Raw genomic sequence first — 144179 nt, 5'->3', positions numbered from 1 at the left:
CTAAGGAACATGTATATATATGTCAGTTAGCATATTTATATATAGATAGATAGATAGATAGATAGATAGATAGATAGATAGAGTTAGATATATAAATGAGTTAACAGAGTGAGCAACCAATTACTGTGTTGAATATAGCAATGTTAGCCTTGGGAAATCTTGGGTCTGTTTAATATTCCTTTACAAAACACAGCCCTCTTCATGTGTCAAGTTTGCATTGGCAAATCTCTCTTTATCAAGATTGCATTTATCAAATAGAGAACCTATCCGTCAGCAATCCCCACTTGCGATGCAGTACGACATGGCAAAATTTACCATTGCACAAGAACTCTCTTTTGAAATGCAGCCCTGCTCTTGCACAACCAATTGCTCGAGTGCAGGGTATTTCAATAACCCTGAACAAGTGAGAGACGGGGTGATTTATCTCGCCACCTCCGAGGTGGGGCTATCACCTGGTGCAAGTATCATATTTTGTGTAACCACTTTTTATATAAGTGCATCATAATGTAGCAGTACTTTACAAGTAAACAATATTTATCTATCTATCAATCTATCAATCTATCTATCATGTATCTATTCATAGAAATGTCACTTTGCTTTTTTTATGTAAATCCAGTTAGTGAGAAATATTATGTTGCTCCATTTTAATATCTATCTATCTATCTATCTATCTATCTATCTATCTATTTATCATCTATCTATCTATCTATCTATCTATCTATCTATCTGTCATCATCATTATCTATCTGTCTATCTATCTATCTATGAATTTTTAACCAGTTCTATGGATTTTCCTTAGTGATTCAAAGTCATTAAACAGCAATACATAGGGTTGAGCTAATTGCGAGATTTTTTGTATACCTGTATACTCATAATATATACATACGTATTAAGAATGACATTATTTGCCATTTACAGAAGGCATAGCAGTAAAAGATTTTGCCTCCTTGATTATGCTGCACATAACAATTTGTTTGAGTTATTTTTGCAGTATCTGGATGCACGGACCCAACAAGTTTTAATAATCAAATAATTCCCACTGTTTAGTTAATATATGAGGGACGGTGTCCTTTTTATTTAGATAAGGATTCTTTTGTTTCAGTAGCAATGATATGATGGGACAACCGTAGCATATTGCTCCATAACTGCACTCAAACCACTGATAGACTTTATTGGTTATATTGATATTGTGGGCAGTCTACAAGGGGTTGGGGGTTTATTTCCCTGTTTTAATATTTTTGTACTTTTAAGAGGGATTTATATGAGTGATTTACTCTGATGTTAATTTGTATTAAACTTTATTAAAAGTTAAGTTGTGTTATGAGTTCAGCAATTCTCAGTTAGAGTATATTGTTTATTAAAGGGACACTCAAGACAAAATTAAACTATTATGATTCAGATAGAGCAGGTTTTTTTAAACAACTTTCCAATTTACTTCCATTAACAACATGGGCACAATCTTTTTATATTTACACTTTTTGAGTCACCAGCTCCTACTGAGCATGTGCAAGAATTTACAGAATATACGTATATGCATTTGTGATTGGCTGATGGCTGTCACATGATACAGGAGGAGTGGAAATAGACATAACTGAAATTTTTCACAAAAAAAATCTACTACTCATTTGAAGTTCAGATTAAATGCTATTGCATTGTATTTTTATCATGAAATTGTTGATGATTAAAATCTGTTGTATTTATTGGTCCTTTAAGTGAGTGTTTTGGTAAGGTGCTTCTTTACTATCTCTTTACCTATATATATTTTACTTATTTGCACTATAGCACCCCCCCACTGTCACAAGTGGTTATTACTTGATATTCCTTTTCACACCTGAGTGACTATATAACAGTGAAAGAGTCCCTCAACTCTATAATAAATAATAAATTACTTAAAGTGACAGTCTAGTCATAATTAAAGTGTCATGATTCAGATAGGGCATGCAATTTTAAACAACTTTCCAATTTACTTTTATCATCAAATTTGCTGTGTTCTCTTGGTATTCTTTGTTGAAAGCTAAACCTAGGTAGGCTTATAAACTGATTTCGAAGTCCTTGAAGACCGCCTTTTCTGTGAGTGCATTTTGACAGTTTTTCACAGCTAAAAAGTGCTAGTTCATGTGTGCCGTATAGATAACATTGTGCTCACGTCAGTGGAGTTATTTATGAGTCAGCACTGATTGGCTAAAATGCAAATCTGTAAAAAGAACTGAAATAAGGGGGCAGTCTGCAGAGGCATAGATACAAGATAATCACAGAAGTAAAAAGTGTATTAATATAACTGTGTTTGTTATGCAAAACTGTGAAATAGGTAATAAAGGTATTATCTATCTTTTTAAACTGTCCTTTAACATGTAGGCTTTCCTGATACAGTCTTATACAAGTAAAATATAAAGTATCACTTAACATTTTTATTTGCCCATCTTTAAAAAACAACAACTTTGCAGTCCCACTCAAAATACCAAGCTATATGATACAAATATACTTAAGAAACATCACCTGCTGTAATACAAATAATATAAACAAGATATAACTTTTATATAATTAAAAATAAAAGAAAATAGAAAGAGAATGAAAGCTATGTGTACCAATATCTTTTTAATGGAATATACCTGAGTGTAAAATGAATGTATATAGAAACTGAATGAAGGACAGATTCCCAAATAGTTTTTCAATATGGGGTCTCCCTGGGTTAATGACCTGACATCATGATTAAAGCTGACCATTTGTAATGTGTCTGGACTGTAGTACAAAGCCCTGAAAAGGTTAATGTACTGAAAGAGGAGATCTTTTTCACTGCACCTGCCCCTCACACTGACACAGAGAGGGGGAGAAGGGGGGGGGGGGCTTATGGAAAGACAAAAAAATTGAGAAATACATTGACTAACAGAAAAACAGTAAGGAAGAAGGTTTCAGGGAGTGGGGAACCAGATACATTTAAGGATGAGTCATAGAGAAGAAAAAAGATAGAAAAAATGTGGCACACATGAGGTAGTAATGGAAAACTAAGAAGAGAAACTGAGAAAGGAAGAGATGAATAAAATGATGGGAAAAAAACACTTTTTATAATCAATTAGTCCATTAACTAAGCCCATCAAGTGAGTATTTAAAGATTATACTTTTAGTCAAATAACAGCACTCACATGACAGTCATTTAATTACATTACACCCATTTTATTCAATATTGCAAGTATAATGGACTAATTTAGAATGAAGGAAAATATCATTACAAAACACCTTTGCATATGTCAGTGCTAAATATGACACTCTAGCTTTCATTTTATGTTGCTTTTGCTATATATTATGCATATAGGTGGCACAATCTGACTAGATTATTTTCCTGTAAACATTGGAAGAACCATATAGAGCATCATTTTAGTATCTGAATTTCATTAAAGGGACATGAAACCCAATTTTTTTATTTCATGATTCAGATAGAGCATGCATTTTTAAACAAGTTTCATTCACTTGATATTGTTTGTTGAAAAGCATGTCTAAATATGCTCAGTAGCTGCTGATTGGTGGCTGCACATAGATACTTCATGTTATTGGCTCACCATGCATTGCTATTTCTTCAACAAAGGATACCTAAAGAATTAAGCAAATTACATAATAGAAGTAAATTTGAATGTTGTTTAAAATTGTATAGTCTATCTGAATCATGAAAGGAAAATTTGGGGTTTGATGTCCCTTTAACCACCATGGAGATTATTTTGGACATCATGGACCTCCAGAGAGTGTTCCAAGGCAATAAGGCATACTCTTTCATTTTGTGCTGTATTATAAGTACCATTACAGAGTCGTAAATGTTACTCTATTTATTTCAGCATTATTAAAATGTTACAGGTGACAACATAACTGTAGGTTTAGAGGAATAGGATATGGTTAAAAGGGGGTTAAAGCTTGGTGTTTATGATTAAAAGTTTAGGGTAGATAGATAGATGATTGATAGACAGATAGATGATAGATAGATGATAGATAGATGACAGATAGATAGATAGATAGATAGATAGACAGACAGACAGACAGACAGATAGATAGATAGATAGATAAAGAAAAAATAAAGATAGATTGATTGATGATAGCTTTGATAAATATTCTTAAATATTTTATAAGGGATTTGTAATGTTGAGATTAATGCACATTTAAAGCAACAAATGTATATATATATATTTATATACAGTATATATACATTGTATTTTTGGTGTCAAAATATACATTTTGAAATGTAATCTGCTAGATGCAACATATGCCCCTTTAAGCATAGCAAAAAAATGTGAACTAAGATTATTACTCACTATTAAACACTGGTAAGTATTTTTGTGAGAGCAAGCTCCTTTGTCAACCTCTGTCTCATTTGTGTGGATATTTAACTCTTTCAGCCAAAGTGGCATTGAATTTGAAGGTTTCCTGAGTATCAATGTGCTGACAATACAGATTGAAGCATTGGATGCCACATGGTCTGCACTACAAATGCTACAGTCATAGGGCCTAAAAATAGTTGAGTGCTCTGACTATATAGGTACATGGCAGTCAGATCAATAAACCATTTCCATGCAATGCAACTATATTTCATGAACCTTCTCTTAGTCTCCCCAATAAAAATGACAGGTAACATGATGAGTCGCCTCTGCCTGGTCTGAGGGGTGGGCTACAGCCAGTACTGGTGGATTTGGATCATCCTGTATGAATGATTTTTTATTATATGAGGTTGGCTCAAATTCCAGGCGCCAGACACTAGTCTCATCTACCATAACATACAGTAGTCATACACAACTAGTTGAGTGGAGAATGTGAAAATGAATACAGCATAAAAACAGAATATTTGTTTTTAGCATATATATATATATATATATATATATATATATATATATATATATATATATATATATATATATATATATATATATAATGTGTGTGTATACAGTATATTCACATGCATATATAAAACACCTATTTGGACTTATTGTGTTCCATGCATGTGCTTGATTGACAGATATATACACCAATCACAATTGTATCATGCACTAAAATCTGAACCACACCCCTGCTTTCATGCCAAACTCAGCAAACGTTTCTGGGGCAATAGAGCCTCACAATAATTTGCACTGGACTGGCCCTTTAATGTCCATATTCATAACTATAAAAATAAAATGAAATATTAAAATAAACCACAGCATTTTGTTTACAAAACGCATCTTCAATTTAGATATGAAGCAATGTGTATGTTTGTAAGATTATATTTATATGTAAGTTTATGGCCCTTATGTTGTTAAAGGGATATGAAACTCAACATTTTTCTTTCATAATTCAGATAGAGCATACTATTTTAAACAACTTTCTAATTTACTTCTAATATTGTTTTTCATTCTCGTTGTATCTTTTGTTGAAAAGCAGGTATACAAGCTTAGGAGCTTGAACATGTCTGAAGCAGTAAGTTTTGCAAGGATGTTATCTATTTACAAGAGCACCAGATGGCAGCACACTTCCTGTCATATAGTTATCAAAACACCTACCTAGGTATCTCTTCAAATAATATACCATTGGAACAAAGCAAATTTGATAATAGAAATAAATTGGAAAAAAATAAATAAATTGTATGTTCTGTGTGAAACACAAAATATTTTTTTTTGGGGGGGTTCTTATCCCTTTTAAACAGTTACTCGTTTGATGCTTGTTTTGGAGACAAATATATAAAATATAATTAGTAAAAATGTGTTCACTCCACCTTTACAGTAAAAAATACTGAAATGTGGCCCTTCATTTGAAAAGGATGCTCTACCTTTCCAAAAAGTATCCATGCTGTTATTCTTAAAATTCCAGTGCAAGGGAACACTTTTTATTAGAAATTAGAATCAATAATTAGTCTTCAAAATGTTTATTTAACAAGACAGGCATCATAAACAGTATTCAAATATTGACAATAAAGACAGAAATGATCAATTTGCAGAATAGATATGTGTTGCAGATGTGGATATGTAGAGGAGTAATCTGGGAAGGGAGAAGTGAGGCCAGATTAAATGGATAATAAACAGTGCTCCTTTAGTAAAAACAAATATCTTAAATCAAAGTAAACATAAAAAGAAACAGATTGTGTAAAAATAACTGCAAATTACTTGTTTTTTTTGCAAAATTATCACTTAGACTGTATCACTGTAGCCTCTGCCATCAGTGTGATAAGAGTGGAAAAGAGTGGAAAATAAGCAAATCTGACTCTTTGTTTATTTAGTCAATACTAACTCTGCAAATGATCAGTTTATATGGATATTCAATGGAGCAAATCTCTGCAGGCTCATTGTCACTCAAAAAAAGTGGTCTATACTTTTTTTTTTTTTTTTTTACATATAATGGGCATTAGAAACCTTACTGTTTGGAGTCTTTCAACACAGAATGTTGAGGTGTCCTGAGGTCTGAAACTAAGAAACACTTTGAGCACTGTGTATAATAACATATACACTCTCTAAATCTAGGTACAGATAAGTGTCATAGATAGATGCTATTTTTTTACATGTATTAATTATACTGAAAACAATATTCACTTTTCTACTTTGTGCAGTAGATCACCATTTTAGTTTGATTAATAAAATATTAATGTTATTCAAATATTTTTATTTGCAAATCAACTAATAGAGATTCTTCAATTTATATGTATATTTGTTGATATATGTTTAAGTCATCTGTATTCCAAGGTGGGCACTTGTATCTTTCATCACTCACTGTGAATCAATATTTCAGGTTTTTAGGTTCTTCTAAAGCTCTCCACATAACAGATATAGCCCATTTACAAATGTCTATACAGGTTGCATTGCAAAGAAAAGAGATTGAGCTCTTATTTATTGTGATTGTGTATTTCTGTGTTATAACCCTTAGCTGTTACTTTAGTCAGAATGTTTCTATGATAAAGCTGGTGTTGTGGAATAGGTTTGCAGCTAAGTACTTTGTTGCTGTGTGTGATCATTTCAGGTCTCAGTTTACAAAATAAAACATATGCCAGTCCCCAGTCATGCCCATACTTTCTTTACTTATACATGTTATTTGTATTATTTTACCAGCGTCTTTAACCCTTTGGCTGCCAGAGAGGGCTTCCTTGCATTTCATTGAAATAAATCACAGACCTATCCGGCAATCAGAAGGTTAAAGCGCTGGATCTTGAGACTCTAATATAATCCCATGTAGCTACTTTGTAAAAACAGGTGCTCTGTGCTATAGGTTTACAGTGGAATTTCAATTTTTCCGGCACTGTGAGCTGCTCCTGATTGGCCCTACATGACTGGGAGCTTCATGCAAATAAAACCACACCACCAGCAGGCAGGCTTGGGATCAATAGGGACTTGTGCTAAGAAGGGGAGGGCTGCAGTCTCTGTGTGCAAAAACACCCTCAATAAACACATAGCACCCCCTCCTTATCCTCCACCCCCACATCTTGCCAGGAAAGCTTCCTCATCCTCTCCTCTTCCCTCCTATGTACTCAGGATGAGCAGCAAACAAGAGGCCACCAAGTGCACCCCAGCCACGTTGTCCAGCTTCACCATCCAGTCCATTCTACAGGGGACCACCACTGACCGGGGGAGAGCAGCTCTAAGGGTGTTTAGCAGGGAGTCCATCCCCAGCCGGGACCCCAGCTCTGCTACAAGCTCTGAGGATGAAGATCAGGAGGAAGGATGGAGAGAGCCAAGGTGCTGTTGTGCAGATTCTGGCACCAAGGACCCCAGAAGCCCCCACATCTGCAGCCCCCATAGATGTCCTGGTAAGTACATACTTAATATTATAAGGTAGCATGTTGTAGGGTCACGGTGACCAAACCTGTATAACCCCTATGTTATATTAAGTAGTCTGTTCATGAAATTGAAGAGATTTTACGCACCTTAGTAAAATAGCGATACAAAATACGTCTATTTGACAATTTATCCCGTTGTCTCTTGTCTTGTTTGTGGTTATTATACCAAGGTAAACTTCATTGTATTAATGAATTGATTAATTAATTAAAGTTATTTTTCACAGTTAAGACCAAATTCACAAGCAACCAGTTCTTAAAAACGTCATTAAACTATAAATGTAGTCATCTTTTTTGCCAGAGACAATAAAAGCTAATATATATATCACAGCCATGTTATCTGGGGAGATGTGGTGTTTGGTTTAGTTGTGATTTTACACATCTGTACTTTTTATACTTTGTAGTAATAAAAGAATCAGATGAAAATGTCATATGTGTCTGCAGAAAAAGATATAGAATGTGACTGGGGAGCAGAGATCACAGCTTCAGTGCTACATCTTTTTGGGTCTGACTGAGCTTCCTATCCTGAATTATTTAAATATCCTGTGATCGCTCGGTGCTGTCTGCTCTGAACCAGGGATATATATTAATAAGGGTATTAGGATTAATAATTGAGCAAACAATTATAGGGTATATAGACTGCATAATTCTGAGCAGAACTTAAATCATTTCATTGCTATTTTCTCCCTTCAAACTTGTATATCCATAGAGAATATATATATATATATATATATATATATATATATATATATATATATATATATATATATATATATATATATAAAATATGAATATATATATATATATATATATATATATATATATATATATATATATATATATATATATATATATATATATATATATATATATATATATATATATAAATACACACACACAATAAAAAAGCATGTATATGTGCTTGACTATTTTAACAGATAACCAAAATATCTAAATACACCGGACTAATAAATTAAAATATTACCATTTATTACAGCAAAAGAGAATAGCATCTCTAGGAAAGAAAATCAAATGTTTGTTTCATTTTTGAATATAGGTGAATATATTCTTTAAAATGATTAGTGTTGATTCTGTTGTTAGTAAATAGTATTTGCTATTTTATGAAATTGCTTGGGTCTGCCAATCAATGAACTGCTTTGATTTTAGGTTTTTATGACTAGTGAAATAAGAATTTTTTTCTAAATTATTTTTAGAGTATCTGGCTTTTTATCATGATGTATATCACGTTTTGAGAATTTTGCAAACAATACATTTAGATGGACCCTGATGACTTTATTATTTTTTTGCAGCTATCATCCAAGGGACACACAGCACAGATAGGTTACAGACCCATTCTCCTATCCAGGACTATACAGTGGACAAGGACAAACGTTTCAACCCTAGCACCCCATCCTCAGCGGACAGACAGGGCAGTTCCAAAAAGAAAACTCGCACAGTGTTCTCCAGAAGCCAAGTCTACCAGCTGGAGTCCACCTTTGATATGAAGAGATACCTGAGTAGCTCAGAGAGGGCCTGTCTGGCCTCCAGCCTTCAGCTTACAGAGACTCAAGTCAAAACCTGGTTCCAGAACAGGAGAAACAAATGGAAAAGGCAGTTATCAGCTGAGTTAGAAGCTGCCAACATGGCCCACGCATCTGCACAGACACTAGTGGGGATGCCACTGGTATTTAGAGACAATTCCATCCTAAGGGTCCCTGTACCCAGACCCATAGCTTTCCCTGCCCCTCTGTACTACCCAGGCAGCAATATGCCAGTACCTTTTTATAACATATACAACAAACTGGAATATTGAGTATTCCCTTAATCCAAGGTAACTTCAGCTGCTAAAAAAACACCTCACTACTCGACATCTTCTTTATTATTAAAGCCAATGTGCTTATAAATATGGAAATACACTGTGTGTATAAACCAATTTGCCTCCTTTATTTATAGGAAATTTGAATGCACCCATTTGTATGTATTATTTAGATTTTTTTTTTTTTTAAATATATTATTATAAATTAATATTTTGTTTCACTGATTTCCATTTGTTTTCTTTATTTTGTTGTGTGATAATTATGCTGATTCTACAATCAATTCATTGCTTGTACATTTATAAATAAATACACATTTTTATATTATGTAAATATTTTTAAGACTTTTTGTTTTGAATCTAGGTGTGAGAACACATAACTAGATATGAAAACGTTATTTGTTTAATAAAGAAAGTAATAATAATATAATAAAGTCAATCCAGTAACATGTTCCGTTATATATCACATTTATAGGCTATGAGAATACTGGTTAATCTCAAGTATTGTTTTCCCCTAAAATACAAAGATCATAGGAGTGGAAGAAAAAGACTAATGTATCGTGTCTTTTGGAAACAAAACTGTTATAATAGTTTTATTTAAAAAAAATAATATTATTTATGCATTCCATCTCTTCCTTTTTTCATTAATTGCTATGTTTTAATAGCAACAAGGACTGTTGAATTTGTTTTGCAATTATATAGATTTAAATTATATGTCCATTGTGTTGTTCCCAAATATGTACACTTGGAAATAAACCAACATGGAATTTGATATAATTATTCAATAAATACATTAAACACAAAATGTATAATGATTATTAAAGAAATCTTGGTTTGTATGAAATATTATAATCCATAATTTCATATATATCGTATAGTTTTATTTAAGAAACTGATATTTCAATAATAAAAACACAAAATATAGGATTTTATTTTAGAGTTGAACTTTACACACCTTATCTGGAGTGCGTATATATATAAATATATATATATATATATATATATATATATATATATATATATATATATATATATATATATATATATATATATATACACACACACACACACATATATATATATATACACATACATACATATATACATATGTGTGTGTGGATATATATATATATATATATATATATATATATATATATATATATATATATATATATATATATATATATATCCACACACATATATATATACATACATATATATATATATATAAATATATGTGTGTGTGTGAGTTTATGTATATATATATATATATATATATATATATATATATATTTATATATATAAATTTAGATGGATATATAGATATATACTTATTTAAATTGTAGATATACATCAAATTTTTTTTTATTTTGTCATTTTCATAAAATTAACTTGCACCAATAGTAATGTTTAAAGCAATAAGAAGAAAATGTAAAGGTTCGACTACAATTTTCAGTTATCAATCTTCTATCTTGTTTTACTAATTTCCAGAGATTGCTTAAATACACATCTTATTTAAAGTTTAATTCTCAGTTCATCTCTCCATTCATACATAGATATATATATATATATATATATATATATATATATATATATATATATATATATATATATATATATATATATATATATATATATATATATATATATATATATGTGTCACCCACCTGCAGACCCCACAATAAATGCAATCTTAATCAAATCAAACAAAAAAAGGAAACACTGCTTTCACATATTCAAGTGCATAAATTGGATGATCTGTAAGACACCTGTTTCATTATAACTGATCACTATTGCTGGTTACAAAAAAATACTTGATAAGCAATGACCCAGGGAGATGTGAGTGACAATTAATTGTCACTCCCTGCCTACCAAATACAGATTGCGAGGGTAATGAGCTGTCATTGAAACAATCTGCATGTTTACTTTTCACAGGAAATAAACCATTTTAATATGCACCCTGGTATTCAATGCGTTTAAACCAGGATAGAAGGCAATACATTTTACTGTGTTATGGAAGCAGTGGCCTCCTGTCATTGCATTAACCCCTTAGCTGTCAAAGTTGGCTGCAACGCATTCCATAGAAACATGTTTGCAACCCATTCGGGAATGAATTGAATATGACATTCTAGTAGGTCTTCTGGTTCATCTCATACAGATTTTCTGGTATTGGTTATTTTGGTAAAATATTTTGCGCGTGTAAACATGTAGCATTATAGGAATAACACATTTTGTGTTGCAAATAATTATAATAAATAGACTCAATTAATTCTAATACATAAACCCAATGAAAGTTCACCTTCCTATACATTACCATTATATAAGATTTAAAAGTGTTAATTCCTTTTTTTTTAACATCAGTTTGTATATTTGTCTATTAACTCCCTCTCTAGCAATCTCTATATTTAATCTATCTATCTATCTATCTATCTATCTATCTATCTATCTATCTATCTATCTATCTATCTATCTATCTATCTATCTATCTATCTATCTATCTATCTATCTGTCTGTCTGTCTGTCTGTCTGTCTGTCTGTCTGTCTGTCTGTCTATTCTATCTGTCTGTCCTTACGTTCTATCATCTATCAATCTATCAATCAATCAATCAATCTATCTATCTTTATATCTATCTTTCTTTCTATCATCTATCTTCTATCATTCTATCTGTCTGTCCTTACTGTCTATCATTTATCAATCTATCATCTATCTATCTATATATCTATCTATATAATCTATCTCTCTGTCCTTACTGTCTATCATCTATCAATCAATCTATCTATCTTTATAATCTATCTATCTTTCTTTCTATCATCTATCTATCTATCTATCTATCTATCTATCTATCTATCTATCTATCTATCTATCTATCTATCTATCTATCTATCTATTATTCTATCTGTCTGTCCTTACTGTCTATCATCTATCTATCTATCTATCTATCTATCTATCTATCTATCTATCTATCTATCTATCTATCTATCTATCTATCTATCTATCTATCTATCTATCTATCTACTCTATCTCTCTGTCCTTACTGTCTATCATCTATCTATCATCTATCTATCTATCTATCTATCTATCTATCTATCTATCATCTATCTGTCTGTCTGTCTTTCCTTACTGTTTATCATCTATCTATCTATCTATCTATCTATCTATCTATCTATCTATCTTCTATCTATCCATGTGATTTAAAGGGACAGTTCACCCAAACATTTTCTCCCCTTTAAATTATTCTCAATGATCCATTCTACCTGCTAGAGCATATTACATTGTTTACAAGTAGTCCCTTTACTCCTATTTCAGCATTTGAAATAGCTGATTTAGTCTGTGGTATAGCCACCTATACTGAAAGTTTCTATACTGGAGTATATGCTATTGACAAGCCTAAGTATACACAGCCAGCAGAATAAGTTACACTCTCAGTGGGATGCAGAATAGTTAAGTAATAAAATGATCATTTTCCATTGTTCTCTCTATGTATTGAGCTTTGGTGTTGCAGACAAATATAAGATAAGGAAGCAAGTCTGTGTACACAAAGTGATAACATAATGAGATCTGATATTCAACCCATAGTAATAGGCTGTGGTTTCAAAGCACAAAACCAGCTACTTCATATACACAAATAAACCTGCAATTTCTCAAATATTTTATATTCTGCAGCTGGTATAACAAGTCATTGTAAATGCATTAATATACAAACATTTTTACAGTGTACTGTCCCTTTAAGATTATAATAATTTGCATTTCACAGAATTACTAAACCCTAGAGTTTACAATAAACTGTTTGGTCTACGCCTGATGATGATAGTGCTGTATGTATTTTATTGCAGGCTCATTTGCAAATGTCTTTGTCATGTTCCAGAAATAAAAAAGTATTTGAATACAAGTCAAGCTATATATCAAGTGGATCTGCTGTACAAAGTGGATAAGTGGATCTATTGTTTTTAATATAATTCATGCATATGATAAAGTAGCATTTGTTTCATCCTCAGATATAGACCTCATGGAAGTATATTTAGTGATTACTCTTCTTCTTTTAGAAATCTTATAAAAATAATAATAATGATAATAATCAATGTTTGACTTCCTAAAATTACCTCTATCTATCTAATCTATCTATCTATCTATCTATCTATCTATCTATCTATCTATCTATCTATCTATCTATCTATCTATCTATCTATCTATTAAAGGGACATAAAACCCAAACATTTTCTTTCATTATTTTGGAAGAGAATACAATTTAAAAAAAGTTTCCAATTTACTTCTATTATCAATTTTGCTTAGTTCTCATGTTATTCGTTGTTGAAGATATACCTAGGTAGGTTGTGCACATGCCTGAAACACTACATGACAGGAAATAGTGCTGCCACCTAGTGCTCATGCTAATGTATAAAACTGCTGCCATATAGTGCTGCAGACACGAGCATACTCATGAGCTTACATACCTGCTTTTCAACAAAGGATTACAAGAAAATGAAGAAAATTTGACAATAGAAGTAAACTGTAAAGTTGTTTAAAATTGTATGTTGTAGGACATTCCCTGAGCTTCCGGGGGAGGAGCACAGGTGTGTGTCTAGGTGCTGCACCTGTTTCGATCTCTCCTGCCTACAAGCTATTGGCGAGAACCACGCCTAAACCCTCCACCTGAGGGCGGCTTGTACTGCTGATTTTTTATCGCTGTCGGATGCTCGGTAGTGCCATAACATTGCACTATTGCTGCGTGAAGCAGCTCTGCAAGGGACCCAAATTTGGGGTTAAAGCCAACCATCTGCATTAATGACTTTGTTGCTATTATTCATTGCCGATATCAAAAGAAGGTCTGTGGCTGGGATAAATATCTCCTAAACTAAAGTAGCTTATATCTCTAGTGCCGGGGAACCCCCCTGTTTGGTCTTATAGAGACGGATGGTGGATGCTACTGATATCGCACTGTGGTGTATTCTCCGGAACATTGAACTGTTACCTGTTTCTCCTGTGTTGCCCGATACTGTAACAGGGAGCCGGATCTACTTTGTCCCCCGGTAAGCCGCGGAAGGAGAACGGCGGCTGAGCGGCTGGAGTCCCTGGAAAAAGGCTGTGCCCATTGGATCACTCGGCTTCCGCTATGTTGTGGTGAGAGGGGTTAGGGCCTCGTATCGTACGAGGTGCCTGTGTCGGAGCCCCTGTTGCACAGAGTGCCATTCTATATCCTGACTGGGCCGCTGCTCTCGAGCTGGAAAAGCGCTCCTCCTCCCACCGGTGCTGCGCGAGGGGGGGCTGCTGGTATCAGAGGCTCACTAACTGGTGGCTGAATCCCGGACACACAGGACGGGTAATGTAGATAATCTGCAATGTCCACAGATGCTTAATTCTACCCGGAATGACCAGGCTTACTTTGGGATGGTTCTCGTCTGATCTCTGTTATCCATCCCCGAAATCTACAGAGACTCTTAGGTTCTCTGGGCTCCTATGTTTATCCCTACAGGACTGGTTCCAAATAAGCTGGACTAATTGGGCCATTAAAACTGGTTGACAGGGGTAAAAGTGTTTAAATTTAAAAAGACATGAAAGGCTATTTCTACTATAGTTAACTCGTTATAAAGGGAAGAAAGATATTACACCTATTGTATATTTATTAGCTAAACTTTTCTGGTTGCATACAGGTGTTATACTTTTTACAAGTTTTTGCGCATAATACATCTCTTTTTTCTCTTTTTTCCTTTATTGTATGGAATGATGATACCCTATCATACTGCTTCCGGTTAAAACAATGCCTGGCTGTGTTGGCCCAGAAGCCGTTAGTTAGTGGTGCTAGAACTAAAAATCCATGTTTTTGTTTTTTGTAAAGTACCTAAGTCTGTACCTCAACACTCTAGGAATTGAATGTATTGCTTCTACCACGGGCTTACTGTTGTCATACAGGGTCACTTAAAAGTGCTTGAAAATATGTGCAGGATGATTGATGGTAAAACCCAGTTGTATACATAAAAATAGAACTGACCTAGCAGGTTACAAAGGTTGTTCACGGTATAGAATTAATGCAATTGTGGAAAACTGTAAGTGCGCTAGGAGTTCATATAAGTTTTAGGCTGTGAGCATATGCAGGTACAGCACGGCCAACAGGAGTAAAAGTGTTTAAAGTTAAAAGCTGTGACAAGCTATTTTCATCATAGTTAACTTTCCATAAAGGGAAGAAAGTTATTACACCTATTGTATATATATTAGTTAAATTTTTCTGGTTGCACACAGGTGTTATACTCCCTACAAAATATTGAAGGCTAAAATTTTTGGCTTATAATTGATCATTGTATAGAACTAATGCAAGTGTGGAAAACTGTAAGTGCGCTAGGAGTTCATATAAATCTTAGGCTGTGAGTATATGCAGGTACAACACGGTTAACAGGAGTAAAAGTGTTTAAAGTTAAAAGCTATGAAAAGCTATTTCCACTATAGTTAACTTTTCATAAAGGGAAGGAAGATATTACACCTATTGTATATATATTAGCTAAATTTTTCTGGTTGTATACAGGTGTTATACTCTCTACAAGATATTGAAGGCTAAAAAGATGTTAGAAAATGTGCGCAGGAGGTAGATGGTAAAAACTGGTTGTAGACATATAAATAGAACTGACCTAGCAGGTTACAAAGGTTGATTATTGTATAGAACTAATACAACTGTTGAAAACTGTAATTGCGCTAGGAGTTCACATAAATCTTAGGCTGTGAGTATATACAGCTATACCCAGGGATGTCTATTGATCATTCCCTTTAGTCACAGACACGAATGATCTTACTTCACGGCTAATTTACGCACAAAAGAAGGTAGAAAATAAAAGGAGAAAAAGTAAAATAAATTTAGATAAGACACCACTCTTTCCTCACTCCCTTCCTTCCTATTTTTCGTTCTCTGGGGTCTTTTTCCCCCCTCTATCACTTTAGATTATTTTTGTGCTGTTTGTTTTCCTTCACTTCCCCTCCCCCACTAATTAATGGACAAGTTCCTACACTCCCAATCCAAAACTTCACCTTTAATCATGTCTGCTAGACAAAGGGATAAAAGAACTAAGCCTAGCATTGAGACGGCTGGCGAGATACAGCTGGCCCCACGTGACTCCCTTAGTGCTCATGAGTCCATTGACCTACAGACCCTAGTTTCAGATATATCTATGGCCCTTGCACCTAAGTTTGAGTCACTTAAAACTGAGATAAAGTACGAAATTGCCCAGCTAAGCTCAGAGATTAAACAATTCTCAGAGAGATTTTCTGAGGTAGAACAAAGAGTATCGGATCTTGAAGATCTTACCATAGCCCAAAACACTAAGTTAGAAGTTACTTCCTTAGCCCTGGTTAAATTACAAAACAAAGTAGAAGATCTGGAAAACCGGGCTAGACGAAATAACTTAAGAATTATAGGGGTTCCCGAGGGGAAGCAATTTGAAGATTTAACTAAACTGATCACTAAAACACTTCCAACACTGCTGAATATCCCTGAGACATATCAGGATATTGTCATAGAACGAGTACATAGGTTAGGACCAGTATCCTCTTCAAGAAACAATGTGAGGCCAAGACCAATCCTAGCCAAATTTTTGAATTATCAAGACAAATTGATGTTTTTGCAAGCTTTTCGAAAGAGTCAGCCCATACTCCTGGAAGGGACAAAAATATTGTTGTTCCAGGATTATGCCGCAGATACTGCTTTTAAAAGAAAAGAGCTGGCACCGGTTTGTACCAAACTGATACAGCAAGGATTGCGTGCAACAATTGTTCATCCTGCTAAGCTTCGACTGGTCTATGATAACACCTCATATTTTTTTGAGTCTGCCAAAGCGGCAGAGGCCTTTTTGTCCAAAAATAACATAGCTCAATAGATTGTTTTTTTTTTAGCATGAATGGACTCATTGGGGTATTACCAGGTTGGGTTCCTTTCAGATTAGGGTACCAGACGGTCCAAACGTCTGGGTTTTGTCTTGTCTGTTTTTTGTTTTTTGGGTGTTTTTTTTTTTTTTTTTTTTTTTTTTTTTTTCCTCCTTCTTCTCTCTTCCTCCCCCGCTACCGCCTCCCGTCTTGGGTTGTAGAGTTTATATAAAATGAATGGGATTAAATTTGTTTCCTGGAATATAGGAGGCCTTACTTCCCCTATTAAGAGAAAAACGATTATTTCTTATCTTAAGAAAATAGGCGCTTCTATTGCTTTTTTACAGGAAACACACTTGAAAACACAAGAAATCCTCAAACTCAAATCTGCATGGGTAAAAGAGGTCTTTTTTTCACCTAGTTGTAGTCGCAAAGGTGGAGTTGCTATTCTCTTGGGGAAAAAATTTAATTACGAGATAATTCAGAGTCAGTCAGATAAAGAGGGGAGATATATTATTTTGAAAATTAAGATTGCTGGTTGTTTGTATACGTTATGCAATGTATATGCCCCAAACGTTTTTGATTTGTCTTTCTGGGATGCGTTGCAGGCCAAGCTTATGACATCTGCAGAAGGCTTCCTCATTTTAGCTGGCGATTTTAACATGGCTCCGCAGTATCCATTAGATAGAATGAGGCAGCAGGAATTCTCTAAAAAAACCAAAAGGGATAATCTTGAGTCAAAGTTGTTTTCTAGGATCTTTTCTAACTTGAGAGTAAGGGACATTTGGAGACTCCAAAACCCAGATACGCGGGACTTTACGTGTCTGTCAAAGGCACATAAGTCATTGTCCCGGATTGACTTATTTTTGATTGATGAAAGACTATGTAAATCCAAAGTATCAGCTCAAATATTGCCTATAACGGTATCTGATCATGCCCCAATTTGTTTTGAATCTCAAATCGGCACATCTTTGCAGGCCAATAATCGCTTCTTCTATCCTAAGTTTTTGTCTTCTGATGTTAAGTTTAGAAATTTTTTGGAAACCAAATTTGCGGATTTCGCTATGTTTAATGTAGAGGCCAGGAGTCGGCCGTCTTTGTTTTGGGAAACGGCTAAAGCAGTGATGAGAGGGGAGATTCTTGCTTACACTATTAGGCGTACAAAGAGTCTTAAAAAGCGTGAGAATGAACTGCTTCAGGCAGTCACAAATTCTTATAATCTATACTTACTGGAAAAGACACCCCAGAAGTGGGCCAAATACACTACTGCATTAGAGGCGAGAGACTCATTGTTGATATATAAAGCCACCCAAAAGGATATACGTTTTTCTGCAAAATTCTATAAGTACGGGAATAAGACGGGTAAACTTCTAGCTAGATTAGTTAAGCAAGATTTAGGATCCCAGTTAATTGACGGTCTCTATAGAAAGGGGCAAATAGCCAGCTCTCCACAGGACCTTATGCAAATTGTTTTTGATTATTATCAATCTATTTATTCGGCTAAACCAACTGATACCTTGGAACGTCAGAGGTTTTGGTCAGGCATCACGTTTCCATCATTAATAGCATCGTTAACGGAAGATCTTGAATCTCCTATTACTGAAGCAGAAGTGGCTAAAGCTATTAGTAAGTTGGGATATAATAAAGCATCGGGACCGGATGCAATACCTAATGAATTCTATAGATCGATACCAGATATTATAACACCGTACTTAACTACATTATTTAATCATATATATATAGAGGGCAATGCTCCTACATCTAGCTTTACCGCATCATTTACGTCCCTGATTTTAAAGAAGGGAAAAGATCCAAAAGCAATAGAATCTTATAGGCCAATCGCCCTCATGAATACGGATTATAAATTGTTAACTACAATCCTTGCACAGCGGCTGCAGTCCCTTCTCCCTTCTATTATCAATTCAGATCAGGCCGGGTTTATGAAGAATAGGAATTCTGCCGCCAAGATAAGAGAACTTTTGTTAACCTTAGACTTTTTTTTCAATACTACGATCTCCGACCAAAGGGGAGGAGTAAATGAAGCGGATTTGGCAATATTAGCCATAGACGCCGAAAAGGCCTTTGATTCAATCCATCACGATCATCTTTTAATTTCTTTAGAGAAGTTTGGGTTTAAAGGCAATTTCACGAATTTTATAGATAAACTATATCATACGGCTTCTACCAGACTAATAGTTAATGGCCAGCTGTCCCCAGAGATAACTCTTCAGAGGGGAACGAGGCAGGGGTGTCCCCTGTCCCCGCTCCTTTTCAACATCGCTATTGAACCTCTTGCACTAATGATAAGACAGAGGCTTGAGGGGATTGTAGTCGCTGGACGTAAAGTAAGAATAGCATTATATGCGGATGATATTCTTCTGTATTTAGCTAATATCCGTAGGAATTTACCAATTTTGATGGCCATTATACAACAGTTTGGATCCTTTTCAGGGTATAGGGTAAACATAAGTAAATCCGAATTTCTTTGGGTTAGGCAGACAAATGACTCTCCTATAAACATACCTTTTTCTATAGTAAAGGACTCGTTTAAATACCTGGGTATAAATATATCTAGTAACCCCGATACCTGGTATGCGCTGAATATCCCTCCTGTTTTAAACAAGGTTAGAGCAGCTCTCAAGAACTGGCAGAACTTGCCTCTGTCATTATCTGGGCGCATAGCAGTATATAAAATGATTCTACTACCTAAAATATTGTATGTTCTACAGAACACTCCTGTATTACTGAAGAAAAAGGATATTACCTTATTTAATTCATCTCTTCGAGCCTTCTTATGGCAGGACAGGAAGCCCAGAATGTCACTGGCAAAACTTTCTTTCCCAATTGGAGCTGGGGGTCTGGCTCTACCTGATTTAAAGGCATATAATTATGCTTTTCTAATTCGCATTGTAGCGGACTGGTTATTTCAGCGCAACTATGTTACAAATATTGATCTCGAGACTAGCATCATGTATCCTTTTGTACCGGCGGCACTTATACATATGGACACGCCCAATATTCCGTCCCATATTAGAAGATATAAAACAATACACAACATAATTCTTGCTTGGAAAAAGGTATGTAATCTGCTGGTAATAGAATATCATGTATCCCGATACTTGCCATTTGTAGGGAATCCACAATTTCAGGATGGTTCACCCTCTTTAATTTTTTTAAAATGGAATACTCGAGGGCTTAATGATGTTTCCCAGCTGCTTGATATAGAAGAAGGCTGCATACAATCATTTGATGCATTAAGATTGAAATTCAATCTTCCACATAGTAATTTTTATGCTTACCTTCAAGCCAGACACTACGCCATGAAGTTAGTAAATGAGTTCGGCTGGAACTGGTCTTTAGTGCAGCTGGACAGGTGGCTTATCTTGGTAAAGAACGGAATTACGTCAATCTCCCCATGCTATAGGTTACTGGTATCGGACAGAGGTACAATCAATCTTGATAAGATTGCGGGTAACTGGGCTAAACTCCTGGATAGAGAAGTTGATTCTAAAATACCTTCTACCTCAATCCAAGAGGTTGCTCGGACAACTCTCTCGTCTACATGGAGAGAATCACATGTCAAGTTGCTACATAGGACATATTTTACACCAGAAAAGGGAACAAGATGTGGGAAATCTAATTTCACTATCTGTCCTAAATGTTCACTTCCTTCTGCAGATCTCTTGCACATGTTATGGACGTGTCCAAAAATTAGGAATATCTGGTCTAAAGTTCAGTTTTGGCTCTGTAGAATACTGGGTCTCCCCTCGATAAGTCTGACAGATCTGAATGTAGTTTTTCTTTTTTCTAATCCAGAAGATAAGCAGCTTAATACTAAACTGATTAATATAACTATACTGGCTGTTCGATATCTGATTTTTAAAAAATGGAAAATGAACTCTGGTCCCAGTATATCTGAAATTAAAAATTGCTTAAAAAAGCAATGTGTTCTCGAACAACATAATGTTAATATTGATAACGACAATGATATCTCCAGGTTTTTTTTAAAATGGTCAGCATTTATTAAAACATTTCCCCCTGCGGAAAGGGAATGTTTGATATATCTTTTACGTAATACTGAACTAGTCCTCCTAGGGAGGTGGTGACGGGGGTTTGAAGAGTTGTGGGTAGGGTCCCCTTTTTTTTTTTTTTTTTTTTTTTTTTCTTTTTCTTTTTCTTTTTCTTTTTTTTTTTTTTTTTGTTTTTTGTTTTTTTTTGTTTGTTCTACAATGTGCTGTTAGTTATGTCTGGGTAAAATTAATATAAAATCATCCAACAAAGAATTAAGTATTATTGTAATGAAGGAAAACTATTATATTCTGGGGCAAGCCTTAGTTAATCAATGTTATACAGTCATTTTTTCTTTTTCTTTTTAATGATCATGTCTATTTTATGCCTGTTATTATGACGTCCAATTATTGCTCCATTATCTAAAATGTATTTACTTGAAAACCAAGTGGATTGTTCTTGTTTGATTTTTGTTTTTTTTTCTCTCTTTTCCTTGCTATTGACTGTCAGTGTATTTTGTTGGATATAAATAAAGACTTATAAAAAAAAAATTGTATGTTGTATCGGAATCATGAAAGAAAATGTTGGGGTTTTATGTCCCTTTAATAATCTACTCTATCATCTATATATCTGTTCTAATGTATTAATCTTCTATCTATCTATCTATCTATCTATCTATCTATCTATCTATCTATCTGTCTATCCATGTATATTTGGTTTACAAGGCCACCTTCCACAGCCGTACTGGTGACAATGACATTTTTCTGCAAGCTTAAAGAGACAGTATACTGTAAAATAGTGTTTCACTTAATGTGTTTACAATTGCTTTTTTTACCAACTACAGAGTAAAGAATTTATGAAAATTAGCTTTTTAAGGTTTGTGTATATTAAAGCTCTGATTTTGTGTTTTGAAGCCACAACCTAATAAAATGAGTTGAGCTTGTAGGTATAATCAGATCTCATTACATTATCACATTGTGTACACATACCTGCTTCTTTATTTTATATCTGTCCATAAAAAAAATCACCAGTACTTGAAGAGATTAATGGAAAATCAACATTTTATTACCTTATCTCTGCTATATCCAACTGGGAGTGTAATCTCTTCTGCTGGCTGTGTTTACAAAGCTTATCTTGCGGCCAAAAACTTTCAGAATAGGTGGGGATACCACATGCTAAATCAACTATTTCAAATGCCAATATAAGGGTAAAGGAGCTACTTGTAAACAATTTAATACACTCCAGCAGGTAAAGTGGATAATTGGGAACAAATTAAAGGGGAGAAAACTTTTGAGTAAACTATCCCTTTAAATAGAAAACGTTCTAAATTTGGTACAATGTATTAGCAAAACGCTTTTAATAAAACTATAGCTCTTTCAAAAGTGTATTTAAGTATGCATCGTGTACCAACATTTTAAATACAGCACTTGCTCAGAGAGCCTAAGGCATACCTCCCAACATTTCAAAATTCAAAATAGGGACACCCCCCTCCCCGCGGCAAAAATTTGAAAGGGGCGGGGTTTAAAAAATCATAAGACCAAAGTAATATAAATAAAAATTTAAATAAAGTCATATCTTAGGCAGCAAATCAAACACAAGCTCAAACCACTGGTATAGCTATGTGAGCCCTGTATTTAATTAACCTTTGCAGAGACAGTGCAAAATATTTTTAACTTAATTGGACATTTAATAAAAGATTCTTTAAAACTATTCTCTGCATTCCCCATTAATATTCTAGCTTCTGGACATTAAAGTTAGCAAAAAAGCACAGTAACACACTACATAGCATATACTTACACATGCACATACACACACACAACATAGCTTACACTTATACATACAGATACACACACACTACATAGCATACACTTACACATGCAGATATACACACATGACATAGCTTACACTTATACATACAGATACACACACACTACATAGCTTACACTTATACATACAGATACACACACACACACACACACACACACACATGACATAGCTTACAATTATACATACAGATACACACACACTACATAGCTTACACTTATACATACAGACACACACACACACACACACACATGACATAGCTTACACTTATACATACAGATACACACACACTACATAGCTTACACTTATACATACAGATACACACACACACACACACATGACATAGCTTACAATTATACATACAGATACACACACACTACATAGCTTACACTTATACATACAGATACACACACACACACACACATGACATAGCTTACAATTATACATACAGATACACACACACTACATAGCTTACACTTATACATACAGACACACACACACACACACATGACATAGCTTACACTTATACATACAGATACACACACACTACATAGCTTACACTTATACATACAGATACACACACACACACACACATGACATAGCTTACACTTATACATACAGATACACACACACACACACACATGACATAGCTTACAATTATACATACAGATACACACACACTACATAGCTTACACTTATACATACAGATACACACTACACGGCATACACCTATACATACAGATACACACACACTACATAGCATATACTTACACATGCAGATATACACACATGACATAGCTTACACTTATACATACAGATACACACACACTACATAGCTTACACTTATACATACAGATACACACTACACGGCATACGCCTATACAAAAGATAGGTAGGTATAAGGTGCGCTAAGTCAAAAAATATCAAACACCTCCCTTAATAGACAATATCCCTACTAATGTCTAAAGTGCAAAATATAGAATAGAAAAAAGGGGGGGGGGGGTAAGGGAGGGCGCTCACAGCTAAAGATATCAACATTAAATGTAAGATTTTAAAACATTTATTCTAGATCATCTATATAAAATATCAGTTTGAAAGGGACGTCTCCTTGTACACAGTGCTAGATTAAAAATGTTAAATAATACAATTTGCCCAAATAAAGGTCTAAAAGAACGAAATACACTTATGGTATAAAAGTTTAAATCACAACTCATGTGTATATCTATATGAGGTTACAATGTAGCTACTTTCTGTTACTAGTGCTTAACATATATAAAAGAAAAATATGTTGTCTCTAAATAATAAAACAGAGCTGTAGCACAATGTCACTCCGTTAAAAAGGAGAGTTAAAAGTTCTTGTGTGCAATATTGCCATATAGTTTTTGAGGCTGAAGTTGAAAAAAACACAGTCACATATGTCCAAAGAAGATATTGTAAATGCCCATATAATGTAATACTAGCGTTTTTAGAGATGTCACGAAGATGTAGTTATTCTATTTTTTGCCTCTTATTGGAGATTATGTGCTCCTTAAAGTGTTATGGTACATTACCCTTAACTTCTGGTAGCGATGTGCATTCACTCGTTGCTCGGTATTCTCCTCGAGCGAGTCGGGTTGGAAAGTTTTTCCGGCGTCTGACGTCACCAAAAGACGTTCCGGTCAAACAGAAAGCTGATCCATCTGCTGCTCTTAGCCGTATACTGGAAATCCTCACAATGTATTCCCACAATGAGCCCTGCACTTAGTGCTTATGCACGCAGGGAGAGGGAACAATGCTTTGGGTATACATTTATTCCTCCAAATGCAGATCCCAAGGATGGTGAACAATAAAAGATCTTGAATAAAAATAACCCGGGTTATATAGAAAACAGTTGATGAGGGTGTTGATATAGAAAGCAATGTATCACAATCTTTACACTGCCACACAGTCGACGCGTTTCGCCCTTCTATGGGCTTTTTCAAGAATCTTCTTGAGTTGTGATTTAAACTTTTATCCCATAAGTGTATTTCGTTCTTTTAGACCTTTATTTGGGCAAATTGTATTATTTAACATTTTTAACCTAGCACTGTGTACAGGGAGACATCCCTTTCAAACTGATATTTTATATAGATGATCTAGAATAAATGTTTTAAAATCTTACATTTAGTGTTGATATCTTTAGCTGTGAGCGCCCTCCCTTACCCCCCTTTTTTCTATTCTATATTATACACCTATACATGCAGATACACCCACACTACATAGCTTACACTTATACATACAGATACACACTACACAGCATACACCTATACATACAGATACACACACACTACATAGCTTATACTTATACATACAGATACACACAACACAGTATATACCTATACATGCAGATACACACACACACACACACACACACACACTTATACAAACAGATACACACTGCACAGCATACATTTATACATGCAGATACACACATACACTCCTTTGGAATGATATGGATTTCTGCACAAATTGGTCATAAAATGTGATCTGATCATCATCTAAGTCACAACAATAGACAATCACAGTCTGCTTAAACTAATAACACACAAAGAATGAAATGTTGCCATGTTTTTATTGAACACGCCATGTAAACATTCACAGTGCAGGTGGAAAAAGTATGTGAACCCCTAGACTAATGACATCTCCAAGAGCTAATTGGAGTGAGATGTCAGCCAACTGGAGTCCAATCAATGAGATGAGATTGGAGGTGTTGGTTACAGCTGCCCTGCCCTATAAAAAAACACACACCAGTTCTGGGTTTGCTTTTCACAAGAAGCATTGCCTGATGTGAATGATGCCTCGCACAAAAGAGCTCTCAGAAGACCTATGATTAAGAATTGTTGACTTGCATAAAGCTGGAAAGGGTTATAAAAGTATCTCCAAAAGCCTTGCTGTTCATCAGTCCACGGTAAGACAAATTGTCTATAAATGGAGAAAGTTCAGCACTGCTGCTACTCTCCCTAGAAGTGGCCATCCTGTAAAGATGACTGCAAGAGCACAGCGCAGACTGCTCAATGAGGTGAAGAAGAATCCTAGAGTGTCAGCTAAAGACTTACAAAAGTCACTGGCAAATGCTAACATCCCTGTTAGCGAATCTACAAAACGTAAAACACTAAACAAGAATGGATTTCATGGGAGGATACCACAGAGGAAGCCACTGCTGTCCAAACAAAACATTGCTGCACGTTTACAGTTTGCACAAGAGCACCTGGATGTTCCACAGCAGTACTGGCAAAATATTCTGTGGACAGATGAAACCAAAGTTGAGTTGTTTGGAAGAAACACACAACACTATGTGTGGCGAAAAAGAGGCACAGCACACCAACATCAAAACCTCATCCCAACTGTGAAGTATGGTGGTGGGGGGCATCATGGTTTGGGGCTGCTTTGCTGCGTCAGGGCCTGGACGGATTGCTATCATTGAAGGAAAAATGAATTCCCAAGTTTATCAAGACATTTTGCAGGAGAACTTAAGGCCATCTGTCTACCAGCTGAAGCTCAACAGAAGATGGGTGTTGCAACAGGACAATGACCCAAAGCATAGAAGTAAATCAACAACAGAATGGCTTAAACAGAAGAAAATACGCTTTTTGAAGTGGCCCAGTCAGAGTCCTGACCTCAACCCGATTGAGATGCTGTGGCATGACCTCAAGAAAGCGATTCACACCAGACATCCCAAGAATATTGCTGAACTGAAACAGTTCTGTAAAGAGGAATGGTCAAAAATTACTCCTGACCGTTGTGCACGTCTGATCTGCAACTACAGGAAACGTTTGGTTGAAGTTATTGCTGCCAAAGGAGGTCAACCAGCTATTAAATCCAAGGGTTCATATACTTTTCCCACCTGCACTGTGAATGTTTACATGGTGTGTTCAATAAAAACATGGCAACATTTCATTCTTTGTGTGTTATTAGTTTAAGCAGACTGTGATTGTCTATTGTTGTGACTTAGATGATGATCAGATCACATTTTATGACCAATTTGTGCAGAAATCCATATCATTCAAGAGGGTTCACATACTTTTTCTTGCAACTGTACATACAGATACACACACACACTACACAGCATACACTTATACATGCAGATACACACACACACTTATACATACAGACACACACTACACAGCATACACTTATACATGCAGATACACACACACACTTATACATACAGACACACACTACACAGCATACACTTATAAATGCAGATACACACACACACTACATAGCCTACACTAATACATACAGATACACACACACACACTACACAGCTTACACTTATACATGCAGATACACACACATACACACTTATAGATACAGATACACACTACATCATATATGGGTATCTGTAACTCATTGTATGAGGTCCTGGGGTTGGCAAGCACATAAACTGGCAGTCTGAGGCTGCCACTGTTCGTTACCCTGGTGTTGCACTGCTCATCATATAAAACTGAAGGCATGCTAATATCACCAGGGGTTAGACGTCATCTCTACCAGGGGTTAGAGGTCACCATTACCTGAGGTCAGAGGGTATACAGCCTTCTTACTCCTACTTAACCCACACACCATTAATTTTCAACAAGGAATCTAACAGGTATATAACCCTGGGAGAGAAAAGCCAGCTGCTTCTGAGTATGGGCCCAATAGAACTTAATTTTTTTTATTTTTTTTTAAATGCATGGGGCAATTCGGGACAGATGGCTAGCAACCCGGGACAGAGGGACAGACCCCTAAAATCGGGCTGTCCCGCAAAAATCGGGACAGTTGGGAGGTATGGCCTAAGGTGCTTATACTATCTGTTAATTATTCAGTTTATTAGTTGCTGACATGATAAAGGCCCCACTGGTGATCTGAGCAGCTGCAGTATATAAAATGCTGGTGCACTGACAATATCTAGCTATGCGTCACATACACTTAAACAGTGATAACTTTTACTAGAAGCCTTTTTTGCCAATACATTTATACTGCAAATATGTTTATATTCAGATGTAATTCATCTATGTGCATTTAAATTTTGACTGCAATGTCCCATTAAATAATTTTAAATACCATATTTTAGATGTAAAGAGAAGGAAGTGTGCATCTTTCTTTAATTTAAAAAGAAATAAACAAACGAAAAAAGAAAACATACTTTGCAACTTGCAAGTTCCACTTATGGAAAACAAATTGTTATAATTAGCGATTGCTTAACAAGTAACGGTATGCCCGAAGAGAGAGGACCATACTGTAGATACCTTGATCTGTTTACTGACGTTTTGTAAATTTACAGTAATAAGTAAATCAGTAATACTGCAGATGCTTATTTCGAATATTTTCTACTTGTTCGACACCATTAGTTTTACACCAACACAAATACTGCACTCAAAACCCCCTAGTAAGGAAAAGCCATCCACAATATGGCGGAACTTGAAATTTGTCAGAGAATGCAGCCAACCAATGAATACATCATTACGCAATTGACGTTCTCCCGTCGCCAAACGAGACTCAATAGCCATTGGATAACGGTGATAATTTTCAAAACAACCTATCAGCGCGAGCCTTGTTGAGAGGCGCCTGGTTGTGCTTTTACTTTAGTGTCTTTTTTGAAACCGAAGATACTGGAAAAATACGGTGAGGTGGCGGGAAATATTTTGTATTAAAATCAAAATGTGTAGCAGCGAATCTGAGGTGTAGAGCCCTGGGGTCGATGGGTGTGTGTCATGTTAGTTTTGTGGTAGTTTGTGTATACACAATCAAGACCTTCTCTGCCGAATATTATCATGCTTGCTACACAAGTGATATAGTAATAAGTGAAGTGGTGTTAGGCCTTGGCAGCACCTAATTTTATTCGGCCAATTTAATTTTTAGCCTAAACGTTGAGTCTTGCAAGCACAATCAATATTTTAGGGGGTAATTGAAAAATATAAAGCAATGGTAATGCATTGTGCTTGCTTCATTGTTTTTGATGTGTTCTAGTTTTACATGATTTAATATTCTGAGTTGGATTTAATTTTAACGATACAGTATGTGGACTTTTTGGCTAGTAGTGTGCATTGTATTCCCTTTGCTCCCCTACAATGAAAATTGCTTATATATATATATATATATATATATATATATATATATATATATATATGTGTGTGTACATACAGTGTGTGTGTATATATATGTATATATATATATATATATATATATATATATATGTGTGTGTATATAGGTAAAGGTGTAGTTTAGTGTCCTGTCCCATATTTGGAAGGTACCACATCCGTGGGGGAGCATTAATAGGTTCCCAGTGGGATTTGCGGCGCCCGGGAACGATATTGAAACATAGCATTGCAGCGCCCGGGAATGATATTGGAAAAGAGCGATGATCTGTCCCAATGCCAGCCCTGGGCGGCGCGACCACAGCTGGGAACCTATCCATAGTCTGCCCCCCCCCTCACGGTAACGTTTTGAAGTAATTCCCATGGTAAAGTGTACATTTCTGAAGTAAATCCCACGGTAAAAATATAACATGTTTAGATAAAATGTGGAGTTGATACAGCTCTGTTCCAATATAGTTCCCAGGCACCGCCACTGCCGCTGGGAACCTATGCATGGTCCACACCCCACGGCAGGATGTGGTACATTCCGAATTTGGGATGCTAAACTAAACATTTATTTAGATAGATAGATAGATAGATATATATATATATATATATATATATATATATATATATATATATATATATATATATATATATATATAGATAGATATCTCTTTTTCCATAGTTGCAATGAGAATTTAAAGTGAATGCACGTTTTCACGAATGAAAGCCCTGTTTTTAAAAATACTATTAAAAACTGGGCTTTCATTTGTGAAAATTTACATTCACTTTAAAGGGACACTAAACCCAAAAATGTTCTTTCATGATTCAGATAGAGGGGCCGATTTATCAAAGTGTATCACGTCCGCCAGACGTTGCTGAATGCCGATAGCATACACTGTTGGCATTTAACATTGCACAAGCAGTTCTAGTTAACTGCTTTTCAATGCCGTCCCCTACAGATTCGCGGCCAATCAGCCGCTAGCCGTGGGTGTCAATCATCCCTATCGTATAGGATCGAGTGGATTGTTGTCCGCAGCCTCAGAGGCAGCGGACCAGTTAAGGAGTAGCGGTCTTAAAGTGAAAGTAAGGTTGAGTATATCCCTAGATATGCTTATATAAATCTATTAAAAATAACCTCACTTTCATTCATCATTTTTTATTAAGTTGTATCTATCATCATTTTTTTGCCCTCAAAGCCGCAATACTTGTTAGCTTTTCCTTCGACTGCATTATAAATTTTTTTTGCCTTCAGTCGTGACAAAACAGCTGTATCAGAATTTCATTGGTCCCCCATGGGCGTCTAGCCTGTTCTATTTACGCCCCCATTTTCAAATGTGCATGTGGCTATCCTTAAAGTTCATCCACGATCAGATGCGCGTTCACGATAGCCGCATGCGCATTTAGAACTTCAAAGGAAATCCCTTAGTGACGTAACTCAACTGAAACAATATACTTTTCTAGAACTTAATAAATTTCGCTTGCTCGTTAGTCATCGGGGAATTCTCTACTTACAAACAAATTTATATTATCTCCGCACCCATATTAAACAATGATTCAATGTTTAGTATCGAAGTGGAGCTCGTATCATTGCGCATGCGTGAAATATTGGGCTGACGAGAGCGTGCACGGCTAATGATGTATAGAGCGGGTGGGACCGCTCTTTTCTCTAACACTTGTAAACCCGGAAGCTAGCAGGGGGCAGAGGAAGCTAGCTAAAGGTACACAATATTAAATATAAATTTCCTAGTATAGGAACTTTTTTTTAAGCATAAAAAGTTAGCGACTATCCTTTATGGGAGATGTATTATCAATAGCGTTGTTGGCGGAACTAAAAATTTACTTTCACTTTAAAGGACCAGTCAACACTGTACATTTGCATAATCAACAAATGCATGATAAGAAGACAGTGCAATAGCACTTAGTCTGAACTTCAAATGAGTAGTAGATTTTTGTTAAATAAATTGCAAAGTTATGTCTATTTCCACTCCCCCTGTATCATGTGACAGCCATCAGCCAATCACAAATGCATATACGTATATGCTGTGAATTCTTGCACATGCTCAGTAGGAGTTGGTGACTCAAAAAGTGTAAATATAAAAAGACTGTGCACATTTTGTTAATGGAAGTACATTGGAAAGTTGTTAAAAATTGCATGCTGTATCTAAATCATGAAATTTAATTTTGACTTGAGTGTCCCTTTAAGACCACTGCTTTATAACTGCTGTTTACGGCGAGCCTGAAGGCTCACGCAGAAACCGGCATCGGGGTAAAATCGGCCCCAGTGAATGAAATTTTAAACATAATTTATAATTTACTTCTATTATCTAATTTGCTTCATTCTGTGGATATTCTTTGTTGAAGAAATAGCAATGCACATGGGTGAGCCAATCACATGAGGCATCTATGTGCAGCCACCAGTCAGCAGCTTCTGAGCCTATCTAGGTATGCATTTTAGCAAAGGATATCAATAGAATGAAGCAATTTAGATAATAGAAGTATATTAGAAATATGTTTAAAATTGCTTGTTCTTTCTAAATCATGAAAGAAAAAAATTGGGTTTCATGTCCCTTTAAAAAAAAAATAATTCCAGGGGCATTTTGCAACAGTGCAATCAAATATGCTAGATACCACATCAGTGTCTTTACTACCATCATTTCATCTCTGCCCCAAACAGTCTATGTAAGTTGCACATAAAATTTTCAGAATATTAAATATGTTTGTTTTAATTTTGTAAACCTCAGAAAATTTCACAGATGTTGTTCTGCTCTAAAATGCTGTAGAGTGTTTTGCAATATGTAAATATACACATAAGACCGGGGTCCATTTATAAATGTGCACATGCAAAGTTCTCAGTTTGAGGTCCTGTCTACCCGTGATTGCAGCACTGTTTGTGTGTATCCGCCGCCCCTTCTCTTGAGCATGCAATTTGGTGAGAGCAGGGGCTGTCAATCACTCCAGTTGGATTAAGTTGTGTTTTTAAACCGCCAGTTCAGAGGTGGTCTTGCTATCAACTATCTGCTAGAGGCTTGGCTATATGAGCCTGCTCAGCAGGAGATCTAAGGCTGCACCTTGATAAATGGAACCCTTTATATCACATTTTACAACCAAGGACAGATTTTTACAATAAATTAGAGATTCTTGTGACGATTATATCACTTGACAGAAGCCAAAACACATACTGTCCCAGGAAAAATAGGGACAGTTGACAACTATATTACTAAATTGTAGTATCAACTTCACTTTACAAAAAAATTATCACAACAGGGACCTATCCTGCTGAATACCTATCCTGCTGAATACCAGTGCATTTCAGTTTTAAAAAGAAACATCATTTTTCAATACACATACATTAGCAGAAATGCGTCTAGTACAGTACACTTCTAGTAAAGTGGTTTAGTGATGTCATAATTCTCAGGTCACATGCACAGTTGAAACATTCAAGTGAAACTTTGATAATGTTCATTACTATGAATATATTAAAAAAAATTGTTCTAACCAACATTTTATTTTTAACAGGAATGTTCTGTATGCAAAGCTGAATGCACAGTAGTGTATTTCAGATTTGACAAGAAGCATTTTGGTCTATTCTTTTGTCTGTAAAAGTGCTTTTGAGAAATTATGTCTTCTGTGATATATTTTTTCATGCACACTTCTACCCTAGTTTATGCAGCTAAACAAAGTGCATGCTCAAAATGCTGGTGAATTCATATGGAGCATGCATGGTTAATGGTGGGAGAATATGCATGCATACACACTTTATGGCCAAAAGTACATGGACACCTGAACATCACACCTATGAACGTGTTGGACATTTTATTTCAAATTTATACACATTTATATGGAGTTGCCCCTCCCCCTCTTGCTGCTATAATCACTGTCAATCTTCTTGGAAGGTTTTTCACAAGATTTTGGAGTTTTCTCTGTGGGAACTTGTAATAATTCCGCCAAAAGACCATTTGTAAGGTCAGGCACTGATGTTGGAGGAGAAGGTCTGGTTTGCAATTAGAGTTCCAATTCATCCTAAAGACAGGGCTCCACAAACCCAGGAGCAGGGAGGCACTGGCTCCTAGAATTCTACTCTGTTTTTTTTTTTTTTTTTGATTATTCTCCATATATCTATAAACAAATATGACTTAAAGAAAATAATAACACACACTAGGAAATATGACTGTCTGGCCCCTAAAAGTATTTGTCTCCTAAATATTCTTACTAACTCCTAAATTTTAAACCGTTTTGTAGACCCCTGTCCTAAAGTTTTTCAGTGGGGTTGAAGTCAAGATGATTATTTTTCTGATTAATCGGATAAAATATATATATATTTTTTTTCCTATATTTAAAATAAAATCCACATACTGAGTGTTACAAATATAAACTTCCGAATAACTTTACATTAACACAACTGTGTTTTTTTTTTTTTTTTTTTAACCGGCAGCAGAACAATTTTTTTTTTAATTGAGCAAAAATAAAACCAAACAAAACCCACAAACTGTTTGAAAAGTGCACAATACCATATTCAAATGCTAAAAATGTCAACATGACCACAAGCTTCTGGCTAAGGCTGGCTCTCTTTTTGCAAGCTAATTTGTCTGCAGCAGAGAAGAGGGGCTCAGATGGTGTTGAGGTGCCTGAGATGCATAAGTACGGTTTTGCCAATTTCACCAAGGTGGGATATTTATCTTTGCTTGCTCTTCACCAATGCAAGATGCCTCTTAAAGTAAGCCTGGACTTCATTCTGGCATAAAAATATCTTGAATATCTATATGCAATGGTAAATAACCAGTTATAAGGTTAGGGAAAAAATATCTAGTCAGCTAGATATATACTTAGAGAGGTTGAATTTAGTACATATTACAATGAATTAAAAAATATAAAAAACAAAAGTCAAAAGCACTAAGGTCTATATATCAATAACAGCCTTACACATTTATCTATACAGTACATATAATCAGCAATAGCAAGCGATCCACTAATAATTGTGCAAACAAATAATAGTGCAAATCAATTCAAATAACACAACCCATTAATCTAGGGCTAGGTGTAAATAAGCTAGGCACAATATCATGCAAAGCATAGTCCCAAATCACCTTATTTAATATTAACAATCCAAATGATAACTCCTATTTTATTTCTTGGTTGCACATAAGCCAGGATTAATTGTTAATTTATACTGTCTCGAAAAAGTAAAAATTTGTTGATGTCGTTTAGGTTAAAGGCATATAACCATAAAACACAATACTATATGCAGAAGCTCATTGGAGTGAAGCAGCTGATGTGCAGACCAACTAATTGCAAACAAACTATTTTCATAATCAATTAGTTGTTGCAGTGTATATGTATGTGTGTATATATATATATATATATATATATAAATTATACACACTGATTGTCATTAGCTCAGCCATGTGTTCAGTTCGAAACCAGTAGTGCATTGATGCTCCTTCAACAAATGATACCAAGAGAATGAAGCAATTTTGATAATAGAAGTAAACTGGAAAGTTGTTTAAAATTGTATGTTCTACCTAAATCATGAAAGAAAATGTTTGGCTTTCATGTCCCTTTAACCCTTTCAGTGCTAAGCTTTAAAGGTTAGGCGATTACCTTTCCAATGGTGGGTCTTGGGGGTCTGTAGCTGCTTAGATGCCTGAGATACAGGCTTCTTAGCAGCATGCCCCCTTTCCCTATATTTTGTATTGTTAATTTTAAATAAAGTTGCGCAGTGACGTCATTGCGCGTGTCGTCACTGCACATAACGGGAAGCCCCGGTGATGCCTGTCACTATGCAGGCCCGATCTCCGGGCTGGGAGTCAGTGGGAGCCCCCCGATTGCTCAAAAGGTGGTTGAGTGCTAGCGACGGCTCTGAGCTGTTGTTAGCACTCAATACCCAAGCAGATCTAGTAGGGCAGAGATTTCACAGCTTCAAATTGACTTGTGGCATTCAGTGACACCTTTTAAAGTCACTGAGCTTTTCAGTATAACCCATTGTAATGCCAATATTTGTCTATGGAGATTTCATGGATATGCTTTGGATTTTATGTACCTCTTAGGAATGAGTGTGACTGGAACACCTGGACTCAGTAGGGGTGTTCCACATACATTAGACATATTGTGTGTGTATGTATATGGAGAAGCCAGATCTGGGTGCAGTATGTTATGACATCAAAAGACAAACGGACATTCAGGTACAAATTTACACTCGCTTGGTGAGACCTCAATCAATATGAGGTAAGGTGCTGGTGTGGAGGCTCTATTTGGCCTGATATGACATTGAATACTGGAAAAATTCATTAACAGTGAGAAGCATCGTTGGATGTCGTATCAGGCCAAATAGAGCCTCCACGCCAGCACCTTACATCATATTGATTGAGGTCTCACCAAGTGAGTGTAAATTTGTACCTGAATGTCCGTTTGTCTTTTGATGTCATAACATACTGCACATATATATATATATATATATATATATATATATATATATATATATATATATATATATATATATATATATATATATATATATATATATATATATATATATATATATATATAACAACAAAAGTGAGTACCCCCCTGTGCAATATTACTTAGTGAATGTCAATTTTGAAATTCGATTAAAAACGGGGGCACTTTAATTCATCAAAATTTACATTTCACTCCTGTTGAGAAAAAAAAATTGCCTTTTAATCTTCACAGCTGCTCCAGCTTCCTCCACCCGTCGTAAAGCCTCTTCCTGGGTCTAAAATGAGGAATCCGGCTTCCTCCAATCACAGCGTTGAATCAGACACTGATTCCCACAGGGGGGAAGCTGTGATTGGAGGATGACTTATCCATCATTTCTGACTTCAGAAATGGCTTGCAACGACCGGAGGAAGCTGGAGCTGCTTTCAAGTTTAAAAGGTACAGTTTGAGTACATCAGCGATTTCCAATTAGCCTAGTTGCATGAACATGGTTATAAAATGACCTGTGAACATCAAAACTTTCTAAATTTTAGACCTATGGGCTGTGTCTAACTGCATGTGCATGTCTGCATCACTGCTCCACATGGAAAAGATTTGCCAGAGAAATTAAAAAAAATCTGATTATGAAACTTTACAAAGGTGGAAAAGAATACAGGAATATCGGTGACCAACTAAGAATCAATCAAACAAGCCATAATACCATGGCACTAATGAGAGCCACAGAGTCTGTCTTCCTAAAACACCCTAACATGACAGATTTTGAGACTATCTGAACTTGAATACAGGTGAAACAATCAGCTGATTAGTAAACGTGGTTATTTTACCTACTCTCCACCAAGGTAATACTGAAAATCTGACCTGTTAGGGAGGCCTGCGGACAGGTTTTAAAACCAGTTTTCTAAATTGACTCCATGTACAGTGCACTACTTCCACAATCTAGCTCTGGAAAAACAGACTAGCAAGTGCTTCAGACTTGGCTGGAGTTATCAATGGAAATTGGAGTTTATCTGACTGCTCACACAGTGCGACGGATATTGCATAATGTCAACCTCCTATGGACGGTGTCCAAGAAAAAAACCTTGCTTGCTCTTCAGCACAAAGCTGCAAGATTAAACTTTTGCTAAATAACACGAAAAGAAGTCTTATGAATATTGGGAGCACATTCTTTGGTCAGATGAGACCAATATACATTTGTTCAACTCGGATGGGGTCCAGCATGCTTGGCATGAGCCTGGCAAGGACTAAGATAGCGAATGCATAGCTCCAACAGTGAAGCACGGAGGTGGGAGTGTAGTGTTCTTCCCAGGGCCGCCTTAGTGAGTGCACCACCTGGCTGATTTTACTGACCACAATGGCTAAAATTTAAGCCAATATTAAACCAACATTAGTTAATATTAAAATGTTTGTTGCTCATTATTTCATCAGTTATATTATGCAATTAAAGGGACAGTCTAGTCCACAATAAACTTTCATGGTTCAGATAGGGCATGTCATTTTAATCAACTTTCCAATTTACTTTTATCAACAATTTAACTTTGTTCTCTTGGCATTCTTAATAGAAAGCTAAATCTAGGAGGTTCATATGTTAATTTCTTAGACCTTGAAGACAGCCTCTTATCTGAATACATTTTGACAGTTTTTCACCACTAGAGGGTGTTAGTTCATGTGTCATATAGATAACACTGTGCTCACGCAGGAGTCAGCACTGATTGGCTAAAATGCAAGTTTGTCAAAAGAACTGAAATAAGGGGTCAATCTGCAGAGGCTTAGAAGGTAATCACAGAGGTAAAACGTATATTAATATAACTGTTAGTTATGCAAAACTAGGGAATTGGGTAATCAAGGGATTATCTTTTAAAACAATAAAAATTCTGGTGTAGACTGTCCCTTTAATCAGCATTTTCTGTAATTTATAAATATTACCTAAAGAGACATTAAACTGCTTGGTACAACTATCCTAGAATGTTAACTACTCACCATGTTGTTGCATTTCATCCTGTTCCTGCAGCTCTTTTCAAATCCGTTCTCCTTTTTTTTAATTAAAGGAACCGTAAACTTAAAAGATGTTACATAAGTCTGCCCTATGTGCTGAATTATGTAACACTATCTTAGCAACAGCTTGAAAAATGAAAAGATTCAAGAGATTTACACTTGCCTCTCTTCCGCTCCTTCTTAAAGGAGCCAGATACTGAAGCTCTGCCTCTTTGTACTGCGGCGGCCATCTTGGAGTTCAGGTATTCTCACAGCCTCTGACATAAGCCTATTTTTTACAGCTGTATAATGTGCTTCAGGTTAAAGTGATTGTAAATTCAAATAGTCTATCATTAATCGATGCAGCTATAAAAATAAGTAGGTGTTTAATTAAAAAATGTCAATACCACCTTGTATTAATGTAAACTAAAGCAAACTGCTCCGATTGTAATGTGCGCTCCGGCAGCCCCACCAGTTTTTTTTAATGACGTTTTCTCTGCTATTCAATCACATTCTGCCATGTTTGTAAGAAAAGAAGAAAGAAAAGTTCTTTAGTGAATGAGTTCACGTGGGACTGCTCTAAAACAGAGCTGTGCATAAAGCAGGAACAACAAGGGGGGCTGAGCAAACGGATGCCGCAATAAAATAGTAAGAATCAAAGAATATAAAAAACGTTATCGTTTCCCCCCCCCCGAAATAAGGTTAGTGACTCGACTGTTCAGATGTATTTTCAAATCAAGCTTACCAGACTATATAAATGTACCATCACTTTAGGGAGCATGATACAAAACAGGAACTTTATGTTACAGCTGCTACATTGCTCTCTATTATTGTTTAGTGCTGTTTTTTTAAATATATTTTGTGTTACTCTAAAAAATGTAAAGGTCACATGATGCATTGTGCACATTATACAGCTGTAAAAAAGGGGACAATATCACTAATCTGTTAGTTGCACTGCTTCTGTCACAGGCTTTTTTTTGGCATTGTGATATCTAGGTAAGAGAGAAAAAAAAACGCATTTAAAAATCCTCTGTCCGATTTAACAAAAAAATGGCTTTAATCACCATTTGATTTGGCTGCACCACATGCCAATCTTATCTGTACTGATGTTTTTGTAGATTCTCAAAAGAAATGTAATGCATCAAGTTTTTTTCTTTATGAACCTACGTCTAAAATGTTGAACTTCTGTAGCCCATTCAATGTAAATCAGAATTTGTTGTTCAGCAAAGCATCCATAATTTTTAAGGTGTAAACTTCGTAAATAGCACTGTGAAAAAAAAAAAAATCTTTGTTTATGTAGCACTTTGCTTTTGTTACAACCTAAAAATTCAACAGTGATTTCTTGTTTGAACTTGATTATGGTGAAATATAGGCATGACAATTTGTTTTGTGGCAAATGCTGAATAAGGCTGCAGTTGTTTGTTTATTTGTTGGCACTGCATTTATTAGGGTCAATATGCCATATTAGAAATTAGTTTTTTAAATAAAGACTGAATAACAAAATAATTCACATCAGCAACTGTCATATGGGAAACTTTGTTAAAGTGAAAGTCAACCATAGCGTTTTTGAAACCCTAGGGTTGACTGTTGAAACAAATAAAGGGCACTTTCATTCATGAAGTATTAGATACTTCATGCAGAAAGTGCCTTTATTATTTTCAATGGTTTGTCGTTCTTAGCTGCTACAGCAGCCCACGGCAAAAAAATATTTTTCTAAGAGGTGAAAACGTCACCTCTTATAAAAAAATTTTTTGGGCCGTCGGCTGCCGTAGCAGCTAAGAACGGTTGAAACGAATAAAGGCACTTTCTGCATTAAGTATCCAATACTTCATGAATGAAAGTGCCCTTCTATTTGTTTCAACAGGCAGCCCTAGCGTTTCAAAAACGCTATGGTTGACTTTCACTTTAAATATGTAACTTAAAGGGACAGTGAACACTTCCGTTAACATTATTTGATATTGGAAAATAAAAGCCGAAGATCCGCCTGCACTATACCCCTTCTGCCTTGCCACCTTACTTCTGTACTAATCACTGTCGCTAACTTCGCCAATACTGGGTAACTATGGCAGCCGAACTCCCCCCTTGTGCTTGCAATTTCTGACCGAGGATTGGATTCTGATTTGCTGATCATTTGAAGAAGGCAGCTACGTAACGGTGGGGGGAGTTTGGCTGCCATATTTACCCGGTATTAGAGAAGTTAGTGACAGTAATTAGTACAGAAGCAAGGCGGCAAGGCAGAAGGGGTATAGTGCAGGCGGATCTTCGGCTTTTAGTTTCCAATATCAAATAATGTTAACAGAAGTGTTGACTGTCCCTTTAAGTATGCTTTGTTTTATACCCTGCTTTATTTCATTATTGGTATCACATTCTGTTTATAAACAAAATACCACTGTATATAATACAGCTGAAAAACAGGGTAATGGAAAAAAATTATGAGAACAATGTTTTAATAAACTGTGATTTATTTTGCTGTCATTTCTGTTACAACTTTATCTGTATTCTAGAATAATACTTATGTTTATAACTGTCTAAACCCTTTGATATAATAAAGTTTGCTGTACTCTGCAATTACCAGCAGATCTCTGGAACAGAGCATGGTTAATTGAGATAGGCCTGTTTATGCAGGCTGTTTTGTAGAAGAGAATCTGTGAAATTAAATTTGCTTGAAGCCAGTGGCATATTTTTATTTAAACGTCTGTAGTATATAATTACTTTATTGATCCAAGAGGAAATGAGTTGCGTTAGTGGGCCCTTTTTATTTTATTAGTGGCTTCATAAAGGCCTCTGTTTAGTAAAGACATATGTCTTAAACCAATCATAGTTTCTGGTAATTTAGGAGGTTAAAATACTTAGTAATTAGTGACAGATCTTGTTACAGAGAAGACATTCCTTATACATTTATTAATATAGTTGCCACCAGAACAGGCCTCATTAGAAGGGAAAAAAATCACATCTTATTGCTTTCTCTGAAGGATACAACTAATCAAAGATTTTAAACTATGGATTTTTTTGCATGTCTTTGCATTACTGTATCTTATAATAATTTGTGTCTTTAGTTGTCATTCACTTGGATTACGACTTGTTTATAAAATCTTTAAAACTGACTAAAGCAATTTCAAATTGAAAATACCTGCTAGACATGATGATGTATTCATAGCAAAGATTAGTCTTAGAATAAAATGTACATGTATTTTTTGTAGTTATATTAGTTTGTTTGAAAATTGAATATATAAATATAAAAGTTAAGATTCTATAAAGTAATGAGTGCTGCCATGTTTAAACTTGTTTCCTATTTTCTTGCTTGCTGAGGACAATAAGGGACAGATATAAAACGGGCAGTAAAAATACTTTGCAAACAAGGCTGTGAGGATACACAAAGCGAGATCCATGAATACATGGTTTGATGTTTGCTGTAGAGGAACTCGAGTGGCCTGCACAGAGCCCTGACCTATACCCCATTGAACACCTTTAGGATGAATTGGCAATACGATTGCGAGTCAGACCCTCTTGTCCAACGCCAGTGCCTTATGTCACAAATGCTCTTTTGGGTGAAAGAGTACCAATTCCCACAAACATACCCCAAACTCTTCTGGAAAGCCTTCTCACAAGCTGTTATAGCTGCAAAAGGGGTCTAACTCCATACTAATGTCCATGGTTTTTGAATGGGACTTTCCAAAAGATCATATAGTTGTGATGGTCATCTGTCCACATACTTATCTCCTAGCATGCTGCAGCCTAAAGATCAGAGGAAACATGGAGTAAGTGGAGTTGCACTTTCTACCTTAAAGGCATATGAAACCTAATTTTTTTTTTTTCTTTCATAATTCTTATAGAGCATACGATTTTAAGCAACTTTCTAATTTACTCCTATTTATCAAATTTTCTTTGTTCTCTTGATATCTTTATTGGAAAGAGCAGAAATGTAAGCTTAGGAGACGTACCGGGCTGCAGAATGGCTGCTGCACAACTTAAAGGGACATTACAGCCAAAATTGGAATGCAAATGGATGCATTTCAGTTTTGGATAGAATCATTTTTTGTAATATACATGTATTTGCAAAAAATGCTTTTAATACAAGCTATAGCTCTTTCAAATGTGTATTGTATGCATAGTGCACCAGCATTTTAAACACAGCACTTGCTCAGAGAGCCTAAGGTGCTTGTACCATCTGGTAAGGTCTCAATTTTATTGCTGACATGATACAGGCCCCACTGGTGCTCTGAACAGCTGCAGTATTTAAAATGCTGGTGCGCTAAGAATATCTAGCTATGCTTCACATGCACGTGCAGAAAAAAATGTCAACACTTAAATAGTGATAACTTGTATTAGATGCTTTTTTTTGCCAGTACATGTATTTTCTATTCATAGGTGTAATTCATCTATGATCATTTTAATCTGAATGTCCCTTTTAAACTGTGTTTAATACATTTGATTTGTGCCTTGAGGCAGCTTTTTTTTGCACTAGTATGTCCCTTTAATTTCCTTTAAAATGTTTTAGATATCGATACAACATTGGTTGGCACACATGCATACATGAAGCATTAAATGAAGTTAGTTACAGCATTTGGTCCTACAATTATACATGCTTGACGTCAACAAAACATACTAAAATACAAACAAGTTTGTCACATTCATTTGTAGTCTACTATAGACCTGTGGACTATACTTCACTGCCAATGGCAAAACCCGCAGCTCTTGCTGATCTTTGCCTATTGGACCTTGTCTCAAATTAACTGCCTGAGTCACTGAGTGCGAATACAGCTTTCATTAAGTGCTAGGTGAGCACCCAGTGTTGTTTTGCCAATGTATCACAGTAGTGCTAAAACACTACATTAGCGTGCGCTGGTATTACACAGTGGAGCGCAAATATCTTTCATGAAAGCAATATTTAGTGCACCACTTGTAATCTGGCCCTTTATGTAGTATGGAGATTATATTGTCTCTGCAGCTTTGAAGTAAGTTTTTTTTTTTTGGGTTTTATTTTTAAAATATTTCATTCTTCCTTCAGTTTTATTTAGATTTTTTTTTTGTTTTTTAGATGACTGGATCCAACGAGTTTAAGTTAAGCCAGGCCCCTGAAGATGGAATTTCCGCTGTCAAATTCAGCCCAAGTTCTTCCCAGTTCCTGCTGGTCTCTTCCTGGGACACATCTGTCCGTCTTTATGATGTGTCTGCAAACACTATGAGACTGAAATACCAGCACACAGGGCCAGTATTGGATTGTGCTTTTTATGTAAGTATTATTGTTAGCAATTAATACAAACTTTGGGCTTTTTTTATTTTTTACTTTCAAAACTGCTACTCTAAATGGCATTTCTTTTATAGGATCCTACTCATGCCTGGAGTGGAGGTTTGGATCATCAGTTAAAAATGCATGATCTGAACACAGATGGAGGTAAGCACATGGACTAGCCGCATTATTCATGGTCTTTGGGCTGCTGATTGCGAGCAGGAGGACTGATTCGATTACTTCTGTTCCCAATGGCAATTATTGCAAAAAACTCAATGTTATCAATTGCAAATATGAAGTTTTTTTTCTTCATAATTATGAAATTAAGAAACTGTATAATCTTTTCAGAAATAGACTTAAAGGGATACTCAAGTCAAAATTAAACTTTCATGATTCAGATAGAGCAGCAATTTTAACCAAGTCTCTAATTTACTCCTATTAATTTTTCTTTGTTCTCTTGGTATCTTTATTTGAAAAAGCTGGAATGTAAGCATAGGAGCTGGCCCATTTTTGGTTCAGCACAGTGGGTAGTGTTTGATTGGTGGCTACATTTAGGCACCAATCGGTAAGCGCTACCCAGGTGCTGGGTGCCAGCAGCACTCGGTTGACACAGTAATCAGTCATGCCTCCGATTTTAAAAACTTTAATTTTAAAAAGTAAAAACACATTAAGGGAATAAGTTACCCTCTGATATGACAAAACTGCAACGCGTTTCTCAGCTATAAGTGCTGTTTCATCAGGCACTTTGTTGTTCCCTTAATGTGTTTTTAATCGGAGGCACAACTGATTCCTGTGTACCTTGAACTGGTAGCCTCTCTGGGTGATTTTGCCCACCTGGAGCCTTTATATCCGGAACCAGCAGCTGCTGTGGGTGATTACCCCTACCTAGAATTCCCAGACTGTGTGAATCAGCACAACTGAGTGCTGCCGGCTTTGAGTACATATCTTTATGAGCTGTATATTACCTTATTGCACTAGGAGGCGTTTGTTTCTGTATTTCAGAGTGAAGTCTTTTAACCCTATGAAGAGCGACCTTGGTGGAACATAAGAATTGTTCATAAACTATTTGGACATTAGTTCTTAATTTGTGACTCTCACCTTTTTGTAAATTTGAATATCATTATAAATGTTATTGTTATTCTGTGCACCCCCTAATACCTAGAGTGTTATGCAAAACTGGGGAATGGGTAATAAAGAGATTATCTATCTTTTTAAACAATAAAATTTTCTCCAACATTGGTGTGTCCGGTCCACGGCGTCATCCTTACTTCTGGGATATCTCTTCCCCAACAGGAAATGGCAAAGAGTCCCAGCAAAGCTGGCCATATAGTCCCTCCTAGGCTCCGCCCACCCCAGTCATTCTCTTTGCCGTTGCACAGGCAACATCTCCACGGAGATGGTTAAGAGTTTTTTGGTGTTTAAATGTAGTTTTTATTCTTCTATCAAGTGTTTGTTATTAGGGCTGCAACAACTAATCGGTAAGTTTGATCATAAAAATAGCTGTCAACAAATCTCATTATCAATTAGGTGGTCAGCGATTAGTTGGTCAGTTGCACAGTACCAGCTGCTTTAATCTGATGATCTACTGCAACTAAGATTGTGCAAAAAAAATTGAATTTATTTATTTTTTTAATCGTTTTTCTATCCGATTAATCGGACAATAATCATCCGATTAATCGGATAGAAAAAATAAAAAAAAAATAAAAATGTTTGCACAATACCATGTGCAGGAGTTCATCGGATTGAAGCAGCTGGTGCTGTGCAATTAACCAACTAATCGCTGACCACCTAATTGATAATGAGATTCTTTGACAACTATTTTTATGATCAATCTTGCCGATTAGTTGTTGCAGCCCTATTTGTTATTTTAAAATAGTGCTGGTATGTACTATTTACTCTGAAACAGAAAAGGATGAAGATTTCTGTTTGTGAGAGGAAGATGATTTTAGCAGACAGTAACTAAAATCGATTGCTGTTTCCACATAGGACTGTTGAGATGAAATAACTTCAGTTGGGGGAAACAGTTAGCAGACTTTTCTGCTTAAGGTATGACTAGCCATATTTCTAACAAGACCATGTAATGCTGGAAGGCTGTCATTTCCCCTCATGGGGACCGGTAATCCATTTTCTTAGTCAAACAAACAGAATAAAGGGCTTAATATGGGCTATAAAACTGGTAGACATTTTTATGGGCTAAATAGATTGCTTTATTTGGGCATTTTATTCATATTTATGCTGACAATTCACATTTATAAACTTGGGGAAAGTTTATTAAACGGCAGGCACTATGTTAGACACCTTTTCCAGTCAGGGGGCCTTCCTAGTTGTAGGCTGAGCCTCATTTTCGCGCCATTACTGCACAGTTGTTTTTTGAGAGCAGGGCATGCAGATGCATGTGTGAGGATCTGAAAGTTGCTGGAAAAGTTTCTAGAAGGCGTCAATTGGTATCGTATTCCCCTCTGGGCTTGGTTAGGTCTCAGCAAAGGCTATAGCTGGGACTGTATAGGGGTTAAATTTGTAAACGGCTCCGGTTCCGTTATTTTAAGGGTTAAAGATCTGAAATTTGATGTGCAATACTCTTAATGCTTTAAGACACTGTGGTGAAATTTTGGTAATTTTTGAACAATTCCTTCATACTTTTTCACATATTCAGTAATAAAGTGTTTTCTGTTTAAAATTTAAAGAGACAGTAACGGTTTTGTTTTAATACGTTTTTTGTGCTTTATTGACAAGTTTAAGCCTGTTTAACATGTCTGTGCCTTCGGATAAGCTATGTTCTATATGTATGAAAGCCAATGTGTCTCCCAATTTAAATTTGTGTGATAATTGTGCCATAGCATCCAAACAAAGTAAGGACAGTACTGCCACAAATAATGATATTGCCCAAGATGATTCCTCAGATGAGGGGAGTAAACATGATACTACATCATCTCCTACTGTGTCTACACCAGTTTTGCCCACGCAGGAGGCCCCTAGTACATCTAGCGCGCCAATGCTTATTACCATGCAACAATTAACGGCTGTAATGGATAACTCCATAGCAAATATTTTATCCAAAATGCCTACTTATCAGAGAAAGCGCGATTGCTCTGTTTTAAACACTGAAGAGCAGGAGGGCGCTGATGATAATTGTTCTGTCATACCCTCACACCAATCTGAAGGGGCCATGAGGGAGGTTTTGTCAGATGGGGAAATTTCAGATTCAGGAAAAATTTCTCAACAAGCTGAACCTGATGTTGTGACATTTAAATTTAAATTAGAACATCTCCGCGCACTGCTTAAGGAGGTGTTATCTACTCTGGACGATTGTGACAACTTGGTCATTCCAGAGAAATTATGCAAGATGGACAAGTTCCTAGAGGTTCCGGTGCACCCCGACGCTTTTCCTATACCCAAGCGGGTGGCGGACATAGTGAATAAGGAGTGGGAAAAGCCCGGCATACCTTTTGTTCCCCCCCCTATATTTATGAAATTATTTCCTATGGTCGACCCCAGAAAGGACTTATGGCAGACAGTCCCTAAGGTCGAGGGGGCAGTTTCTACTCTAAACAAACGCACTACTATTCCTATCGAGGATAGTTGTGCTTTCAAAGATCCTATGGATAAAAAAATTGGAGGGTTTGCTTAAAAAGATTTTTGTACAGCAAGGTTACCTTCTACAACCAATTTCGTGCATTGTTCCTGTCACTACAGCAGCGTGGTTCTGGTTCGAGGAACTAGAAAACTCGCTTAGTAGAGAGACTCCATATGAGGAGGTTATGGACAGAGTTCACGCACTTAAGTTGGCTAACTCTTTTATTTTAGATGCCGCTTTACAATTAGCTAGATTAGCGGCGAAAAATTCAGGGTTTGCTATTGTGGCGCGCAGAGCGCTTTGGCTAAAGTCTTGGTCAGCGGATGTGTCATCCAAGACAAAATTGCTTAACATCCCTTTCAAAGGTAAAACTCTATTTGGACCAGAATTGAAAGAGATTATTTCAGACATCACTGGGGGAAAGGGCCACACCCTTCCACAAGATAGGCCTTTCAAGGCCAAGAATAAGTCTAATTTTCGTTCCTTTCGCAATTTCAGGAACGGACCGGCCTCTAATTCTGCATCCTCTAAGCAAGAGGGTAATGCCTCACAACCCAAACCAGCCTGGAAACCGATGCAAGGCTGGAACAAGGGTAAGCAGGCCAAGAAGCCTGCCGCTGCTAACAAAACAGCATGAAGGAGTAGCCCCCGATCCGGGACCGGATCTAGTGGGGGGCAGACTCTCTCTCTTTGCTCAGGCTTGGGCAAGAGATGTTCAGGATCCCTGGGCGCTAGAAATAGTTTCTCAGGGTTATCTCCTGGAATTCAGGGAACTACCCCCAAGGGGAAGGTTCCACATGTCTCACTTATCCTCAAACCAAATAAAGAGACAGGCGTTCTTACATTGTGTAGAAGACCTGTTAAAGATGGGAGTGATACACCCAGTTCCAATAAAGGAACAAGGAATGGGATTTTATTCCAATCTGTTCGTAGTTCCCAAAAAAGAGGGAACTTTCAGACCAATTTTGGATTTGAAGATCCTAAACAAATTTCTCAGGGTACCATCGTTCAAGATGGAAACCATTCGAACGATTCTACCCACTATCCAGGAAAGTCAATTTATGACTACCGTGGATCTAAAGGATGTGTACCTACATATTCCTATCCACAAAGAACATCATCAGTTCCTAAGGTTCGCCTTTCTGGACAAGCATTACCAGTTTGTGGCCCTCCCATTCGGGTTAGCCACTGCTCCAAGGATTTTCACAAAGGTACTAGGGTCCCTTCTAGCGGTTCTAAGACCGAGGGGCATTGCAGTAGTACCTTACTTGGACGACATTCTAATACAAGCGTCGTCCCTGTCAAAAGCAAAGGCTCATACAGACATCGTTCTGGCCTTTCTCAGATCACACGGATGGAAGGTGAACATAGAAAAAAGTTCTCTGTCTCCGTCGACAAGAGTTCCCTTCTTGGGAACAATAATAGATTCCTTAGAAATGAGGATTTTTCTGACAGAGGTCAGAAAGTCAAAACTTCTAAGCACTTGTCAAGTTCTTCATTCTGTTCCTCGTCCTTCCATAGCGCAGTGCATGGAAGTAGTAGGGTTGATGGTTGCAGCAATGGACATAGTTCCTTTTGCACGAATTCATCTAAGACCATTACAACTGTGCATGCTCAAACAGTGGAATGGGGACTATACAGACTTGTCTCTAATGATTCAAGTAGATCAGAAGACCAGAGATTCACTCCGTTGGTGGCTGACCCTGGACAATCTATCCCAGGGAATTAGCTTCCGCAGACCAGAGTGGGTCATTGTCACGACCGACGCCAGTCTAGTGGACTGGGGCGCGGTCTGGGAATCCCTGAAAGCTCAGGGTCTATGGTCTCGGGAAGAGTCTCTTCTCCCGATAAACATTCGGGAACTGAGAGCGATATTCAATGCTCTCAGGACTTGGCCTCAACTAGCAAAGGCCAGATTCATAAGATTCCAATCAGACAACATGACGACCGTTGCTTATATCAATCATCAGGGGGGAACAAGGAGTTCCCTGGCGATGAAAGAAGTGACCAAAATAATTAAATGGGCAGAGGATCACTCCTGCCACCTGTCTGCGATCCACATCCCAGGTGTGGAAAACTGGGAGGCGGATTATCTGAGTCGTCAGACATTCCATCCGGGGGAGTGGGAACTCCACCCGGAGATCTTTGCCCAAATAACTTAATTATGGGGCATTCCAGACATGACTCGTCAGAACTTCAAGGTTCCTTGCTACGGGTCCAGATCCAGGGATCCCAAGGCGACTCTAGTAGATGCACTTGTAGCCCCTTGGACCTTCAACCTAGCTTATGTATTTCCACCGTTTCCTCTCATTCCCAGGCTGGTAGCCAGGATCAATCAGGAGAGGGCCTCGGTGATCTTGATAGCTGCAGACCTGGTGAATATGTCATCGGTTCCAACATGGAAGCTACCTTTGAGACAGGACCTTCTTGTTCAGGGTCCATTCGAACATCCAAATCTGGTTTCCCTCCAGCTGACGGCTTGGAGATTGAACGCTTGATTCTATCGAAGCGTGGGTTTTCAGATTCCGTGATAGATACTCTGGCTCAGGCCAGAAAACCGGTAACTAGAAAGATTTACCATAAGATATGGAAAAGATATATCTGTTGGTGTGATTCCAAAGGATTCCCATGGAATAAGATAAAAATTCCTAGGATTCTCTCCTTTCTACAAGAAGGTTTGGAGAAAGGATTATCTGCAAGTTCTCTAAAGGGACAGATCTCTGCTTTATCTGTCTTACTACACAAAAGACTGGCAGCTGTGCCAGATGTTCAAGCATTTGTTCAGGCTCTGGTTAGGATTGTTTACAGACCTTTGACTCCTCCCTGGAGTCTAAATCTAGTTCTTTCAGTTCTTCAAGGGGTTCCGTTTGAACCTTTACATTCCATAGATATGAAGTTACTATCTTGGAAAGTTTTGTTTTTGGTTGCTATTTCTTCTGCTAGAAGAGTTTCTGAGTTATCTGCTCTGCAGTGTTCTCCGCCCTATCTGGTGTTCCATGCAGATAAGGTGGTTTTGCGTACTAAGCCTGGTTTTCTTCCAAAGGTTGTTTCTAACAAAAATATTAACCAGGAGATAGTTGTACCTTCTTTGTGTCCGAATCCAGTTTCAAAGAAGGAACGTTTGTTACACAATTTGCACGTAGTCCGTGCTCTAAAATTCTATTTAGAGGCTACAAAAGATTTCAGACAAACATCTTCTTTGTTTGTTGTTTATTCTGGTAAAAGGAGAGGTCAAAAAGCGACTTCTACCTCTCTTTCCTTTTGGCTTAAAAGCATCATCCGATTGGCTTATGAGACTGCCGGACGGCAGCCTCCTGAAAGAATTACAGCTCACTCCACTAGGGCTGTGGCTTCCACATGGGCCTTCAAGAACGAGGCTTCTGTTGACCAGATATGTAAGGCAGCGACTTGGTCTTCACTGCACACTTTTGCCAAATTTTACAAATTTGATACTTTTGCTTCTTCGGAGGCTATTTTTGGGAGAAAGGTTTTGCAAGCTGTGGTGCCTTCCGTTTAGGTGACCTGATTTGCTCCCTCCCTTCATCCGTGTCCTAAAGCTTTGGTATTGGTTCCCACAAGTAAGGATGACGCAGTGGACCGGACACACCAATGTTGGAGAAAACAGAATTTATGCTTACCTGATAAATTACTTTCTCCAACGGTGTGTCCGGTACACGGCCCGCCCTGGTTTTTTAATCAGGTCTGATGAATTATTTTCTCTAACTACAGTCACCACGGTACCATATGGTTTCTCCTATATTTTTCCTCCTGTCCGTCGGTCGAATGACTGGGGTGGGCGGAGCCTAGGAGGGACTATATGGCCAGCTTTGCTGGGACTCTTTGCCATTTCCTGTTGGGGAAGAGATATCCCACAAGTAAGGATGTGCCGTGGACCGGACACACCGCTGGAGAAAGTAATTTATCAGGTAAGCATAAATTCTGTTTTTCAAGTAGACTGTCCCTTTAACTTTGCCATATACAGTATGTCACTGATTTGCAGTTTCTTATCTTTTTTTACTGAGGCCAAAAAATGGCGATTGTGTTAACACAATGACAGTGGTAAGCCCTTTTGTTTTCAGACTGAAGCCCAGATTAGCTCCTCCAAGTAAGGAAAGTGGTGGGTGGAGCTTGACCAATTAAAGAACCATTCCAGCAAACACGATGTTAATTTGTTCTAATATAGTTTAGATTCTGCTGATTTGTTAATCTATTGGAAGACTGCAGACACTGGTGTAATTGCAAAGTGTTTACTTTCCCTACATTGACTAGTGACCCTGAATTTTGTTATTTCAGATACTGTAGTTGGAAGTCATGATGCACCCATTAGATGTGTGGAGTTTTGCCCAGAGGTGAATGTAATAGTGACTGGAAGTTGGGATCAGACTGTGAAACTGTGGGATCCACGCACACCATGCAATGCAGGGACTTTCTCTCAGCCAGATAAGGTCTGTGGATATTATTTCACATGTTTGTGTGTATTAACCCTTTCGTGACAGGGTTAAAGTGTCTACATCGGAACACCTGTTCCGATGTAGACAAATTGAAACTACGCGATCGTGCATACGATCGCGAGATTTCAATTATTGGATCGCATCTGGGGGGCGTCCCTACAACCCTAGGAACGCCCTCCAGACCGCGATCAAGTCCTTGAAGCGCAGAAGGCTTCAGGACAGCCGTTTGATATGACGTTCTATTCCGTCATAACAGCTTTAAAGCCCAGTGTAAATATGACGGAATAGAACGGCATAACGGCGTTAAAAGGTTAATGAGCTGTTTGCTATGTATTGCATTACAAATGATAAACTTTTGTATTTTGGTACGATTAACTTTTTTCTTTGAGTACTGCAAACTATATTTCACTTTTCTGTTTTCCCCCACATCTCAATAAGATTATAGTGCTCGTATTTAAGTTATTACATTCTTTTCTCCTTCATATTTTCCACTAAGTTACTGTGTCAAAATGAAGCAGGAAAGGTTTTGCTTCTAGTAAATCAACAGAGCACTTCTGTGCCTGTGCTTCCCCTTAAATATACTGGCCAGTTTGGAGTCGTCATTATAGGCCCTGCACTCCATCTAAATGGCTGTCATTTTCACCCCATCACGACTGAATCTACTTCTGGCGAGACCTTTGTGCAGAACAGAATAATTGCATTGTTTCTTGGTTTGATTTATGGATGTATGTGGCCAGTAAAAGGCTATGATGAATAGCTGACAGGACAGCATATAATAGATGACCACTGGGAAGCCGCCTACCTATTGGCTCAGACAGCTCGGCATGTCAGGTTTCTTTCCTTTCCTTTTTTTTTTTTTTCATACTCCTGATAAATGTGTCCACCCAGTCAGCTGCATGACACGCTGGTTTGGGATGATTGATGAGACTGCTGGATAGAAAGACTACTTCCAATCCAGGTGTGACACCAGTTTGTAAAGAAGATTTAGGATTTGCAGTGTTGCTGACGAGATTGTTTCATTAGGATTTTTCTTTTCCTTCCCTTCATGTGTGTTATAGTTGCAGTATGTCTTGGTAATGGTGGCAGATGTTATACCTGTGACATTGGTATAAAGTGGCTTACTTTACTGGCTCCATTTATATTTTCTATATTTTTTTTTGGTGGTTAAACTTATTTTTTTTTATGTCTTCACATTTTACAATATTAATGCAGAAAAGGAAAACAAGTTTTAAATAATTTGTAAAAGTGATGAAAATAAAAAATTAACAACTGAAATTTTCTCAGACCTATCTCTTGAGTGCATTTCACTAGGCTTCTAATGCAAGTTGCTTGTCCTTACTATTGAAGCATTGACATCAAAATGTTGACATGACGTATAGTGACAGGAAAATGCTAGATAGAATGATGCATTCAAGGAAAAGATTAGTCAGAGAATAACATGTATATGTATTATATATATATATATATATATATATATATATATATATATATTTATTTATTTATGTATTTATTATTATATTATTATTATCTTGTTTAAAATTTAAGGTATTTTCTCCACTACCAGGTCTGTTAACCCAATCAGTGTCTGTCAGTTTTAGGGTATCCGGCTTATGTGTCTTAATAAAATGCTTTGCTATGGCTGAACAGGGATCCTCAGATATATAAAGATGTTGACATATGCAGCGGTTCTATACTGTTTTGTAAAACACAGTAAATTATGCAACAAAATGTGATCTATTATTGGTATGTAGGATGATAAATCATACACTCTACAGGTAAATATTGACTGGAATTGTGTACTTATCACCTGACACTTAAAGGGACAGTGTAGATCAATTTTTATATAACTGCATGTAATAGACACTATTTTAGAAGAGTGTGCACAGATACTGATGTAAACATCCAGAATAAAACCTTTTAAAAACGTACTTAGATGCTCCCAGTTTAGCACTGTTGATAAAGTTAGGCTGGAATACTCAGGGAAAGGGTCTGAGAAAGCAGGAGGAGCAGACCCCTCCCCTGCAAATGAAAAGACAGATTACACAAACAGGAGCAAGCAGGAATCTCTAGACTTCAGTATACATCTGATACTTTGGGGTTTGGTTAGGAGTCTGAAAATCAGCGCAATGTTATTAAAAAATTAACAAAACTGTACATTGTTACAAAAATACTCCCAGATGGGCTATATAAATGGATCATCTATAAAACTTTTATGCATAGAAAAATCTAGTGTACCAGTGGTAGCCCAAATGTGCCTAAATTGATTGCTGAAAGTTGTACCAACAGTCTGTGTTTCTGTCTTTGGCTTATTTCTAGATTGATTAAAAATCCTTATATCCAGCAATGTCAACATGTCCATAGAGTCTACAGCAGTATTAATGATGTTAATTGATTAACCCCTCTGTATATTAAAACCTCTTTAATTGGTAACTTTTTAATCACAAACAAAAATGTTTGTCACTAACAAAACCATCCTGATTAAGTCTAATTAACTGTTCTATAGGCTGTATCCCAAATTGTGTGTGATTAGGATCAAAACTTCTTCTACATAAATTTGAAGGGACCCATTAATTTCTGCTATCATATTCCAAATAGTTTATTTTTTAATGGAAAATTAAAGTTAGAAAAAAAGACATTGCAGAGCGCAGACTTAGAAAAAGTTCAGAGAAGGACCACAAAGCTAATAAGGGGAATGTAGAATTTAAGCTATGAGGAGAGGTTAGCAAAACTGGGTCTGTTTTCTCTAGAAAATAGACGCTTGAGTAATATATATAAGGCCCATATACAGAGATGGCAGAAGCTCTGATAATTCTAAGAAAATTATTTGTGACAAGGTCACAATTTGAAAAGAAAATTAAAACACTTTGAGATGGTAATATAAAATTTATATATATATATACTCTGCAATATACTTTCATCATTTACGTTGTTCCCTTTTCCTGTAATTCCATTCTGAAATTGAGATTTTCAGTTCCTGTTAGAAATGGAAGTGCAGAACACTGTTATATTCCACACAGCCATTGGCTGCACACTCTAGTGACCTATTAATAACTGTCTCTAATTGGCCACATCAGAGAAGGTAACCTAAGTTACAACATGACAGCTTGCATTGTTTTATAGACACTAAAACTTTACACTTATTTTGTCAATATTTAAACAGCTAATGAAACATTCAAAATACATCTACGTGCTATTCTCAGACTAATCTATTTTTTTTTTTAAATGCTTGGTCCAAGAAATATATCTAATGGATTTTAACTTTTTTGATAGTGAATACAATCCAGGCACATTTTAACAGTTACATCGACATGAAACCCAATTTTTTTCTTTTAGGATTCAGATAGAACGTACATTTTTTTTTTTTTTTTTTAAAACAACTTTCCAATATACTTCTGTTATCAAATCTGCTTTATCCCTATACTATCCTTTGCTGAAGGAGCTACTGAGAGCTAGCTGAACACATCTTGTCAGCCACACAGTATACAAATATATATATATATATATATATATATATATATATATATATATATATATATATATAACATATTTTTTTACTGCTGCAAAAAATTGCCTGCATATACATCAAGAGACAACTATCTTTTTTTAAATAATATTGGGAACTTAGTCACACAATATGGCCATATTTTGCTTAGCCAGTCACCGCTTACATACCTCTTTGATACCTCTTTGTTTGTGTAATTACTGGGTCATATTGGCAGCACTCCCAGATGTTGATTTAATTTTATATATATATATATATATATATATATATATATATATATATATATATATATAATTTTCTCTTGTAAAGGTGTATCCAGTCCACGGTTCATCCATTACTTGTGGGATATTCTCCTTCCCAACAGGAAGCTGCAAGAGGACACCCATAGCAGAGCTGTCTATATAGCTCCTCCCCTAACTGCCACCCCCAGTCATTCTCTTGCAGCTCGCGACAAGAAAGGAAGTATCAAGAGAGATGTGGTGACTTAGTGTAGTTTTTACCTTCAATCAAAAGTTTATTTTTAAATGGTACTGGCGTTGTACTGTTTTTACTCTCAGGCAGAAATTGGAAGAAGACTTCTGCCTGGAGGTTTGATGATCTTAGCGGTTTGTAACTAAGGTCCATTGCTGTTCTCACACATAACTGAAGAGTATGGAAAGAAAACTTCAGTTGGGGGGACGGTCTGCAGATTGCCTGCTTTGAGGTATGTTCAGTATATTTATTTCTAGAGAGATGATAAGGTCTAGAAAATGCTGACAGTGCCTGGTATATTTAAGGTAAGCCTGATACAGTGATTTAACAACAACTGGGATCATGCTTGCAAAAAGGGATAATATTCATGTTAATACCTATATTACTTAGTGTAAAAAAGTTTGCATGATTTATAAATAAAAACTTTTTTTCTCTGAGGGTGATAAATCTTTATTTGGGGCCTAGTTTGTTAGATTTCTCCTAGGAGTACTTTTTTAAGGCCCTCTGACTTTGAATGCATGGTGGGAGGGGCCTATTTTCATTTTCAGTCTGAGACATCCAGCTTCCCTGAAGGAGTCCTCTGGCTTATAGGACCTCTATAGAGGGTTTTGTTCCTGCAAAAATCGTATTTAAGGGCAGGTAGGAGCCACAGTAGAGCTGTGGCAGTGTGTTTGACTGTTTGTTAACAGGTTTAATGTTTTTCTAATTCGTTTTTGGGCCTGAGGGGTTAATCATCCATTTGCAAGTGGGTGCAATGCTGTTTTAGTCCCTTATACACACTGTAAAAATTTCGTAGAGTTTACTACTTTTTAACACTGTTTTGCAGTTTATGTGCTAGTTTATCTCTCTTAAAGGCACAGTACCGTTTTTATATTATTGCTTTTTTCACATTTATTAAAGTGTTTTCCAAGCTTGCTCGTCTCATTATTAGTCTGTTAAACATGTCTGACATAGAGGAAACTCTTTGTTCATTATGTTTAGAAGCCATTGTGGAACCCCCTCTTAGAATGTGTACCAAATGCACTAACCTTTCTATAAAGACCATATTATGGCTTTTAAAGATATCACCTGAGGTTTCTGAGACTGACAAAAGGGAGGTTATGCCATCTAGCTCTCCCCACGTGTCAGAACCTATAACTCCCACTCAAGGGACGCCAAGTACATCTAGCGCGTCCAATGCGTTTACCTTACAAGTCATGGCGGCAGTTATGAACCATACCGTCACAGAGGTATTGTCCAAACTGCCAGGGTTACAAGGAAAGCGAGACAGCTCTGGGGCTAGAACAAATACAGAGCTCGCTGACTCTTTAGTAGCTATGTCTGATATACCCTCACAATGTGCAGAAGTTGAAGCAGGAGAGCTTCTATCTGTGGGTGACTTCTCTGATTCAGGGAAGGCGTTACTTCAGTCTGACTCTGAAATGACAGCATTTGAATTTAAGCTTGAACACCTCCGCGTGTTGCTCAGGGAGGTTTTAGCGACTCTGGATGACTGTGACACCATTGTAGTCCCAGAGAAATTGTGTAAAATGGACAAATACTTTGCAGTGCCTGTTTACACTGATGTTTTTCCAATCCCTAAGAGGTTTTCAGAAATTATTACTAAGGAATGTGATAGACCAGGTGTACCGTTCTCTCCCCCTCCTGCTTTTAAAAAGATGTTTCCTGTAGATGCCGCTACACGGGACTTGTGGCAGACGGTCTCTAAGGTGGAGGGAGCAGTCTCTACCCTAGCTAAGCGTACAACTATTCCTGTCGAGGACAGTTGTGCTTTCCTAGATCCTATGGATAAAAAATTAGAGGGTTTCCTTAAGAAAATCTTTATACAACAAGGTTTTATTCTCCAGCCTCTTGCATGCATTGCCCCAGTCACTGCTGCAGCGGCTTTCTGGTTTGAGTCACTGGAGGAGGCTCTACAGGTAGAGACCCCGTTGGATGATATCCTTGACAGGCTTAAAGCTCTTAATTTAGCCAATTCATTTGTTTTCTGACGCCGTTTTTCATTTAACCAAGCTAACGGCTAAAAATTCAGGTTTTGCCATTCAGGCGCGTAGGGCGTTATGGCTTAAATCCTGGTCAGCTGATATTACTGGAGGAAAAGGCCACGCCCTTCCCCAGGATAGGTCCAACAAGTTAAGGACCAAACAGACTAATTTTTGTTCCTTTCGAAACTTCAAGAGTGGCGCAGCTTCATCTTCCTCTTCTACAAAACAAGAGGGAAATTTTGCCCAGTCCAAGCCAGTCTGGAGACCTAACCAGGCTTGGAACAAGGGGAAACAGGCCAAAAAGCCTGCTGCTGCCCAAGACAGCATGAAGGAGTAGCCCCCGATCCGGGACCGGATCTAGTGGGGGGCAGACTTTCTCTCTTTGCCCAGGCTTGGGCAAGAGACGTCCAGGATCCCTGGGCTCTGGAGATTGTTTCCCAGGGATATCTTCTGGATTTCAAAGCTTTATCTCCAAAGGGGAGATTTCATCTCTCACAATTATCTGCAAACCAGATAAAGAGAGAGGCATTCTTACATTGCGTTCAAGACTTACTAGTTATGGGAGTGATCCACCCAGTTCCAAAGGAGGAACAGGGGCAGAGCTTCTATTCAAATCTGTTTATAGTTCCCAAGAAAGAGGAAACTTTCAGACCTATCTTGGATCTCAAGATCCTAAACAAATTTCTCAGGGTCCCATCCTTCAAGATGGAGACTATTCGAACCATCCTACCTATGATCCAGGAGGATCAATATATGACTACCGTGGATTTAAAGGATGCTTATCTACATATTCCGATACACAGGGATCATCATCAGTTCCTCAGGTTCGCCTTCCTAGACAGGCATTACCAGTTTGTGGCTCTTCCCTTCGGGTTAGCCATGGCACCAGGAATCTTTACGAAGGTTCTAGGGTCCCTTCTGGCGGTTCTAAGACCGCGGGGTATAGCAGTGGCCCCTTACCTAGACGACATCCTGATACAGGCGTCGACTTTTCAAATCACCAGGTCCCATACGGACATTGTTCTGGCATTCCTGAGGTCTCACGGGTGGAAGGTGAACGAAAGAAAGAGTTTGCTCTCACAAGAGTTTCCTTCCTGATAGATTCAGTAGAAATGAAGATTTATCTGACAGAGGTCAGGTTGTCAAAACTTCTAACTTCCTGCCGTGCTCTTTATTCCACTTCTCATCCGTCAGTGGCTCAGTGTATGGATGTAATCGGATTAATGGTAGCGGCAATGGACATAGTTCCGTTTGCCCGCCTACATCTCAGACCACTGCAACTTTGCATGCTCAATCAGTGGAATGGGGATTACACAGATTTGTCCCCTCTACTACATCTGGATCAAGAGACCAGGGATTCTCTTCTCTGGTGGCTATCTCGGGTCCATCTGTCCAAGGGAATGAGTTTCCGCAGGCCAGAATGGACTATAGTAACGACAGATGCCAGCCTTCTGGGCTGGGGTGCAGCCTGGAACTCCCTGAAGGCTCAGGGATCGTGGACTCAGGAGGAGGCCCTCCTTCCGATAAACATTCTGGAACTAAGAGCGATATGCAATGCTCTTCAGGCTTGGCCTCAGCTAGCTGCGGTCAGGTTCATCAGATTTCCGTTGGACAACATCACGACTGTAGCCTATATCAACCATCAGGGGGGAACAAGGAGCCCCCTGGCAATGTTGGAGGTTTCAAAGATAATTCTATGGGCAGAGGTTCACTCTTGCCATCTCTCAGCTATCCATATCCCAGGAGTAGAGAACTGGGAGGCGGATTTTCTAAGTCGGCAGACTTTTCATCCGGGGGAGTGGGAGCTCCATCCGGAGGTATTTGCCCAGTTGATCCAACTATGGGACAAACCAGAACTGGATCTCATGGCGTCTCGTCAGAACGCCAAGCTTCCTTGTTACGGGTCCAGGTCCAGGGATCCCAAGGCAGCGCTGATAGATGCTCTAGCAGCGCCCTGGTTCTTCAGCCTGGCTTATGTGTTTCCACCGTTTCCTCTGCTTCCTCGTCTGATTGCCAAGATCAAGCAGGAGAAGGCTTCGGTGATCTTGATAGCCCCTGCGTGGCCACGCAGGACTTGGTATGCAGATCTGGTGGACATGTCATCCTTTCCACCATGGACTCTGCCGCTAAGGCAGGACCTTCTACTTCAAGGTCCCTTCAAACATCCAAATCTAATTTCTCTACGTCTGACTGCTTGGAGATTGAACGCTTGATTCTATCAAAGCGTGTTTTTTCCGAATCGGTCATTGATACCTTAATTCAGGCTCGAAAGCCTGTCACCAGGAAAATCTATCATAAGATATGGTGTAAATATCTTCATTGGTGTGAATCCAAGGGTTTCTCATGGAGTAAGGTCAGGATTCCTAGGATATTATCTTTTCTCCAAGAAGGATTGGAGAAGGGATTGTCAGCTAGTTCCTTAAAGGGACAGATTTCTGCTCTGTCTATTCTTTTGCACAAACGTCTGGCTGAGGTTCCAGACGTTCAAGCGTTTTGTCAGGCTTTAGTTAGAATCAAGCCTGTGTTTAAACCTGTTGCTCCGCCATGGAGTTTAAATTTAGTTCTTAAAGCTCTTCAAGGGGTTCCGTTTGAACCTTTACATTCCATAGATATTAAGCTTTTATCTTGGAAAGTTCTGTTTTTAGTAGCTATCTCCTCGGCTAGAAGAGTTTCGGAGTTATCTGCTTTACAGTGTGATTCCCCTTATCTAATTTTTCATGCAGATAAAGTAGTGTTACGTACCAAACCTGGGTTTCTTCCTAAGGTGGTATCTAATAAGAATAACAATCAGGAGATTGTTGTTTCTTCACTATGTCCTAATCCTTCTTCAAAGAAGGAAAGTCTATTACAATTAAAGTTTTATTTACAAGCTACGAAGGATTTTCGTCAAACATCTGCTTTGTTTGTTGTCTACTCTGGAAAGAGGAGAGGCCAAAAGGCTTCGGCAACTTCTCTTTCTTTTTGGCTAAGAAATATAATACGCTTAGCTTATGAGACTGCTGGCCAGGAGCCTCCTGAAAGAATTACAGCTCTTTCTACTAGAGCAGTAGCTTCCACATGGGCTTTTAAACATGAGGCCTCTGTTGAACAGATTTGTAAGGCGGCGACTTGGTCTTCGCTTCATACCTTTTCTAAATTCTATAAATTTGATACTTTTGCTTCTTCGGAGGCTATTTTTGGGTGAAAGGTCTTACAGGCAGTGGTGCCTTCCGTTTAAGTTTCCTGCCTTGTCCCTCCCTTCATCCGTGTCCTAAAGCTTTGGTATTGGTATCCCACAAGTAATGGATGAACCCGTGGACTGGATACACCTTTACAAGAGAAAACAAAATTTATGCTTACCTAATAAATTTATTTCTCTTGTGGTGTATCCAGTCCACGGCCCGCCCTGTCATTTTAAGGCAGGTGTTTTTTTATTTTTAAACTACAGTCACCACTGCACCCTATAGTTTCTCCTTTTTTCTTGCATGTCTTCGGTCGAATGACTGGGGGTGGCAGTGAGGGGAGGAGCTATATAGACAGCTCTGCTGTGGGTGTCCTCTTGCAGCTTCCTGTTGGGAAGGAGAATATCCCACAAGTAATGGATGAACCCGTGGACTGGATACACCACAAGAGAAATAAATTTATCAGGTAAGCATAAATTTTGATATATATATATATATATATATATATATATATATATATATATATATATATATATATATATATATATATATACACACAAAGTGGCACACGGTATAAAGGCTATACCTTTTTATTAGAGCAACGTTTCGGGGCTCCTGCCCCTTTCTCAAGCTTGAGAAAGGGGCAGGAGCCCCGAAACGTTGCTCTAATAAAAAGGTATAGCATTTATACCGCGTGCCACTTTGTGTCTGTATTCCTATGTTATTTGAGGCACAGAGGGTAGCCTTATGAAGTGTTGCACCGGTGTTTATGGACTTTCTTTTTGTTATTGAGAATTTTCAGAGGTGAAGTGCGGATTTCATTTGTTCAGAAGGAAAGAGAGAGAAACAGTGCTTATCCTAGGAGTTCATCCCTGTTCTCACTAGTGGTGATAATAAGATATTTGTAAGTGAATAAAGAAGAATAACGGTGTACACGGTTACATGAGGACACTCTGTCAAGTAGTATGGAATCACAATGTGATGTCACTGGTATTAAGAGTGGTAGTGATAACAATAATAATAATTTAAAAAAAACATAGAGTGAACAGTCAATTCGGTTGTCTCTAATGGAGACTAGATATCAAGTAAGTAATAAGCAGGAAAATCTGGTAGGTATTACTTACTAGAACAAACCTCAATCATATGAGGTAAGTTGCCGCCTCTTGTAAGTGTGAAACTTCCTTGGTCCTGGTGTGGCAGTATTCGTGAAGCCAAATGGTAGTATCCTTCTCCTCTCAGAGTATGTGCCTTTCCCCTCTTAGAGTATGGACTTTCAGTCCTGATAGAGGCTGGTGGTCTGTTCCCTTCACGCTCCTTTTTCTTTTTGATGAATTAAAATGCCCAAGATGATAGCTGTTCTCTTTATGGATAGTTAATTCAGATGCTCGACTATGTAGAGACCCAGAAAATGCTGATGGTATTCTTTACACTAATGGTCAATTACTGATTGTCTTTAAAATCACCAATCTTCACTCAATTTCAGTGATTTCTACGGTTGCTGAACATAAACAAAAAACAAACAACACCTTTTTCTCCAACATTGGTGTGTCCGGTCCACGGCGTCATCCTTACTTGTGGGATATTCTCTTCTCCAACAGGAAATGGCAAAGAGTCCCAGCAAAGCTGGTCACATGATCCCTCCTAGGCTCCGCCCACCCCAGTCATTCTCTTTGCCGTTGCACAGGCAACATCTCCACGGAGATGGTTAAGAGTTTTTTGGTGTTTAAATGTAGTTTTATTCTTCTATCAAGTGTTTGTTATTTTAAAATAGTGCTGGTATGTACTATTTACTCTGAAACAGAAAAGGATGAAGATTTCTGTTTGTAAGAGGAAGATGATTTTAGCAGACAGTAACTAAAATCGATTGCTGTTTCCACACAGGACTGTTGAGATGAAGTAACTTCAGTTGGGGGGAAACAGTTAGCAGTCTTTTCTGCTTAAGGTATGACTAGCCATATTTCTAACAAGACCATGTAATGCTGGAAGGCTGTCATTTCCCCTCATGGGGACCGGTAAGCCATTTTCTTAGTTAAACATAAAAGAATAAAGGGCTTCAAAAAGGGCTTAAAAACTGGTAGACATTTTTCTGGGCTAAAACAATTGCTTTACTAGGCATATTATGCAGATTCTAACTAATTATTGGTATTATAATCTTGGGGAACGTTTAGAAAAACGGCAGGCACTGTGTTGGACACCTTTTTCAGATGGGGGCCTTTCTAGTTATAGACAGAGCCTCATTCTGGGACTGTATAGGGGTTAAATGTAAAAACGGCTCCGGTTCCGTTAATTTAACGGTTAAAGCTCTGAAATTTGGTGTGCAATACTTTTAATGCTTTAAGACACTGTGGTGAAATTTTGGTGAATTTTGAACAATTCCTTCATACTTTTTTACATATTCAGTAATAAAGTGTTTTCAGTTTGAAATTTAAAGTGACAGTAACGGTTTTATTTTAAAACGTTTTTTGTGCTTTGTTGACAAGTTTAAGCCTGTTTAACATGTCTGTACCATCAGATAAGCTATGTTCTATATGTATGAAAGCCAATGTGTCTCCCCATTTAAATTTATGTGATAATTGTGCCATAGTGTCCAAACAAAGTAAGGACAGTAATGCAACAGATAATGATATTGCCCAAGATGATTCCTCAAATGAGGGGAGTAAACATGATACTACATCATCCCCTACTGTGTCTACACCAGTTATGCCCACACAGGAGGCCCCTAGTACATCTAGTGCGCCAATACTTATTACCATGCAACAATTAACGGCTGTAATGGATAACTCCATAGCAAATCTTTTATCCAAAATGCCTACTTATCAGAGAAAGCGCGATTGCTCTGTTTTAAACACTGAAGAGCAAGAGGACGCTGATGATAACTGTTCTGACATACCCTCACACCAATCTCAAGGGGCCATGAGGGAGGTTTTGTCTGATGGAGAAATTTCAGATTCAGGAAAAATTTCTCATCAAGCTGAACCTGATGTTGTGACATTTAAATTAGAACATCTCCGCGCACTGCTTAAGGGGGTGTTATCTACTCTGGATGATTGGGACAATTTGGTCATTCCAGAGAAATTATGTAAGATGGACAAATTCCTAGAGGTTCCGGTGCCCCCCGACGCTTTTCCTATACCCAAGCGGGTGGCGGACATAGTAAATAAAGAGTGGGAAAGGCCCGGCATACCTTTTGTTCCCCCCCCCCTATATTTAAGAAATTATTTCCTATAGTCGACCCCAGAAAGGACTTATGGCAGACAGTCCCCAAGGTCGAGGGGGCGGTTTCTACTCTAAACAAACGCACTACTATTCCTTTACCGGTTTGTGGCACTTCCATTTGGATTAGCCACTGCTCCAAGGATTTTCACAAAGGTACTAGGGTCCCTTCTAGCGGTTCTAAGACCAAGGGGCATTGTAGTAGTACCTTACTTGGACGACATCCTGATTCAAGCATCGTCCCTGTCAAAAGCAAAGGCTCATACGGACATTGTCCTAGCCTTTCTCAGATCTCACGGATGGAAGGTGAACAAAGAAAAAAGTTCTCTGTCCCCGTCAACAAGAGTTCCCTTCTTGGGAACAATAATAGATTCCTTAGAAATGAGGATTTTTCTGACAGAGGTCAGAAAATCAAAACTTCTAAGCTCTTGTCAAGTACTTCATTCTGTTCCTCGTCCTTCCATAGCGCAGTGCATGGAAGTAATAGGATTGATGGTTGCAACAATGGACATAGTTCCTTTTGCACAAATTCATCTAAGACCATTACAACTGTGCATGCTCAGACAGTGGAATGGGGATTATACAGACTTGTCTCCGACGATTCAAGTAGATCAAAAGACCAGAGATTCACTCCGTTGGTGGCTGACCCTGGACAATCTGTCACAGGGAATGAGCTTCCGCAGACCAGAGTGGGTCATTGTCACGACCGACGCCAGCCTAGTGGGCTGGGGCGCGGTCTGGGAATCCCTGAAAGCTCAGGGTCTATGGTCTCGGGAAGAGTCTCTTCTCCCGATAAACATTCTGGAACTGAGAGCGATATTCAATGCTCTCAGAGCTTGGCCTCAACTAGCAAAGGCCAAATTCATAAGGTTTCAGTCAGACAACATGACGACCGTTGCATATATCAATCATCAGGGGGGAACAAGGACTTCCCTGGCGATGAAAGAAGTGACCAAGATAATTCAATGGGCGGAGGATCACTCCTGCCACTTGTCTGCGATCCACATCCCAGGAGTGGAAAATTGGGAAGCGGATTTTCTGAGTCGTCAGACATTCCATCCGGGGGAGTGGGAACTCCATCCGGAAATCTTTGCCCAAATAACTCAATTATGGGGCATTCCAGACATGGATCTGATGGCGTCTCGTCAGAACTTCAAGGTTCCTTGCTACGGGTCCAGATCCAGGGATCCCAAGGCGACCCTAGTAGATGCACTAGTAGCACCTTGGACCTTCAACCTAGCTTATGTATTCCCACCGTTTCCTCTCATCCCCAGGCTGGTAGCCAGGATCAATCAGGAGAGGGCCTCGGTGATCTTGATAGCTCCTGCGTTGCCACGCAGGACTTGGTATGCAGACCTGGTGAATATGTCATCGGCTCCACCATGGAAGCTACCTTTGACACAGGACCTTCTTGTTCAGGGTCCATTCGAACATCCGAATCTGGTTTCCCTCCAACTGACGGCTTGGAGATTGAACGCTTGATTTTATCAAAGCGTGGTTTTCAGATTCTGTAATAGATACTCTGATTCAGGCTAGAAAGCCTGTAACTAGAAAAATTTACCATAAAATATGGAAAAAATATATCTGTTGGTGTGAATCTAAAGGATTCCCATGGAACAAGATAAAAATTCCTAAGATTCTATCCTTTCTACAAGAAGGTTTGGAGAAAGGATTATCTGCAAGTTCTCTGAAGGGACAGATCTCTGCTTTATCTGTTTTACTTCACAAAAGACTGGCAGCTGTGCCAGATGTTCAAGCATTTGTTCAGGCTCTGGTTAGGATCAAGCCTGTTTACAGACCTTTGACTCCTCCCTGGAGTCTAAATCTAGTTCTTTCAGTTCTTCAAGGGGTTCCGTTTGAACCCTTACATTCCGTAGATATTAAGTTATTATCTTGGAAAGTTTTGTTTTTGGTTGCAATTTCTTCTGCTAGAAGAGTTTCAAAGTTATCTGCTCTGCAGTGTTCTCCGCCCTATCTGGTGTTCCATGCAGATAAGGTGGTTTTGCGTACTAAGCCTGGTTTTCTTCCGAAAGTTGTTTCCAACAAAAATATTAACCAGGAGATAGTTGTACCTTCTTTGTGTCCGAATCCAGTTTCAACGAAGGAACGTTTGTTACACAATTTGGACGTAGTCCGTGCTCTAAAATTCTATTTAGAGGCTACTAAAGATTTCAGACAAACATCTTCCTTGTTTGTTGTTTATTCTGGTAAAAGGAGAGGTCAAAAAGCGACTTCTACCTCTCTTTCCTTTTGGCTTAAAAGCATTATCCGATTGGCTTATGAGACTGCCGGACGGCAGCCTCCTGAAAGAATCACAGCTCACTCCACTAGGGCTGTGGCTTCCACATGGGCCTTCAAGAACGAGGCTTCTGTTGACCAGATATGTAAGGCAGCGACTTGGTCTTCACTGCACACTTTTGCCAAATTTTACAAATTTGATACTTTTGCTTCTTCGGAGGCTATTTTTGGGAGAAAGGTTTTGCAAGCTGTGGTTCCTTCCGTTTAGGTGACCTGATTTGCTCCCTCCCTTCATCCGTGTCCTAAAGCTTTGGTATTGGTTCCCACAAGTAAGGATGACGCCGTGGACCGGACACACCAATGTTGGAGAAAACAGAATTTATGCTTACCTGATAAATTACTTTCTCCAAACGGTGTGTCCGGTCCACGGCCCGCCCTGGTTTTTTAATCAGGTCTGATGAATTATTTTCTCTAACTACAGTCACCACAGTATCATATGGTTTCTCCTATATATATTTCCTCCTGTCCGTCGGTCGAATGACTGGGGTGGGCGGAGCCTAGGAGGGATCATGTGACCAGCTTTGCTGGGACTCTTTGCCATTTCCTGTTGGGGAAGAGAATATCCCACAAGTAAGGATGACGCCGTGGACCGGACACACCGTTGGAGAAAGTAATTTATCAGGTAAGCATAAATTCTGTTTTTCTATGTTCAGCTATCATCTTGGGCATTTTAATTCATCAAAAAGAAAAAGGAGCGTGAAGGGAACAGACCACCAGCCTCTATCAGGACTGAAAGTCCATACTCTAAGAGGGGAAAGGCACATACTCTGAGAGGAGAAGGATACTACCATTTAGCTTCACCACTACTGCCACACCATGACCAAGGAAGTTTCACACTTACAAGAGGCGGCAACTTACCTCATATGATTGAGGTTTGTTCTAGTAAGTGTAATACCTACCAGATTTTCCTGCTTATTACTTACTTGATATCTAGTCTCCATTAGAGACAACCGAATTGACTGTTCACTCTATGGTTTTTTAATTATTTATTATTATTGTTATCACTACCACTCTTGTTATCACTACCAGTCTTCATTTCAAAGCTTTAAAAATAATGTATTAGGTGTTACTTATGACAATTTTGAGAGGGACCTGGAACCTATCTCCCTCACTTCCCATTGACTTACATTATAAACTGGGTTTCAATTTACAACGGTTTCGATTTACAACCATTCCTTCTGGAACCTAACCCCGGCGTAAACTGAGGGCTACCTGTCTGTGTGTATGTATGTATGTATGTATACACACACACGTGTGTATACACACACACGTGTGTATACACACACACGTGTGTATACACACACACGTGTGTATACACACACACGTGTGTATACACACACACGTGTGTATACACACACACGTGTGTATACACACACACGTGTGTATACATACACACGTGTGTATACACACACACGTATGTATACACACACACGTATGTACATATATCCCTCGTTTTACAACAGTTCAATTTACACCTTTTCAGAACAACCTTTTCTCTTGTAAGATGTATCGAGTCCACGGATTCATGCATACTTGTGCGATATTCTCCTTCCTTACAGGAAGTTGCAAAGAGAGCACCCACAGCAGAGCTGTCTATATAGCTCCTCCCTTAGTTCCACCCCCAGTCATTCTCTTTGCCTACTCTAAGTACTAGGAAGGGTAAAGTGAGTGTGGTGACAAAAATGTTAGTTTTTATTTTCTCAAGCAAAAGTTTGTTATTTTAAATGGTACCGGTGTGTACTATTTACTCTGGCAGAAAAGGGATGAAGATTTCTGCAAGGAGGATGATGATCTTAGCACTTTGTAACTAAGATCCACTGCTGTTCTCACAAGGGCTGAAGAGTACAGGAAAACTTCAGTTGGGGGAACGGTTTGCAGGCTAAACTGCATTGAGGTATGTTAAGTCTATTTTTTTTTCTAGACAGACTGTGATAATTCTAGAAAAGGCTGGCAATATCCCCATGAGGGAAGGGTAAGCTGTATTCAGACACTTAGTAGGAATCCCAGCTTGCATAAAGGGCTCATTAGTTACTGGTGACACTGATAGGAAAAAAAAGTTTTTGTTTTTATTGCAAATATAACGTTTTTTGAGGGACTTTAAGGGGTCATTGTGGCTTGTTTAAGGGTTATTAACCCACATGGCTAGTTTAAGAAACACTCTGTTGTGTTTCTTTTAGGCCCCATAACATTGAGTGAGGTGGGAAGGGCCTATTTTCGCGCCTCAGTTGCACAGTTTCTTTTCCTCAGAGACATCCAGCTGCTTCTCCAGAGGTTCCTACTGTGTTTGAGGGCTGTAAAGAAGTTTTTTTCCCCCACAAATCGTTCCTAAAGGGCAGGTAGGCGCCACAGCAGAGCTGTGGCAAGGTGCTGAACGTTTTTTTACCAGTTTTTGACGTTTTGTCAATCCGGTTTTTACATTAAGGGGTTAATTGTTTATTTGCATAGCTGTGCCTAAAAAGGTTTTGCCATTTTAGCACGCAGGGCGTTATGGCTTAAGTCCTGGTCTGCTGATGTGTCATCAAAATCTAAACTTTTGAACTTCCCTTTCAAAGGAAAGACCCTATTCGGGCCTGAACTGAAAGAGATTATTTCAGACATCACTGGAGGGAAAGGCCACGCCCTCCCTCAGGATAGAACAAATAAAATGAGGACCAAACAAAATAATTTTCGTTCCTTTCGGCACTTCAAGGGTGGTCCCGCTTCAGCTTCGCCTGCTGCAAAGCAAGAGGGGAATTTTGCCCAATCCAAGTCAGTCTGGAGACCTAACCAGGCTTGGAACAAGGGGAAACAGGCTAAGAAGCCTGCAGCTGCCTCTAAGACAATATGAAGGGGTAGCCCCCGATCCGGGACCGGATCTAGTAGGGGGGCAGACTCTCTCTTCGCTCAGGCCTGGGCAAGAGATGTTCACGATTCCTGGGCCTTAGAAATTGTGTCTAAGGGATATCTTCTGGACTTCAAAGACTCTCCCCTCCAAGGGGGAGATTTCACATTTCTCAATTGTCTGCAAACCAGACAAAGAGAGAGGCGTTCTTATGCTGTGTAGAAGACCTACATACCATGGGAGTAATCCGCCCAGTTCCAAAAGCGGAACAGAGTACCATCATTCAAGATGGAGACCATTCGGACTATTCTACCGTTGATCCAGGAGGGTCAATATACGACTACCGTGGACTTAAAGGATGCGTATCTACACATCCCTATTCACAGAGATTATCATCAATTCCTCAGATTCGCCTTTCTGGACAGGCATTACCAGTTCGTGGCCCTTCCCTTCGGGTTGACCACGGCTCCCAGAATTTTCACAAAGGTGCTAGGGTCCCATTTGGCGGTTCTAAGACCGCGGGGCATAGCAGTGGCGCCTTATCTAGACGACATCTTGATTCAGGCGTCGACTTTCCAGCTAGCCAAGTCTCACACGGACATCGTGTTGGCTTTTCTGAGATCTCACGGGTGGAAGGTAAACATAAAAAAAGAGTTCTCTCTTCCCTCTCACAAGAGTTTCCTTCCTAGGGACTCTGAAAGACTCGGTAGAAATGAAAATATTTCTGACGGAGGTCAGAAAATCAAAACTCTTAACCACTTGCTGAGCTCTTCATTCCATTCCTCAGACATCAGTGGCTCAGTGTATGGAGGTAATCGGACTCATGGTAGCGGCAATGGACAAAGTTCCTTTTGCCCGCCTACACTTCAGACCACTGCAACTATGCATTCTCAAACAGTGGAATGGGGATTATGCAGATTTATCTCCTCAACTGCATCTGGACCAGGAGACCAGAGATTCTCTTCTCTGGTGGTTGTCTCAGGACCACCTGTCTCAGGGAATGTGTTTCCGCAGGCCAGATTAGCTCATAGTAACGACAGATGCCAGCCTGCTAGGCTGGGGTGCAGTCTGGAACTCCCTGAAAGCACAGGGCTTATGGTCTCGGGAGGAAACTCTACTCCCGATAAACATTCTAGAACTGAGAGCGATATTCAATGCGCTCCAAGCGTGGCCTCAGTTAGCTGCGGCAAAATTCATCAGATTTCAGTCGGACAACATCACGACTGTAGCTTATATCAATCGTCAAGGAGGAACACAGAGTTCTCTAGCGATGATGGAGGTAACCAAAATAATCCGATGGGCGGAGGATCACTCTTGCCATCTCTCAGCAATCCATATCCCAGGGGTAGAGAACTGGGAGGCGGATTTCCTAAGTCGTCAGACTTTTCATCCGGGGGAGTGGGAGCTCCATCCGGAGGTATTTGCCCAGCTGACTCAGCTATGGGGCACACCAGAATTGGATCTGATGGCGTCCCGTCAGATTGCCAAACTTCCTTGTTACGGGTCCAGGTCCTGGGATCCCCAGGCGGTACTGATAGATGCTCTAGCAGTGCCCTGGTCCTGCAATCTGGCCTATGTATTTCCACCGTTTCCTCTCCTCCCACGTCTGGTTGCCAGAATCAAGCAGGAGAGAGCTTCAGTGATTCTGATAGCACCTGCGTGGCCACGCAGGACTTGGTATGCAGACCTAGTGGACATGTCATCGGTTCCACCGTGGACTCTGCCAATGAGGCAGGACCTTCTAATCCAAGGTCCATTCAATCATCCAAATCTAATTTCTCTGAGTCTGACTGCTTGGAGATTGAACGCCTGATTCTATCAAAGCGTGTTTTCTCTGAGTCGGTCATTGATACCCTGATTCAAGCTAGAAAGCCTGTCACCAGGAAAATCTATCATAAGATTTGGCGCTAATATCTTTATTGGTGTGAATCCAAGGGTTACTCATGGAGTATGATTAGGATTCCTAGAATATTGTCTTTTCTCCAAGAAGGATTGGAGAAGGGATTATCAGCTAGTTCCTTTAAAAGGACAAATATCTGCTTTGTCTATTCTTTTACACAAACGTCTGGCAGATGTCCCAGACGTTCAAGCGTTTAGTCAGGCCTTGGTCAGGATCAAGCCTGTATTTAAACCTGTTGCTCCGCCATGGAGCCTAAACTTAGTTCTTTAAGTTCTTCAAGGGGTTCCGTTTGAACCTATGCATTCCATAGATATTAAGCTTCTATCTTGGAAAGTTTTGTTTTTAGTAGCTATCTCATCGGCTCGAAGAGTTTCTGAGTTATCTGCTTTACAGTGTGACTCACCTTACCTTGTTTCCATGCAGATAAGGTGGTTTTGCGTACCAAGCCTGGGTTCCTACCTAAGATTGTTTCTAATAGGAATATCAATCAGGAAATTGTTGTTCCTTCACTGTGTCCTAATCCTTCATCAAAGAAGGAACGTCTATTGCACAATCTTGATGTGGTTCGTGCTTTAAAGTTCTACTTACAAGCAACTAAAGATTTCCGTCAAACATCTTCATTGTTTGTTGTTTATTCTGGTAAACGGAGAGGTCAAAAGGCTACGGCTACCTCTCTTTCCTTTTGGCTGAAAAGCATCATCCTTTTGGCTTATGAGACTGTTGGCCAGCAGCCTCCTGAAAGAATTACTGCTCATTCTACTAGAGCAGTGGCTTCCACATGGGCTTTTAAAAATGAGGCTTCTGTTGAACAGATTTGTAAGGCGGCGACATGGTCTTCGCTTCATACTTTTTTTCAAATTTTACAAATTCGATACTTTTGCTTCTTCAGAGGCTATTTTTGGGAGAAAGGTTCTACAAGCAGTGGTGCCTTCCGTTTAAGGTACCTGTCTTGTCCCTCCCTTCATCCGTGTCCTAAAGCTTTGGTATTGGTATCCCACAAGTATGGATGAATCCGTGGACTCGATGCATCTTACAAGAGAAAACATAATTTATGCTTACCTGATAAATTTATTTCTCTTGTGATGTATCGAGTCCATGGCCCGCCCTGTTTATTTATTTAAAAAACTTCAGTCACCTCAGCACCCTATAGTTTCTCCTTTTTCTTCCTAGCCTTCGGTCGAATGACTGGGGGGTGGAGCTAAGGGAGGAGCTATATAGACAGCTCTGCTGTGGGTGCTCTCTTTGCCACTTCCTGTAAGGAAGGAGAATATCCCACAAGTATGGATAAATCCATGGACTCGATACATCACGAGAGAAATAAACTTATCCGGTAAGCATAAATTATGTTTTTTTTCCAGTCATGTGACTGCTATTGAAAAGCATTGAGAAGCAGAGCATTTATTAAAATAGCCAGTAGGTGGAGCTGTCCGCTTGTGTTGCAGCAAAGCCAAGCAAGCTGAAATTAATCAGTTTAACCACACCTGAGCTATCGAGCAGATTTCAAAGGAACAAGATCTTCCTGTCTATAAATCAGTCCAGATTGGAATGCATAGAAAGAGCTGTTTGCAGAAAAATGCAAGTGAAGTCTGTGTTGTGTGATTATTTTATTAGGTTTATAATGCTGTTTAGCAAATGTTTTTGTTCATTTAACTTAGTTTAATTATATATTCTGTGTTGTGTGATTATTTATTAGGTTTATAATGCTGTTTAGCATTTAAAGTCTTCATTTCAAAGCTTAAAAATAAATGTATAGGTGTTACTTATGACAATTTTTAGATGGCCTAGAACCTATCACCCTCACTTCCCATTGACTTACATTATAAACTGGGTTTCAATTTACAGCGGTTTCGATTTACAACCATTCCTTCTGGAACCTAACCCCGGCGTAAACTGAGGGCTACCTGTATTTGTGTGTGTGTGTATATATATGTACAGCATATGTGTGTGTGTGTGTATGTGTGTATGTGTATGTATATATATATATATATATATATATATATATATATATTGTGTACACACACGGTATATAGATAATATACAACAGTAATTTTATTACTTGTAAGTTGAACATTAGGGTATTTTGCTCTTTTGTAAGTAAAATTAAAAACTCAGTGCAACAAAAATCAGAACACCTTTCATTACTGAGATTCAAATCTCTTATTTTTTCAATACTTTGTATGTCCACTTTTATTTTTGATGACAGACTCAATCCTCCTTGGCATAAAGGATTCCAGTATTGCACACATTTCTGGAGAGATGTTCTGTCATTTTTTAGAGACAATTTTTTTTTTAAGATACTCTTTGTTGGAGGGGTTGTGTTGCACTACTTTTTACAAAAAAAAAATACTTTCAAAAGTGATCTATTGGATTCAAGTGAGGCGACATACTACTTTAGAAACTTGTGATTTTGGCAGTGTTCTTTGGATCGTTCTCATGCTGGAATATTCCCCTTCTGCCAAGCTTCTGGAGACTGGGAGTGATCTTGCCAGCCAGTATTTTGGTATATCCACAGACATTCATGGTGCCATCTATAAATGTCATCTCTCCAACACCTTTTGCACTCTTGCAGCCCATATCATGTGTCACTGTTGGAATTATGCATTCACTATCGTAGTCCTTGGCAGATTCACGCCAAACATGCTGGACCCCATCTGAGCCGTACAAATTTATTGTTGTCATATCTGACCAAAGAATGTGCTGCCAATATTTATCAGGCTTCTTTTAATGTTCTTTAGCAAAGTTTAATCTTGCAGTTTTGTGCCGAAGAGCAAGCAAGGGTTTTTTCTTGGACGCCATCCATAGAGGTTGATGTTATGCAATGTCCTTTGCACTGTCTGAGCTGTCACAGAAACTCAGATTTCCATTGATAATCCCTGAGCCAAGTCTAAAGCACTTGTCTGTCTATTTTTCAGAGTTAGAGTGTGCAAACTGATTTTTAGTCGGTCACCGATCTTCCTTTATCATTTTCCATCTTTGTGAAGTCTCACAATCACATTTTTCAATTCCTCTGGTAATTCTTTTACATGTGGAGCCATGAGCAGATACACAGCCTATGGGTCCAAAATTGAGAAAATTCTTGTGTTCACAGGTCATTTTATAACCATGTTCATGCTATTAGGCTAATTGGAAACCACATGTGTACTCAATTATGTTTCAACCAGGTTTTCAAACTTGTGTGTCACTGATCACAAGTGTATTCACTTTTGTTGAATTGAGTTTCTACTCTGGGGCCTGTATTTTCAATAAAGTCTTTCTAAAGTATTTGTTTTGATTGTTCATAAGAGGAAACACTCTACTTATCAACTTAAAAATATTGCAATTATTGACATTTAAAGGGCCAGTAAACATAGAAAATAATGTTATATAATCATGCACATAGTGCAGAATTATATAACATTATATTAGTGTTAGATTTATAGAACCTAATATTGCTGGTGAATTGTTATTAAAAAAAGTGTTTTCCAGACCGGCTCTCTGTGCTCTACTGAGCGAGTCTGTTTTTTACACTGAGCGCATCTGGCCAGCTGTCTAGTCATAGCCCGGCCCGACCGCCATTACACTCAGTGCAGCTCGCTCCTGCTCTGTCTGGCTGGGCTGTGACTAGACAGCTGGCCAGATGCGCTCAGTGTAAAAAACAGACCAGCTCAGTAGAGCACAGAGAGCGGGTCTGGAAAACACTCGGCTAGATTACGAGTTGTGCGTTAGGGTAAAAAGCAGCGTTGAGAGGTCCCAACACTGGTTTTTAATGCCCGCTGGTATTACGAGTCTTGAAATGACAGGCTCACCGCTCACTTTTTTGGCCAGACTCGGAAATACCGCAAATACACTTAAGGTAATTGCGTATCCTATATTTTCAATGGGACTTGCATAGCGCCGGTGTTACGAGTCTAACCAAAAGTGAGTGGTACAGCCTCTCCTGTCAAGCCTGGTACTGCATTTTAAAGTCAGTAGTTAAGAGTTTTACACTACAACGCCGTAGCATAAAACTCTTAACTAAAGTGCTAAAAAGTACACTAACACCCATAAACTACCTATTAACCCCTAAACCGAGGCCCCCCCCACATCGCAAACACTAAAAGAAAATTTTTTAACCCCCTAATCTGCCGAACCGCACATCGCCGCCACTATAATAAATATATTAACCCCTAAACTGCTGCACTCCCGCATCGCAAACACTAGTTAAATATTATTAACCCCTAATCTGCCGGCCCTAACATCGCCGACACCTACCTAAATTTATTAACCCCTAATCTGCCGACCCCAACGTCGCTGCCACTATATTAAATGTATTAACCCCTAAATCTAACCCTAACCCCCCATAATTTAAATACATATAAATAAAATTACTTTAATTAGCTAAATTATTCCTATTTAAAACTAAATACTTACCGATAAAATAAACCCTAAGCTAGCTACAATATAACTAATAGTTACATTGTAGCTATCTTAGGGTTTATTTTTATTTTACAGGTAAGTTTGTATTTATTTTAACTAGGTACAATAGTTATTAAATAGTTATTAACTATTTAATAACTACCTAGTTAAAATAAAGACAAATTTACCTGTAAAATAAAACCTAACCTAAGTTACAATTACACCTAACACTACACTATAATTAAATAAAATTCCCTAAACTAAATACAATTACAATTTAAAAAAAAATATCTAAAGTACGAAAAACACACACTAAATTACAGTTTTAAATTATATAACATTATTTTCTATGTTTACTGGCCCTTTAAGTGATATTGTTCAGGGGTGTACTCACTTATTTTGTATAATATATAGAGACAGATATCTAGAACAAAAAAGTTAAGAGCCAGCAATCTGTTCTCTTGCAGGCTACACAGCAGTTCATTTTGTATGCAAGATTTATGACTGTTTACATTTTTATATGGAACACAGATTTACAGCATTTTTGCACTGGGGGACCTGGCAACATCTAGAGCACTGACACTTGTCATTGTCTTTTCCCATGTGTTAAGCTAGCTCCCAGTAGTGCATTGCTGCGCCTTTAACAAAGGGTACCAAAAGAATTAAGCTAACTTAATCATAGAAGTAAATCGGAAAGTTGTAACAATGGTTTGCTCTGTCTGAATCATGAAAGAAAATGTTTGAATTTCATGTAGGGTTGCAACCTCTGTCATGTTTTCCTGGACACTTATGAGTTTACACATGCTGCAGGGTGTGCAGAGGGGAACATGAATAGTGCGGTCCAGGTTCATTATTTGTGCGTTGTCCAGGTGTGCAGTGCATGGTGCCCTCTGCACACCCTGCAGTATGTGTAACTCAAGTGTCCAGGAAACGTGGCTGAGCTGGCAACTAGTTTCATGTCCCTTTTAAACATGTAAAGTATGTTTCTTTTGGACAGACTAGTTTCCATAATCTGTATTTGCTCAGAAGTGTTAACCCCTAAAGTATCCTAAGGATGTCTTGGTGACCAGTGTTTGACTGACAGTTGTGGAAGCTGTTCTGTTTGCCAGTATTAATGCAACCATAATCTCTCCCAAAGGATTTATTTGGCTCACATACTTGGTAGTTAGATGTCAGCTTGTGTTGGCTGTGGTGTAATTTTGAAATTTGTTTAGTACTCCTTTCTTAAAAGGAAAGCCATTTATTCTTTGTAGCAATAAAGACTCTCTTTTGCATTCATTAAAATATCACTTATATTTAAATTCTCTTTATTTTGCTTATGATTAGTTAGCCCTTTTTTGGGGGGCACTTCCAAATTAACAATTTATGGGCGTTTTAAGAGAAAAAATATATTGGGAAAAGTAGTTTTAGTAGCTAGGAGGAAATACAATGGCTACATTATGTCCTTTAATATGAATCGGACTTTTTGAATATTACTGCATTCAACCACAGTTTATACTATTTTAGTTAATTGTATTTAAGTTTATTCTTGTTTTTTTGGCACAAAACAAATGGATAAATGTAAAATATTTGAAATTATTTGATCTGGCTACCTTTCTAAAAAGGTGTCCTTTATGGCCATAGGGGATTTCATCAAAACCTTTAATTTTCATTGGTATGAGACCTTATCAGATGAATTTGTTTTAACATGTGTGAGTGATATACATGTTCTGTATGATACAGTTAAAATAGAAGAAACTTCTTTCATTTAAATTAGTGGGTATGAAGTACTATATTGATACAACCACACAATCTTCCAGTAAATACATATGGTTAGTCATTCTGTGGCAGTGTATACATGATCACCAGACCTTTTTAATTTCCCCCTTTTTTAATTAAGACCAAAAATGTTAAAGGGACAGTCAACACTCGTGGTAACATTATGCAATATTGAAAAATAAAAAACGAAGATCTGCATGCAGCATAGTCCTTTTGCCTTGCCTACTTGCTTCTTGTAGTAATCACCGTCGATGACTTCTCTAATACGAGGTAAATATGGCAGCCGAACTCCCCCCACCGTTACGTAGCTACCTTCTTCTTGCTGCATGCGGATCTTCGTTTTTTATTTTTCTTTATCGCATAATGTTACCGCGAGTGTTGACTGTCCCTTTAAGGGACTAATAAATGAATAACTAGCTTTTTTTTCTTTTTTCTTATACACTGGAAATCACAGAACTTCCAAAAAAGTAGTAATAAGGAGAGGTTGTAGTTATTCCTGCTACTAAAGTGCTTTTAGGAAAAAAGTTTGGTAAAATAAAAAATTCATACTTTCCCTCTATAGTCTTTAACATGTTTGTAAATTTTTCTAAACAGTGAATTATGAATATCAAGTTCATTGTGTTGAAGGAAACCTTTCGAATTGTTTCCTCTAACCACACACACACACACACACAATCGCCTATGACCATACTTATTACTTTTAGTGAAAGTCTGTCAATTAATAATACATAATTATTTTTGTGTTAATATCTTCCTCAGTGTTGTAAATATAGGTGCACTACACAAATGGTAACATGTATAAGAGACAATTATACACCACATGAATGTGTAGAGCCCTGCTAGGAGTTGCCAGCTGTTAAATAAAAGTGATCTGCAGGACAGTCGGGCTTGTGAGCTTACATGCAGTTGTTTAGATTATTCTGGTCTATTATTTGAAATAAACGAACCATATTTCTATCCTTTCTAAGGTGTACACACTGTCTGTGTCAGGAGACAGGCTTATTGTGGGCACTGCTGGTCGGAGAGTACTGGTGTGGGATCTTCGGAACATGGGTTATGTGCAACAGAGACGGGAGTCCAGTCTTAAGTACCAGACAAGATGCATCAGAGCATTCCCTAACAAACAGGTAAAGCCATGACTTTCTGTACCCAACACTCATGGTAAACCATTAAACAGCAATGGCCATTTGCTAACTGGTAATGGATCTTCTGGACATGTATAAATTTCACAAGTTCCTGGCTTTTAAAGAGATTTCACCCCTTAATTGTGCAGTATTCCAAAATGTATAACTAAAATTAGTTATATTTATATAGTAGTATTTTCTGTACTTTTTATTGTCCCACTCTGTTATGAGTTAAAAAAAAACCCTCTATCTGCGTTTATTTTTTACGGGCTATATTTTAATATATAAATGACCTTTATAGTTTAAAGATCTATGGTCTTGAGACACCTTGGTTGTTTGGTTCCCTGAACATGCAGGTAACAATCTGCTAAGGAAAAACTGCTTTTTGACCTGCAAACTACTCCAGTCCTTATAGGGTTACGGTAACTACTATTGCACATTCTATACATTTTCTCAAGATGTTGCATTTATTAGATTCTTTGTTGTCTGCCTTTTTTTATAATTAGCAAAGCTGTTAGAATCAAAGATACACTATGACCTGTTAAACTTTGATAACCCACAAATAAACTGGAGTAAAATAGCTCAAATATGTTACACATGTAAGCCTTATATATATATATATATATATATATATATATATATATATATATATATATTTATATTATGTTCTTATCAATTGCTTAGGGCTATGTGCTAAGTTCTATTGAAGGCAGAGTTGCTGTGGAGTACTTGGATCCAAGTCTGGAAGTTCAGAAGAAGAAATATGCATTCAAGTGTCACAGACTGAAAGAGAATAATATTGAACAAATCTACCCCGTCAATGCAGTATCCTTCCACAGCATGCATAATACTTTTGCTACAGGTATGCATTCCTCACCATGTAGTTGTGTTATAAGGTCTTTCTTTGGCTCAATTTTAAAGGGACATTAAACACTAAATAAATGCTAGATAAAATGATACATTCAAAGAAAACATTAGTCTAAGAATAACATGTAGATGTATTTTTAAAAGTTTTATTATCTGTTTAAAAATTGACAAAATAAGTGTAAAGTTTTAGTGTCTGTAAAACCATGGAAGCTGCCATGTTGTAACCTAGGTTACCTTCTCTGCTGTGGCCAATAAGGGGCAGTTATAAGTAGGTCACTAGAGTGTGCAACCAATGGCTGTGTACAATATCCCAGTGTTCTGCACTTTAATTTCTATCAGGAACTGAAAAGCTCACAATTTCAGAATGGGATTACAGGAAAATGGAACAAAATAAAGTATATTGCAGACTTTTTATATGTACGATTTATCATTTTATATTACCATCTCAAAGTGTTTAATGTCCCTTTTTAATAAACAAAGTTTGCTGGATAATGAACATGTTTCAGAGCATTTAGATTCATAGGAAGTAATTTGAGGAAGCAGATGAATGGCCATTCATTTAGAATTGCATAACCAACAAGTGCATAATAAAAAGACAATGCAACAACACTTTAGTCTTAATTTTAAAGGTATATGAAGCCCACAAAATTTATTTTGTGATTCAGACACAGCTTACTATTTAAAAAAAAAAAGTTTCCAATTTACTTCTTTTATCATATTTACTTATATTCTTTGTTGAAGAGATACCTAGATAGGCATCTGGAGCACTACATGACAGGAAATAGTGCTCCAGAAATGTCCCTGCTTTTCAACAAAAGATAAGAGAAAACAAAGAAAAAAATATAATAGATGTAAATTATTAAGTTGTTTTTTAAATTGCTTTTCCTGCCTCCTGTATTATGTGATAACTATCAGCCAATCACAAACGCATACACATATGTAATGGGAACTCTTGCTGGTGTCTTAAAGTCTGCATATAAAAAGATTTTGCACATTTTCTCAATGGAAGTAAATTAATTGCCTGTTCTATATGAATCATGAAAGTTTCAGTAATTTTGACTAGTGTCCATTTTAACTCGACATGTTGAGGTTTTTGTGACTCCCTAGGTTGAATACTGTTTTAAGAGAGCACTCTCATTGATTGTTAGAACTGAAGTAATGTGAATTTAAACAGTCTGAAGTTGTTCTAAATAGTGAAGATTATAATGTTGTTATAACTTGGTGGAAAATGGACAGACATGGCTTTTTTTATTTATAGGTGGTTCCGATGGTTTTGTAAATATATGGGATCCCTTCAATAAAAAGCGTCTTTGTCAGTTCCATCGCTACCCAACAAGCATTGCTTCCCTAGCATTCAGTAACGATGGAAACACTCTGGCAATTGCTGCCTCCTACATGTATGAAATGGATGACATTGAGCACCCCGAAGATGCAATCTTTATTCGCCAAGTGACAGACGCCGAGACAAAGCCCAAGTGAGGCAGCTTCACCTGCCTCTCCTCCCCCAGCATGAAGATTTTATTAATTTTCCCTTGGCTTATGAATAGCATTATTGATGTTAAGGGGAGATAACCGTGGCTGACTGTAGGGCTGGGGGAGATTTTATCACATCTTTCCAAGCTTTCAATATCCGTCAGTTGATAGACGTCTGACAGATAAAATTATGCTCAGTTGTTTTATACAGAAGCGTGTCGACCTCCTCTGCATTTCTCGGCCTTCATTATTTCATCTGAAGGACTTCTTAATGTTGACTTTGCTTAAAAATGCAATCGTATTGAATGTTGGTGACATGTAATCCGATCTCTGCGCATTTGTAACTATTTCATTACCAACACTTGTGCTTCGTTATGTGCTGATTTTTATCCTTAATAAAAATACAGTATGTTTTTGTGTTTTTTCTTAGTGAATTTGGCTTTACCAGGTTTTTGTTTAATCATAGATGCTTATGCTATAAATGGTGATTGACAACTTCCGAACACGAGTCTTCAGATCGTTATTTTAGAAACCTTAAAGGGATATGAAACCCTTTTTTTTTTTTTTTTTTTTTTTTTTGATTCAGATAGAACATACCATTTTAACCCTTTGAGTGTTTTTTTTTTTATTTTTCTATTTTTTGAACAATTTTTTTTTTAAAACTTTTTTTATTATTTTTTTTCAGACCCGCAAGACTTACACTGTTGGAAAGGTGAGGCGATTTGGTCTTAGGGGTCTGTAGCTGCTTAGCTGCCTGAGATACAGGCTTCTAAGCAGCATGCCCCCTGCTCCTATACTTAACATTGTTAAGTATAAATAAAGTTGCGCGGTGACGTCATCACTTTATTGTGCGTGACGCCAGAACGCAAAACAGGAAGCCCTGGCGATGCCTGTCACTTTACAGGCACGATCGCCGGGGTGGGAGCCCCCAGATCTCCCTCAAGGTGGGAGAGTGCTAGTGACGGCTCTGAGCCATCATTAGCACCAGAGTGGGAAACTCTGTGACGGCTCAGCCGTCATTAGCACTCAAAGGGTTAAATAACTTTCCAATTTATTTCTATTATCAAATCTGCTTAATTGATATCATATGAAGCAGCAGCAATGCACTACTGAGAGCTAGCTGAACACATCTAGTCAGCCAATCAAGATACAAATGTGTGCAGTCACCAGCTTACTTCCACTAGTGTAGGATATGTACATATTATTTTTCAACAATGGATACCAAGAGAACAAATTGAACTTAAAGGGACAGTCTAGTCAAAATTAAACTTTCATAATTCAGATAGGGAATGCAATTTTAAACAACTTTCCAGTTCACTTTTATCATCAAATTTGCTTTGTTCTCTTGGTATTCTTTGTTGAAAGCTAAACCTAGGTAGACTCATATGCTAAATTCTGAAACCTTGATGGCCACCCCTTTATTTTAATGCATTTGGCAGTTTTTCACAGCTAGAGGGTGTAATTTCATGTGTTTCATATAGATAACATGTGACCATGCCATGGATTTACGAGTGAGAGGGCACTGATTGGCTAAATACATGTCTGTCAAAAGAACGGAAATAAGTGGGGCAGTCTGCAAAGGCTTAGATACAAGGTAATCACAGGTAAAAAGTGCATAATTATAACCGTGTTTGTTATGCAAAACTGGGGAATGGGTAATAAAGGGATTTATCTATCTTTTAAAATAACAATTCTGGAGTAGATTGTCCCTTTAAGTGTCATAAAATAAAATACTCTATCTGAATCATGCACGTTTTTTCTTCTTAAATGGAAAGAGTCCACAGCTGCATTCATTACTTTTGGGAAATAAGAACCTGGCCACCAGGAGGCGGCAAAGACACCCCAGGCAAAGGCATACATACTGTTCCCACTCCCCTCATCCCCCAGTCATTCTTTGCCTTTCGTCCCAGGAGGTTGGCCGATAAGTGTCAGAATTTAATTTGTCTGTTATGGAGGGTAGTACTCTTCGACATGGGACACAAGTTTTAAGTAATCTTGTCAGTCTCTCAGTGAGGGCTTGGATGAAAGTTAGAGTCCGGAGATGCAGGAAGAGTCTTTCTGCGAAACCATCCCGACTCATGTTAACAGCTCCTCAAGCAATCAGCGTTGTCTAACTTCGCTCCGCTGCCTGATTTCTTCTCTCAAGTCCGTGGCGGAGGCGATGCTACTATCCGTCACACTTGAAGGGCCGTGTTCCTGTTCCTCGACGTAGATTCCGGTAAGATCGTTTCATTTTCTTTCTTTGTGAATGTACTATACTAATGCTTTCCCGAGAGGCTACCACCTTGCAGGACTAACTTAACATAAGGGTCTCAGTGAGTCCCCTTTAATATCTTGGTTCATAGGTGGTGAGTGCCCCAGCCATTGTGGGTGTCAGGTGCCGTTTTGTTTTGTCTTAAAATAGTCAATATTGCCATATTCTCTATCCAGTTATGGAGGGTTATGATGCTGAAACTATTCTAATTTCAGACTCGGTTACGGAGGATTCTGATACTGAGACTGTTCTAATTTCAGATTCTTCGTCCAGGGAAGAATCCGGATTGGCCTTGTTGACACGTCAATCAGTTATGTTCAGTGTGCCGTATTAGAGTGCCTAGCTCCTCGGGCTCTGGGAATCAAGGGTCAGCTGAGCCATCCGCCTTTGGGGGTCCTCGGATATGGGAATTTTCAGTCTGCTTCGAATGGTGCATCTCATTAAACATGTGGGGATGATGTAATCTCTTGACTGTTTTATTTTGAGATCCTTCCCAGTTTTTTGGAAGATTAGGGCTCCGTTTGGCTGGTCCTGCGGTAGGCCTGTTTTCTTATTGGGCATTAACCTACGGGTTGCCTTATATTTTCTTTATATCCGATTAGGATGTCTTTTAATTTTATTCTTTCCTTTGGGAACCTTAAACTGGTATCGATACTCTGTTACTTCTGTAGAAGTGTTTTTGGGGACATGTTAGTCCTATGTTTGTCTGTTTCACTTCTTCCCCTCTGAGGGAGGATTTATGCAGCTTGACGATTAGGACCTGGGTGCAGGCAGGTCCTGTTTGATTCGGTTCTGTCTTGTGGCTTTTTAGACATGTGGCACCGTTCTGATTGGCTGGTCCGGTCGAGGTGCCGAGTGCTCATGTTATCATTCTGTTTTACATTCGGCTAAGCATTCTAGAGGACCTGTGGGTCTACAAGGCAGGAAGGATTGTCTGTCCTTATAGCCTTCATTTTAGAAGACTGGGTCAGTGGATGTTCTGCTGCGTCATTCTCTCTTGCGTCTGGTATTGTCAGACCCTAGAGTTCCTACCCCACGTGGTGGAGAGTTGGAGGGCTTAGCGCCTTCTTACCGCAGAGTGATCGGTTTGGCCTTTTTCCTTTTGAGGCTCGGAGATTGTCCTTTGGACTTGGTCCTCAGCAGCTAGTAGTTTGAAGGGTAGTTCAGCTGCCTTGCAGCGGTTGGGTTGCAGAATGTAACCAGCTGCAGCTATTGCACATAGACTGTGTACTGTCTAGCTGTTTTTCTGAGACTTTTTGTTCTTTTTTGTGGTCTCCATGTTAGGTCTCCTTTTAGGGGCCTGGTAGATGTTTGTTCCCTGTTAGGGACACTGGGCATTTGCTTGGGGCTCCTCCCGGAACTGGGGTTGGTTTGTGCCCCTTTCTCCCTGTGATCATCTGCTTATACAGAGGCGATGTGGAGACCAGCCTTTGCTCGAGTGGTTTTGACCTAGAGGTATCCCCTTGCCTTATTGTCCTGGGGCTGTTGGTGAGTCTAGAAGCTCTAGTGTCGTTGTACGACTTTTACCGCCATGGCTACTTTGGAGAGTGGGACTTTGGCAAGGGGTGGTCTCTTTCTTAGGTCAGGACTTGCAAGTTTTTCTCGTTATCTGCGTTGATCTGGATTTTGCATTATTATCCCCTGTGGTCTGGGTTGTTATTCAGACGGGGTGTTAAGTTTTTATCTAAACAATTGGGAATTCGGACCTGTTCTCCCTGGGGCTTCTGGTTGCTGAGTTTCATTCCGCATTTTCCCTTGTGGATCCCATTGTGGGTTGTTACCGGACCTATAGGGTCCAGGGTTGGTTCAGGGTTCCCCAGTTCCTGGAAACTTGGGCTATGTCTTTTTACTTGGATTAATTACTTGACCTGGTCTGATTGGCCAGGTTTTCTAAGTGTTGTTGCTCGTTGGGCTTGTTTTGCACCTTAGGTGGTTTCCCTTGGTCAGCTTGCTGTAGTATCCATTGAATTCACTGCTCTGCAGGGCAATGGACTTGCAGTGTCACTGCTGCTACTATTGCACATTGGTTGTGTGTTAGCAGGCTAGTTTTTAGAGGGATTCACTTTATCAGGGCTTCTGAGTTGAGGATTGATCTCTTCTTTTTAACCTGTGGCTTCCTGACTGGTGGAAGGTGTGCTGCCTTTTAGCCCTTTTCCCTTCTTGCGTGAGAGCTTCGTCTCCTTTTTATGGAGATGTGGTTCCTTTCTTAAGGCTTCTCCTGGATCAGGAGATGGGACCTGTGAGCTTCCCTAGCTGAGAGGGATATTCTCTCTGGGTTGTTACGTTCCATTTGGTGACTTGCTGGCTAAGTTGGACCTTTGTGCTAGAACCTTTGGGTCTACGGTCCTGTTGTCTGTTCTAAGGAGTTGTGTTGCACCTGTGCTCTGTTGGATTGGCTGTGGCCATTCTTCCACTCGTTTTTGTGCTGGATTTGGGGTTTTTCTGTTCCCCTGTTTCAGACCTGCCGTTGCTGGCCCGGCTGAGAGTGGGTTCTGAGAGATGTTATCTCCAGGATCTAGGTGGGCATAGTAACTAGCTAGCTCCCTAAGCTTACATGAAGAGGGTCTAGGATTACTCCACCTCAGGTTCTGGGTGTCGCCTCTCTTTCTTGGGGGACCTCATGGAGTTTATGATTCCCCCTTTTTTTGGAAGACCTGTGGGTAGGTCTGGCGGCTTGGATTGCCTAGAGTGTGCCCCCTGTCTGGGAGTTGTCTTTTGCAATCTGTTCTTTTGCTGGCCGCTTTTGCTCTCAGCAAGTATTCTTTGTGTCATCCTGAGGATGGCGGCATGTTCTTGACAAATGGTTTTTCGTCTGTGTCTGTTACATGTTTTTTTTTTTTTTTGTAGCAGAATACTCCAGTGTTCCAAGTTTGGACTATGTGAGGACTCTGTCTTCTGTTGACTTTTGGTGCTTTTGCACAACGTTTGAGAGAAAGTTTTCTCTGTTCCCATGCCCGGTCCTATACTTCCGGTTTCTCCTGGTCCTTTATGGATTTTGTGACCTTTCTTTTTTTTCTTTCGGTTTCCTGATCCTATCCCTTTGGGAGTTTAGGCTGGTGTTCCCTTCTTTAGTGAGGGGTGAGTGGTAAGGGACAGACTGTTGGCTCAGTTGAGTCCGATTTGCAGTCTCTAGCTAGGCTCTGGACTATCTGGGGCTCAGTGTCCTTGGGGCTTTTCCTTTTAAAGTTTTCTCGGCTTCGGACTAAGCTGTTTTTTTTTTTTGTTTTGTTTTTTGTGGGCAGTGGTTTCAGGCTTGGTGCCCTCAGAATAGACTGCCTAATGTACCCTCCCGTCTTGGCATTCAGTGTCCTCTATAGCTTGGGTATTGTTTTCCCAAAAGTAATGAATGCAGCTGAGGACTCTTTCCATTTAAGAAGAAAAACATAAATTATGCTTACCTGATAATTTTCTTTTCTTCTGATGGAAAGAGTCCACAGCTCCCCACCCATAATTTTGTATGTTGGGCGTCTTTATTTTATTCTTCTGACACCTTTTTTCCCCTGGTATTTCTTCTACTGTTCCTTGTTCCTCGGCAGAATGACTGGGGGATGAGGGGAGTGGGAGGAGTATTTAAGCCTTTGGCTGTGGTGTCTTTGCCTCCTATTGGTGGCCAGATTCTTATTTCCCAAAAGTAATGAATGCAGCTGTGGACTCTTTCCATCAGAAGAAAAGAAAAAATATCAGGTAAGCATAATTTGTTTTTTAGTTTGACTTTCCTATCCCTCTGAAGGGACATAATACCCATATGCTAAATCATAGCATAGCTATATTTCAGCTACTGTCAGATGCATGTTTGCTGAGGTCACATTTTTCCCATAATAATCTTCCTTGTGCTAAAGAGGGAATATCATTACTGTGTCTGTGCCAGCACATGCCAGATGCATGCTCTCTTGCAAGTCCCTGGACTAGCATCCTGATTGGCTGCCTAAAGTCTTTTTACAATGGGATGTGGCTACAGAGGAAATTTTGAGGTAAAATATATTCCTATTTTTACATAGAGATTTTCAGGGGATATTTTCTAGTCCGTTTTTATTTACAGCTATGCTGCATCACTTTCATGTGCTTCAACATTTGGGTATCATGTCCCTTTTGAGGGCTGCATACACACTTCTAGCTATTAAACACAAAAGTAATATATTTCCTAAAAAATATCTAGTGGCAATGAGGGGGAGGGTTAGAGAGCTGTTTGGGGGGAGGATTACTACACTGCCGAAAAAAATAAATATTAAAGTAATTAAAAAAAAAAGGCTAAACTGCAGCCTGATTGCAAGTACCTAAGATGTGGGTGAGGGAGGGAAGAGAGCTGTTTGGGTGGATAATATCTACACTACAGCTAAAATTATCCTTAAAGCTACTGATTAACCTATATACTGCTGGGAATTAAAGAAGTGTGGTGCTCAGCTGCAATTATCGGCATTCTAATTACCAAAAACCAATGGCAAAGCCATGTATGTCTGCTATATTTGAACAAAGGGTATCTTAGATAATCTTTTAAAATCATTTGTGTCATTGCACAAGCAGTATGTAAGTCATTTCATTGAGAAACCCAAAGTTTGTGATTAACAATTTTTCTTCTGTTATGTGTGATCAGTCCACGGGTCATCATTACTTCTGGGATATTATCTGCTCCCCTACAGGAAGTGCAAGAGGATTCACCCAGCAGAGTTGCTATATAGCTCCTCCCCTCTACGTCACCTCCAGTCATTCTCTTGCACCCAAAGACTAGATAGGAGGTGTGAGAGGACTATGGTGATTATACTTAGTTTTTAGAACTTCAATCAAAAGTTTGTTATTTTACAATAGCACCGGAGCGTGTTATTACCTCTCTGGCAGAGTTTGAAGAAGAATCTACCAGAGTTTTTCTTATGATTTTAACCGGAGTAGTTAAGATCATATTGCTGTTTCTCGGCCATCTGAGGGAGGTAAAAACTTCAGATCAGGGGACAGCGGGCAGTTGAATCTGCATTGAGGTATGTAGCAGTTTTTATTTCTGAATGGAATTGATGAAAAAAGTCCTGCCATACCGTTATAATGAACATGTATGTATACTCTACACTTTAGTATTCTGGGGATGGTATTTCACCGGAATTACTCTGTAAAAGTACATTAAACCTTTTATTAGGTATTTTTCATGTTAAACGTTTTTGCTGGAATGTAGAATCGTTTGCATTAATGAGGTACTGAGTGAATAAGTATTTGGGCATTATTTTTCCACTTGGCAGTTTGCTTGTGTTAATTATGACAGTTTCGTTTCTCTCTCACTGCTGTGTGTGAGAGGGAGGGGCCGTTTTTGGCGCTCTTTGCTACGCATCAAAAATTTCCAGTCAGTTTTTCTGCATGATCCGGTTCATCTCTAACAGAACTCAGGGGTCTTCAAACTTCTTTGAAGGGAGGTAGATTCTCTCAGCAGAGCTGTGAGACTTATATAGTGACTGTGATTTAAAACGTTGCCCTGTAATTTTTATGTTTAAAATTTAATTAGTGTTATTTTACTAATGGGAACAAACCTTTGCTAAAAAGTTGTGTTGTTTGTTAAGAGTGATGTTATAACTGTTTTTCAGTTCATTATTTCAACTGTCATTTAATCGTTTAGTGCTTCTGAGGCACAGTACGTTTTTATTAAATAAAATTGTAACCGAGTTGCATGTTTATTGCTAGTGTGTTAAACATGTCTGATTCAGAGGAAGATACCTGTGTCATTTGTTCCAATGCCAAGGTGGAGCCCAATAGAAATTTATGTACTAACTGTATTGATGCTACCTTAAATAAAAGCCAATCTGTACAAATTGAACAAATTTCACCAAACAGCGAGGGGAGAGTTATGCCGACTAACTCGCCTCACGTGTCAGTACCTGCATCTCCCGCCCGGGAGGTGCGTGATATTATGGCGCCTAGTACATCTGGGCAGCCATTACAGATAACATTACAAGATATGGCTACTGTTATGACTGAAGTTTTGGCTAAATTACCAGAACTAAGAGGCAAGCGTGATCACTCTGGGGTGAGAACAGAGTGCGCTGATAATTCTAGGGCCATGTCTGATACTGCGTCACAGCTTGCAGAGCATGAGGACGGAGAGCTTCATTCTGTAGGTGACGGTTCTGATCCAAACAGATTGGATTCAGATATTTCAAATTTTAAATTTAAATTGGAAAACCTCCGTGTATTACTAGGGGAGGTCTTAGCAGCTCTCAACGATTGTAACGCTGTTGCAATACCAGAGAAAATGTGTAGGTTGGATAAATACTTTGCGGTACCGGCGAGTACTGACGTTTTTCCTATACCTAAGAGATTAACTGAAATTGTTACTAAGGAGTGGGATAGACCCGGTGTGCCGTTCTCACCCCCTCCAATATTTAGAAAGATGTTTCCAATAGACGCCACCACACGGGACTTATGGCAAACGGTCCCTAAGGTGGAGGGAGCAGTTTCTACTTTAGCTAAGCGTACCACTATCCCGGTGGAGGATAGCTGTGCTTTTTCAGATCCTATGGATAAAAAATTAGAGGGTTACCTTAAGAAAATGTTTGTTCAACAAGGTTTTATATTACAACCCCTTGCATGCATCGCGCCGATCACGGCTGCGGCAGCATTTTGGATTGAGTCTCTAGAAGAGAACCTTAGTTCAGCTACGCTGGACGACATTACGGACAGGCTTAGAGTCCTTAAACTAGCTAATTCATTCATTTCGGAGGCCGTAGTACATTTAACCAAACTTACGGCTAAGAATTCAGGATTCGCCATTCAGGCACGCAGGGCGCTGTGGCTAAAATCCTGGTCGGCTGATGTAACTTCTAAGTCCAAATTACTTAATATACCTTTCAAGGGGCAAACTTTATTTGGGCCCGGTTTGAAAGAAATTATTGCTGACATTACAGGAGGTAAGGGCCACGCTCTACCTCAAGACAAAGCCAAAGCTAAGGCTAGACAGTCTAATTTTCGTCCCTTTCGGAATTTCAAAGCAGGAGCAGCGCCAACCTCCACTGCACCAAAACAGGGAGGAGCTGTTGCTCGTTACAGACAAGGCTGGAAGCCTAACCAGTCCTGGAACAAGGGCAAGCAGGCCAGTAAACCTGCTGCTGCCTCAAAGACAGCATGAACCGAGGGCCCCCGATCCGGGACCGGATCTAGTGGGGGGCAGACTCTCTCTCTTCGCCCAGGCTTGGGCAAGAGATGTCCAGGATCCCTGGGCGCTAGAGATCATATCTCAGGGATACCTTCTAGACTTCAAATTCTCTCCCCCAAGAGGGAGATTTCATCTGTCAAGGTTGTCAACAAACCAAATAAAGAAGGACGCGTTTCTACGCTGTGTACAAGATCTATTATTAATGGGAGTGATCCATCCGGTTCCGCGGTCGGAACAAGGACAAGGGTTTTACTCAAATCTGTTTGTGGTTCCCAAAAAAGAGGGAACTTTCAGGCCAATCTTGGATTTAAAGATCCTAAACAAATTCCTAAGAGTTCCATCGTTCAAAATGGAAACTATTCGGACAATCTTACCCATGATCCAAGAGGGTCAGTACATGACCACAGTGGATTTAAAGGATGCTTACCTTCACATACCGATTCACAAAGATCATTACCGGTATCTAAGGTTTGCCTTCTTAAACAGGCATTACCAGTTTGTAGCCCTTCCATTCGGATTGGCTACGGCTCCAAGAATCTTTACAAAGGTTCTGGGTGCCCTTCTGGCGGTACTAAGACCGCGAGGAATTTCGGTAGCTCCGTACCTAGACGACATTCTGATACAAGCTTCAAGCTTTCAAACTGCCAAGTCTCATACAGAGTTAGTTCTGGCATTTCTAAGGTCGCATGGATGGAAAGTGAACGAAAAGAAGAGTTCTCTCTTTCCTCTCACAAGAGTTCCATTCTTGGGGACTCTTATAGATTCTGTAGAAATGAAGATTTATCTGACAGAAGACAGATTAACAAAGCTTCTAAATGCATGCCGTGTCCTTCATTCCATTCAACTCCCGTCAGTAGCTCAATGCATGGAGGTGATCGGCTTAATGGTAGCAGCAATGGACATAGTTCCCTTTGCACGCCTACATCTCAGACCGCTGCAATTGTGCATGCTGAGTCAGTGGAATGGGGATTACTCAGATTTGTCCCCCACTCTGAATCTGGATCAAGAGACCAGAAACTCTCTTCTATGGTGGCTTTCTCGGCCACATCTGTCCAGGGGGATGCCGTTCAGCAGGCCGGACTGGACAATTGTAACAACAGACGCCAGCCTTCTAGGTTGGGGCGCTGTCTGGAATTCTCTGAAGGCTCAGGGACAATGGAGTCAGGAGGAAAGTCTCCTGCCAATAAACATTCTGGAATTGAGAGCAGTTCTCAATGCCCTTCTAGCTTGGCCCCAGTTAAAGACTCGGGGGTTCATCAGGTTTCAGTCGGACAACATCACGACTGTAGCTTACATCAACCATCAAGGAGGGACAAGAAGCTCCCTAGCAATGATAGAAGTATCAAAGATAATTCGCTGGGCAGAGTCTCACTCTTGCCACCTGTCAGCAATCCACATCCCGGGAGTGGAGAACTGGGAGGCGGATTTCTTGAGTCGCCAGACTCTTCATCCGGGGGAGTGGGAACTTCATCCGGAGGTCTTTGCCCAAATACTTCAACGTTGGGGCAAACCAGAGATAGATCTCATGGCGTCTCGCCAGAACGCCAAACTTCCTCGCTACGGATCCAGATCCAGGGATCCGGGAGCGGTTCTGATAGATGCTTTGACAGCACCTTGGAACTTCAGGATGGCTTATGTGTTTCCACCCTTCCCACTGCTTCCTCGATTGATTGCCAAAATCAAACAGGAGAGAGCATCAGTGATTCTAATAGCGCCTGCATGGCCGCGCAGGACTTGGTATGCAGATCTAGTGGACATGTCATCCTGTCCACCTTGGTCTCTACCTCTAAGACAGGACCTTCTGATTCAGGGTCCATTCAAACATCAAAGTCTAACTTCTCTGAAGCTGACTGCTTGGAAATTGAACGCTTGATTTTATCAAAAAGTGGTTTTTCTGAGTCGGTTATTGATACCCTGATACAGGCTAGGAAGCCTGTTACCAGAAAGATTTACCATAAAATATGGCGTAAATACCTATACTGGTGTGAATCCAAAGATTACTCCTGGAGTAAGGTTAGGATTCCTAGGATATTGTCTTTTCTACAAGAAGGTTTAGAAAAGGGTTTATCGGCTAGCTCATTAAAGGGACAGATCTCAGCTCTGTCCATCTTGTTACACAGGCGTCTGTCAGAGAATTCAGACATCCAGGCCTTTTGTCAGGCTTTAACTAGGATCAAGCCTGTGTTTAAAACTGTTGCTCCGCCATGGAGTTTAAACTTAGTTCTTAACGTTTTACAGGGTGTTCCGTTTGAACCCCTTCATTCCATTGATATAAAATTGTTATCTTGGAAAGTTCTATTTTTAATGGCTATTTCCTCGGCTCGAAGAGTCTCTGAGTTATCAGCCCTACATTGTGATTCTCCTTATCTGATCTTTCACTCAGACAAGGTAGTTCTGCGTACTAAACCTGGGTTCTTACCTAAGGTAGTCACTAACAGGAATATCAATCAAGAGATTGTTGTTCCATCCTTGTGTCCAAATCCTTCTTCAAAGAAGGAACGTCTTCTACACAATCTGGATGTAGTTCGTGCCCTCAAGTTCTACTTGCAGGCAACTAAAGATTTTCGCCAAACTTCTTCCCTGTTTGTCGTTTATTCTGGACAGAGGAGAGGTCAAAAAGCTTCTGCTACCTCTCTCTCTTTTTGGCTTCGTAGCATAATACGTTTAGCCTATGAGACTGCTGGACAGCAGCCTCCTGAAAGAATTACAGCTCATTCCACTAGAGCTGTGGCTTCCACTTGGGCCTTTAAGAATGAGGCCTCTGTTGAACAGATTTGCAAGGCTGCAACTTGGTCTTCGCTTCATACTTTTTCCAAATTTTACAAATTTGACACTTTTGCTTCTTCGGAGGCTATTTTTGGGAGAAAGGTTCTTCAGGCAGTGGTTCCTTCTGTATAATGAGCCTGCCTATCCCTCCCGTCATCCGTGTACTTTTGCTTTGGTATTGGTATCCCAGAAGTAATGATGACCCGTGGACTGATCACACATAACAGAAGAAAACATAATTTATGCTTACCTGATAAATTCCTTTCTTCTGTTGTGTGATCAGTCCACGGCCCGCCCTGTTTTTCAAGGCAGGTACATATTTTTTAAATTATAATTCAGTCACCACTACACCCTTGGTTTCTCCTTTCTCGTTGGTCTTTGGTCGAATGACTGGAGGTGACGTAGAGGGGAGGAGCTATATAGCAACTCTGCTGGGTGAATCCTCTTGCACTTCCTGTAGGGGAGCAGATAATATCCCAGAAGTAATGATGACCCGTGGACTGATCACACAACAGAAGAAAGGAATTTATCAGGTAAGCATAAATTATGTTTTTTTTTTTATAATCTCATTTGGCGTTGAAATGGTGGCATGAAATATACCAAATTGGGCCTAGATCAATACCTTGGGTTGTCAATTTTAAAAAACAAAACAAGACTCTATGTTTAAATGGAGTGATAGCAAAAATGTTAATAATTTTCTGGAATTCTGGCAAGTTCTCTGAAATTCCCTGTAGCAGAGTTAATTAAATATAGACTTATTTGCATTTTAGAACATAAAAGGCAGAGAAGATTGTGACTTACAGTCAGGGAAATAGTATATTTGATCTTTAAAAAAAAAAAAAAAAAAAAAATATCAATTACAAAGTTTGGATTTTTGGAATTCTGGATTTGTATCATACTGCAATTTATGTTGCAAATATGTTTATAATTAGCTATTGTTTTTTTCTTACTAATCTTCTGATTTCACATTGGGGTGACAACACATTTTGATAACGTATGCACCTACCCCTTTCCAAATCGCTTAGTATAGAAAAAAAAAGAAAAGAAAATGGCAAACATTAAATACTTGTACCGAGTATAGAATTTTGGTTGCTGCCAGGTGATCATTATAATTAACACAATAACATGAAAAGCCGTATTGAAAGTGTTGAATATGCTTCTATGTTTTTGGGTCAAATCAGAGCTGCTTAGATTGGCCATATACCTGATATCAGACCAATGCAATGTGTTTTTTTGTCATCACTATGACAAACAGCTGGAAGCTTGGGAGATACAAGACAACTCATTTTAACAATGTTTCACGTGCTTGCTATAGTATGAATAAAGGGTCTCATTTCCCCCTGATTTTGTTCCATGTCTATCACTATTGCCATCAAACAACACCACCTTGGTGCCTAGCTGGGGCAGGTGATCACCTACAAAATAGACAATTAACCATTCTGTAGTTGCCACCCTACTTAGGACAATGGTGGCCATGGGGACAGGTGATCACCTGAATCCTTAGCGTTGTAAGCAACTCCTCCATTTAAAAGAGGGCATTCCTATGGTCAGATTGGACATTTTCTATTAAAAGCACCACTCAACTGTAATTTGACTGCTGCTGAAGCTAATTGCCGTGTTCAAGTGGTCTTATGTCTCTAACTAGTGAAGGGGGTAAATTTTGGACCCGAGTCTCCTCCGTTCATCTCTAGCAATGAGGAAGAACCTCAATGTCTGTAAAATAATAATGCACCATGTGCAGACATAGCACAACATGTAGGTATATTGGAATAAGGCTATGCCAGAGGTCCCTTTTCATTTTCTCACTAGTGGTCGGGTAAATGTCTCTATGTAAGAGCATTTTACTGTTACACAGGGAACGAAATACCATGTCAATCACCTAGTTGCTACATACGTATATTATCCCTCATTTAAAAGAAGGGCTTCTCTCCTCTTTCAAAACAGAATCACACAATGTATTTATATGTGGGCAGTATCGTAAATTTTGCAGATTGTTTCTTCATAACCTAGTAGATGTGATAGCATTTCCTATGGCAATCACCTGATATCTTGAGTAGAACATGACGTTTCTGCACCTGATCTGAAAACTGTCAGTGATCCAACTAAAAGCATCAGTCTTATGATCTACAAATCACTGGTGGTTTCCAGCTTGGGGCTCCTGGGGGGAATGTTGTCTGTGTGTTTAACCCCTTTGTTGGAGTTAAACACAAAGATAGGATCATTAATGTAAAAATGGTATGCTCTAATAGATGTACAATATCAACAATATTTCCAGCCTCCAAATTTTTTAAAAGGACCTTTATTTCTTTTAAATTGGGTCAATAGGCAAATTTACTTTGCCTATGGACCCAACTTAAAAGAAATAACGGTCCTTTCTCTTGCAAGGTGTATCCAGTCCACGGATTCATCCTTACTTGTGGGATATTCTCATTCCCTACAGGAAGTGGCAAAGAAAGCACACAGCAGAGCTGTCCATATAGCTCCCACTCTAGCTCCACCCCCAGTCATTCTCTTTGCAGGCTCTAAGCACTAGGGTCTCTCTACGGGAGGGTAAAGTGAATGTGGTGTTAGAATTGTAGTTTTATATCTTCAATCAAGAGTTTGTTATTTTTAAACGGTACCGGTTTGTACTATTTACTCTCTAGCAGAAAAGTGATGAAGAATTCTGCTGAGAGGAAAATGATTTTAGCATGTTGTAACTAAAATCCACTGCTGTTCCCACACAGGACTGAGGAGTACCAGAAAACTTCAGTTGGGGGGGAACAGTTTGCAGGCTTGACTGCAATGAGGTATGTTCAGTCATTAATTTCTAGACAAGACTGAGATAATGCTAGAAGACTGACAAGATCCCCATGTGGGGAGGGTAAGCTATGTTCTGAGACTTAGTATAGAATTGAATGCTTACATAACAGGGCTAAATAGGCTGGTTGACACTAATACAGGGCAATCGATTATTTATTTTAAGAAATACTCGTTGGAGACACTTTTTAAGAACTTTGGAGTGTTTTTCAGGGGTTATAATCCACATGGCATAAAATTAGTCACTTAGAAGTGATTTTTGTAGGCCTCACAACTCCGGAGTGGAGTGGGAGGGGCCTAATTTCGCGCCTCAGATGCGCAGTTAGAATTGAAAGACAGTTCATGCTTCTTCACATGGAGGGTCCAGCTGCTGATTGAGGGTCTAAAAGAAGCTTTATTCCCCCAAAACTGATCCCTAAGGGCAGGTATGGCCACAGCAGTAAGCTGTGGCAAGGTACTGTAGTTAATTAACCGGTTGTTGGCTTTAGGCTGCTCCGGTTTGGGCATTAAGGGGTTAATCGTTCTGAAACTTGTTGTGCAATCATATTAAAGCCTTAGGTACATACTGTGAAAATTGGTTCATTTTTCACTGTTTTGTAAAATTGTGTGCTCTTTTTATTTCTTAAAGGCACAGTAACGTTTTTTTCAAATTGTGTTTTTTATTTGATTAAAGTGTTTTCCAAGCCTGCTTGTGTATGCTACTAGTCTGTTAAACATGTCTGACACTAAGGAAAATCCTTGTTCAATGTGTTTGGAAGCCATGGTGGAACCCCCTCTCAGAATGTGTCCCAATTGCACTAATATGTCTATACACTTTAAAGATCATATTGTTGCACTTAAAAGTGTGGCCCTAGATGATTCTCAGACTGAAGGTAATGAGGATAGTCCGTCTACCTCTCCCCATGTGTCACAACCAGTTACACCCGCTCAAGCGATGCCTAGTACCTCTAGTGCGTCTGCCCCTATTACATTGCAACAACTAGCGACAGTCATGGATAATTCCCTTGCGGCCTTTCTATCCAAACTGCCAGTTTTTCCTGCAAAGCGCGATAGCTCTGTTTTAAGAACAGATTATGAGCAGTCTGAAGCTTTGGTAGCCTTATCTGATGTACCCTCACAACACTCTGAAGTGGGGGTGAGGGATTTGATGTCTGAGGGAGAAATTTCCGACTCAGGAAAGGTTTCTCATCAGGCAGAGTCAGATTCATTGGCGTTTAAATTGGAACACCTCCGCGTATTGCTCAGGGAGGTATTAGCCACTCTGGACGATTGTGACCCTATGGTGGTCCTAGAAAAATTGTGTAAAATGGACAAGTACCTTGAGGTCCCTGTATACACTGATGCGTTTCCGATCCCTAAAAGGGTTGCGGATATTGTTACTAGGGAGTGGGATAGACCAGGTGTCCCTTTTGTTCCCCCCCCCCCTATTTTTAAGAAAATGTTCCCCATAACTGACCCCAGGCGTGACTCGTGGCAGACGGTCCCTAAGGTAGAGGGGGCTGTTTCTTCACTTGCTAAGCGCACAACCATACCAATTGAAGACAGTTGTGCTTTTAAAGATCCTATGGATAAAAAGTTAGAAGGTTTACTTAAGAAAATTTTTGTTCAACATGGTTCCCTTCTCCAACCTATTGCCTGCATTATTCCTGTAACTACTGCAGCGGCTTTCTGGTTTGAGGCGCTGGAGGAGTCGCTCCAGACGGAGACCTCATATGATGAAATTATGGATAGAATTAAGGCTCTAAAGCTGGCTAATTCTTTTATCACAGATGCCGCTTTGCAATTAGCTAAGTTAGCTGCAAAAAATTCAGGTTTCGCCATTATGACGCGCAGAGCGCTTTGGCTCAAGTCATGGTCGGCCGATGTGTCATCAAAATCCAAATTATTAAATATCCCTTTCAAAGGAAAGACCCTTTTCGGGCCAGAATTGAAAGAGATTATTTCAGAAATCACCGAGGGAAAGGGCCATGCTCTCCCTCAGGACAAACCCTTTAAGGCTAAAAACAAAGCCAATTTTTGTTCCTTTCGTAACTTCAGGAGCGGTCCCGCTTCAGCCTCTACAGCTGCAAAGCAAGAGGGTAACGCTTCACAGCCCAAGGCAACCTGGAAGCCTTACCAGGGCTGGAACAAGGGTAAACAGGCCAAAAAGCCTGCAGCTGCTACCAAGACAGCATGATGGGGTAGCCCCCGATCTGGGACCGGATCTAGTAGGGGGGCAGACTCTCTCTCTTCGCTCAGGCCTGGGCAAGAGATGTTCACGATCCCTGGGCATTAGAGATTGTTACCCAGGGATATCTTCTAGAATTCAAGGACTCCCCTCCAAGGGGAAGGTTCCACATTTCTTGTCTGTCTACAGACCAGATAAAGAAAGAGGCGTTCTTACGCTGTGTAGAAGATCTACTTACAATGGGAGTGATCCACCCAGTTCCAATTGCAGAACAAGGACTGGGGTTTTACTCAAACCTGTTTGTGGTTCCCAAAAAAGAAGGAACTTTCAGACTAATCCTGGATCTAAAAATTCTAAACAAATTCCTCAGAGTCCCATCATTCAAGATGGAGACCATTCGGACAATCTTACCAATGATCCAGGAGGGTCAATATATGACTACCGTGGATCTAAAGGATGCGTATCTGCATATTCCTATCCACAAAGATCATCACCAGTTTCTCAGGTTCGCCTTTCTGGACAAGCATTATCAGTTTGTGGCTCTTCCTTTCGGGTTGGCCACTGCTCCCAGAATTTTCACAAAGGTGCTAGGGTCCCTCCTGGCGGTTCTAAGACCGCGGGGCATAGTAGTGGCGCCTTACTTAGACGACATCTTAATTCAGGCGTCGACTTTCCAAAGAACCAAGTCTCACACGGAGATTGTATTGGCCTTTCTGAGATCTCACGGGTGGAAGGTGAACGTAAAAAAGAGTTCTCTCCCCCCCCCTCACAAGAGTTCCATTTCTAGGAACTCAGACTCGGTAGAAATGAAAATATTTCTGACGGAGGTCAGAAAGTTAAAACTGTTAACTACTTGCCGAGCTCTTCATTCCATTCCTCGGCCATCTGTAGCTCAGTGCATGGAGACAATCGGACTATTGGTAGCGGCAATGGACAAAGTCCCTTTTGCTCGGATACACCTCAGACCACTGCAACTATGCATGCTCAAACAGTGGAATGGGGATTATGCAGATTTGTCTCCTCAAATTCAGTTGGACCAGGAGACCAGAGATTCTCTTCTCTGGTGGTTGTCTCAGGATCACCTGTCTCAGGGAATATGTTTCCGCAGGCCAGAGTGGATCATTGTAACGACCGACGCCAGTCTGTTAGGCTGGGGTGCGGTCTGGGACGCCCTGAAAGCTCAGGGCTTATGGTCTCGGGAAGAAACTCTTCTCCCGATAAACATTCTGGAACTGAGGGCGATATTCAATTCTCTTCAGGCATGGCCTCAACTAGCGGAGGCCAAATTCATCAGATTTCAGTCGGACAACATCACGACTGTAGCTTTCGTCAATCATCAGGGGGGAACAAAGAGTTCCCTAGCAATGAAGGAAGTAACCAAAATAATCAGGTGGGCGGAGGATCACTCCTGCCATCTCTCAGCAATTCACATCCCAGGAGTAGACAACTGGGAGGCGGATTTTCTAAGTCGTCAGACTTTTCACCCGGGGGAGTGGGAACTCCACCCGGAGGTATTTGCCCAGTTGACTCAGCTGTGGGGCACTCCAGAATTGGATCTGATGGCGTCCCGTCAGAACACCAAACTTCCTCTCTATGGGTCCAGGTCCCGGGATCCCAAGGCGGTATTGATAGATGCTCTAGCAGCGCCTTGGTCCTTCAATCTGGCTTATGTTTTTCCACCGTTTCCTCTCCTCCCGCGTCTGGTTGCCAGAATCAAGCAGGAGAAGGCTTCGGTGATTCTGATAGCGCCTGCGTGGCCACGCAGGACTTGGTATGCAGACCTAGTGGACATGTCATCTGTCCCACCATGGACATTGCCAATGAGGCAGGATCTTCTGATACAGGGTCCATTCAAGCATCCAAATTTAGTTTCTCTATACCTGACTGCTTGGAGATTGAACGCTTAATTCTATCAAAGCGTGGGTTCTCTGAGTTAGTTATAGATACTCTGATTCAGGCTAGAAAGCCTGTCACCAGGAAAATCTACCATAAGATATGGCGGAAATATCTTTGTTGTTGTGAATCCAAGGGTTACTCATGGAGTAAGATTAGGATTCCCAGGATATTGTCATTTCTCCAAGAAGGATTGGAGAAAGGATTATCAGCTAGTTCCTTAAAAGGACAAATATCTGCTTTGTCTATCCTGTTACACAAGCGTCTGGCAGAGGTACCAGACGTTCAAGCGTTTGCTCAGGCTTTAGTCAGAATCAAGCCTGTCTATAAACCTGTGGCTCTGCCATGGAGTTTAAATCTAGTTCTTTCAGTTCTTCAAGGGGTTCCGTTTGAACCTTTACATTCCATAGACATTAAGTTGTTATCTTGGAAAGTTTTGTTTTTGATAGCTATCTCTTCTGCTAGAAGAGTTTCAGAATTATCTGCCTTAGAGTGTGATTCACCTTACCTGGTGTTCCACGCAGATAAGGTAGTTTTGCGTACCAAGCCTGGTTTTCTTCCTAAATTTGTTTCTAACAAGAATATTAACCAGGAAATAGTGGTTCCTTCTCTGTGTCCTAATCCATCTTCGAAGAAGGAACGTCTATTACACAATCTTGATGTAGTTCGTGCTTTAAAGTTCTATTTACAAGCAACTAAGGATTTCAGACAAACATCTTCCTTGTTTGTTATCTATTCTGGTAAGAGGAGAGGTCAGAAAGCGACTGCTACCTCTCTTTCCTTTTGGCTGAAAAGCATCATCCGTTTGGCCTATGAGACTGCTGGCCAGCAGCCTCCTGAAAGAATTACTGCTCATTCTACCAGAGCAGTGGTTTCCACATGGGCTTTCAAAAACGAGGCTTCTGTTGAACAGATTTGTAAGGCAGCGACTTGGTCTTCACTGCATACTTTTGCCAAATTTTACAAATTCGATACTTTTGCTTCTTCTGAGGCTATTTTTGGGAGAAAGGTTTTGCAAGCAGTGGTGCCTTCCGTTTAAGGTACCTGTCTTGTTCCCTCCCTTCATCCGTGTCCTAAAGCTTTGGTATTGGCATCCCACAAGTAAGGATGAATCCGTGGACTGGATACACCTTGCAAGAGAAAACAGAATTTATGCTTACCTGATAAATTACTTTCTCTTGCGGTGTATCCAGTCCACGGCCCGCCCTGGCAATTAAGTCAGGTAAAAATTTTATGTTTAAACTACAGTCACCACTGCACCCTATGGTTTCTCCTTTTTCTTCCTAACCTTTGGTCGAATGACTGGGGGGTGGAGCTAGAGGGGGAGCTATATGGACAGCTCTGCTGTGTGCTCTCTTTGCCACTTCCTGTAGGGAATGAGAATATCCCACAAGTGAGGATGAATCCATGGACTGGATACACAGCAAGAGAAAGTAATTTATCAGGTAAGCATAAATTCTGTTTTTAAACTTTTTGGAGACTGGAAATTGTGTTGATATTGTACTTCTTTTAAGACTTGGCAGGTCTTTATTTCCGTGCCCCATTATTTGAAGTGTGTTGTTTTCCAATTTTTTTTCACAGTGTTTCCCAACCGTGATCCTCAAGTACCTCAAAAGTCCTGGTTTTCATTATAGCTGAACTAGAGCACAGGTGAAATAATCAGCTGATGAGCAGGTAAGTTACCATGGTTACTGATCAGCTGATTACTTCACCTGTGCACTGTTTCAGCTATAATGAAAACCAGGCCTGTTGGGGGTACTTGAGGACCATGGGAAACACTGCTTAAAGGGACACCGAACCCAAACTTGCATTCTTGCTTTTGAAATAAAGATACCAAGAGAATGAAGAAAATTTGATAATAGGAGTAAATTAGAAAGTTGCTTAAAATTGCATTCCTTATCTGAATCACGAAAGAAAAAAATGTGGATTCAGTGGCCATTCAGAGGAGGAAATTAGTAATTGCTCCCTCCATAGAAAAATTCCTTGGAGGCCAAAGGGACAGATGATAACTTTTTCTTACAGTAATCCCCTTTGTTCTAGTAATCCCCTTTGTTCTAGGGTGGAAAAGTGACCATGCTCAAATGTAGACCTTGTTCTTTTTAGGTTAAAGGGATAGAAAAGTCAAAATTGAAATGTGCGTGGGTGCATTTTAATTTAAAATAGAAGCATTTTTGCAATATACTTCCATTAGCAAAAATGCTTCTATTAAAAACTATTACTGTTTTTTCTGCAACATATGCACATATCCTGTGAGGGCCCATGCAGTATTCAAGCTCAGCAAGCTGAATATGGTATTTATTGCTGCTGTGAAGATGTCATTTGTGCCACTGCTGACTCTCTGAGAAGGTGTGGTGTTTGAATACTTGTGCACCGGCCATCACAGCATATGTGCGTATGCCACAGAAAAACAGTAATAACGTTTACTAGAAGCATTTTTCTAATGTAAGTATATTACAAAAATGTTTCTATTTCACATTGAAATGAACATTTCATTTTTGACCTTTCGATCCCTTTTTAAACAGTGGAGCTAGTTCTCCTCAGCCAAAACTGTGGTTTTGCTGCCTAAAGGGAAATTAAACTCTTTTTTTTATCTTGTGATTCAGGAAGAGCATACAGTTTTAAACTACTTTCCTATTTTCTTCTTTTATCAAGTTTGCTACATTTGACTTGGTATTGAAGAATAAACTAGGAGCTATTCTTTGCAGCAAAGGATACTAGGGATGTGCATTTGGCTACTTTGTGAGGATCCAAATGCGGAAGTAAACAGCGGCTCCTGCCCTTTGGATATTTTTGTAGCTGTATTGTTTTTTGTATAAGATCCCCACTCTAAGATCTGGTTTTGCACATATTTTAGTGTGGAGATCTTTTATAGGAATCAATCCGGCTACGAAAATATCCGAAGGGCACGAGCTGCTGCTTACTTCTGCATTTGCATCCTCCCAAATTATCTAAATGCAAATCCCTAAAGGATACTAAGGGAATGAAGCAAATTAGAACTTGTAGATTGTAAGTTCCCACTGGAATAGGGCCCTCAATTCCTCCTGTATGTGTTTTGTACATTTTGTCCTGTCTCTTACAAGTTTTATATTATTGTTTTATTTAAATGAACTGTATCCATGGACAGCGCTGCGGAATATGATGGCGCTTCATACATAAAGTATAATAATAATATTAATAGAATCGCAGTAGTAGATGGCGAGCCAATAAATATTTTTTACCTAAACCAGAATATCACCTTGGTTTTTTGCTGTGACAGTGCTGGAAGTCCAATTTGGATGGAGTAAGTTATTACTTATTTTAATACTGCAGATTCTGCATATCTTTCACTGGAGTCTCTACTTTTACTCCCAGCTCACTAAACTACTGTGGATCACTGCCACTCGATATCTGAGGGATATACTTCAGACAAGTGGATACCATGCAACTCATGGAGTGAGTATACTGCACTCTTATTAATTGGCTTTTACATACACATCAAGCCTTTTTCTTTTGTTATCAGAGAGATTACTATTCCCTAAGACCTGCGCCATCTACTACTGCGACTCTATCTTAACCACGGTCCCTGGGGAGGGACTGAAAGAAGTCAGCAGTCTAATCACAAGGAGAGTACTAGTTTTTAGTCCATTTGTATCAGACTGTTGTGTTTTTTTACCATCTCACATCTCTGTACATTTTTTCTTGTATAATATTAATAGAAGTAATCTGGAAAGTTGTTTGAAATTGTATTCTCTATCTGACTCCACATTCAAGAAATTGCCAGTATGTTATTCATTTTAACCTTTCTGCTTTTACCATTGTATTTCCATCTTTATTTAAAGGACCGCTCAATGCAGTAGAATTGCATAATTAACAAGTGCATAATAAAAAGACATTGATTTAACACCTACTCTGAATTTCATATAAGCAGTAGATTTATCACAATGTATTTCTTTCCTAAGATATGGAGAGTCCACAACGTCATCAATTACTAGTGGAAATATCACTCCTGGCCAGCAGGAGGAGGCAAAGAGCACCACAGCAAAGCTGTTAAGTGTCACTCCTCTACCCGTAATCCCCAGTCATTCTCTTTGCTTCTGTCAATGGAGGAGGTGAAGATTGGTGTCTGAAGAAAAATTGGATTTTTTTTCGCAACAAGTAAGTTTTTGGGTCTAGCCATAGTCCACGTCAATCCCTTCAGTAGGGTAGTGGTGGCTTTAAAGCAGTTAGAAAGTTGTGAGGCAGTCCTTGCTTGGTTTTCTAACATGTTTGTTGCCCATGGTATAGAAAGCCAGAGTTGGCTACTCTGTTCTTTCTTTTTCTACAAGTCTCTGTAAGGAGTATTTGTCCTTTCACACCTTGTAAGCTGTCTTCCTGCCAGACAGCTAGATGTGAAGGTAAGTGCTTTTGACTTCTGGGTATGGGGGAATTGCACTGAAGGGATTAAACCAAGATAAAATATCTGCATTTTATATTTGGGACTAGAATCCTTACAAGTAGCAAAGTATAAGCTGCGCTTCTTAGCACAGAGTAATAAATTTGATTTAATAATGTTGTTATGTCTTATGGAAAGGGCTGAAGGTGTGCAATTGTATATAGCAATTTGCTCAAATAATATTATATTCAAACATAAACTATAAGTGTATGATGGGGAACAAGAAATCTCAAGTAAAAACTCAGTCGATATAAATGAACACTTATCATATACATGCATAGATATTCTAAGCACCGAATAACAGCTGAACACTATCTGAGGTACATATAGGTATTATACTTCCCAGGTGTTGTAGATAGACCGGTGGGTGCTGCTCTCAAAGAACCATCAGGGCTGTGCTCCTGATGTAACGACACTGCAAGGATAAGAAAAGAAAGAGAGCGCAACCCACTCTAAGGGTAATAAAGTTTTAATAAGACACGCAATTCAAATAGTGCTAATAATGCACGTACAAAATATAAGATAAAACAGGCACAATCATATCACCACAGTCCGATTTGTCAGCATCAGCATATGTCTCGATGTTGAAGCAGTCTGTGATTTCCTTCCTACACTTTCCAGAAAGTCTCAGGGTCTCACGGCAGTTGCAGGACCGTAGCTGAGCGGGGCAACTTCTAACTGTGGCAGATGAAAGTGACAAAACCTCTACGCGTTTCGTCAAGCTCTGGCTTAACTTTCTCAAGAGGATATGTTTTGTTCCGATAACCAGTGGTTTAAAAGTTCTATGAAAAGTGCGCCCTTTGCTTCTCAAATTCTCATTGGGCTGACGCTTTCCTTTGTGATTCGCTCATTGTACAGACAGCTCCCATGTAAAATTAACTATTGGCCCATTTTACATGGGAGCTGTCTGTACAATGAGCGAATCACAAAGGAAAGCGTCAGCCCAATGAGAATTTGAGAAGCTAAGGGCGCACTTTTCTTAGAACTTTTAAACCACTCATTATCGGAACAAAACATATCCTCTTGAGAAAGTTAAGCCGGAGCTTGACGAAACGCGTAGAGGTTTTGTCACTTTCATCCGCCACAGTTAGAAGTTGCCCCGCTCAGCTACGGTCCTGCAACTGCCGTGAGACCCTGAGACTTTCCGGAAAGTGTAGGAAGGAAATCACAGACTGCTTCAACATCGAGACATATGCTGATGCTGACAAATCGGACTGTGGTGATATGATTGTGCCTGTTTTATCTTATATCTTGTACGTGCATTATTAGCATTATTTGTATTGCGTGTCTTATTAAAACTTTATTACCCTTAGAGTGGGTTGCGCTCTCTTTCTTTCTTCTGTTATGTGTGATCAGTCCACGGGTCATCATTACTTCTGGGATATTATCTGCTCCCCTACAGGAAGTGCAAGAGGATTCACCCAGCAGAGTTGCTATATAGCTCCTCCCCTCTACGTCACCTCCAGTCATTCTCTTGCACCCAAAGACTAGATAGGAGGTGTGAGAGGAATATGGTGATTATACTTAGCTTTTAGAACTTCAATCAAAAGTTTGTTATTTTACAATAGCACCGGAGCGTGTTATTACTTCTCTGGCAGAGTTTGAAGAAGAATCTACCAGAGTTTTTCTTATGATTTTAACCGGAGTAGTTAAGATCATATTGCTGTTTCTCGGCCATCTGAGGGAGGTAAAAACTTCAGATCAGGGGACAGCGGGCAGTTGAATCTGCATTGAGGTATGTAGCAGTTTTTATTTTCTGAATGGAATTGATGAAAAAATCCTGCCATACCGTTATAATGAACATGTATGTATACTCTACACTTTAGTATTCTGGGGATGGTATTTCACCGGAATTACTCTGTAAAAGTACATTAACCCTTTTAATAGGTATTTTTCATGTTAAACGTTTTTGCTGGAATGTAGAATCGTTTGCATTAATGAGGTACTGAGTGAATAAATGTTTGGGCATTATTTTTCCACTTGGCAGTTTGCTTGTTTTTAATTATGACAGTTTCGTTTCTCTCTCACTGCTGTGTGTGAGAGGGAGGGGCCGTTTTTGGCGCTCTTTGCTACGCATCAAAAATTTCCAGTCAGTTACTCTTGTATTTTCTGCATGATCCGGTTCATCTCTAACAGAACTCAGGGGTCTTCAAACTTCTTTGAAGGGAGGTAGATTCTCTCAGCAGAGCTGTGAGACTTATATAGTGACTGTGATTTAAAACGTTGCTCTGTAATTTTTATGTTTAGAATTTAATTAGTGTTATTTTACTAATGGGAACAAACCTTTGCTAAAAAGTTGTGTTGTTTTTAAAGAGTGATGCTATAACTGTTTTTCAGTTCATTATTTCAACTGTCATTTAATCGTTTAGTGCTTCTTGAGGCACAGTACGTTTTTGTTAAATAAGATTGTAACCGAGTTGCATGTTTATTGCTAGTGTGTTAAACATGTCTGATTCAGAGGAAGATACCTGTGTCATTTGTTCCAATGCCAAGGTGGAGCCCAATAGAAATTTATGTACTAACTGTATTGATGCTACTTTAAATAAAAGCCAATCTGTACAAATTGAACAAATTTCACCAAACAGCGAGGGGAGAGTTATGCCGACTAACTCGCCTCACGTGTCAGTACCTGCATCTCCCGCCCGGGAGGTGCGTGATATTATGGCGCCTAGTACATCTGGGCAGCCATTACAGATAACATTACAAGATATGGCTACTGTTATGACTGAAGTTTTGGCTAAATTACCAGAACTAAGAGGCAAGCGTGATCACTCTGGGGTGAGAACAGAGTGCGCTGATAATTCTAGGGCCATGTCTGATACTGCGTCACAGCTTGCAGAGCATGAGGACGGAGAGCTTCATTCTGTGGGTGACGGTTCTGATCCAAGCAGATTGGATTCAGATATTTCAAATTTTAAATTTAAATTGGAAAACCTCCGTGTATTACTAGGGGAGGTCTTAGCGGCTCTTAACGATTGTAACACTGTTGCAATACCAGAGAAAATGTGTAGGTTGGATAAATACTTTGCGGTACCGGCGAGTACTGACGTTTTTCCTATACCTAAGAGATTAACTGAAATTGTTACTAAGGAGTGGGATAGACCCGGTGTGCCGTTCTCACCCCCTCCAATATTTAGAAAGATGTTTCCAATAGACGCCACCACACGGGACTTATGGCAAACGGTCCCTAAGGTGGAGGGAGCAGTTTCTACTTTAGCTAAGCGCACCACTATCCCGGTGGAGGATAGCTGTGCTTTTTCAGATCCTATGGATAAAAAATTAGAGGGTTACCTTAAGAAAATGTTTGTTCAACAAGGTTTTATATTGCAACCCCTTGCATGCATCGCGCCGATTACGGCTGCGGCAGCATTTTGGATTGAGTCTCTGGAAGAGAACCTTAGTTCAGCTACGCTGGACGACATTACGGACAGGCTTAGAGTCCTTAAACTAGCTAATTCATTCATTTCGGAGGCCGTAGTACATTTAACCAAACTTACGGCTAAGAATTCAGGATTCGCCATTCAGGCACGTAGGGCGCTGTGGCTAAAATCCTGGTCGGCTGATGTAACTTCTAAGTCCAAATTACTTAATATACCTTTCAAGGGGCAAACTTTATTTGGGCCCGGTTTGAAAGAAATTATTGCTGACATTACAGGAGGTAAGGGCCACGCTCTACCTCAAGACAAAGCCAAAGCTAAGGCTAGACAGTCTAATTTTCGTCCCTTTCGGAATTTCAAAACAGGATCAGCATCAACTTCCACTGCACCAAAACAGGAAGGAGCTGTTGCTCGTTACAGACAAGGCTGGAAACCTAACCAGTCCTGGAATAAGAGCAAGCAGGCCAGGAAACCTGCTGCTGCCCCTAAGACAGCATGAACCGAGGGCCCCCGATCCGGGACCGGATCTAGTGGGGGGCAGACTCTCTCTCTTCGCCCAGGCTTGGGCAAGAGATGTCCAGGATCCCTGGGCGCTAGAGATCATATCTCAGGGATACCTTCTAGACTTCAAATTCTCTCCCCCAAGAGGGAGATTTCATCTGTCAAGGTTGTCAACAAACCAAATAAAGAAAGACGCGTTTCTACGCTGTGTACAAGATCTATTATTAATGGGAGTGATCCATCCGGTTCCGCGGTCGGAACAAGGACAAGGGTTTTACTCAAACCTGTTTGTGGTTCCCAAAAAAGAGGGAACTTTCAGGCCAATCTTGGATTTAAAGATCCTAAACAAATTCCTAAGAGTTCCATCGTTCAAAATGGAAACTATTCGGACAATCTTACCCATGATCCAAGAGGGTCAGTACATGACCACAGTGGATTTAAAGGATGCTTACCTTCACATACCGATTCACAAAGATCATTACCGGTATCTAAGGTTTGCCTTCTTAAACAGGCATTACCAGTTTGTAGCCCTTCCATTCGGATTGGCTACGGCTCCAAGAATCTTCACAAAGGTTCTGGGTGCCCTTCTGGCGGTACTAAGACCGCGAGGAATTTCGGTAGCTCCGTACCTAGACGACATTCTGATACAAGCTTCAAGCTTTCAAACTGCCAAGTCTCATACAGAGTTAGTTCTGGCATTTCTAAGGTCGCATGGATGGAAAGTGAACGAAAAGAAGAGTTCTCTCTTTCCTCTCACAAGAGTTCCATTCTTGGGGACTCTTATAGATTCTGTAGAAATGAAGATTTATCTGACAGAAGACAGATTAACAAAGCTTCTAAATGCATGCCGTGTCCTTCATTCCATTCAACTCCCGTCAGTAGCTCAATGCATGGAGGTGATCGGCTTAATGGTAGCAGCAATGGACATAGTACCCTTTGCACGCCTACATCTCAGACCGCTGCAATTGTGCATGCTGAGTCAGTGGAATGGGGATTACTCAGATTTGTCCCCCACTCTGAATCTGGATCAAGAGACCAGAAACTCTCTTCTATGGTGGCTTGCTCGGCCACATCTGTCCAGGGGGATGCCATTCAGCAGGCCGGACTGGACAATTGTAACAACAGACGCCAGCCTACTAGGTTGGGGCGCTGTCTGGAATTCTCTGAAGGCTCAGGGACAATGGAGTCAGGAGGAAAGTCTCCTGCCAATAAACATTCTGGAATTGAGAGCAGTTCTCAATGCCCTTCTAGCTTGGCCCCAGTTAAAAACTCGGGGGTTCATCAGGTTTCAGTCGGACAACATCACGACTGTAGCTTACATCAACCATCAGGGAGGGACAAGAAGCTCCCTAGCAATGATGGAAGTATCAAAGATATTTCGCTGGGCAGAGTCTCACTCTTGCCACCTGTCAGCAATCCACATCCCGGGAGTGGAGAACTGGGAGGCGGATTTCTTGAGTCGCCAGACTTTTCATCCGGGGGAGTGGGAACTTCATCCGGAGGTCTTTGCCCAAATACTTCGACGTTGGGGCAAACCAGATATAGATCTCATGGCGTCTCGCCAGAACGCCAAACTTCCTCGCTACGGATCCAGATCCAGGGATCCGGGAGCGGTTCTGATAGATGCTTTGACAGCACCTTGGAACTTCAGGATGGCTTATGTGTTTCCACCCTTCCCGCTGCTTCTTCGATTGATTGCCAAAATCAAACAGGAGAGAGCATCAGTGATTCTAATAGCACCTGCATGGCCACGCAGGACTTGGTATGCAGATCTAGTGGACATGTCATCCTGTCCGCCTTGGTCTCTACCTCTAAGACAGGACCTTCTGATACAGGGTCCATTCAAACATCAAAATCTAACTTCTCTGAAGCTGACTGCTTGGAAATTGAACGCTTGATTTTATCAAAACGTGGTTTTTCTGAGTCGGTTGTTGATACCCTGATACAGGCTAGGAAGCCTGTTACCAGAAAGATTTACCATAAAATATGGCGTAAATACCTATACTGGTGTGAATCCAAAGATTACTCCTGGAGTAAGGTTAGGATTCCTAGGATATTGTCCTTTCTACAAGAAGGTTTAGAAAAGGGTTTATCGGCTAGCTCATTAAAGGGACAGATCTCAGCTCTGTCCATCTTGTTACACAAGCGTCTGTCAGAAAATCCAGACGTCCAGGCATTTTGTCAGGCTTTAGCTAGGATCAAGCCTGTGTTTAAAACTGTTGCTCCGCCATGGAGTTTAAACTTAGTTCTTAACGTTTTACAGGGTGTTCCGTTCGAACCCCTTCATTCCATTGATATAAAATTGTTATCTTGGAAAGTTCTATTTTTAATGGCTATTTCCTCGGCTCGAAGAGTCTCTGAATTATCAGCCTTACATTGTGATTCTCCTTATCTGATCTTTCACTCAGACAAGGTAGTTCTGCGTACTAAACCTGGGTTCTTACCTAAGGTAGTCACTAACAGGAATATCAATCAAGAAATTGTTGTTCCATCCTTGTGTCCAAATCCTTCTTCAAAGAAGGAACGTCTTCTACACAATCTGGATGTAGTTCGTGCCCTCAAGTTCTACTTGCAGGCAACTAAGGATTTTCGACAAACGTCTTCCCTGTTTGTTGTGTACTCTGGTCAGAGGAGAGGTCATAAGGCTTCGGCTACCTCTCTCTCCTTCTGGCTTCGTAGCATAATTCGTTTAGCCTATGAGACTGCTGGACAGCAGCCTCCTGAAAGAATTACAGCTCATTCTACTAGAGCTGTGGCTTCCACTTGGGCCTTTAAGAATGAGGCCTCTGTTGAACAGATTTGCAAGGCTGCAACTTGGTCTTCGCTTCATACTTTTTCCAAATTTTACAAATTTGACACTTTTGCTTCTTCGGAGGCTATTTTTGGGAGAAAGGTTCTTCAGGCAGTGGTTCCTTCTGTATAATGAGCCTGCCTATCCCTCCCGTCATCCGTGTACTTTTGCTTTGGTATTGGTATCCCAGAAGTAATGATGACCCGTGGACTGATCACACATAACAGAAGAAAACATAATTTATGCTTACCTGATAAATTCCTTTCTTCTGTTGTGTGATCAGTCCACGGCCCGCCCTGTTTTTTAAGGCAGGTAAATATTTTTTAAATTATAATCCAGTCACCACTACACCCTTGGCTTCTCCTTTCTCGTTGGTCTTTGGTCGAATGACTGGAGGTGACGTAGAGGGGAGGAGCTATATAGCAACTCTGCTGGGTGAATCCTCTTGCACTTCCTGTAGGGGAGCAGATAATATCCCAGAAGTAATGATGACCCGTGGACTGATCACACAACAGAAGAAAGGAATTTATCAGGTAAGCATAAATTATGTTTTTCTTATCCGACTAGAATCCTTAGTAGAGGATTATTTTCAGGCAGTGAGCAGGCACATTTTTTGCCTGCTTTACTCTGATGGCCCAGCTTAATTTTTGTTGGTCATGTGACCTCCCACTTTCGCTCTCAGTATGATCGGAGCGGTGGCAGCTGCTAGATTGCTAGTGTGAGACTTGCAAGTGAACCCAAACGTAGCTGACAGTGTTCCTTTGTTATCCGGAGTGTCAGGTAGGCACCTCAGTCAAATGCTGAAGTGTAGAGGTCCGTAGTTAGGAGCGTATTTAGAGAAGATGAAATTGTTAACAATTTGCTGCCTAGCTTTTAATGCCAGTAGCGCTTGGAATCTAAGAACTGATTCTAGCAGTAATAGCACGGAATGACTAATAAGTCAACAGACAATTACGCTCTGTGTTAATTTTTAAAGTGACAGTACCAGGGTCAATATAAATAATATTTATTTTTTCTTATCCCTTTTGCCAAAAAATAATTTGTCATGGAACAGGAGTCTGTTCCTATGGACAAATGTCTGCTGTGTTTAAAGAACCAAACTGTATTGCCTATACAAATTTGTACTTCATGTCTAGATATGTCTTTAAAATGTAAAGAAAACCTTTTTTGTTTCTGAGCCAAATGTTTCTCAGGATGATGCTGTTCAGGCAATGCCACAGCTTTCTCCTCAAATGTCCCAAGCCTCTATGGCATCACATACAGTGCCCTGCAGTTCCTCTCAGACTCCTGGAGGAGTTTATTTGCCTGCAGAAATTGCTGTTCAGGTATCTTCTGCGATATCTGCAGCATTATCTGCTTTTACTATGATAAGGGGAAAACGCAAGAGGAAAATCAGAGATTCAGATAGTAAGGTTTCTGTTCTTCCTACTGCTACACAGATTGCCCTCCCTCATAAGTTTTATGAGGGGAATATGTCGGTAGCTTCTGATTTGGACAGTATAATTTCTTTATCTGAGACTGAAAAAGTAAACTTCAAATTTAAGCTTGAACACCTTTGTGTACTGTTAAAGGAGGTATTGGCTACTTTGGACGACTCCGATACCCTAAGGAATCTAGTAAACTTAATAAATACTATGATGTTCTTTCCTCTGTGGAGGTTTTTCCTGTTTCAGACCGTGTGATGGAGATTAATTTACAGAAATGGGAGGAGCCAGGGATACCTTTCTTCCTGCCTTTAAAGAGATGTTTCCTGTTGCTGACTCCATTAAAGTTTCATGGTGCACGGTGCCTAAAGTGTAAAAGGTTTTTTTTCTACTCTGGCTAAGATCACTACATTCCCTATAGAGGATAGCTGCTCCTTTAAGGATCCCATGGACAGAAGCTGGAGGCTTATTTGATATTTTATGGCATTGTATTGCCACTGTAGCAAGGCTGCATCTTATTGGTGCAAGGCCTTGTCTGAATCAATTTTATCTGAGACTCCGTTGGAGGAGATCCAAGATAGGATTAAGGCTCTCAAAATAGCCAATTCCTTTATTTTTGATGCTAACATTCAAATTATTAGACTGGGAGCAAAGATATCTGGCTTCGTTGTCTTAGCCTGCAGGGCTTTGTGGTTAAAATCTTGGTCAGCTGATGTTTGCTCTAAGTCCAAGCTTCTGGCGCTTCCTTACACGGGTAAGACCTTGTTTGGACCTGATCTGGCAGAAATAATTTCTGATGTTATGAGTGCAAAAGGGCATTTTCTACCACAAGACAAGTAGAACAGACCGAAAGGACGTCAAAGTAATTTCTCGTTCCTTTTGTAACTTCAAACAAAAGTCTTCCTCTTTCAAGCCGGAACAGTGCAAGTCTTCTTGGAAACCCATTCAGTCTTGGAGCAAGGGGAAGCAATCAAAGAAATCTGCAGCTGAGTCTAAGTCAGCATGAAGGGTCTGCCCCCGGTCCGGGATTGGATCAAGTAGGGGGCAGACTTTCCCTGTTTTATCAAGCATGAATAAGAGATGTCCAGATCCATGGGCTGTGGACATAGTGTCTCAGGGTTGCAAAATAGAATTCAGATCTCTTCCTCCCAAGGGCAGATTTCACCTCTCAAGATTATCTGCAGATCAGGTAATAAGAGAGACATTCCTAAACTGCATTCGGGATCCTTCCTCCCTGGGTGTGATTGTTCCGGTAAAGGCTAGGATTTTAATCAAATCTGTTTGTGGTTCCCAAAAAAGAGGGAAATTTTCGACCCATTTTAGACCTGTCTCAGCAAGTTTCTCAGGGTACCGTCCTTCAAGATGGAATCTATTCGTTCCATCCTTCCTTTGGTCCAAGAAGGTCAGTTCATGACGACCATAGACCTGAAGGACGCATTTCTTCATGTTCCCATATTTAGGGATCATCACCAGTTCCTGAGATTCGCTTTTCTAGACAAGCACTTTCAGTTTGTTGCCCCTCCGTTTGGCCTTGCCACAGCTTCCAGAATTTTCTCAAAGGTTCTGGGGGCTCTCTTGGCAGTTGTCAGGGAATTGCAGTGGCACCTTACCGGGACGACATTTGGTTCAGGGGCCATCTTTTCAACAAGCTAACTCTTATACAGAGATCTTGTTTTCTTTTCTACGTTCCCACGGATGGAAAGTAAATCTGTAAAAGAGTTCCCTTGTTTCAGCTACAAGGGTGGTTTTCTTAGGGACCTTAATAGATTCCTTATCTATGAAGATTTTTCTGTTGGAGGTCAGAAAATCCAAAATTCTCTCCTCTTGTCTCTCTCTGCAGTCTACTGCTCGGCATCAGTGACTCAATGTATGGAAGTAATGGGTCTGATGGTCGCTTCCATGGACATCATTCCCTTTGTTTGATTCCATTTTGAGAGCTCTGCAATTATGCATGCTCAGACAATGGAACAGAGACCATGCTGGTCTGTCTCAGAGGATGAATCTGGATCAGGAGACAAGAGAATCTCTTCTGTGGTGGTTTTCTCAGGAGCATCTGTCTCAGGGCATATGCTTCCGGAGACCTTCCTGTGTGATTGTGACCACGGATGCTGGCCTGCTAGGCTGGGGAGCAGTCTGGGACTTGTTAAAGGCGCAGGGATTTTGGACTCGGCAGGAGTCTACTCTCCCCATAAACATATTGGAGTTGAGTGATTTACAATGCTCTGATGGCTTCGCCTCAATTGTCCTTAGCCCGGATTTATCAGGTTCCAGTTGGACAAGCTCACTATTGTTGTCTATCTGTCATCCACAATCCAGCAGTGGACAACTAGGAAGTGGATTTTCTGAGCAGATAGAGGTGTTTTCCAGGTTAACCCTCAAATGAGGGGTGCCGGAGTTGGATCTGATGGCGTCCGGGCAGAACGCCAAGCTTCCAAGGTACGGTTCTAGGTCAATAGACCCGCAGGCCGCCTTGATATACCCTCTGGCGGTTCCTTGGGACTTCGGTCTAGCATACCTGTTTCCTCCGTTTTCTTTCCTCCCCTGAGTCATTGTTCGTATCAATCAGGAGAGAGCGTTGATAATTCTCATAGCTTCTGCATGGCCTTGCAGGATCTGGTATGCAGACCTAGTGAAGTTGTAATTTCTTTCACCTTGGAGGTTGCCTCTGAGGAAGGACCTTCTAACTCAGGGTCCATTCCTTCATCCGTGTCTTGTTTCTCTGAAGCTGACTGCTTGGAGATTGAACGCTTAGTTCTGTCTAAGCGTGGATTTTCTGAGTCGGTCATTGTGACCATGATCCAGGCTCGCAAGCCTATTACTCAAGGTATTTCCCATAAGGTATGGCATAAATAACTTTATTGGTGTGAATCAAAGGGTCAGGATTCATAAATTGTTGTCATTTCTCCAGGAAGGTCTGGAGGAAGGTTTGTTAGTCAGTTCTCTTAAAAAAGGTCAGGTTTCTGCATTATCTATTTTGTTGCACAAGTGTCTGGCAGATGTGCCAGATGTTTAATCTTTTTGTCAGGCCCTAGTCAGAATTAGGCCTGTATTTAATTCTTGCTCTAAGTTTTGCAGCAGGCTCCGTTTGAGCCAATGCATTCCATAGATATTAAGTTGTTATCTTGGAAGGTTTTGTTTCTTATTGCTATCTCTTCTGGTCGAAGAGTCTCAGAGCTCTCGGTTTTGCAGTGTGATTCGCCTTGCCTTATCCTTCATGAGGATAAGACGGTCCTGCGTACTAAGTTGGGATTTCTCCCTACAGTGGTTTCGGACAAAAATATTAATTAGGAAATTGTTGTTCCATCTCTCTGTCCCAATTCTTCTTCTCATAAGGAACGTCTGTTGCACAACTTGGATGTTGTACATGATCCAAAATTCTACCTACAGGCGACTAAGGATGTTCACCAGTCTTCTGCCCTGTTTGTTTGTTTCTCCCGGAAAGCGTAAGGGTCTCTTTCTCTCTGGTTGAGAAGTATTATTCTTTTTGCTTATGAGTCTGCTGGTCAGCAGCCTCCTGTGAGTATTACGCCTCATTCCACGAGGGCTGTCTCCTATTCTTGGGTTTTCAAGAGTGAGCTTTCTGTGGATCGGGTTTGCGGGCCTGCAATTTGGTCCTTTTTGCATACTTTTTCCAAATTTGATACTTTTGTCTCAGCTGAGGCTTCTTTTGGGAGAAAGGTACTTCAAGCGGTGGTGCCTTCTGTTTAGGTCTGCCTGTCTTGTTTTCCCTCCCTAGTCATTCTGTGTCTTTTAACTTGGGTATTGGTTCCCACTAGTAATTGATGATGTTGAGGACTCTCCATATCTTAGGAAAGAAAACAAAATGTATGCTTACCAGCTAATATATGGAGAATCCAGGACCACACCCTTAATTTAAGACGTTATTTGTTTTACTAAACCTCAGGCACCTCTACACCTTTTGTGTTATTCGTTTTCTATTTCCCTTCGGTTGAATGATTGGGGATTATGGGTAGGGGAGTGACATTTAAAGGGTCACTGAGCCCAATTTTTTTCTTTTGTGATTCAGATAGAGCATGCAATTTTAAGCACCTTTCTAATTTACTCCTATTATCAATTTTTCTCCATTCTCTTGCTATTTTTATTTGAAAAAGAAGGCATCTAAGCTAAGGAGCCAGCCAATTTTTGGTTCAGTACCACGGACAGCACTTGTTTATTGGTGCTGTCCAATCAGCAAGGACAACTCAGGTTGTTCACCAAAAATGGGCCGGCATTTAAACTTACATTCTTGCTTTTTAAATAAAGATACCAAGAGAATGAAGAAAATTTGATAATAGGAGTAAATTACAAAGTTGCTTAAAATTGCATGCTCTATCTGAATAACGAAAGAAAAAAAATTGGGTTCAGTGTCCCTTTAACAGCTTTGCTGTGGTGCTCTTTGCCTCCTCCTGCTGGCCAGGAGTGATATTACCGCTAGTCATTGATGACGTTGTGGACTCTCCATATCCAGAAAGAAAGAAATTTATCAGGTAAGCATTAATTGTGTTTTTTTCTCCCATTTTCTGGCCCCCTGTATCATGTGACAGACATCAGCCAATCACAGACTAGTATACGTATACCCTGTGAGCTTGTGCACATGATCAGTAGGATATTGTTCCCCAGAAAGTGTGTGTATAAAAAGACTGCAAAATGTGCTAAAGGAAGTAAATTGAAAAGTGTCTTAAAACTGCATGGTCTATCTGAATCATAAAAGTTCATTTTGACTTGAGTGTCCCTTTAATTTGACATAAATCTGTCATGCATATGATAAATAGATATTTGAATATGTTAAATGTATGTTTGTTTTTTTATGTAAAAACACATTGTAGGGATAGACAGCTGCCACAGCTCTATTGGTGAAGAGTGAGATACCCCCCCCCCCCCCATACATTTTTCCTAATAAGAGCTTATCACTCGTATTTAAAATTGAACAGGAAAATTTGATCCATACTTTGTGCTGTAAACCCTTCCAGTTACTGTACTATATTTGGACATTTGATGTATAGAATGTGAAACACCTAAGATGCTAGATAAGAACCCTTGATATATGTAGAATGCCATTGAATATCTATAGACCTGGCAGCAGAACAAATGACATATGGGTTGTCTTGACGTGTTTTGAAGTAATACTTTGTTTCAGAGTATCTGGAACACTGGTGATCCATTAAGGACACTTTAAATTACCCAGCACCATCTCTGGCTACATTAAATGATTCATAAACACTTCAACAAGCATACAAACATCATTGAATAGTATTATACATATTAGAGTTGTTTTTGAAAGTTAGCATTAAAAAAATTATAGGCTAGAACTAGAGAATCTCATTTGTTTTTCTTTGCCTTTTTTTAAGCATATTTAAAATCCAGAGGTAAATTTTATGACATGCAAACTGCCCTAAATCAATTTCTATGAAATATCTCATTTTCTTATAGTTCTGACATTATTAGTTTGCAGAATACTCATAGTAAACACACAACACAGGCATCAGTGTCTGCTCTCACACAGTTAAAGGGATATTCCAGTCAAAATATAAATGCACATAGATTGATTGCATCTTTGAATAAAAACATATTTGCAATATACATGTATTAGCAAAAATCCTTCTTTTAAAAAATTTCACTCTTTTAGTGTTAAACATTTTTCTGTGCATGTGAAGCATAGTTAGATATTTTCACTGCACCCACATTTTAAAAAATGCAGCTCCTCAGATCATCAGTGGGGCTTGTATTATATCAGCAATTAACAAATTGAGTCTTTACCAGATGGTACAAGCACCTTAGGCTCTCCGAACAAGTGTTGTGTTTAAAATGCTGGTGCACGGTGCATACTTAAATACACTTTTGAAACAGCTATAGCTTTTATAAGAAGCATTTTTGCTAATGCATGTATATTACAAAATTGCTTCTGTTCAATACCGAAATGCACCCACGTGGTTTCCAATTTTGGCTGGAATATTCCTTTAATATTCTATTTTTTTTAAGCGGATATAAAAGTGTCAAAAGAAAATAATGTGTTAGAGCATTTTATTGGTGTGCCTTTGCTTGCCCAACTTTGTGTTTAACCCTTTTGCTACATTTAGCCACCAATCAGCAAGTGCTACCCAGGCGCTGAACCAAAAATGGGCCAGCTCCTAAGCTTACACTCCGGCTTTTCAAATAAAGATACCAAGAGAATGAAGAAAAATTGATAATAGGAGTGAATTAGAAAGTTGCTTAAAATTGCATGCTCTATCTGAATCATGAAAGAAAAAAAATGTGGGTTTCATATCCCTTTAAACACTATTGTAAGTCACATTTCAGTGAGTGACCCACACAAATGATATATTGTTTTTGTCCAGCAGATTCAGAATATACCATTATTATATTTAGTGGCATGTGAAATAGCTGTGTTGCGGCACATTTTTGTTAAGATTTTAGTAAATAATATTGAAAATTGTCAAGTGACCACTGCTGTTATTTTGATCACCTTACTATAAATTGTCATCAAGGGTAGCCACATGAGAAATAGGGGCCCATACAGGATTTGGAGGGTCATAGTATAGATTAGATAGGCCCCATTTGTGCAGTACTGAAATAAAAACACTTTTTTTTTTCTTCTTGCAAGTTATTCACTGTTACCACACTAATCATCGAACTATACAGACACATTTCATATATTTTTTAAGAGATGGACTTATGTACCAGAAAATAAACTTTATTAGATATCTCTAGACATTAATGTATAATATAATAATGTCCTATTTTCAAGCTAATCCCCATGTATTGTGTTTATACTTAAAAACAAACAAACACCTGCTTTCTCCAACATTGGTGTTAAGAGTTTTTTGGTGTTTAAATGTAGTTTTTATTCTTCTATCAAGTGTTTGTTATTTTAAAATAGTGCTGGTATGTACTATTTACTCTGAAACAGAAAAGGATGAAGATTTCTGTTTGTAAGAGGAAGATGATTTTAGCAGACAGTAACTAAAATCGATTGCTGTTTCCACATAGGACTGTTGAGATGAAGTAACTTCAGTTGGGGGAAACAGTTAGCAGACTTTTCTTCTGTTAAGTGTGATCAGTCCACGGGTCATCATTACTTCTGGGATATTACTCCTCCCCAACAGGAAGTGCAAGAGGATTCACCCAGCAGAGCTGCATATAGCTCCTCCCCTCTACGTCACTCCCTGTCATTCTCTTGCACCCAACGACTAGATAGGATGTGTGAGAGGACTATGGTGATTATACTTAGTTTTATATCTTCAATCAAAAGTTTGTTATTTTAAAATAGCACCGGAGTGTGTTATTACCTCTCTGGCAGAGTTTGAAGAAGAATCTACCAGAGTTTTTGCTATGATTTTAGCCGGAGTAGTTAAGATCATATTGCTGTTTCTCGGCCATCTGAGGAGAGGTAAACTTCAGATCAGGGGACAGCGGGCAGATGAATCTGCATAGAGGTATGTAGCAGCTTTTATTTTCTGACAATGGAATTGATGAGAAAATCCTGCCATACCAATATAATGTCATGTATGTATACTTTACACTTCAGTATTCTGGGGAATGGTACTTCACTAGAATTACACTGTAAGAAGTACATAAAGCTGTTTAATAACTAGAAATTATGTTTAACGTTTTTGCTGGAATGTAAAATCGTTTTCATTTGCTGAGGTACTGAGTGAATAAATGTTTTGGGCACTATTTTTCCACTTGGCAGTTGCTTAATCTTTTTTCTGACAGTTTCTGTTCTCTCTCACTGCTGTGTGTGAGGGGGAGGGGCCGTTTTTTGGCGCTTTTGCTACGCATCAGATATTTCAGTCAGCAGCTCATTGTATTTCCTGCATGATCCGGTTCATCTCTACAGAGCTCAGGGGTCTTCAAAACTTATTTTGAGGGAGGTAATTTCTCTCAGCAGAGCTGTGAGAATTATAGTTGACTGAGACAAAAAAACGTTTATTCTGTAATTTGTTTCCTGCTTTCAGAATTTGTTATCTTTGCTAATGGGATTAAACCTTTGCTAAAGTTGTGTTGTTTATAAGGATTGAGGCTATAACTGTTTCAATTTATTAATTTTCAAACTGTCATAGATCTTCTGTGCTTCTTAAAGGCACAGTACGTTTTTAATATTATTCTAATTGAATTGTATTCCAAGTTGCAAGTTTATTTGCTAGTGTGTTAAACATGTCTGATTCAGAGGAAGATACCTGTGTCATTTGTTGCAATGCCAAAGTGGAGCCCAATAGAAATTTATGTACTAACTGTATTGATGCTACTTTAAATAAAAGTCAATCTGTACAAATTGAACAAATTTCACCAAACAACGAGGGGAGAGTTATGCCGACTAACTCGCCTCACGTGTCAGTACCTGCATCTCCCGCTCGGGAGGTGCGTGATATTGTAGCGCCGAGTACATCTGGGCGGCCATTACAAATCACATTACAGGATATTGCTACTGTTATGACTGAAGTTTTGGCTAAATTACCAGAACTAAGAGGTAAGCGTGATCACTCTGGGGTGAGAACAGAGTGCGCTGATAATATTAGGGCCATGTCAGACACTGCGTCACAGGTGGCAGAACATGAGGACGGAGAACTTCATTCTGTGGGTGACGGTTCTGATCCAAACAGACTGGATTCAGATATCTCAAATTTTAAATTTAAACTGGAAAACCTCCGTGTATTACTAGGGGAGGTGTTAGCGGCTCTGAATGATTGTAACACAGTTGCAATACCAGAGAAAATGTGTAGGTTGGATAAATATTTTGCGGTACCGGCGAGTACTGAGGTTTTTCCTATACCTAAGAGACTTACTCCCTAGCTATGATGGAAGTATCAAAGATAATTCGCTGGGCAGAGTCTCACTCTTGCCACCTGTCAGCAATCCACATCCCGGGAGTGGAGAACTGGGAGGCGGATTTCTTAAGTCGTCAGACTTTTCATCCGGGGGAGTGGGAACTCCATCCGGAGGTCTTTGCCCAAATACTTCGACGTTGGGGCAAACCAGAGATAGATCTCATGGCGTCTCGACAGAACGCCAAGCTTCCTCGTTACGGGTCCAGATCCAGGGATCCAGGAGCAGTCCTGATAGATGCCCTGACAGCACCTTGGGACTTCAGGATGGCTTACGTGTTTCCACCCTTCCCGATGCTTCCTCGATTGATTGCCAGAATCAAACAAGAGAGAGCATCAGTGATTCTAATAGCACCTGCGTGGCCACGCAGGACTTGGTATGCAGACCTGGTGGACATGTCATCCTGTCCACCTTGGTCTCTACCTCTGAAACAGGACCTTCTGATACAGGGTCCCTTCAAACATCAAAATCTAACTTCTCTGAAGCTGACTGCTTGGAAATTGATCGCTTGATTTTATCAAGACGTGGGTTTTCTGAGTCAGTTATTGATACCTTAATACAGGCTAGGAAACCTGTTACCAGAAAGATTTACCATAAGATATGGCGTAAATACCTATATTGGTGTGAATCCAAAGGTTACTCTTGGAGTAAGGTTAGGATTCCTAGGATATTGTCTTTTCTACAAGAAGGTTTAGAAAAGGGTTTATCTGCTAGTTCATTAAAGGGACAGATCTCAGCTCTGTCCATTCTGTTACACAAACGTCTGTCAGAAGTTCCTGACGTCCAGGCTTTTTGTCAGGCTTTGGCCAGGATTAAGCCTGTGTTTAAAACTGTTGCTCCACCATGGAGTTTAAACCTGGTTCTTAATGTTTTACAGGGCGTTCCGTTTGAACCCCTTCATTCCATTGATATAAGGTTGTTATCTTGGAAAGTTCTATTTTTAATGGCTATTTCCTCGGCTTGAAGAGTCTCTGAATTATCAGCCTTACATTGTGATTCTCCTTATTTGATTTTTCATTCGGATAAGGTAGTTCTGCGTACTAAACCTGGGTTCTTACCTAAGGTAGTTACTAACAGGAATATCAATCAAGAGATTGTTGTTCCTTCTTTGTGCCCAAATCCTTCTTCGAAGAAGGAACGTCTACTGCACAACCTGGATGTAGTCCGTGCTCTAAAATTTTACTTACAGGCAACTAAGGAATTTCGACAAACGTCTTCTCTGTTTGTCGTTTACTCTGGGCAGAGGAGAGGTCAAAAAGCTTCTGCTACCTCTCTTTCTTTTTGGCTTCGTAGCATAATTCGTTTAGCTTATGGGACTGCTGGACAGCAGCCTCCTGAAAGAATTACAGCTCATTCTACTAGAGCTGTGGCTTCCACTTGGGCCTTCAAGAATGAGGCCTCTGTTGAGCAGATTTGCAAGGCTGCAACTTGGTCTTCGCTTCATACTTTTTCCAAATTTTACAAATTTGACACTTTTGCTTCATCGGAGGCTATTTTTGGGAGAAAGGTTCTTCAGGCAGTGGTTCCTTCTGTATAAAGAGCCTGCCTATCCCTCCCGTCATCCGTGTACTTTTGCTTTGGTATTGGTATCCCAGAAGTAATGATGACCCGTGGACTGATCACACTTAACAGAAGAAAACATAATTTATGCTTACCTGATAAATTCCTTTCTTCTGTAGTGTGATCAGTCCACGGCCCGCCCTGTTTTTAAGGCAGGTAAATATTTTTTAATTTATACTCCAGTCACCACTTCACCCTTGGCTTTTCCTTTCTCGTTGGTCCTTGGTCGAATGACTGGGAGTGACGTAGAGGGGAGGAGCTATATGCAGCTCTGCTGGGTGAATCCTCTTGCACTTCCTGTTGGGGAGGAGTAATATCCCAGAAGTAATGATGACCCGTGGACTGATCACACTACAGAAGAAAGGAATTTATCAGGTAAGCATAAATTATGTTTTCTGCTTAAGGTATGACTAGCCATATTTCTAACAAGACTGTGTAATGCTGGAAGGCTGTCATTTCCCCTCATGGGGACCGGTAAGCCATTTTCTTAGTCAAACAAACAGAATAAAGGGCTTAATATGGGCTAAAAAACTGGTAGAAATTTTTATGGGCTAAATCGATTGCTTTATTTGGGCATATTATTCAGATTTAGGCTGACAATTTGCATTTATAATCTTGGGGAACGTTTATATAACGGCAGGCACTGTGTTAGACACCTTTTCCAGTCAGGGGGCCTTTCTAGTTATAGACTGAGCCTCATTTTCGCGCCATTACTGCGCAGTTGTTTTTTGAGAGCAGGGCATGCAGATGCATGTGTGAGGATCTAAAAATTACTGGAAAAGCTTCTAGAAGGCGTCAATTGGTATCGTATTCCCCTCTGGGCTTGGTTGGGTCTCAGCAAAGACTATAGCTGGGACTGTATAGGGGTTAAATTTAAAAACGGCTCCGGTTCCGTTATTTTAAGGGTTAAAGCTCTGAAATTTAGTGTGCAATACTTTAAATGCTTTAAGACACTGTGGTGAAATTTTGGTAATTTTTGAACAATTCCTTCATACTTTTTCACATATTCAGTAATAAAGTGTTTTCTGTTTAAAATTTAAAGAGACAGTAACGGTTTTGTTTTAAAACGTTTTTTGTTCTTTGTTGACAAGTTTAAGCCTGTTTAACATGTCTGTACCTTCAGATAAGCTATGTTCTATATGTATGAAAACCAATGTGTCTCCCCATTTAAATTTATGTGATAATTGTGCCATAGCGTCCAAACAAAGTAAGGACAGTACTGCCACAGATAATGAAATTGCCCAAGATGATTCCTCAGATGAGGGGAGTAAACATAAAAATACTACATCATCTCCTACTGTGTCTACACCAGTTTTGCCCACGCAGGAGGCCCCTAGTACATCTAGTGCGCCAATGCTTATTACCATGCAACAATTAACGGCTGTAATGGATAGCTCCATAGCAAATATTTTATCCAAAATGCCTACTTATCAGAGAAAGCGCGATTGCTCTGTTTTAAACACTGAAGAGTAAGAGGGCGCTGATGATAATTGTTCTGTCATACCCTCACACCAATCTGAAGGGGCCATGAGGGAGGTTTTGTCAGATGGAGAAATCTCAGATTCAGGAAAAATTTCTCATCAAGCTGAACCTGATGTTGTGACATTTAAATTTAAATTAGAACATCTCTGCGCACTGCTTAAGGAGGTGTTATCTACTCTGGATGATTGTGACAACTTGATCATTCCAGAGAAATTATGCAAGATGGACAAGTTCCTAGAGGTTCCGGTGCACCCCGACGCTTTTCCTATACCCAAGCGTGTGGCGGACATAGTAAATAAGGAGTGGGAAAAGCCCGGCATACCTTTTGTTCCCCCCCCTATATTTAAGAAATTATTTCCTATGGTCGACCCCAGAAAGGACTTATGGCAGACAGTCCCTAAGGTCGAGGGGGCAGTTTCTACTCTAAACAAACGCACTACTATTCCTATCGAAGATAGTTGTGCTTTCAAAGATCCTATGGATAAAAAATTGGAAGGTTTGCTTAAAAAGATTTTTGTACAGCAAGGTTACCTTCTACAACCAATTTCATGCATTGTTCCTGTCACTACAGCAGCGTGGTTCTGGTTCGAGGAACTAGAAAAGTCGCTCAGTAGAGAGACTCCATATGAGGAGGTTATGGACAGAGTTCACGCACTTAAATTGGCTAACTCTTTTATTTTAGATGCCGCTTTGCAATTAGCTAGATTAGCGGCGAAAAATTCAGGGTTTGCTATCGTGGCGCGCAGAGCGCTTTGGTTAAAGTCTTGGTCAGCGGATGTGTCATCCAAGACAAAATTGCTTAACATCCCTTTCAAAGGTAAAACTTTATTTGGACCAGAATTGAAAGAGATTATTTCAGACATCACTGGGGGAAAGGGCCACGCCCTTCCACAGGATAGGTCTTTTAAGGCTAAAAATAAGTCTAATTTTCGTCCCTTTCGCAGGAACGGACCGGCCTCTAATTCTGCATCCTCTAAGCAAGAGGGTAATGCCTCACAACCCAAACCAGCCTGGAAACCGATGCATGGCTGGAATAAGGGTAAGCAGGCCAAGAAGCCCGCCACTGCTAACAAAACAGCATGAAGGAGTAGCCCCCGATCCGGGACCGGATCTAGTGGGGGGCAGACACTCTATCTTTGCTCAGGCTTGGGCAAGAGATGTTCAGGATCCTTGGGCGCTAGAAATAGTTTCTCAAGGTTATCTCCTGGAATTCAAGGAACTACCCCCAAGGGGAAGGTTCCACATGTCTCACTTATCCTCAAACCAAATAAAGAGACAGGCATTCTTACATTGTGTAGAAGACCTGTTAAAGATGGGAGTGATACACCCAGTTCCAATAAAGGAACAAGGAATGGGATTTTATTCCAATCTGTTCGTAGTTCCCAAAAAAGAGGGAACTTTCAGACCAATTTTGGATTTGAAGATCCTAAACAAATTTCTCAGGGTACCATCGTTCAAGATGGAGACCATTCAAACGATTCTACCCACTATCCAGGAAAGTCAATTTATGACTACCGTGGATCTAAAGGATGCGTACCTACATATTCCTATCCACAAAGAACATCATCAGTTCCTAAGGTTCGCTTTTCTGGACAAGCATTACCAGTTTGTGGCCCTCCCATTCGGGTAAGCCACTGCTCCAAGGATTTTCACAAAGGTGCTAGGGTCCCTTCTAGCGGTTCTAAGACCGAGGGGCATTGCAGTAGTACCTTACTTGGACGACATTCTGATACAAGCGTCAAAAGCCCTGTCCCTGTCAAAAGCAAAGGCTCATACGGACATCGTTCTAGCCTTTCTCAGATCTCACGGATGGAAGGTGAACATAGAAAAAAGTTCTCTGTCTCCGTCGACAAGAGTTCCCTTCTTGGGAACAATAATAGATTCCTTAGAAATGAGGATTTTTCTGACAGAGGTCAGAAAATCAAAAATTCTAAGCTCTTGTCAAGTGCTTCATTCTGTTCCTCGTCCTTCCATAGCGCAGTGCATGGAAGTAGTAGGATTGATGGTTGCAACAATGGACATAGTTCCTTTTGCACGAATTCATCTAAGACCATTACAACTGTGCATGCTCAAACAGTGGAATGGGGATTATACAGACTTGTCTCCAATGATTCAAGTAGATCAAAAGACCAGAGATTCACTCCGTTGGTGGCTGACCCTGGACCATCTGTCCCAGGGAATGAGCTTCCGCAGACCAAAGTGGGTCATTGTCACGACCAACGCAGTCTAGTGGGCTGGGGCGCGGTCTGTGAATCCCTGAAAGCTCAGGGTCTATGGTCTCGGGAAGAGTCTCTTCTCCCGATAAACATTCTGGAACTGAGAGCGATATTCAATGCTCTCAGAGCTTGGCCTCAACTAGCAAAGGCCAAATTCATAAGGTTCCAATCAGACAACATGACGACCGTTGCATATATCAATCATCAGGGGGGAACAAGGAGTTCCCTGGCGATGAAAGAAGTGACCAAAATAATTCAATGGGCGGAGAATCACTCCTGCCACTTGTCTGCGATCCACATCCCAGGAGTGGAAAACTGGGAGGCGGATTTTCTGAGTCGTCAGACATTCCATCCGGGAGAGTGGGAACTCCATCCGGAGATCTTTGCACAAATAACTCAATTATGGGGCATTCCAGACATGGATCTGATGGCGTCTCGTCAGAACTTCAAGGTTCCTTGCTACGGGTCCAGATCCAGGGATCCCAAGGCGACTCTAGTAGATGCACTAGTAGCACCTTGGACCTTCAACCTAGCTTATGTATTTCCACCGTTTCCTCTCATTCCCAGGCTGGTAGCCAGGATCAATCAGGAGAGGGCCTCTGTGATCTTGATAGCTCCTGCGTGGCCACGCAGGACTTGGTATGCAGACCTGGTGAATATGTCATCGGCTCCACCATTGAAGCTACCTTTGAGACAGGACCTTCTTGTTCAGGGTCCATTCGAACATCCAAATCTGGTCTCCCTCCAGCTGACGGCTTGGAGATTGAACGCTTGATTCTATCGAAGCGTGGGTTTTCAGATTCTGTAATAGATACTCTGGTTCAGGCCAGAAAACCTGTAACTAGAAAAATTTACCATAAAATATGGAAAAAATATATCTGTTGGTGTGAATCCAAAGGATTCCCATGGAATAAGATAAAAATTCCTAAGATTCTCTCCTTTCTACAAGAAGGTTTGGAGAAAGGATTATCTGCAAGTTCTCTAAAGGGACAGATCTCTGCTTTATCTGTCTTACTACACAAAAGACTGGCAGCTGTGCCAGATGTTCAAGCATTTGTTCAGGCTCTGGTTAGGATCAAGCCTGTTTACAGACCTTTGACTCCTCCCTGGAGTCTAAATCTAGTTCTTTCAGTTCTTCAAGGGGTTCCGTTTGAACCTTTACATTCCATAGATATGAAGTTACTATCTTGGAAAGTTTTGTTTTTGGTTGCAATTTCTTCTGCTAGAAGAGTTTCAGAGTTATCTGCTCTGCAGTGTTCTCCGCCCTATCTGGTGTTTCCATGCAGATAAGGTGGTTATGCGTACTAAACCTGTTTCTTCCTAAAGTTGTTTCTAACAAAAATATTAACCAGGAGATAGGTGTACCTTCTTTGTGTCCGAATCCAGGTTTCAAAGAAGGAACGTTTGTTACACAATTTGGACGTAGTCCGTGCTCTAAAATTCTATTTAGAGGCTACTAAAGATTCAGACAAACATCTTCCTTGTTTGTTGTTTATTCTGGTAAAAGGAGAGGTCAAAAAGCGACTTCTACCTCTCTTTCCTTTTGGCTTAAAGCATCATCCGATTGGCTTATGAGACTTGGCCGGACGGCAGCCTCCTGAAAGAATCACAGCTCACTCCACTAGGGCTGTGGCTTCCACATGGGCCTTCAAGAACGTGCTTCTGTTGACCAGAAATGTAAGGCAGCGACTTGGTCTTCACTGCACACTTTTGCCAAATTTTACAAAATTTGATACTTTTGCTTCTTCTGAGGCTATTTTTGGGAGAAAGGGTTTTGCAAGCTGTGTGCCTTCCGATTAGGTAACCTGATTTGCTCCCTCCCTTCTCCGTGTCCTAAAGCTTTGGTATTGGTTCCTACAAGTAAGGATGACGCCGTGGACCGGACACACCAATGTTGGAGAAAACAGAATTTATGCTTACCTGATAAATTACTTTCTCCAACCGGTGTGTCCGGTCCACGGCCCGCCCTGGTTTTTTAATCAGGTCTGATTAATTATTTTCTCTAACTACAGTCACCACGGTACCATATGGTTTCTCCTATATATATTTCCTCCTGTCCGTCGGTCGAATGACTGGGGTGGGCGGAGCCTAGGAGGGACTATATGGCCAGCTTTGCTGGACTCTTGCCATTTCCTGTTGGGGAGAGAATATCCCACAAGTAAGGATGACGCCGTGGACCGGACACACCGTTGGAGAAAGTAATTTATCAGGTAAGCATAAATTCTGTTTGTACAGGTAGCCCTCAGTTTACGCCGGGGTTAGGTTCCAGAGGGATGGTTGTAAATCGAACCCAGTTTATAATGTAAGTCAATGGGAAGTGAGGGAGATAGGTTCCAGGCCCCTCTAAAAAAATTTCATAAGTAACACCTAATACATTATTTCTCTTGTTAAGTGTATCCAGTCCACGGATCATCCATTACTTATGGGATATTCTCCTCCTTCCCAACAGGAAGTTGCAAGAGGATCACCCACAGCAGAGCTGCTATATAGCTCCTCCCCTAACTGCCATATCCAGTCATTCTCTTGCAACCCTCAACAAAGATGGAGGTCGTAAGAGGAGAGTGGTGTTTTATACTTGGTTTATTTCTTCAATCAAAAGTTTGTTATTTTTAAATGGTACCGGAGTGTGCTGTTTATCTCAGGCAGTATTTAGAAGAAGAATCTGCCTGCATTTTCTATGATCTTAGCAGAAGTAACTAAGATCCATGGCTGTTCTCACATATTCTGAGGAGTGAGGTAACTTCAGAGAGGGAATGGCGTGCAGGTTTTCCTGCAATGAGGTATGTGCAGTTAATATTTTTCTAGGGATGGAATTTGCTAGAAAATGCTACTTATACCGGATTAATGTAAGTAAAGCCTTAAATGCAGTGATAGCTACTGGTATCAGGCTTGTCAATAGAGATACATACTCTTTAAAAAAAGGATGTTTAAAACGTTAGCTGGCATGTTTAATCGTTTTTGTGAGGTACATTGGTGATAAAACTTATTGGGGCATGAATTTTTCCACATGGCTGACTTATATTTCTGCATAAAAACAGTTAACTGAGGCTTCCCACTGTTGTAATAATGAGTGGGAGGGGCCTATTTTAGCGCTTTTTTGCGCAGTAAAAATTCATTCTCAGTCTTCCTGCTTCTTCCTGCATGACCCAGGACGTCTCTAGAGAGCTCAAGGGACTTCAAAAGTTATTTTGAGGGAGATAATCAGTCACAGCAGACCTGTGACAGTGTGTTTGACTGTGTTAAAAAACGTTTTTTTCTCTATTGATTATCCGGTTTGGGTATTAAGGGGTTAATCATCCATTTGCAAGTGGGTGCAATGCTCTGCAAACTTAATACATTTACTGTGAAAATTTGGTTGCTATAACTGATTTGGTTCATTGTTATTTCAACTGTGACAGTTTTTTGTGCTTCTTAAAGGGCGCAGTAGCGTTTTTCTATATTGCTTGTAAATTTATTTTAAAGTGTTTTCCAAGCTTGCTAGTCTCATTGCTAGTCTGTTTAAACATGTCTGACACAGATGAATCTGTTTGTTCACTATGTTTGAAGGCCAGGTGTGGAGCCCCATAGAAATATGTGTACTAAATGTATTTATTTCACTTAAAAATAAAAAGGTCAGTCTTTATCTATAAAGAATTATCACCATACGACGAGGGGGAAGTTATGCCGACTAACTCTCACCACGTGTCAGTACCTTCGCCTCCCGCTCAGGGGCGCTTGCTAATATGGCGCCAAGTACATCAGGGGACCCATAGCAATTACTTTACAGGAAATGGCTACAATCATGAATAATATCCTGTCGAGAAGTATTATCTAGATTGTCAGAATTGAGAGGCAAGCGCGAGTAGCTCTGGGATTAGGAGAGATGCGAGAGCGCGCTGGTGCTGTAAGAGCCATGTCTGATACTGCGTCACAGTTTGCAGAACATGAGGACGGAGAGCTTAATTCTGTGGGTGACGGATCTGATCAGGGAAACCTGATTCAGAGATCTCTAATTTTAAATTTAAGCTTGAGAACCTCCGTGTATTGCTTGGGGAGGTATTAGCTGCTCTGAATGACTGTAACACAGTGGCAATTCCAGAGAAATTGTGTAGGCTGGATAGATACTATGCGCGTGGTACCGGTGTGTACTGACATTTTTCCTATACCTAAAAGGCTTACTGAAATTATTAGCAAGGAGTGGGATAGACCCCGGTGTGCCATTTTCCCCCACCTCCTATATTTAGGAAGATGTTTTCCAAATAGACGCCACATACACAGGACTTATGGCAGACGGTCCCTAAGGTGGAGGGGAGCAGTTTCTACTTTAGCTAAGCGTACCACTATCCCAGGTGGAGGATAGTTTGTGCTTTTTTGATCCAATGGATAAAAAAATTAGAGAGGTTACCTTAAGAAAATGTTTGTTCAACAAGGTTTTATTTTTCAGCCCCTTGCATGCATTGCGCCTGTCACTGCTGCTGCGGCATTCTGGTTTGAGTCTCTGGAAGAGGCCATTCACACAGCTCCATTGGATGAAATTATGGACAAGCTTAAATCACTTAAGCTAGCTAACTGATTTGTTTCTGATGCCATTGTTCATTTGACTAAACTAACGGCTAAGAACTCCGGATTAGCCATCCAGGCGCGGAGGGCGCTATGGCTTCAAATCCTGGTCAGCTGACGTGACTTCAAAGTCGAAATTACTTAACATTCCTTTCAAGGGGCAGACCTTATTCGGGCCCTGGCTTGAAAGAAATTATTGCTGACATTACTGGAGGTAACGGGTCATACCTTCCTCAAGGACAGGGCCAAATCAAAGGCCAAACAGTCTAATTTTCGTGCCTTTCGAAATTCAAGGCAGGTGCAGCATCAACTTCCTTCGCTTCAAGACAAGAGGGAACTTTGCTCAAGCTAAGCAGGCCTGGAAACCTAACCAGGTCCCTGGAACAAAGGCAAGCAGGCCAGAAAGCCTGCTGCTGTCTTTAAGACAGTATGAAGGAACGGCCCCCTATCCGGCGACGGATCTAGTAGGGGGCAGACTTTTTCTCTTCGCCCAGGCGTGGGCAAGAGATGTTCAGGATCCCTGGGCGTTGGAGATCATATCTCAGGGATATCTTCTGGACTTCAAAGCTTCCCTCCACAAGGGAGATTTCATCTTTCAAGGTTATCTGCAAATCAGATAGAGAGGCATTCCTACGCTGTGTGCAAGAACCTCCTAGTAATGGGATGATCCATCCAGTTCCGCGACGGAACAAGGACAGGGTTTTTATTCAAAATCTGTTTGTGGTTCCCAAAAAAGAGGGAACCTTCAGACCAATTTTGGATCTATAGATCTTAAACAAATTCCTCAGAGTTCCATCTTTCAAAATGGAAACTATACGAACCATCCTACCCATGATCCAAGAGGGTCAGTACATGACCACAGTGGACTTAAAGGATGCCTACCTTCACATACCGATTCACAAAGATCATTATCGGTAACCTGAGATTTGCCTTTCTAGACAGGCATTACCAGTTTGTAGCTCTTCCCTTCGGGTTGGCTTACGGCCCCCGAGAATCTTTACATAGGTTCTGGGCTCACTTCTGGCGGTTCTAAGACCGCGAGGCATAGCGGTGGCTTCCGTATCTAGACGACATCCTGATACAGGCGTCAAGCTTTCAAATGGCCAAGTCTCATACAGAGATAGTTCTGGCATTTCTGAGGTCGCATGGTGGAAAGTGAACGTGGAAAAGAGTTCTCTATCACTACTCACAGAGTCTCCTTCCTAGGGACTCTTATAGATTCTGTAGAGATCGAAAAATTTACCTGACGGAGTCCAGGTTATCAAACTTCTAAATGCTTGCCGTGTGCTTCATTCCATTCCACGCCCGTCAGGTGGCTCAGTGCATGGAAGTAAGATCGGCTTAATGGTAGCGGCAATGGACATAGTGCCATTTGCGCGCCTGCATCTCAGACTGCTGCATTATGCATGCTAAGTCGAGGAATGGGGATTACTCAGATTTGTCCCCCTCTACTAAATCTGGATCAGGAGACCAGAGATTCTCTTCTCTGGTGGCTTTCTCGGGTCCATCTGTCCAAGGGCATGACCTTTCGCAGGCCAGATTGGACGATTGTAAAACAGATGCCAGCCTTCTAGGTTGGGGCGCAGTCTGGAACTCCCTGAAGGCTCAGGGATCGTGGACCCAGGAGGAGAAACTCCTCCCAATAAATATTCTGGAAGTTAAGAGCAATATTCAATACTATTCTAGCTTGGCCTCAGTTAGCAACACTGAGGTTCATCAGATTTCAGTCGGACAACATCACGACTGTGGCTTACATCAACCATCAAGGGGGAACCAGGAGTTCCCTAGCGATGTTAGAAGTCTCAAAGATAATTCGCTGGGCAGAGTCTCACTCTTGCCACCTGTCAGCGATCCACATCCCAGGCGTGGAGAACTGGGAGGCGGACTTTCTAAGTTGCCAGACTTTTCCATCCGGGGAGTGGGAAGCTTCATCCGAGGTGTTCGCTCAACTGAATCATTGTTGGGGCAAACCAGAACTGGATCTCATGGCGTCTCGCCAGAACGCCAGCTTCCTCATTACGGAATCCAGGTCCAGGGACCCGGGATCGGCGCTGATAGATGCACTAGCAGCCCCTTGGGTTTTCAACATGGCTTATGTGTTTTCCACGTTTCCGCTGCCTGCCTCGACTGATTGTCAAGATCAAACAGGAGAGAGCATCAGTGATTCTAATAGCGCCTGCGTGGGCCACGCAGGACTTGGTATGCAGACCTAGTGGACATGTCCGTCCTGTCCACCATAGTCTCTGCCCCTGAGGCAGGACCTTCTAATACAAGGTCCTTTCAAACCATCCAAAATCAAATTTCTCTGAGGCTGACTGCATGGAGATTGAACGCTTGATCCTATCAAAGCGTGGCTTCTCAGAGTCAGTTATTGATACCTTAATACAGGCACGGAAGCCTGTTACCAAAAAATCTACCATAAGATATGGCGTAAATACTTATATTGGTGCATATCCAAGAGTTACTCATGGAAGTAAGGTTAGGATTCCCTAGGATATTGTCCTTTCTAGTTCGTTAAAGGGACAGATTTCTGCTCTGTCTATTCTTTTGCACAAGCGTCTGGCAGAAGTTCCAGACGTCCAGGCTTTTGTCAGGGCTTTGGCTAGGATTAAGCCTGTGTTTAAGACTGTTGCTCCTCCGCTGTGGAGCTTAAAACTTGGTTCTTAAAGTTCTTCAAGGTTTTCCGTTTGAACCCCTTCATTCCATTGATATTAAGCTTTTATCTTGGAAAGTTCTGTTTTTGATGGTCTATTTCCTCAGCTCGAAGAGTCTCTGAGTTATCTGCCTTACATTGTGATTCTCTTATCTGATTTTCCATTCAGACAAGGTAGTTCTGCGTACTAAACCTGGGTTTTTACCTAAGGTAGTTTCTAACAGGAATATCAATCAGGAGATTGTTGTTCCATCCTTATGGTCCTAATCCTTCTTCAAAGAAGGAACGACTTTTTGCATAATCTGGACATAGTCCGTGCCCTGAAGTTCTATTTACAGGCAACTAAAGATTTTCGTCAAACTTCTTCCCTGTTTGTCGTTTACTCTGGACAGAGGAGAGGTCAAAAAGCTTTGGCAACCTCTCTCTCCTTTTGCTTTGTAGCATAATAACGTTTAGCCTATGAGACTGCTGGACAGCAGCCCCCTGAAAGAATTACAGCTCATTCCACTAGAGCTGTGGCTTCCACCTGGGCCTTTAAGAATGAGGCCTCTGTTGAACAGATTTGCAAGGCTGCGACTTTGGTCTTCGCTTCACACCTTTTCAAAATTTTACAAATTTGAAACTTTTGCTTCTTCGGGGGCTGTTTTTGGGAGAAAGGTTCTACAAGCAGTGGTTCCTTCCGTTTAAGTTCCTGCCTTGTCCCCTCCCATCATCCGTGTACTTTAGCTTTGGTATTGGTATCCCACAAGTAATGGATGACCCGTGGACTGAATACACTTAACAAGAAAAAACATAATTTATGCTTACCTGATAATTTTTTTTTTTTTTTAAGATAGTTTTTTATTGAGGTTTTTTCCTGGAAACAGTAAAAAGTTTACAAGCTTGAAAACATACAAGTTATATGTACACAAAAACAAGTAAACAAGTTTTATACAATATGACCTCAGTTTTCTTTTAAAGGGAGATCACTATAGAAACTACGTCACTGGCCACTTTTGGACCAACCAAAACAGAAAGAGTATATTAAATAGTAGTTACGCATTGACCACTCTTGGGCCATTAATACAAATATAGAGACCTCCTAACTGATATATAAAAGTATATATTACATCTCTGGGGTGATAGGACTAGAATGATAAACAAATGATCATGGCCCCCTTTTGTCTGGTCCAACTAAGAATATGGAAACAATATGAGCGGTAGAACAATCTGTACTGCCATCTAGAGTTAAAAGTATGATACTGCACAAGATCTCTGTCTAAGCCTCTAATAGTCCGCTATTGCAAATACTACAGAGCAGAACGCTATGCCTATTGTGCTTGCTACTGATCCTGTGGGAGTATGAACTGTGCTTAAATACATAACCCCTATAAGAGAGACATCTAGTAGAATTATTAGCCCATTCTAGGCAACATAAGGAACATCCCACACATGAGCAGACACTATTAAGCAGTACCTGCATATATACCGATGGGAGTGCCTGAAATAAACATTGTAATTTACGGGACATCTATGGGCAGGTGTTGTGGACAATATGCACAAGCTAGTAATAAATAATAAATAATAGAATTGCTCTAAGCAGACCTGATATAGTACAAAGCGCAACTGGGCAGATACTAGTGCATTGTGCTTACAGGCAGCCAATAAAACTGCTCTACTTGGGCATAGAAATGTGCACAGTATAACTGAGCTTATACTAGGGATCACTTACGTGTATACAGTAGAACTTCCTAAAAGAAAACACAAACAGACTGGTTACTTGAATACAAACGGTTAGCTAAACAAAAGAGGGGGTAACGTGAAAAAGAAAATACGATCAACTGATAGCAGTCCTCTTAGACATTAGATCCTAAACTCAGCTGTGAACTTAAAGCTTCTGACCTCACAGGCCTTCATAGAAAGTTCCATCAGTGAGTTGAACGAATACTAAATATTGTTTGAAAATGGGTGTCTTCTTGGTCAGTGAAAATTGTCTTAGACAGGAGATCTATTCAATTAAACAGATAGTCATGAAAGTCACATTGAAAAAATTAAAAATAAGATTAGAGTAAGACCGGAAGAAGTAAAGTTCAGACACACTGTGATTTTCCTTAAACTGAGACATAAGTATGAGCTGGCGTAGTACTACTAAGCATAATATATTGTGTCTCAATCTAGAACATATAGAGAGTTGTGTCTGTGGCAAACAATAGTCATCCTATTCCCGATCTGAAATAAAACTTGTGAGAGCCTGTACAAGCACCCTGACCGAGCGCCCTCCCGGTCTGGAAAGCCTCCGGTAGTGTGTCCTGTTTCAGCTGATTCCCTTGGAGACCTTACCCCCGAAAGTGTTGAGACCAGAGTCCACGGATGTGCAGGGGATAGTAAATGCGGGCTCTCAGACAACTGCCTGCCTCTCCCATCGCCGCCCGACAGAGCGCTCCACATATCTGTCTCCAGACTTAGATCTAAGTGTATTGCTAAGTAGGCTGAGCGTGTCCCTTTTGTAAATGATGCGGGGATAATAGTCACGGGGGCTCTGGGTTTTATAGGACCTGTGATCTCCGCCACTGTGCGCCCTATTTTGGCTCAGGTACAGTATTCTCACCCTCTGTAGAGATGTCCTCTGTATATTGATCATGTACTGGGTGTATGGCTTCTACTTGATCCGAAAGACTTAAGTGTGCTTTCGCCACAGCTATGGTGCCTAGGCCCTCAACGCCGTTTGCCATGTCGAGGTGCTCCGCTCCAGAAGGTTGTAGCAGGTCCGTTATTTTCCTCCTCTACCTTAGTGGGGTATACAGATTCATCTTTTAGTAAGGATTTTTGCGGCAGAAGATCCAAAGGTAACAAGCTGATTCCCCCTCAGAGCCGCTTGTCTGGTGTCGTGGCAATGGGAAAGGCATGTAGAACCTTATGGGTGACCGTTTGCACGGATTGAGAGAAGTTTTCTTCCAGTAGCATAAGGTGATATTGTAGTAGCTTCTCTAACTCTTGAAGGAGTTGTGTCTCCATATTTGTTGATTGAGCAGCCGACAATGTGGGCTGCGCGACAGTGATTGCGACAGTGATTGCCCTTAGGAAAGTCACTGGGGGGGTTTTGAGAAGGCCTCAGGCCTTTGAAAAGCTCCGGTAACCTTAAGCGCCACACAATCCCAGAGGTGGGGGTATCAAATGAGAGCTGAACCCATGCTAATCCTGAATCCAGCAGTTTGAAGCCCCAAAGGTGTGAGCAGCCGACAGTTTTGCGTCCAAAGATGGCCGCCGCCCGGAAGTCCCCCCTTACCTGATAAATTTATTTCTCTTGTAGTGATTCAGCTCCACGGCCCGCCCTGTCTTTTTTTAAGGCAGATCTAAATTTTAATTAAAACTCCAGTCACCACTGCACCCTATGGTTTCTCTCTTTCTTGTCTTGTTTCGGTCGAATGACTGGATATACATGTGAGGGGGAGGAGCTATATAGCAGCTCTGCTTTGGGTGATCCTCATGCAACTTCCTGTTGGGAAGGGAATATATCCCATAAGTAATGGATGACCCGTGGACTGAATACACTACAAAGAGAATTAAATTTATCAGGTAAGCATAAATTATGTTTTTTAAAGCTTTGAAATGAAGACTTTAAATGCCAAACAGCATTATAAACCTAATAAAATAATCACACACAACAGAATATATAATTAAAACTAAGTTAAATGAACAAAAACATTTGCTAACAGCATTATAAACCTAATAAAATAATCACACAACACAGACTTCACTTGCATTTTTCTGCAAACAGTTCTTTCTATGCATTCCAATCTGGACTGATTTATAGACAGGAAGATCTTGTTCCTTTGAAATCTGCTCAATAGCTCAGGTCTGGGTTAAACTGATTAATTTCAGCTTGCTTGGCTTTGCTGCAACACAAGCGGATAGCTCCACCTACTGGCTATTTAATAAATGCACTGCTTCTCAATGCTTTTCAATAGCAGTCACATGACTTGAAAAAAAAGGTTGTTATTCTGAAACTATGTAAATTGAACCGTTGTAAAACGAGGGCCACCTGTACTGTCTTTCCAAGACTAAAAAAAGTAGGCATTATCTTTCAAATAGTGGTCTTGGAAGTATGTGGCTAATAAGGTAGCTGAGATTGGAGGATTTAAACAGACCCCCCCTCCCCTCCATCCTGCTCCCTTACCTACCTTTGACATTGAGGCTCTACCCCGCCCCCCTCTTGTGATGTCACAATTCTCTTACATAGTGTCATCACTGGCACTACCATGTAGCTCTGGGAGTGCCGCCCACTATAACAACAATGATCGGGCCTACAGAGCAGAGGAGTGCTGTTATCAACTATCCCCTTCATGACGAGAACAAGGGTTTCATGCACTCACGGGCTGCAGTTTGCATGACACCCTTTTCTCAGTTATGTGCTGCAAAGGTGTTAAACATATAGTTAAAGGGACAGTCTAGGCCAAAATAAACTTTCATGATTCAGATAGAGCATAGTCATTTTAAACAATTTTCCAATTTACTTTTATCATCAATTTTGCTTTGTTCTCTTGGTATTCTTAGTTGAAAGCTTAATCTAGGAGGTTCATATGCTAATTTCTTAGACCTTGAAGGCCAACTCTTTTCAGAATGCATTTGAACAGTTTTTCACCACTAGAGTGGTGTTAGTTTCACGTATTTCATATAGATAACACTGTGCTCGTGCACATGAAGTTATCTGGGAGCAGGGCAGTGATTAGCTAACCTGCAAGTCTGTCAAAAGAACTGAAATAAAGGGGCAGTTGGCAGAGGCTTAGATACAAGATAATCACAGAGGTAAAAAGTATATTATTATAACTGTGTTGGTTATGCAAAACTGGGGAATGGGTAATAAAGGGATTATCTATCATTTAAAGCAATAAACATTCTGGTGTAAACTGTCCCTTTAATGTCAGCTCCAGACATCAATTAACTACTGGAGCTAGCAGGACATATCTGGTGAGCCAAAGACAAGAGGCATATGTGTGTAGCCACTAATCACCAGCTAGCTCCTGCACCTACCTAGGTATGCTTATACAACAAAGGTTACCAAGAGAATAAAAAAAAATATATAGAAGAAAAGTGTATTAAAATTGCATACTCTATCTGAATCATGAAAGTTTAATTTTAACTTTCATGTCTTTAATGTTATTTTTGTTAGATAATAAATAGATTCACTGCACAGCATATATGTAGTGAATAGGCAAAGAAAAAGAGAACAAAAGATAGGCGCTTTGTGTGTACCAATAAAACAGATGGGTGAGATAAAGACAAACCCACAACAGGGTACTCACATTCTGCAGGAGCACTCAGACAGTGCTATTAGGCGCGGACTGGGTACTCAACAGCAACCCCAGCTTGCTGATACTTCTAGCGTGTCTCCAGGGACAATTTTTTTAATGATTTATTAAAAAAATGTAAAAAGTTTTTTTAAAAAACTGGAACAGCTGACATGCGACATGACATATCTGATGAAACAGCACTGTAGCTGAGAAACGCGTTGCATGTGAATAGGAGGGTTTTGTTTGCCCTATCCTGTTCCAGTTTTTTAAAAAAACTTTTTAAATTTGTTTAATAAATCCTATCTTTTTACATTTTATTTGGAACTGCTACTGATCATTTCTACTAAACACACTGCCTCTATCCCCACTATTGGGACTGTTCCTGCTTAATGTGGGAGCCTTGGATACCACCAGCATCACTTGCCTGACCTCCTGAAGCTGCTTACCTGGACAGTCTACTTTTTCAGTCCTAGGAGGGTGTTCCTGAATTGTCCCTGGAGACATGCTGGAAGTATCAGCAAGTTGGGTTGCTGTTGAGTACCCAGTCCGCGCCTAATAGCACTGTCTGAGTGCTCCTGCAGAATGTGAGTACCCTGTTGTGGGTTTGTCTTTATCTCACCCATCTGTTTTATTGGTACACACAAAGCGCCTCTCTTTTGTTCTCTTTTTCTTTGCCTAGACGTCTTCCTTTGTTGATGTGAGGAGAGTGCTGCTGCTGCTGTCATACATCCATGGATTGCTTCCTGTGATCCTCCTGTGTTTGTGTCACTTTTTGGGACTGTTACCAGCAATTGAATTTTCTTTGGCTTATACTGCTATTTGAGATATTTGATATTATATCTTGAATTAATTTTTTTATTTTTCTGTTTTTATTTATATTTTGTTAGCAGTATTTTTATATAATTTATTTTTTGAGTGTGTTCTAGAGCGCCCCCTATTTAGTTATCTCTATTGAGATAGCTATTTTTAGTGTCCTATATGTAGTGAATGTAGCCTTGTGGGTGCTGTGCATTGGTGTATATTATAGATTCTGATAAATATTCCCAGGGCTTTAAGTTCCGTTAATCTACCTGTAGAACTTTTAAGAAATTGCAGAAGATGAGGAAGAAAATAGGCATTTTCTATAATTAATATTGAGTGGATTGGTAAACTATAGTTCTCTTTTTCCACTGCTGCTCATACTAAACAAGTAGTGCCAATTATTACATCACAAAGATTTTTAACAATGGCTACTGCAGTTTTGTACGGCATGGTCTGTGCTTCTGGTTCTAGATAAAACAGCTGAAAACCTGTATCTTAGAGGTATTGTTACACATCACTCTGTAGTGTTTTTTTCAGCTAACCTATTAATTCCATATGTAGATCAGGGCTCTTCAAATCCAGAACACACTAACTGGTCAGATTTTCCAGATGTCTAAGGTGCAGTACATGATATAAAAATCTGCTTGGTAGTTGTGGTTAGTTAACCTGGAAAAGAGGCACCCCTTGTTCAGATATCATAGCACATGAAAATAATCTTAAAATGTTCTAGTCTTATACTTCAATGAGAAGTTCCTTCTTGGAAACACCTAAACTCTCAGTCTAATATATAGTTTCACATTCTCCTAGCTACTTCTTTTTGTTTCTTTGGGTCTTTAGATAAGTTGTTTATTCAGAGAAGGTTGTTCTAGACAAAATATCCCCTCTACCCCACTGGGTTTTTCTTCTAATTTGTTTGGGGCAAGGTAATGAGGACTTTAAAGGGACAGTTTAGTCAAAATTAAACTTCCATGATAGGGCTTGCAATTTTCTAAGCCCAAGAAGGCTGACTCTTATCTCAGTGCATTTTCACAGCTACACAGCGCTAGTTCATTTGTGCCATATAGCTACCATTCATTAATTTTAACCTTTTTTCCCTAAGGAAAGAGTTTTGTGAGGTTTTGGATTTGAGATTACTTAACAACTGTGTTAGGTACTACATTACAAAATTGTTTGCCTTAGTCATCCTTGACCATGAAGGACACTGATTTAATATTCTGCTCCATTTAGTTTTAGGCTCACTGTGAAACAATTTGTGTGTGGCTTTGCAAGTCATGTTTGCTCCTCTAGCATAATCTGATACCAGGAAATTATTTATCCTCTTTGGTACAATATCCAGGTTAGGTGATGTTGGAAGAGTTAGTGGTCTGACACAGTTATTTGTTTAATAGACAGGTCCACAACCTCCAGAGCCCCCACAGTGACAGACTCCTCCCCAAGGCTCCCCTCACCTTCCAGGGCCAGATCCCACACTCTAAAGCCATTTCCATGGCCAACAGAGCAACAGACACACTTTAACTGTTTATTTACTGACGGCTGTGCTAGCTTCTGATAATCTGCCGTCCACCCCAGCTCAGTCACAACCATAAGCACAATGGTGAGTACTACAGCTGCAATAGCTAATCTTTGAAGAGGGAAAGGGAAGGGCTGTAGGCAGTCATAGTGTAGTATATACAAAAAAAGGTGGGTCTCAAGCAGAAGGATGCAAAACAAAAAAGCACCTTTATTGTGGTCAACATGGAAGGATAAAAAAAGTATTTTAAAACAAACTACATGTAGGCAGGAATGGTCAGACGCGTTTTGGCTCACGCCTTCATCTGTGACCTTTATATCATATAAGACTAAGCTGATAGGTTAATTGATTGATTGAACAATGGATGGAAAAATGCTGTGTAAACTCCCTCTGAACTTTTTAACCCCTAGAAAGAATTGTAGTTAATAATGGTAGACATGTTAATACAACAATGTCAGTAAACAGATTAAAGCAATAAAAACACCCCGCATATATAGCATGTCATAACATTTTTGTTATTAAATCTCAAAACATGTGATTCCTATAATGATAGATACCAAAAGATCACCTTCCTTTATGTGCATTGGTAAATGGTTCCAAAACCAATTTTAACAACACCACTTTATTATATAATATTCTAAGATATCATTGAACGGAGAAAAATGATACTAAATCAGACCTCTTAATATATAGGTAGTAAGACTGCTTACATTGTTAATTATACAGATACATGTGATAATATGTGATAATATATATCCTCTTCAAGAGGGGTATTGAGACTGAATGGCATCAACTCCCTTATTCAAATAATCATAGTGTGGTCCCATACTAAAATCTGCCTGCCTGCTTGCAGACCTCCTAACTGTTCCTATTTGAGAGGGACAGTCCCTGATTCTGAGCTCTGTACCTCTGAGACAACCATATGTCTATTACAGAATTTCCTATAGACCCATCCACAGAACACCCAGAAACACCCACAAACTGCCCAGACACACACACAGACCACTCAGAAACACCCAAAATCCCACCCACTAGCCACCCATGATCTCTCCCCTCCCACCTACAAAATGGTGACTGGCTCCTATCTACCTTCTATGTCGCTCATTCCCAGCAACAAATGTTGGGAGGTATGTGCTGATGATGCCACTGGCAGTTCCCCTAGGTGCTGGGCCTATTTGCCAAACTGTTCAGCCTGTCCACATCATATACAATCTCTCTGAAAAAATTTCCATAGCGTGCTCCATTCTGATGCTGCTAGCTCTGAATATTCCTTCAACTTGGTTTGTTTTGAAACTTTACAACTAGAGGACTTTTCCAGCTAAGTTAATCTGCAACAACACTGATCTTTTTTTTAATCATTTGTAAAGTATAACCCAGTGTCCCTGAAAACAAAATATTAGCCTTGAATCAATGGAAAGATTACTTTGATCTACCCCTTTCTTCTCTCTATTTCCATTTAAAGGGGAGGAGAGTCCACGGCTTAATTTATTACTTTTGGGAATAAAGAACCTGGCCACCAGGAGTAGGGAAAGACACCCCAGCCAAAGGCTTAAATACCTCCCCCACTCCCCTCATCCCCAAGTTATTCTTTGCCTTTCGTCACAGGAGGATGGCAGAGAAGTGCCAAAGATTCTGAGTAGTCTCTTATAGAGGGTAGTACTCTTCGAAATGGGACTGGAGCTTTAAGTAGTCCTGTCAGCCTCTCAGTGAGAGCCTGGGTGAAAGTTAGAGTCCGGAGATACAGGGAGAGTCTTCTTGCGAAACCATCCCAACTTATATTAACAGCTCCATAAGCAATCAGCGTTGACAAGTTTTGCTGCCTGCTTTCTGCACTCAAGTCCATGTCAGGAGCGATTCTTCTACCTGTCACACTTGAAGGGCCGTGTTCCTGTTCCATGGCATAGATTCTGGTAAGATCGTTTCATTTTTTATTACATAATGATAACACAGAAGACAGGGTCACAGTGTGGCGCCTTTTATCTTATGGAATTAAGGATTAATATTCCTAATAATGGGATTATTGAACAGGGGGGGGTTATGCATGATATTGTTTATTGTGTTATTACTGCGTTATGTGCGAGATGTGGCTTTGGCAATAGTGGAACTTCAGGTTGACTTCTGGGAGTATTTGCATGGCCGGTTTTGGTGCGTTTTCTCCTTATTGCAGGGGCGGTCTTGCGAGGCATCCCAGGTGACCGGTTTCCACTTCCTCTGTTGATCAGCGGCACAGGAGACAAAGCGGTTTCTGGAGTATAGGTCATAGGAGGTGGTGAGTGCCCCAGCCGTTAGAGGTTATGAAGGTGCCTGTTTATTAAGCTAATCTAGTCCATAATAAAAGCGCAAGCTATGGAGTACTCTGACACGTTAGAGTGTACTCCCTCTTTAACAAAGTCTCATTCCTGTGTTTATTGTGAGAAAGTTCTTGTAGATCAGCCTGCTCAACTATGTTCCACATGCCTTGATAAAGTTGCGACATCTAAGAGTAAAGGGATGTCTAGTACTACTGAGCCATCCACCTCTGAGGGTTCCCCTTCCCGTGAGGTGCGTTCCCTGCTTTCATCTCAGAGTGCACATGCAGCACCCCAGGGTCTAACCATTACTCCTACGGGAGAGATTTGTTGGCCGTCAGATTTTGCGGATCACCTGCAAACTGCTGTATCAAAAGTGATCCATGCCTTACCACGTTTTGCTAAGCGCAAGCGTAGGGCGTATCATGGCGGTCCGGCCAAGGGGTTGTCTACACTTATTGAAATATCAGAGGCGTTATACGATGACGAGGCCCACTCTGACTCTTCAGAGGAGACTCCTTCTGGGCCGGAGTCCGTGTCATCTCATCCTCCGGCTGCGGAGGAGCCTGACTTTAGGTTTAGGATAGAGAATTTGTGCTTTTTACTGAAGCAAGTGCTTGATACTCTGGAGGTTCTGGAACCAAAGCTGCCAGAGGAACCTTTGATTCCTAAGCTTGATAAGGTATACGAGGACAGGGTGGTGCCTCCAGACCTTCCCGGTCCTTTTAAGATGGCTAATATTATTAAGAATGAATGAGAGCAATTAGGTTCTTCCTTTTCCCCTTCTTCCTTTAAAAAACTGTTCCTCGTTCCGGACTCTCAGCTCGAGCTGTGGGGACCTTCCCTCAGGTGGATGGTGCTATTTCCATGCTTGCGAAGTGGACGACTATTCCTCTCGAGGATAGTTTGTTGTTTAAAGAGCCCATGGATAAAAAGTTGGAAAACATGTTAAGGAAAATGTTTCAGCACACAGGGTTTGTTTTTAACTGGTAGCGGCTGTAGCCGCGGTTGCTGGCGCTGCGACATATTGGTGTGAATACCTGTGTGATATGGTCGAGAGGGAGACTTCCATCAACGAGATACAGGATAAGAGTTGGAAAACATGTTAAGGAAAATGTTTCAGCACACAGGGTTTGTTTTTAACTGGCAGCGGCTGTAGCCGCGGTTGCTGGCGCTGTGACATATTGGTGTGAATACCTGTGTGATATGGTCGAGAGGGAGACTTCCATCAACGAGATACAGGATAAGATTAGGGCGTTGAAGGTCGCCAATTCTTTCATTTGTGATGCCAATGTGCACATTATTCGCCTGAATGCAAAGGTTTCAGTATTCTCTGTTCTAGCTCTCAGGGCTCTGTGGCTAAAGTCTTGGTCTGCGGACATGACCTCTAAGTCGAGGCTGTTGTCCCTTCCTTTTCAAGGAAAGATTCTGTCCGGTCCAGGATTGGATTCGATCATATCCACGGTTACAGGAGGCAAGGGAGCTTTCCTACCGCAGGATAAGAAGGCTAAACCTAAATGATCTACTTTTTGTCCCTTTCGTGCGGATGAGGCCCAGTGC

The 144179-nt window shown here is 39.8% G+C and overlaps 2 protein-coding genes across 2 annotated transcripts in view; both read left to right on the top strand.

Moving 5' to 3' along the window:
• HMX2 (H6 family homeobox 2) overlaps positions 1–9733 on the top strand; it is a 35579-nt gene extending 25846 nt beyond the window's left edge. The window contains exons 2-3 of the mRNA XM_053691747.1: positions 7470–7744; positions 9082–9733. Of these exons, the coding sequence (XP_053547722.1) occupies positions 7471–7744; positions 9082–9584 (777 nt within the window). The 5' untranslated portion in view covers position 7470 and the 3' untranslated portion in view covers positions 9585–9733. The remainder of the gene's footprint in view (positions 1–7469; positions 7745–9081) is intronic.
• Positions 9734–28765: 19032 nt separating this feature from the next.
• Positions 28766–80402, top strand: BUB3 (BUB3 mitotic checkpoint protein). Its single transcript, XM_053692612.1, has 7 exons — positions 28766–28884; positions 42805–42999; positions 43092–43161; positions 50864–51015; positions 77473–77631; positions 78313–78490; positions 79754–80402. Exons 2-7 carry the CDS (start codon positions 42805–42807, stop codon positions 79972–79974), a joined length of 975 nt encoding a protein of 324 aa, XP_053548587.1. The 5' UTR covers positions 28766–28884; the 3' UTR covers positions 79975–80402.
• The last annotated feature ends 63777 nt before the right edge of the window (positions 80403–144179 follow it).

This window comes from Bombina bombina, chromosome 9 (assembly GCF_027579735.1).
Source record: "Bombina bombina isolate aBomBom1 chromosome 9, aBomBom1.pri, whole genome shotgun sequence".
Lineage (NCBI taxonomy): Eukaryota > Metazoa > Chordata > Amphibia > Anura > Bombinatoridae > Bombina > Bombina bombina.
The sequence above is the reverse complement of the archived record's forward strand: the minus strand, read 5'-3'. Positions and strand labels throughout refer to the sequence as shown.

Excerpts from the sequence above, each read along its gene's own strand:
- BUB3 (XM_053692612.1), top strand. The coding sequence starts at position 42,805 with ATGACTGGATCCAACGAGTTTAAGTTAAGCCAGGCCCCTGAAGATGGA. Across the intron at positions 43,162-50,863 it reads TGATCTGAACACAGATGGAG|ATACTGTAGTTGGAAGTCAT; the intron begins GTAAGCACATGG and ends TTGTTATTTCAG. Across the intron at positions 51,016-77,472 it reads CTTTCTCTCAGCCAGATAAG|GTGTACACACTGTCTGTGTC; the intron begins GTCTGTGGATAT and ends ATCCTTTCTAAG.